This window comes from Diadema antillarum, unplaced genomic scaffold (genome assembly GCF_040938485.1).
Source record: "Diadema antillarum isolate AM-2024a unplaced genomic scaffold, OU_Dant_1.0 scf00000103, whole genome shotgun sequence".
NCBI classification, from domain to species: Eukaryota; Metazoa; Echinodermata; class Echinoidea; order Diadematoida; family Diadematidae; genus Diadema; species Diadema antillarum.
The window spans coordinates 5,662,067-5,806,245 of record NW_027270992.1 but is presented as its reverse complement, the minus strand read 5'-3'; the positions used below and the strand labels follow the sequence as shown (position 1 = coordinate 5,806,245).

General features: G+C 38.2%; 6 protein-coding genes across 6 annotated transcripts in view; 3 read left to right on the top strand and 3 right to left on the bottom strand.

Annotated features, from left to right (window-relative positions):
* The window catches only part of LOC139719042 (protein MCM10 homolog), a 22,746-nt gene extending 903 nt beyond the window's left edge, over positions 1-21,843 (top strand). Inside the window, exons 2-17 of the mRNA XM_071630486.1 lie at positions 1-22; positions 1,025-1,177; positions 3,195-3,603; positions 4,148-4,307; positions 5,425-5,595; positions 7,030-7,157; positions 7,605-7,685; positions 8,579-8,665; positions 9,251-9,454; positions 11,149-11,219; positions 11,975-12,484; positions 13,076-13,206; positions 15,894-16,007; positions 16,982-17,130; positions 18,419-18,461; positions 21,018-21,843. The exon at positions 1-22 is cut by the window's left edge and continues 209 nt beyond it. Coding sequence (XP_071486587.1) covers positions 1-22; positions 1,025-1,177; positions 3,195-3,603; positions 4,148-4,307; positions 5,425-5,595; positions 7,030-7,157; positions 7,605-7,685; positions 8,579-8,665; positions 9,251-9,454; positions 11,149-11,219; positions 11,975-12,484; positions 13,076-13,206; positions 15,894-16,007; positions 16,982-17,130; positions 18,419-18,461; positions 21,018-21,089 — 2,505 coding nt within the window. The 3' untranslated portion in view covers positions 21,090-21,843. The remainder of the gene's footprint in view (positions 23-1,024; positions 1,178-3,194; positions 3,604-4,147; positions 4,308-5,424; positions 5,596-7,029; positions 7,158-7,604; positions 7,686-8,578; positions 8,666-9,250; positions 9,455-11,148; positions 11,220-11,974; positions 12,485-13,075; positions 13,207-15,893; positions 16,008-16,981; positions 17,131-18,418; positions 18,462-21,017) is intronic.
* A 6,140-nt stretch (positions 21,844-27,983) lies between these two features.
* Positions 27,984-65,994, bottom strand: LOC139719072 (amidase-like). Its single transcript, XM_071630514.1, has 12 exons — positions 65,346-65,994; positions 62,070-62,249; positions 47,812-48,055; positions 46,793-46,965; positions 45,075-45,214; positions 43,585-43,785; positions 37,225-37,299; positions 34,615-34,780; positions 33,371-33,433; positions 31,670-31,770; positions 29,798-29,984; positions 27,984-28,177 (listed from the first exon to the last, which is right to left on the bottom strand). The coding sequence occupies exons 1-12, from the start codon at positions 65,827-65,829 to the stop codon at positions 27,984-27,986; spliced, it is 2,208 nt and encodes a 735-aa protein (XP_071486615.1). The 5' UTR covers positions 65,830-65,994.
* Positions 65,995-71,845: 5,851 nt separating this feature from the next.
* On the bottom strand, positions 71,846-72,253 carry LOC139719041 (uncharacterized). Its single transcript, XM_071630484.1, has one exon. The coding sequence runs from the start codon at positions 72,251-72,253 to the stop codon at positions 71,846-71,848; it is 408 nt and encodes a 135-aa protein (XP_071486585.1).
* Positions 72,254-77,254: 5,001 nt separating this feature from the next.
* LOC139719040 (caveolin-3-like) lies at positions 77,255-81,587 on the top strand. The gene is made up of 3 exons (XM_071630483.1): positions 77,255-77,365; positions 79,400-79,587; positions 81,404-81,587. The coding sequence occupies exons 1-3, from the start codon at positions 77,255-77,257 to the stop codon at positions 81,585-81,587; spliced, it is 483 nt and encodes a 160-aa protein (XP_071486584.1).
* A 4,278-nt stretch (positions 81,588-85,865) lies between these two features.
* LOC139719039 (cytochrome P450 2J5-like) lies at positions 85,866-108,519 on the bottom strand. Its single transcript, XM_071630482.1, has 7 exons — positions 108,469-108,519; positions 104,591-104,998; positions 96,399-96,541; positions 89,718-90,242; positions 88,930-89,111; positions 87,496-87,614; positions 85,866-86,065 (listed from the first exon to the last, which is right to left on the bottom strand). Exons 2-7 carry the CDS (start codon positions 104,961-104,963, stop codon positions 85,866-85,868), a joined length of 1,542 nt encoding a protein of 513 aa, XP_071486583.1. The 5' UTR covers positions 104,964-104,998; positions 108,469-108,519.
* A 21,761-nt stretch (positions 108,520-130,280) lies between these two features.
* LOC139718958 (cilia- and flagella-associated protein 100-like) overlaps positions 130,281-144,179 on the top strand; it is a 15,022-nt gene continuing 1,123 nt past the window's right edge. The window contains exons 1-13 of the mRNA XM_071630404.1: positions 130,281-130,356; positions 131,632-131,715; positions 132,105-132,205; positions 132,999-133,185; positions 134,116-134,347; positions 136,600-136,680; positions 138,284-138,453; positions 139,187-139,277; positions 140,140-140,218; positions 141,507-141,658; positions 142,047-142,145; positions 142,881-142,917; positions 143,476-143,555. Of these exons, the coding sequence (XP_071486505.1) occupies positions 130,281-130,356; positions 131,632-131,715; positions 132,105-132,205; positions 132,999-133,185; positions 134,116-134,347; positions 136,600-136,680; positions 138,284-138,453; positions 139,187-139,277; positions 140,140-140,218; positions 141,507-141,658; positions 142,047-142,145; positions 142,881-142,917; positions 143,476-143,555 (1,469 nt within the window). The remainder of the gene's footprint in view (positions 130,357-131,631; positions 131,716-132,104; positions 132,206-132,998; positions 133,186-134,115; positions 134,348-136,599; positions 136,681-138,283; positions 138,454-139,186; positions 139,278-140,139; positions 140,219-141,506; positions 141,659-142,046; positions 142,146-142,880; positions 142,918-143,475; positions 143,556-144,179) is intronic.

Genomic DNA, 144,179 nt, shown 5'->3' with positions numbered 1-144,179 from the left:
AAACAAGACAGTGTAGAACTGGGTGAGAATGAATGAAAAGATCCAGTTGTTTGGACTCACAACCTGTTGCATATTATCTGCAGCATGCTGGGAGACTTGAATATTCTTTTCCAACTTGGTGTGGTTGCACATTCAGTTTTGACCACACTGGAAAAAAAGTCCTGCCAGCTTTTGTTTTCATCAAGATGTCTCAGTGTAACATGATTTGTTGTGTTTCTGAGATGATGTCATCAAGGTGGATGCAGCATTGCACAAGGAAGGTGGAAAATTTCCTGGCTTGATTGTGCTAGCCAAAACATAGTTTTCAGAAGGGCTCAAAATTCATCTTCCACCTTTGGAATGTGTTTGCAGTATATTGAGAGGGTCTGCCAAGAACCTAGTCTGGCTGATGCGATTTGCCAGGATGATTAGTTATTTTGGAGTATTTTGAGGCCAAAAGTGTGCAATAATTTCAATTGTATGTATTCAACTTTTATTCCTGAAATGCCCTCCCCATTCAGTTGTGCGTAGGTAGAATGTTACATGATGATCCATCATGCCCCAGCAATCGCATATTCCAACAAGCTGCATACGATTCACTCTGGTGCAGAAGATCGATGGATACTGTGGCTGTGGCCCGATCTGTCGATTGTTGATGATGTGTCATAAAGAATTACATAGCAATCACAATCTGGCATGCTGTGAGTGGTTTTGTGTTCATTTTTATGTCATTTTCTATTGACACTTGATTTCTCCAGTTGTTTGTCGATCTTGCTTTTGCCATTTGGTAAGTTTGTAAAAGGACTGTTCAAATAGAGAGTCTGAAATTGTATCATGATGATGTATTTTAATGTTCTGAGTCTCCACTATGTGGAACTTATAATTCAATTTCCAGAAGTACTTAATTCTCAATCCTGATGTCCCAAAGGATATGAAGAGAACTGCATCAACCGATGTATGGGTATTGTGGTCTCATATTTTCAAATCTAATAGGGCGTCAGCAAGCCATCAGCCAATCAGTTCATTTTGCTCTTTGTTGATTTAGATGACAATGATGGACTGGGCGATTTGTTTGGTGAATCCAGCGACGTTGATGATTGTCCAGCTGAAACTCCCAAGAAAGTTGAGACACTCTTTGGGAAGAACAAGAAGAGGCTTGCCCACACGCCTCAGACTTCCACAGCTCCACCAAAGAAAGGTAACAAATACCAATTATTTCTGCTATGCAACAGATAGTTAATAAAAAAAAAATCCCACCAGAAAAGTTGAGTGATATATTAGGCAAACTCCATACTGCACTGGCACTCCCAAACCACAATCTTTGTAATACCAAGTTCTATTAATTTTTATGTTTGTAAAATTTCAGATTTTAACCCTTTCAAAAGTGTGTCCTTTTGATTTGCTTCAACATTTTTTCATGGTGGACTGACTTGTTTTCCGGAAATAATCTGATAAAACTTTCTTACTTTTATTCAAATTAATGATTCTTGCTTTGAGTCATTTTTATCGCAACTTGATTGACAAATGCCCCAACCTGAGTATATATGTGGGTAATTCCATGAAGTTGGGGCAGTGTCCATGTAGCATCGTGATATTTAAGAAATACATATCAGCATAACTCAATATTAATTATGCTATACATTTATTGTTTGTAGGCTTTACATTTGCATTGAGGCCACACATTTTCCTGGAAATTTTGTGCCATTCAGACTCAATTTTGATGAAGTTATTAAACAATATGTAACAGTGTAGCATCGTGACGTGTCCATTTAGCATCGTGATATTTTAAAATTTGGTCCTAAGAGACAAATTATGGCAATTAGCTTGACCAAAATTTGATGCAATATGCATATTTACAAGATATGAATGAGATAGCTAAATATCTCAAATTTCCTGTCAACAGTTTTAATTTTAAAAGAAAATTACAAAATGTTTCACGATGCTATGCGGTGTCCTTTTTTGTGACATTTGGTGGACACCGCCTAGCATAGTGACACATTGTGTAATTTTCTTGTAAAAGTAAAACTGTGGAAAGGAGAGTTAAGATATTTAGCTATCTGACTAATCTAGTAATTAGATCTAGTAATCTAGTAATGCATATTATATCAAATTTTGGTCAAGCTAATTGCATTAATTTGTCTTTTAGGACCAGATAACTATCACCATGCTACATGGACACGTCACGATGCTACAGGACACCGTTACATATCGTTTTAATAACTTCATCAAAATTGAGTCTGAATGGCACAAACTTTCCAGGAAAATGTATGGTCTTAATACAAATGTAAAGCCTATAAACAATATATGTATAGCATAATTAGTATTGAGTTATGCTAAAATGTCACACTTTGTGCTCCAACTTCACGGAATTACCCATGTCTATGATTGTTTGTTTTGTTTCTTTTTAAATCATGGCTACTACTAAGACACAGCATCATACACAACAGATGAATCCCGAGTATAGTCGGGTAGAGGTCTAATGGAAATGCGTGTTGTAGCAAAATCAGCCCGTCCTCAACGGGTTAAACAGATGCCACTTACATCTATAACCCAGTTGTGTTACTATCAATGGAGGCAGTTCACCACAGTGACAATTCAATGTATTTTCTCCATAGGAGACAACCAACTTGATTAAAATATCTATCGCTGTATCTCCATGGTGATGTAAACTCTTATAATAATGAAATAATCTGTATACTATTGACACATAACTTTATGCTGCTTTAATTTGAGATCAGAATTTCACTCTCCAGAAACATCTGCATTTTCCTTGCCTCTCCTCTCCGTGGATATCTGTTGAAAAGGTTCCCTCCTCATTTATTGTTTTCTTCTTCACCTTCCCTGTACAGACAGGAGATTAATCTTAATGTTGCATTCTGGGACAGCTGATCTTGTGCAAGATGCTTTCATAAGCTATAAGTTTCCAGGCATTCATACGGAGTTCTTCTTGACACCACTTAACCTGATTGTTTGGGCTACTCAGGAAGCCCCATTAGCATTAGCCCATTCAGGACGGGCTGATTTTGCTACAACATGCATTTCTCATAGACTCCTGCCCAAGTATACTCAGGACCCGTCCTCAACGGGTTAAAGGATGCCCAATCTGGCTACAGTATTTACAATTGTGCATGTTGAAGCAGTCTGAAAAAAACAACAACAAGTTTTCACTTGCTTGAAACGTCTTTCACATATTTCATTTCTCTTCCCCTTACAAGTATCGCCGTACCGATGCAAGAAGTGCGACAAGGTGTTTGACAAACTCGAGGCCATGAAAATCCACGAATTCAAGCACAAGGTGATAAAGTCCCTGGGGTGCGAGGAGTGCGGCAAGACGTTCACAGACAAACTCCAACTCCAGACTCACCTCAGAACCCACCAGAACTCTGCGCCCACTCGCTCGCGTGATTCCGATAAACTCAACACCTCGTTGGAGCAGAGACGGGCAGGAGCAAGCAAAGGGGGCCAAGCTTCAATCGACCCAGCGGAGAAGGGTACAAGAGATAATAACGACAGAATCCAAGGATCCAAGCATTCCGTCCGTCAGATCGGGTCAGGATCAAATCCGAGAACTTCCAGAGAGGAAGAAGAATGTGAGACGGAGTATTTTTCCAGGATTAGAATCATGTGAGTACCGTTGGTAACAGGTATTTGTTTTTGCACAATGCTGAAAAAGAATGTAGCTATCCAATTGGTCCATTGCTCATCACTTGACATGCAGTTGAAAGTACCATTGCATGCTCTCACTGTCAGCCGCGCAGTTTTGTTTGAGCAAAAATGGACATCGTACGGCTGATGTCACCAATTTCCATTGACTCCTGTGTTAAACTCATGAACCACTCGTAGTCTGTGTTCCATTGCACAGCTCTGATGTCACAATATGCAAACCTTTGCCCCCTGGTGTTGTGCTTCTGGCAAATGATAAAGAGTAATTTGGTATACTACCAAAAATATACCCCCCAGAACCCCAGAACTTACATGTCAACTTATTTTCATTCAGATGTATGAAAAATCTGGCAAACAGTCAAAAAGATAAAAGACATCCTACTGTAGGTCAAAATGAGTCATCATGATTTAGGACAGTGACTACATTTTGTGTTTGCATTTTGTATTTCGATCTGATCCACGTTCTTTCACTCATAACTGCCACTGCTGTGTCTCCATCCTCCAGAAACCCTCTCGTGTCGTCGGCGGTGATGAAGGAGAGGATGAAAGGGAGGAAGATGATTCGTGTGTCCATCCTGAATCACTACTCTCGGACAGGGGACATCGAGGGTGACTGGGTCACCATGGGCGTCATTGTCAGGAAGATTTCGAAGACGGACTCTAAGGTGCGCAGCTAGAATTGTCTTTCCGGCTTATCTGACATAGTTTAGTGTTGCTTTGCTTCTGGAATCTTGAAGTCGCTGTCATATGATCAGTTTTCTTTCATAAAAATTGTAAATCCAGATTTTGAGTAGAACAAACAAGAAAAATATGCAGCTTAGATTAGGACTTGCTATGAATATTTATCAGTTGAATTTGATTGTCGGTTTCCATTGTTTCGAATCATTTCATAAGATTTTATCCTTTCTGTTATCGATTGTATGGCCATTGCAGTGCCTCTTTATTTACACTGGTGCTTTATTTCAAAGAGATCTCGCATTACATGTATTGCAGATTTTGTCTAGTAATATAAGTATACTATATCAATTAGGAGAAAGGATTACTGCGTGATTTGAGTTTAAAAGAATAATATTGGACTTACAGTGTGGGGGAAAAAGCATTACTACATTTTTTTTTTTATCCCTGCCAAATATAAAGCAAATGATTGTGGAAATTTCAGTAAAAACCTTGTGAAAACTTCAATGAGACTAAAAGCAACTGAAAGTTTGGTTTGAAAATGAAATCATGTTTAAAATTCATGAGCACTGTTCACCATTAGAACAGTGCTCCGTAGTTGTGGACTGTCTAAATGTGGCTCACATTCTGTGAATGCAGAAATGTTTGCAGTACGTGAACTTTTGCGAATTTTGCACTACTTTTGGCTCGCACACATTCTATAACCTGCGAAAATATCTTTATGACTGACTTTCTCTGCACATTTTGAATGGGTTGGAACGGGTGTGTCATCAGTGGTGCCTCCCTAGAACTCTGCAGTATTAATTTGAGCGCATGTGTGTATCCAGTAGTTTCTGTGCAGTCTGTACACTCGAATGGATTGGGCATTACATCGATTTCCTTGCAAGAAAATGTGAAATCAAATTCTGCCATTTCTGTGAATTAGATGAAATCATACAAGTTAGCACTTGGGCAGCTCAATATCAAGAACCTGCAAATATGATTTTGAGCCCCTCAGTGCGAAAAATCAATTGCGCAAAAAATATGGATGTTTACAGTATATGATCGTCTATGGTTGTATCAGGACCAGGATCCCTATGAGACTTGCACATGCTTTATTTTTCACAGGGGAAGCCCTACAGTATCTGGATCCTCAATGACCTGTCGAACTTGGAGGAGTGCGTGTCTCTCTTCCTCTTTGGCAAGATTCACGAGGAGCACTGGAAGACAGCTGAAGGGTCAGTCGTCGGGATCCTCAACGCCAGCGTCATGGAGAAAAGAGATGATAGACAGGTAAGTGTGAAAACGCTCCCCAGCCCCAAACTTCCTACCCCCAACCCTCTAACCCCTACCTCCAACCCCAAACCACCTACCTCCAACCCCAAACCGCAAACCCCAAACTCCCTCCCTCCAACACCAAACCCCAAACCCTCAAACCCCCTAACCCCACTCCTTTAATAGCAATGGATGTATGATATGAGCTACTCATGGTCGATTTGAAAGTAAGCCTTCACACCTACCAAGTCTGTTATAATGGAAATTTAGTTGGCACTTGTCAATTTACAAGCTGATTTTCATGCTGATGATGATATTGGTGAAAGTAGCTCTGATGATAATGTGCTGGTGGTGCTGATGACGATGGTGATAAAAATGATAACAATTTGTCAGAATTCTCTGTATTCACTGACAAAACAGAATCCAATCATGCTCAGTGGAAAACTCCAGGTGACTTGATCTAGAAAGATGGATAGTTTGATCGCAAAATGAGCTAAGCGCCATTTTCAAACATTTTCCAGAAAGTCCATCATCAGATAAAGCAAAATAAAACTTTTCCAATGATACCTCGCTTGTTAAATAACGAGGAACATTCTTGAAGTTCTGATCATGAATATCCTATATTTTTTCTTATTATTTTCTGTGTTTTGTCAAATTAACACAAATAAAATTACTTAGTTTTGCAATCAAAGTCTTCATGTCTTTTTGTTCAGCCTCTGCCATTTTACTATCTCCTGAATGACACTATGGATTGAAAAGTTGTCCTACAGATTATAACGGTCATTCTCTTTTGGACAGATGCTAGGATGTGTGTCACAATTTGATAATGACGCTAAAGCTGCCGCTGCTGATGGTAATAGTTATATAATGATACAGTAATGAGAATGAGGAGGAGGAAGAGATTGTATCTTTTCAAAACCTGAAGAGGATGATCAAGATAAATGTGATAGTCGTAACAACCCAAACCAAAACTGACAAACCCATACCTAACAGTGCCAAATACTGTATGCGTCATATATTTTGCGAGGTTTTTATTTTCGCAAATTTTGCAAGTCTGGTCCTATTTGTGAATTTGAAAGCACACAAAATTATCAACTCTGGGGGGTGTTTCATGAAACTTTTTGTCAGTGATTTACACCGACAACTGTTAAAAGCTACTGAAATCCTTGCGTCTGATCGGCTGATAGCAAATTTGTCGGTGAAAACCTCCGACGAACTCGTTGATGAAACGCCCCCCTGAACTCGACATCAATGGGATCACGTGCAAGCAGACATTTCTCCATTCATGACTGTACTTTTCACAATTGCGATTTTAACCATGGGAAGTCGCGATTATCAAAAAATTAGACTCGTAAATATATAGTATATACAGTATTACCTCTATCCACATAAATTTCCTCCAGAGTAGTACTCTGATGTGATACTGCAAGGTGATGTCCTGTCCTATTTTCATTTCAGTTTTCAGACAACGTCCAGTTGAGGGTGGACCACCCCCAGAAGATCCTGATGATGGGAAAGTCTAAGGATTACGGAAAGTGTCGGGGAACCAAGAAGGATGGGCAGCCCTGCTCACAGTTTGTCAATATGTAAGTCGGTTCAGTATGGGCACCACAGTGTTCCCACCTTAATTTGTACCAGGTATTTTGTCTACAGAATTTAGTATGAGGTTGATTTTTTTCTTCTTTTGTTTGTTTGTTTTTCACAGTGAAAGGTTTATGCAAAAGTCTGGTGCTCACAAAAGAGATATTACAAGAATATGAGTTTGCTGTATGGACGCTACCTAGCATGTAGCTGTGAATACTGGCAGAACAATTATTTGTAAGATTTTTCGGCCAGATGTGTGGGAGATCAGGGATCAGATCTTGAGGTCATTTTGTGACCTTACACTATGAATTGAATGATACCAGAAGTTTATGACAAAAGCTGTAAAGAGACATAGTGTCTTTTTAAAGTTTCTGTGAGGTGAGTTTAATTGTTGTTTCTCTCAATGGCACAGGAGGATGATTTTTGTTTGCTATGTTTTTACATCTCAGGGGTGACTGCCAGTACTGTGTATACCATGTCCAGAAGGAGTACAAGAAGGCTGGATCAAAGAGAACTGACCTCAGTTCATCGTAAGTCTTCATCTAAATTCTGACTTTACTTCGTAGGCGAGAAACCTGAGTGCATGTGCACCCAATCCTATACAAAAACAAGTTCCCCCCCCCCTCCAAAAAAAAAAAGAAGAGATTGTGCAATTGACAGCATGTTGATAGAACAAAAAATATTGATACATTTCCTACTTGTGTGTTTGTGTTCACATTCAGGGCTTCTTTCTCATTGATGTGTTTTAATCTGAAAAGATGGCCTTATAGTGTAATTTTGTTATTGATAGTCACATCGTGATAGTTTCCATTCATGTTTGTGGTGCGCGTACACATGCACAACAACAACATACAATTATTGTTCTTTCTTTTTTGTAGCACTTTCAGAATGATTATCACAATATACTATAAAACACGATATTTTCGCGGCATGAAATTTTCACGAATTGGAGCCAATGGCCTTTTTCGCAGCATGACATTTTTGCGAGTTGCCTCCAACATTCAATGCATTTAATGTAAACAAAAACTTTTATGTGCATTTTAATTTTGCGAATCTTGGCTCTTCTGAAATTTGGAGAAAATTAAAATGCACGCGAACATTCCTCGTTTTACAGTAAATTGCTGTTTGAGTATGGAATATTTCTAATCAAGGACATAAAATCCCACATCAATTTGTGGATTAAGATGTGGGTCTTGCTTCTGTGACAGTGAATATTGAGAATATACTGTAATCTTTATATAGACACATCCTCATATGATATTGGTTACGCATGAAATTCTGTTTATTTCTCTAGTTTGAAAAACAAAACAACAGGCTACTAAATATTGTATCTGCTTCAATGCAGTAGACATCGATCAAATGTGTTTCCAAAAACTGACCATTATCATTTTTTGCTATCAACTATTGCAATCTTCTTTCTAAGGTACTCTGGGATCACTCCAAAGTCATTCATGAAGAAAATGAAGAAAGACAATTATATCTATGGCGGCCAGTCACTGAGTATGCCAAGGTAAATATTTTATAGTCATACCATAATGCAAACTACATCAGTAATTGTTAAACACCCCCCCCCCCCCATCTACAGCAACAATTTGCGTTGATGATTCATTGTTAACATGTATGGTGTGTTGTTCAGCTTTAGTACAATTATTGTAATTGTAACTTTGATATTTGGTACTCCAAAGGTGCTGACAAAGAGACTCACAGTTTCACATTGTCTGTAACTGTTACTATTACACCTGTTTGTAAGTTATTATGAAAGTACATCCTCCTTGAATCTAGCTGAGAACCCCCCCCCCCCCCCAAAAAAAAAAAAAAAAAAAAAAGAAAAAAAGGGAAATAAAATAAAGATGTTAAAATGAGTCCCCAGACTCATTTCATAAAGTTATGTCCAACTTTTTGAAGTTGCAATAATACTGTTATGACAAAATTGAAAAATGACGTAAATGTTCATAGCTAATTTGTTTCCCAGCTGGTGCTAAAGTAACCAGAAATCATGTCACCTTTCCAGGAATTGCAAACCTTCATGAAAATGGTGCCTGATCCTCCAAGTTGACTTTGCTAGAGAATAAGACTTATTCTTCTTTACTTCTAGCATGAGCACTCCTGGTGGAGGGGTCACTTCTCAGTCCAAGTTGACCAACAAGTTCAATTCCAACAAGCTGAGTCTGAAGAGCCTCGGGGTCAAAGGTGCTGCTGCAGTCATGGAGGAAGCCAAGAACTCAGTCTTGACCCTTCATGGCAAAGGTCAAACAGAAGAGGACATGCTGGTCAAGGTTACTGGAGCATCAAAAGAATTGTGAGTTTTTTAATAACCTGTTTACCACTTCAAGGTAACTTCATTTGTTGATTAATTGATTAATTACTATAAAAGTGGATATTTTCACGTGAGTAATTTTTCGCGCTCGGCCAGGTAAGATGAATTTTGCGTGTTTTTAATTCTGCGGAATCAGGACATTAACTATTGGAACATATGGCATGCAAAAATATTTGCGTGCTTTTATTTTTGCGCTAGCTTCTGGTTGCGCGAAATTTGCAAAAATTTTTGCACCGCGAAATTTTCCACTTTTGCAGTAATTCATTCATTCATTTGTTCATTAATTAATTAATTCATTCATTCATTGGTTCATTTTTGTCGAGCCCACCGGAGGTGAGGAGAGACTAAGGGATCGCCTGTGGTGTCTGTCCGTCCGTCGTCCGTCGTCCGTCTGTCAGTCGTCCGTCTGTCGTCTGTCCGTAACGCTATAAAAACATGAATAACTCTGTACTCTGGGCTTCAATTTGAATCAAACTTGGAGGGAAGAGTGGTCATACAAAGTTTTACCTTTCACCAAGTATGAAGGTCACCTCAAGGTTAAAGGTCACAGGCAGGGGTCAATGAACTTTTAGGGCCCAATGTTAAGTTTTTAGGGCGCGTTTTGATTATGGGTCATAACTTTTGATCCACAAGTCCGTTTGTGACTAAACTTGGGTGGTAGATGTCCCTTGGGGAGCTGATGGTCACCACAAGGTCAAAGGTCACAGGCAGGGGTCAATGAACTTTTAGAGCCCAATGTTAAGTCTTTAGGGCGCGTTTCGATTATGGACCATAACTTTTGATCCATAAGTCTATTTGTGACCAAACTTGGATGGTAGATGTACCGATGGGAGTTGATGGTCACCACAAGGTCAAAGGTCCCAGACAGGGGTCAATGAACTTTTAGGGCCCAATGTTAAGTTTTTAGGGCACGTTTCGATTATGGGTCATAACTTTTGATCCATAGGTCCGTTTGTGACTAAACTTGGATGGTAGATGTACCTTTGGGAGTTGATGGTCACCACAAGGTCAAAGGTTCCAGACAGGGGTCAATGAACTTTTAGGGCCCAATGTACTGTGCATTTGATTATGACTCCTAACTTTTGATCCATAGGTCCATTTGTGAACAAAATTTTTTTAAAAATTGTTGTACGTTTGTCGGCGAGACACATTACGGCACTTGCCTTGTTTCATTCATTCATTCATTCGTTAATTTTTTCATTCATTCATTCATTCATCCATCCATCCATCCATCATGGCATTTGTAAAACATCATTTCATGCAGTTACTTTGTCTGATATGCCTAAAACATAGATCTTGTAAAGATATTGATGTTTCTGGAATGCCAGAACCTACATTGCCTCCCGCAATGTGTATGACAGCACTGTATATCGTCTCCATGGTGGGAAATCACTAACTTATCTCTTGAAAAGTGATGGTTCTTGTTTCTCGTTGCATCTCTTTGCTCTTCTAGTGCGAATTCAGCCACTGGCTTATTGTCTTTCACGAGTCCCAATTTTATTAGATATTATACTTGGGAAATGTATGGCACATGGAGAGAGTTACTGAATTTTTAAGAGTGACAATGCATCTGATGCTTGTTAAATCTTTCTCTCTTAATTTATTCCCAAGGAAGATCTGAAGTATTAGAGTTATGTGATGATTTGTCCTGAATTCCTTTGCCAATCTATACACAGCTCCACTCTGCTGAAGACTCCCACTCCAGGAACCCAGAATCTGATGAGACACATGGTGTCAGTAGAGCAGAGTGAGTAGAATTCCCTCTTTTACAAGGGGGCCTTGGTTACAAAATGGTACTGTGTGACAAAATGCTCATAAAGTAAAGGAGTTCTCTCTCTATCTTTCGGCACTGCTGTTGATGATGCTGTAGAGTAACATTCCCTTTGTCCCAAATTGTGTCAAGATCTAAAACCTGTCTTTACTTGGAAGGTTTGAAAATAGGGCCCTCCGAGTGAACATGTACATTGTAGTTGTTGTCATTGTATTCAGCCATGATATATTTCCGGTTTTGTTCACAAATGTAGAGCTATATTCTGCTTCGGTCTGTGTCTCCATCGCTTTCTATGAGATAACTTGATTAACATTTTCAATACCTTTCAATATGTTTCCATTATCACATTATTTTAGTAATGTAACCAACAATTGTTTACTATTCAGTTTTTGTCACTAGACTTACTAGAACACTGAACATAGAAAGGAAGGAATCCTATTTAAGTTGTTATGAATTAATCAGACATGATATATGTATGGATGATATGTGAGTGAGGTTGATTCAACACCCCCCCCCCCCCCTTCCCCACAGAACAGCCAAAAAAAGCTCGTCCTGGTTAGGATTTTCATGCTGTAACCCTGGCAGAGTCATCATAGTTTCACATCATTTAAAAGGACTCTTTTTTTGGGGGGGGGGTTGAAAATATGATGTACCTGGTGTGAGCAAAGCATTATTTGAAAATGTTTCTTATTATTTTTGAGGATTTTTTTCTCAATCTTCACTCTGAATAGGCAAGAAGACGGTGAGCACTATCTCGGCCAACAGCCTCCTAAAGCAGCATCAGCAGGAGATGGCATTGAGGAGAGCTACAAGGAAGAACTCCCTCTCCCAACCATCCACCGCATCATCTACATCCTGTAACTCCTCCTCCTCATCTTCATCTTCCTCCTCATCCTCAAGCCTTAAACAGACTGTTCTCACCCCATCCACCAAGCTCAATCTGTCCTCGTCCTCCGCCCCATCCTCCCGGGATCTCCAGGACACTGCGCCGAAACTCGGGCGTGGCTGGACCGGTGGCGACGACATCGACCTGGACGTGAGTCCGGTGAAGGTCCACAGGCCTAATAGGTCCACAAGCTCCACCGCACTCGCTAAGCAGAGGGCGCTGTCGCTCATCAAGAAGAAGGGGCGGATCGTGAAGGAGGATCCAAATTCGGTGAAGAAGAAGCTGGATGAGAGGAAGCAGGTGGCGGCCAAGAGGAGAGCTGAGGAGAGCTGGAAAGATGACAGTCTACAGGAAGGTAAGCATGTCTTGTGTTCATGATAAGTTTGTTTATTGGCGACACATTTGCTGAAACTAGTATATATTGTCGGGGACAATACAAAGTAGACAAATATTTTAGTGTGTTTATTTTCACTTGGGATTGTGTTGTGTAAAAAGTGTGGACATTTCCAGACTAAAGTATTCCACATTTACAATGTTTGAAGACATGGCATGAAATTTCATTTTGTTGCTGATAGATGAACCTATCGTCATAGAGAATTGCAATGATATTTATTCATGCACCATTTTGTGCTTCTTCAAACTGTTTTCTTTTGAGAGTCTTCTTCAGGTGGGATACTTCAGAAAAAAAAAAGTCAGTAAAAAAATGATATATAATGTGCCCAAAACTTTTCAAAGCACTGGGTTGAGGTGAATGAAGAAACTTCTACCTGACTATCAGTTCTGTTTGGGTTTTTTTTTCTCCTTTTTAAATGATTTTATGCACCTGGCAAATTATTATGACCTCACTTTTCTTTTCCGCACGGGTATACTGTTTCTCAAATCACCATACAGCATTGCTTTCATGACTGTTTGCCTCTTATTCCATCCCTTGTCTGTTTCCAAGCAGACGCCGAAAACTCCGAGGGCGGAGCGTCGAAGAAGAGGAAGACGTTTCTTGGCCAGGAGGTGGAGATGAGCAAGGATGAGATGGAGAAGATCATGAGTGCCAAGTCCAGTCACTCTGGTCTCCTGGCTGAGGTGAGAACTCTTTCATTCACATTTAAGGCAGTGTCTCTCCTGCAGAGCTGCCAATTGATACGTTTTTCAAAGAAGATAATTTTTTTTTTTGGTCTTCCAATTGAAATATGTTTATGTGTATTTTTTTTTTCAGATCTTTGAGTTAGTATACAGAATTGCTGTTGATAACATTTGTAAAGCTGATAGAATATGGAACTGAAACATGGGCTAAGCATCCTTTCTCCATCCATGTTCTTCATATGGGTCTGGATCAGATTTGTTTCAGATCTTTGAGTTAGTACACATTATTGTTGTTGATAACATTTGTAAAGCTGATAGAATATGGAACTGAAACATGGGCTAAGCATCCTTCCTCCATCCATGTTCTTCATATGGGTCTGGATCAGATTTGTTTCAGATCTTTGAGTTAGTACACATTATTGTTGTTGATAACATTTGTAAAGCTGATAGAATATGGAACTGAAACATGGGCTAAGCATCCTTTCTCCATCCATGTTCTTCATATGGGTCTGGATCAGATTTGTTTCAGATCTTTGAGTTAGTACTCATTATTGTTGTTGATAACATTTGTAAAGCTGATAGAATATGGAACTGAAACATGGGCTAAGCATCCTTTCTCCATCCATGTTCTTCATATGGGTGTGGATCAGATTTGTTTCAGATCTTTGAGTTAGTACACATTATTGTTGTTGATAACATTTGTAAAGCTGATAGAATATGGAACTGAAACATGGGCTAAGCATCCTTCCTCCATCCATGTTCTTCATATGGGTCTGGATCAGATTTGTTTCAGATCTTTGAGTTAGTACACATTATTGTTGTTGATAACATTTGTAAAGCTGATAGAATATGGAACTGAAACATGGGCTAAGCATCCTTTCTCCATCCATGTTCTTCATATGGGTCTGGATCAGATTTGTTTCAGATCTTTGAGTTAGTACACATTATTGTTGGTGATGACATTTGTAAAGCTGATAGAATATGGAACTGAAACATGGGCTAAGCATCCTTTCTCCATCCATGTTCTTCATTTGGGTCTGGATCAGATTTGTTTCAGATCTTTGAGTTAGTACACATTATTGTTGTTGATAACATTTGTAAAGCTGATAGAATATGGAACTGAAACATGGGCTAAGCATCCTTCCTCCATCCATGTTCTTCATATGGGTCTGGATCAGATTTGTTTCAGATCTTTGAGTTAGTACACATTATTGTTGTTGATAACATTTGTAAAGCTGATAGAATGTGGAACTGAAATGTGGGCTAAGCATCCTTTCTCCATCCATGTTCTTCATTTGGGTCTGGATCAGAAAAACATGGTTCAGTTGCTAGCTTCCACATTCTGGTTTGATAATTGCATCAGAGGACATGTTGCTCCAAGACGTCTCTGCCGGGAAGTATCACGGCCAGATCAAAAGTTTTTGCCTTTGTGACAATACACATCAGTCACTTCCCCGCACTCGGACTGTAATGTCATGAGTCACACGGCATTCACCTCCGTAATTCTTCTGTAACCATACAAGGCACAGGTAAATCGTTCCAGTTCATCCATCACCTCAGCAGTCACATTCCTAGATTCTCCAAGCTTTGAAATGCAGCCTGATATGACTTATTGGTCTCAACCATTTTTATTGCTTTTACTTTCCCCTTACCTTTGAAGGCACTAGTGCTATCTCAGCCAGTACATTCATGGAGTCTTAGCAAAACTGTACATGCAAGAGCTGTGCGACTCATTGCTAGCTCTGTGACATCTCTGCAATGCCATGTGTTTCCCCGTGCCTGTTTCGAAGAGGATACAAATACCCTGTAGGGATCTTGCATGGTGGAGGAGAATGAAAAAAAAAAATCTGTGTCAGGGCTTCTAACTCGTACATTCTTAAACCTTCTGTCCCTGGCATACATGCAATACGGGACAATGCGTGAGTCTGTTTCTTCTTGAGTAGATTCTAGAGATGGTATTTCAAGACAGGATTTTTTTGATCCATCAGACGTCAGCTGGTATGCTCTTCCTTCACATATCAGGCTGATCACATGACCTGCGAGAATGTCAGCTGATGAATCACTTTTTTCCACGTTGACAACAAGAGCTGGATGAACTGCTTCTTGTTCAGATTTATGAAATTTTGAAAATTGATCAGGAGGTCATAGGTATGAATCCTGTTCGAGAATTTATGGCTACTACCAAAACACTGATCAATTCAGTACTTATTTATGGGGATATTGAGCAATTTGTCAATCAGTTGCAATAAAGAACTGCTTCTTGTTTTCATCATAGGTGAGAAACATTTTTCAGTCCTTCCCGTTTTTTCTTTGTGCCACTGATAATGAGCTCGTCCTCTACCCATCGTGTGTTCAGTTCCAACCCTATCACAGAATCTCTGCAGTACATGTCAGTGCTAAAGACAACAGGTGTCTTGGGAGAGTTGTTGAGTACAGAGTGCAATACCTTGCAAGGAATGTCCCAAAAAGGTTCCAGGAAGTTCATGCAAACAATGGAAGATTGTATTTCCATCTTCTACAATGAAGCTTTCCTTTGGCAATGTTGCATCTGTCCAAATCTTGCTCGATTCCCCAAAGAGGAAAGAAGTCATCTCTTCTCAATACATTTAATCCGCATGACTAATAAACTCATACAAGCTGTGAAAGTTGTTGATATTTTGATTTTTCTGATTTTTTGTTCTGGACAGTATGAAGCCGAACTGATGGACCGGTACTTCAAGGAGCTGGAGAAGAAGGAGGGTCTGGAGAACAGACTAGACTCCATCAACGAAGTCAAACGCAGAGTGGTGTCCTGCAAACAAGTGAGTAATAAAATTCACTCAATGTGTAGATGTTCTCATGTCATTCCCATCGGGGTCGTGACTACTGTAAAAGTGAATATTTTTGCGTATTTCTTGTACAATGAATCTAGCGTGAAAGTAAACCACACAAATTTCCGGTTGTGTTATGTGATATTATGCTATATTCATTCTGCAAAATCAAAACATGCGAAATGTATCTTAACCAGCTGAGCATGAAAAAAAAATTATCACCCCAAAATTTCAGCTTTTACAGTATTGTGACCTGGTGCCTGAATAAACCCACTAGTCTTCCTCATCCAGCCATTTTTGGTAAATTTACATATTGTTTGTCAAATGCCCATTGTCATGAATAATGTTCCACTTTTTAATTTCAGTGTCTAGCACTTCAATTAATGTTGATCATTACAGAAATCACAGCTAAATTGGAGCAAGTGGTAATGTGTCACATAGGCGAACTCCAATGTTAACATATAATTTTCCTCAAACATGGATTTGGATATAATGAATGCAGTGTGATTAGTGAAACCTTTGGGGACCTTGAAGCAATATTAGACAATCAATTCAAATTTTAGGAATTTAAAAAAAGAAATTATTCAATTTGTGTTGTCACAACAATAGGATATGAAAAAAAAGTATTTTAACTGTCTACCCAGTCAATTGATTTTGAACTTCTCATAAAGAATAAGGATTTGTATAATCCCTTAATATTTTTCGTACTATTGTGACATCACATGGAGAGTGGGCAGCACACAGAATATACAAGAGCTCTAAAAATAATAACATTCAAACAGACGGTCTGATTTTCCTAAAGCTGTCACAAAGTGCTACACTAATCTTTCTGCGTACCATGAATCTGCATGCATGTTTACGGAAACTTTGCTCTTAGACAAAACTGTGACTTGATGTCGCAGGGAGACAATAAGAGTGAACATGTCTCGAGAACTGATTTCTTTTTCGTCCGTAACCCACGGCAGTGCTCCTTCACCTGGTTCTACCCATCGGATCTGTGCAAGAAGGAGCAGCACGCCCTGCACTGGCACGAGGCCACGCAGCGGTTCTTCCGATGCAAGGACTGCAACTCGCGGACGATCACATTCTACCGGCTGCCCACCAAGCCCTGCAGGTTGGTTGATGGCGCAAAATTTTGTCTTGCTTCTTGTAACCCTTATGTAAATCACAGGAGGGCCATAAGTCTTGGGTAACAAAGAAATGAAATAGGTCAAAAGGTTAAGGAACAAAGACAAATTAAAGGAGTGATGATGACATAACAGGGGGGTTCACACGTACACCAATTAGCGCGATACAAATCTCGAGATTTGCATAGCGATCAGTATCTCGAGTTTTTGCACGTGTGGACAGAAAAAACCCGATAATTAGCGGGTAAGCATCGCGATGCTAATCCCAAGAAATCTTGTGCTAGTTCATCAATTAGCGGGATAATTGGCCCCGTGCTGGTATGTGTGAACAGTGGTGATTAGAATCTCGAGTTTTTATATCCCATCATACTTCACCTCTTTCACCTCTTTGGCGCACCACAACAACCGCGCGCGAACCACGCCACTGACGCACAAAAAACAATGGACAAAGGGAAGTGTGCGCAGGTAGTGATAGAGAAGGGCGCTGTGTGACCCAGTTTGCAGGCTTTGCTGTTATCTCTATCGGCAATTAGTGGGATAATTCTGTACGTGTGGACGCTTGCAAAAAACTCGAGATTCCGGGCGCGATCACTATCCTGCTAATTTGGTACGTGTGGACGCTCGCAAAAAATCTCGAGATATGGAGCGCGATCGTCATCCCGCTATTTTGTACGTGTGAACCCGGCTATTAATTCTACATTCTTTCTTTGTGTTTCTTTCTCTTTTTCCTTTTTTTGTTTTAGTTATCCTATGCCTTAGTCCCATACACACTGAATAAACTTCTCAATCGTTTTACATTCTTGTTGAAGTAATGTATGTGAAGTGAAACAAAAATGGAAGATCCATTCCTCTTCTATTTTTTGTTCACCATTGACAAAAACAAAGTTCTGGTGTAATGAGCAACCCCTTTGTGATGCAAACATGTAACATAACAAAGGATCGATTTGGAATATTGTCATATATAATGAGTGAAGTTCAATAGGTTTCTATGTCATCTTTCTGTTTCAGCAAGTTCTTTGTTATCAAGCAACTTTCATGTAATGTATGCTGATTTTAAACTAGCAAACAAAGAGAAATGAATGTCGGAGATATGTTTGACACAAACCTCAGATTCCAGTTCAGAAAGATGTCTACTATTTCCTCCTCTTCCAAAATTCAGGACATTTTAAACTAGCGAACGAAGAGAAATGGATGCCAAGAGAAATCTGAAACACAAACCTAAGGTTCCAACTCTGATTCAGAATGTCTTCTTTTTCCTCCATTGTCAAAATTCAGGTCTTGCGGAGGAAATCGCTACCAGAGAGCAACGATGCTGAAGGTAAGAAATGCTCTGTGATTGGTTTATCCGGTCTCCCTGAGACATGATGCTAGCTGGGCACCAAACAACCTGCAATGTTTCACAGACTGGTCAGATGGGATGGGGGATGGGGGGGGGGGGGGGGGGGAGGGGAGGGGAGTGATTCCCTGATTAAAATGAGTGGCTGAGTGTAGTTTATATGACTTGAGCTCTTTCTCTTTCTCTCTTTGGAGAAAGTTGTGGGCCATGGGGTCAAAGTTCATGTGAAAATGCTCAAAATCTCTGTTTTAAAGCACACACACACACACACACACACACACACACACACACACAGACACAGACAGAATCTGTCATATGAGATCATACACACTACCTTCCTGCACACATCTGCTACAAACACAATGTTTGCATCTATCCATTCAGTATGCACTATGGCCTTACAGAGCATGGGGAGACAAGCATCCATGGAAAAGAAAAACAAACAAACAAAAACTCAAAGAGCTGGTGAAAATCCAGCCAAAATTTCTTGTATATCAGCAGTGCTCATCCAAGTATATTGTACAACCCAAGCTTTGGTTTTCTAAAGATAGATTCATACGCTTCACCACACTGTCCTGTCAATCATTTAAAGGCAGTTTTGTCTTTGTTTTGCATTTTGAGGTAGGCCTACTTAATGAAGTCTTCAATCCTGTAAAATTATGGCATTTACAGAAAGTGTGAGAGCATCTTTGGAAAAAAAACAAAAACAAATGGAAAGTGTGAACCGATGGATTGCTCTGTAACTGCATTGATTCCACCTTTCATCTTTGACTTAATTAAATGTTTCTTTCATTTCCAATAATGGCATTCTATTAACTCTGCTGGGTTCCCTTGCCCGATATACATTCTAAATATCTCTGACTGAGAAGCAAAGCAAAGCAAGATTAAGAAAACTCTGGAATAGATGCGTGAAGTAACTTTGCACATAAAAACATTTATTAACTTCACTACGTGAACAGCACATAGGCAACATACCGTGAGAACTTGCGCAAGAATGATAATACAGTAATACAATAGAACATGAGGAATTTCAACCAAAAAAAAAAAAAAATTCCATCAAAGAACACTCAAGATAAAACAGACATGTGTAGTGAATGGAGTGTGGTAACCTGTATACACAGCTTTGGCAAACACCTGTTGAATTCATACCAGTATACAGATGAATTTCACACAACTGTAGAAATGCTATGAATGGTATGTGAATACCAAATGCTTTGATTCCTGTATTGGGAAAGTACTCCTCTCTGTCCCACTCCCATCAAACAGAAAACCGAGACACTTCTACACCGTTCAAAATGCTGTCATTAATTCACTCATTTCAATGAGATTTTGTGTCTAGCTGCTATCCTTTTGTGTAGCAATTTAAAATGTGAAAGTACATCAATTCCTTCCTGATGTTTCTGACTGAATGAGAGTTGTTAATTCCAAATTTGAATTCCAAATTTTGTTTCCCTTTTAGATTCCAACTGTGGATTCACAGAGGTTTAGAATTATGTACATTGCAGCCTGAAAATCAAAATTTCTATGCTACTTTGATGAATGAGAGACATATTTGGTCACAAAAAAGGCAAACACAGAATGATTTTTAATATTAAAAGAGAAATGCACTCAACATGATTTGCCTTGCAGTGGAAATATAAAACACTACTCTCAACGACATAAAACTCTTTCCTGTGAATGTTCATCATTTGGATTTCAACACCTGTGACATACAAAGTGAATTTTTGCCGAATTATACATATTTTTTTCTCCAAGTCTCATGTGATTTGTCACATATCTACAAGTCACTTTGTGAATAAGATTAAGAACACGATTTGGCACAATCAACTCTACTTGCGTATATACATGGCCTTTCCAAAAACCTAACACCAAACACTGTGCATTGCCACATAATATACAATGAACGCATTTCAAAAATCATCACAGAGCATGGAAAATAAATAGTAAATTGTACACCAAATATTTGTTTGGCAAGTCCAACTGTTTTTTCTTCTTTTTTTTGTTGTTGAACATTTAACTACACCATTCATGGTTCTGTAGTAAGGCAAGGGATGTCTCATATATGTATTGTTATCTTCAAAGGGCATTAGTTTTATCGTATTCTCACCCTGCCCCGAAGAAAAGAAAAGAAAATCTAATGCAAGCAATAAGGCATGAAACATTGAGATTATCAGCACCATCAATAAACAAGAATGGAGTACCCACAGATGCACACTTTGCTGAGCTTTGGGATAAATCACATTGATTGATCTGTATACACAGCTTCTGAACAAGCAAATCGAATCCGGTCATACACAAGTAATACGAGACTTCGGTATAAAGAGGAAATTGACTTCTAACATATTATCATTTTGTTGTGAAACCTCCAACTTTGATATCCACTTTTGATTTTGAGGTCAAACTGCATCTTCTGTGCTTGAAATACTTTCTATTTTTGTGCTTTGAATTTGATTCTTTTTTATTTAAGGTCATTACTATTAAAATTAGAAATAACTGATGGTTACAATCTGCTTCCATACTCTATATCATTTCCCCCAGGAGAGGGATGGACCAAAGATTGGAGGCGAGACACTGCTGATCAGAGGAGAGGAGCAGAAATGGGTGTCCTAGTCCAGGAACCAATGCTCACCTGTCCATTGAACGACCTGCACCGGTACGGGGCAATTGCAGTTGCATTGGGCAGCCGAGAGTTACAAATTGTCATCCAACAACCGACTTTGGCCAAGTTGCAGGAAAAGTGACAAAACTGAACTGTGTCCTGCTGACATATACTGGGGAAACATGTTTTAACAAAGACTTACAAACCATGACAATTTTCTAGGAATACATCGTTTCCCACTCTACCGGGTACAAGAACAACAACAAAATATAAAGAGTTTGGATCTGCAGAATCATCTTGATAGAACGTCGTTGGGGCGACAAGACCTCTAATCTACAAAATGTCAAATGTTCAGGAGAGCCAAAACACATGGCAGGGAAAGCACTATATGCAATGGCCTTTCCTTTGACCTGCCTTGGTGGCTTCATTTTTGGGGTAAGACAGCTAGGATTTGGACAGGACATCACCTAACAGACTATCTTACCATTAATCCAAAAAAAAAGAAGTCATTTTCACCAACATTTGCGATACAAGGTCTTGTCACCCCAGCGTCGCTAAGAGGGTTTTACTATATCGAACATATTTGTAATGAGGTTCCATTGTACCTAAATGTTGGCATCATTTTGCTTTAATGTTAACATTTTGTTTTTCTCTTCTTTTTTTTTTCAGAACAATTTTCTTAAATACTTACTTGAATACATGAGTGGATTTCTTCCCCACCCGTGCAAGGTAGTTTGAATTCACTTGCAATGTCAGCTCCCCATTCCAGTGTATTAATTTGTCTTCAAACTGCTTTCCTATATAGACTGGTGCAAAGAATTATGGATTTGAAGTTTTCACCTTCATAACTACTCATTCTGTGATAAGTGTAATAGTGACTTGAGTGACTTCTTACTTCTTTGCGATTGAGATATCAAATTATATGGAGAAATGAAAAACTTATAGTCTAGTTTATTTTTGGTCCATCTCTGAATAAAAAAAAAAATACTACCAACAGTACTAATTCAACAGTCTTGTTCAAGATTAACTTTTTTTTTGTTACTTTAAGTGGTACAGAGTCACAAGTAAACACCAAATTGGTGAATGATTATGCTCTATTAACGACCTAGTATTAAAGCAAAGCAGAGTTGAAAAAAAAAGAAGATATAAGAATATGTGGATTATCATGCTGTGTTCTTGCAAAAGTGTGCAGGTCTACCATTAATTGCTTTTGTAGTAATGTTACATGTAACAGAAGAAATAAATGCTATTGTATGTAATGCTTACAATTCTTCAGAGTACCATTATTGGCGGATCAGTCCAGTTTCAATTTTTAATGCTTTTTCACAAGACGTTTTTTAATAGCCAAATACGATCACACGTGTGCATAAATACTGTACAATGAGGTAAGTGCCATGATAATATTTACACAGAATACTTTACAACCTTCAATGACAAGTCCTACAGAACATCGAGATGGCAAGGTATGCCTGAATATTACAGAGAAAACAAGCATCGAATTTGCCAAGATTTGCACAGCTGTGTCCGTGGACAGAAAAAAAAAAATAATAATTGCAAGTAAACAGGCCGCCAGCAGCTTCACCGAACTTTGACTGAATGAACAAAGTGATATTATACTCGAGCAACACTGGTGGGATAGTCAATATGAGTACTCTAATGCTTCTCAATCCACATTGGTTATAACCATCTAGTGCAAGATATCCTTGTTGTCCAAGTACAGTACAAAGAATTACATGTCAAATCTCAGCTACAGAGCACTCCCGTTATAACGAACACGGTAGTAACAAAATTTCAGTTACAACGTACTAACAATTCAGGCCACAACATTATCCGTTCCATGTTTTTTTAAATTGTGTATTTGTTCAGTTATAAAAAAATTTTGATACTCAGTGTAACGAAAGAAAATTGCAGGTCCCAAGAACTTCGTTCCAACGGGAGTTCACAGTACAACTGCTGGATGGTTAAAAAGCAAGTCATACAATAGACCCGTCACATTCTCCTTCATATTCTTTCCATACATCTTCCTGTTGCTTATCTAAAAAGGGAACGATAAAGCTACCAGGTATATTAGTCCATGGGCCAGGCCAGATATTGGTACCATCTGAGGTGGCAATACCTTTTTGGTGTCATTTTGTTTGTCGGGCATAGATATGCTTATCAAGCTATGATAGCATTTCCAAATGAGTAGCTTAGTTATAGTAAATGAATTTTAAATCAATTTGGTCTCGTTGTTATATCCCTGTACTTCTGAATCGAGACCAACCGCTATACAAAGAAGAGCACTGTCTTCTTTATGTTCACAGGTGTTCTGTTGTAAACGCGGTGCGCTTAGTCTTTATTCAAGGCAGCAAAGGGAATATCCAAGGGTTATGATGTCCACAGCGCTTAGTCTAATATTCAAGACTGCGAAGGGAATATCCAAAGCTTATAATACAGTGTATATCCCTTTATCTAAAAACAACAACAACAAAAAAGCAATTTCTAGTGAATTCTAGCGTATTTTTCAATTATTTATCATTTTCCGGTGAAAACGCTATGGTGAAAACGCTATTACCACGCCAATGTCGCTTTATTTCCATCCAACAATGAAAGATTATGCAAAAACAATGTACTGGTACACTACAATACATTATAATTAATAATGTTGTAAATGAACAGAGTGATTTTTGTTTAAAACTGATGTATTTGTTGAGAGGGGGTATAAAAACAGTATAGATAATCCCTTTTATTAGGAACTTTAGATATGATTAACGGTACATTGGTCTAGATAAAGACTAAGCGCACCGCGTGACAGCTGTGGACATCATAACCCTTTGGATATTCCCTTCGCTGCTTTGAATAAAGACTAAGCGCACCGCGTTTACAACAGAACACCTGTGGACATGCAGAAGGCAGTGTTCGTATTTGTATAGCGGTTAGTAGCGATTCAGAAGTATAGGGATATAAAAACGAGACCAAATTGGTTAAAAATTCATTTATTATGACTAAGCTACTCATTTGGAAATGCTATCATAGCTTGATAAGCATATCTATGTCCGACAAACAAAATGACACCAAAAAGATTTTGCCACCTCGGGTGGTACCAACAACCCATTTTTCGGCTCTTGGCCCATGGACTATATACTACATTATGATCCACAAGTGGATCACTCGGCTATGTGGAGCTTAACAATCACAAAGAGAATCCCTATAATCCGTCTCACAAGTTAGGGCTAAATTACTATGTGCACCACATTTTGCACATCTATACTCTTTCACAAATTGGGACAAATTCATGAGTGGTTGAAGTCGCAATTGAGAATTACAGAGATGAGTAAGTAGTATTCCTTTTGAGGAGAAAAGTTAGTGATTTCCCACATAGGAGACAATATACAGCACTTAGTGTGGTGGGAGGCAATATTTTCATGAGTTGTTCATTTCATGATTATTAGCCCACTCGCAAATTCGCAAAATCTAAACACCAGGAAACATACTGGGTACCGTGTACTCCCGTTATAACACATTTATTGTTTATTTTTTCAGTTATAATGAAATTGATATAACAAAAGAAAACTGCCGGTCCCGAGGACTTCGTTACAACGGGAGTCCACTGTATACAGTTCTCCCTGGTGACAATCTGCAGTTAGTACAACTCTATGATTACTCAGATTGGTAGAAATCAAATGGCAAGATGAAAATTCATGATTTGTTTCACACATAGACACACAATGCAGGTTTAAGGTGTTTTATAATACCCTGTGCTCTTCAAGAGCCTGCAGATATTTGGCAAGTTGATTTTGAGATTTGTTTGGGTGGTTCTGCTCATCTGCACATCAAGGATCAAATACTGTAAAACGAGGAATTTTCGCGTGCATTTTAATTTCGCGAATTTCGCGAGTGCCGAAATTCGCTAAATTAAAATGCACGCGAAAGTTTTTGTCTACACTACATGCATTGAACGCCAGTGGCAATTCGCGAAAATTTCATGCCACGAAAAAGGCTGTCGGCTCCAATTCGCGAAAATTTCATGCCGCGAATATATCATGTTTTACAGTACATGATAGTTTAAAAAAGAAAAGAATATGTCACAATAGATGTTTCTTGCGCAAGGGCGTGACATAATTCTCATATTACAAAACCTTTTGAGTTGTACTTTTATCCATAGACTTCAGCATCATCATGTGCAATAAGCAAGTCCTTGAGTTTCACAAGATTGTTGGCAAATGTCGGGCAGAAATCTGTGCAGACAGAAAAAGACACTTTTTTAAAAACCACATGTGAAACAGACTCCAACCCCAAGCACTTTCTGATCTGGAGATTCTCCCACCTGAAATCCCTAGCAAACGGGAGACTCCAAATTGATGTGTGCGAAGCGCGAAATTCCCAGGGTTCTAGATGCTCTCTGGTGCTATCTAAGGCTTATTTTTTTCAACATACGATAGAAATAGGTAAGAAATCCTTTCCAATGGGAGACAAAGAGCCAGGGCGGGAGAAATTAAATCTCAAGCGGGAGAACGGGAGATTTTGCAAAAATGGGTTTTCGGCGGGAGATCTCCCGTCGAAAATGGGAGAGTTGGAGTCTCTGGTGAAAGCTAGTGCAATTAGCATTATTCATTCCTACCAGGATCAAACAATGGTTTGAGTTGACATGTTCAATGCTTGAATAGAGCAACTGCGTACTTTCTATCATCCATGTTATGGAAGCTTTTCAGTGAGAGGAGACATCAGGTAGGTACAAGTACGACCCAAGGAAAGATGTATGGGGAACCTAATCACAAGGACCCAGAAACAAACAATGAAAATTACCTTGTTTTTATCAGTTTTCTCACCTCATAGGGTTACAATCACAAAGAAATATGAGGAGGAATAGGGAGCTGCAAAATCACCCTGTTAGAAGAGCGTTTTGTTATAGCCGACCTCTTTAAAGCAATGTTCCACTTTATATTATACAAATATGATGAATGTTTGAATTATGCCGTGAAGCAAATTTTAAATAAGCTTGATTTCTTTGAATGGTACCAAGCAGTTCTCACAATGAAGCCCCAAGCTCATCTGCTATTGCACACAGAGGGCTTCAAACATGCAGAGTAGCGACATAGCACGTTTCCACGAGCACAACCGTGGAAAATTAGAGTTACCCCATAAAAGGTGTACGCACTTCATGAATACCAACAATTACCACAACCTGCGCCACATACACTTTGTACTGTGCACCAGTCAGAAATAAAACTCTGTACAAGTCAAACTGTGATGGTGAGGAGCTGAGGTGATCTTCTGATCAACTGAGGAAAAGCAAAGAATGGAAAGAAAAAGAGGACTGTACACTGACACACTTCAGACTGTACGCTCACTGGTGGATGTACTGCCATAAGTTTAGGCCAAACTTCCTCATCAAAAACTACTAATATTACCATCTACACTGTAGCATTAATACCCGCATGATTAGATGCCTTTGTTTAGCCACATAGTAGCATTTACTCCAATATCACTTTTTGACCTATCCTAGTCATTAGAAGTTAAATGAAAAAAAACAAAAAAAGAATTGGTGGAATTCAAACTTTCAGTGATTCCATATTGATGTGCAGGCAAAAGACATTCCTGCTGCACTGTGCAGTGATGCATGATTATGTGTGTATCTGGGCTTCTTGAGGATTAAAAATGGTTCTAATAACTTTTCCATCAATGATTTCTCTGACAATATCTGTTACCACTGAACAAAATTGAGTTCTCTACAAATTCATTAATCTTTTACTGTTTTTCTTGCCGTGGGGCATTAATATGTGGGTAAATTTGCAAAGATCACAGAAATATTAGAGCTAAATCACAAACATTTCCTACACACCAAGTGCTGTGAGAAGTGATGCACAGGTCTACCACAATCTTCAACCCAAAACCAAGGACACCATAGGTATTAAGATACTACAGTTGTACTTACAAGTCAACTGACAAGAGCCAAGTTTCTTAAACAGCACCACTGTTCTCACACCACACACTTGCTTTCTATGCACGTCCTTTCGATTTCCACCTTTTCACCATTTGGGGGTGAAATGAGAAACAAAGAAAACATACATGTATAGCACTTTTACTTCACAACCATAATCAGAGGTACTGGCGATACAAACGTGAATTTGGTCATTCTGAATTTTGGCAACTCATTTACACCACTTTCCCCTTGCAGCTTCTTTTCCACTTTCAATTCCTCAGTCTATACACTGTGATGATTGCAATGCTTTTGAGTTGAGAAAATACTTGGGGAAATACCTGTATGCTGCCTGTAGCACAAGATGACCTTTCACATACGACTTTGACACGATGCCCGTTGCTTGTCCACTCTCAGTCTAACCCTCACTAACCGTGTCTGAAGTTTATCAAAGTTGATCAAGGCCCCCTCCCCTTGACTATGTCTGCATGTCGTGTGCAGCAGATGAGAAAAAATCTTGGCCCCTCCACCAGTCTGGTCACAATCAGTGAGTCAGTCACGATTCCTGCGTGAATCTTCCATTCAAACCTTCATGATGTACTCCTCCTAATGACTGTGCTACAAAACACGGAGAACATTTTGGAATCAAGTACCTATCCACAAAAAAACCCCGAACCAACATACAACCAAACAAACAAGTTAACAATCAACAATGTTAAAACATATCTACATCTTCCTCCTCTTTAAACCTAGCAATTTCACTGAACTCAAGGTGATTCAGAAATTTCAATCATCTCCCCTCCTACTGCACATTGCAAACACTCACAACATTGGTCATAACTCCACCAATACCATCCAATCTCCTGTCTCCCACGATCAGAGTCCACCTCATCCCAATCTAGCCCTTGTGGGAGGAGACATAGATGTGGTGGTGAGATGTTTCAAGGAATGTAAAAACTGAAGAGCCGCCGGCTCAGACGGTTGCCACGCCAACAGGCAGTTCCCCTTAGGCCTCGTCCCTGACCTTCTCAAAGGTCGCAGCCACCTGGAGTAGGAGGACCTCCTCAAAGACACGCCCGGTCAAGAGTAAGCCCACGGGCTGGGTGTCCAGGTAGCCAGCATTGATGGTCAGAGAGGGGTGACCGGTTAGGTTGGCAGCCATGGTATTCGACATCATGTCTGACGTCAGCTGGAGAAATTCTAGAGGAAAAAAAACCAACAAAATGTACCTTTAATAAAAAAAAATGCAGCATTCTTGTTTTGTAACAGTTTATCATTCAGCTTGTAAAACAAACAAAAATGGTTGTTAGCTTGCTGTCTAAACTTCACTACACTTTGCATATAATACCAAATTACAGAGCAGCAATGATTTGCACTTGACATGCACACACAAATGTATAATTTTGCCATCCGAGGATCTCCAACAACCTATTATCAATAACTTTCTTCTTTTGAAAACAATCCAAACATACACAATGCCCACACACTGCCTCTCTGGTATGATAAGTTGCTACTATCGACTTTACTCATATTGAATAATAAAATCTACCTCTTGTATACTGTATATGCCATAAATTCAGCAAGTCTAATTTTTTGTGAGTGGTTGAATTTGCGATTGTGGAGCAAAGTACTACACGGAGAAATGTATGCATGCATGTCACATTCGTGTCGGGATCAGGGTTAATATTTTTGTTTGTTTTTAAAGTCATGAACAGCACCTGACTCGTGAAATCCGCGAAAAATAAAAATCCTGCAAAATATTTGGCGTAAACAGTAATAAGCTTATTACAAAGCTCATGCTTTCGTGGCTCACAAAAAGACCACTGTCAAGAAAACAGCACATCAGAAGAGGATACACAGACAGAAGGCATTACACAATCTTTTCACTGTGCCTCTTTTTTGCACTGCTTTCTTCTGTTTTGTTAATGCTCACTTTTTCTAGCGATGTGCCAATTCAGTTCACATCTTTATTGTATGTAGCAGCCACAAATTGCAGACTTGTATTTAATAGGCTCTACACATGCCATCAGAATACCCAATATTTTTTTTTGTTCCTGTCATTAACAGCTCTCCCATTTCACTGGTGTGGAGCGTAGTGTGCCAGTAGGAAGTCATATTCTGGTAATTTGCAAGTTTCAGTTCCTGGATCTCTTGACAGTCACCCCAGACAATCATAGAAATAACTATTTCCTCTTCCTTGTGATATATATACCATCCATATTCCCAGAAGTCCTTAATGCTCTTATGATGACAAAGTCAGGATGAGATTTTCCATGGCATGAAGATTCAGACACAAAACTACTGAGGTACTTCATGTGCAGGAGGTTGCCTCCTTAGCAGTATGTTTGGCTACACTGCTTAACACAACATTTGCAAAAAGATGATTCTACATGTGTGAGCAACAGCAGATTTTTTTTCCCTTTTTTTTTGGCAGTTTCAAAGAAATGAAAATACCTAAAGAAGCTCTAGAATTACAGAAATGTAAGCCAATTTGAAGATGACAATACTATTAACACTTACACTTGTATGATACCCTGTGAATTGTATATTGACTCGGCCCTAATGTAACCAGAGACATTACAAAATTGTTTGTTTGTTTGTTTGTTTTTTATCTAAATAAATTGTATTCTGTGTGCAGGATGAATCATTCTAAAAAGACATTCCAAATAAATGATTTCTGGCACTGCATTTTTTATTGAACTCATATAGTGACACATGAAATCTTATCTATACACACCCTGATGGCTTTCACAAGACAGCACAACCTCAAGCTGTGGCAGGTTGGCACAGTCAACGTAACTGTTGATAATCACTACTCACTTGGCAAGGTACAGTTCTTCTTGGGAAGGTCTGTCGCTGTGAAAGGGACTGTTGGCATGGCGATGACGTCGTAGTCCTTGAAGACATCGTCGTAGGCCTGGGTGAGGAGGAGGCGGATGTTCTGGCCCTTCCCGTAGACCTGGCTCTGGTAGTTGGTTTTCATGTACTGCCCCATCAACATGGCAATCTGTGTATTATACAACATGAGCTCCACATAATCCTCTCTTGTAAAGCCCCACACAAACAAGCGAGTACGGACAATTATCACTTGAAAAGGACAAGTTTGGTTTCTAAGACACGTCTCGACTCATGGACAGAGTGTTTAGATTCATTTCTACACTTCCTCACTGTGCCCTCGACGCTCAGAGAGAGCGAGGCAATCTTAATTACCACACCAGGAAGCTGAAAATTTAAGAATTTGGCACATTTTTGCTCCGTTCAGATGGTATGAGACGGGTATGGAGGGAAACTGTGGAGACTGCTCTGGCTTGCTCTGAAGGTCTACCTCCCTGTAACTGTACTCCTCCAAACTGTCCAAATGTCTAATTGGTTATCTTCACAAGCCACAATAAAATTATATGAGAAGTCTCCACTGCGGAGGTTAGTAGCATACACTGTAGCAATATGAAGTCCACACATATAATCCACTTTCTAATTTATGTCACACATATTGATAGTAAGCAAATAATCAACGTTGGTTAAGGTGATGGGACAAACTATCACTTCCGAGGCGATCTGGATGTAGCTATCTTTCCGAAGCGCAGCTGAGGAAAGATAGCGTACACATTCAGATCGCCGAGGAAGTGATAGTTTGTCTCATTGCCTGAAACCAAAAGTTGATTATTTGCTTTATATTCCACATCTAGGGTCCTAGAAATTCCCATTTTATTCCACATCTGAAACAGTTTTAGCTAGCTGTCTTTAGGTATCCTTTATAGGGACGTGTGCGCATAGATGACAAAACAGTGAATTCGCTACGCGCACCGCGCGGCACCGAAGTGAAAGTGCGTTGCACTGTGTACTATCAAGTGACCTAGGTCACATGATAGTCCACAGTGCAACGTACCTTTATTTCACGTGTACTCATCTTGCGTTATGACTGTGTGGACTGTGTGGAGATCAGCGAAACAAAAGGGACTATCAACATAGAGTGTAACGAACTTTTCTTCTCAGGTAATTGTGATGGGCAAAACTACGCTTTATCACGTGATCAGCTCTGGACCAATCCTATTGCAACATTTTGAGTATGTGGAATATAATATATATTAACAAGGTAATGACTTTGGGTACTTATTAGAGTGCTTCTGAACTAGGTGCTCATGTGCTCTGGTCCTATACTGGCTATAGAGTACCAAAGGGGTTGTCATAGCCATTCATTGCCAAGGAAACTGGTTCTAAACAATCTCACCTGGCCCGAGTGTTTATGCACACACCTGGTTCCAACCGAAGCTAGTAATGAAAGACTGTGACATCATCACTTTGTTAACTCTAATGTACTCTTACTCGTGTCTAGGTAACTCTAGCATGTGGTGTAATTCATATTTATTCCTTGCATTACGGAATGCAGCCTCATGCCATTCTCTTTCTGGTACAGTGGTATATACTGTCTTGCAGGAAATGTCTACAGGTTAAGGGATGTAAAGACAAAGGTATACACAGAAATCCTGCACTTGAAACTCAATATTCTGTTCTAGCAGGAGTCTACTGTCTTGAACTTTATACACAGTGTGCACACTGTTTTTTAGTATTAAACATATGACATAATTCTGTTTAGAAAAAAAAAAAAACTACATAAAAATCAAACAAAACATTACAAAACACATATGCATAAATAAGTCTATAACTTGATGAAAATGATGTAAGGTTATTCACCTTCTGAGGATGGTTGAGGTCGTTGACCCTGGCCTTGAGCGATTTGCCCGCAGAGCTCATCATGCTGGTTGGGTAGAAGCCACGGTAACCTGTCCCCACACCTGATAAATGGGAAAAATTCAAAACTGAACTAAATCGGAAACCATGCACATGACATACAAGCCACATCAGGCAGCCTGCATTTGCACTGAAATGTCAGCAAATTATGCCTTCAAAAGCTTGACAAATGTTCCTACAAGGACTCAATGAGAAAACTCGTAGAAAAACTCATGATAAATAACAATTTATGTTTCTACACATAATGTGGGATGTAGCATCAGCTTGGGTTATGATCCAATGGCTTATTACAGCACACTACCTGCCTGGCAAGGGTTACACAAAGCTTTACTTGTCGAATATCATAGACTTTTGGCAGCTGCAACTATTCAGCTGAGTGCCAGCAGGGCGGATAGACTGTGCAAAGTGTTGATACCTTTCCACTCTTTAACCTGTTCACTGCCAGATTGATACCTTTCCCCTCTTTAACCTGTTTGCTGCAAGAGTCTGAAATCTTTATGGACTTTACACAAGATCCAACCAGGTTCCTGTACACACAGGGCTAATGAACGTGTGGTTTAAATTCAATGATTGGCCTTACTGGTCAATTATAATTTTGATTCAGCTGACTCAGGTAACCATTTACATCAACTGAGTAAGTGCCTTGTAAAAGCCGAAACAGGTTTTGCTATGTTCAGCAATACAATCCAATTTGTTTCATTTGTTATGCATCACAATACAACTTTGTCAACACAAAAAACACAAGGATATGATATCACAAGTCAATTCATTTTAACAACTTGTAACAACCCTGTGAGAAAACTTTGGGCTAAACGCACCACAAATCCAGAAATTACTGAAGTAAACCTTTTTTTTTTCTTCTTCTTAAAGCAACCGTGATTTTTATCTTAAATTAAGAAATCGCTACGGTGAATTTTTTTCTCTCTTTTCTTTTCAGAAGCCATAATTTTTATCTGAATAAGGAACTGAAGTGTATATCTGTAATGGAGTATGTACAGGTACAATTAATGCCATTTACAACAATAATAAATAGGGTGGAATGTCTTTGAGGTTTATAATAGCTGACTTTGGAGACATAAAATCCACACGATCAAGGCTGGTGCTAGTGGTGTTGCAAGGGGAGGGGGAGGGGCACCCTGTTAATCAACCTCCTCAATCATTACAGTGTACCCATAAGCTCTGCCTTAACTCTTTCTGTGTCAGGAATTTTTAACAGTGTGTGCAATTCTATGGGGTTTTCTGTGCCAAACAGAACTCAAAGCACACAAGGGGTTACCAATGAATTTCTCTGTCTATGCACTGAAAAAATTTTGCATCCCTGTGATTATGCATTTATTGCATATAAAGCTTTTGGTCAAGCACAATGTATGAATAGTTCGATGACCTCTTCATATACTGTAAAAGTGGATATTTTCGAGCAACTAATTTTTCGCGCTTGGCAGAGTAAGAAGAGTTTCGCGTGTTTTTAATTCCGCCGAATCAAGACGTCAACTACTGGAACGTATGGCGAGCAAAAAATATTTGCGTGCTTTTATTTTCACGCGAGTTTCTAGTTGCGCGAAATGCGCGAAAATTTCAAAACCGTGAAAAATTTCCACTTTTACAGTACTGCCAGTGTGATCATTTGTTGATTCTCAAACTCACCTCCAGTGATGATGGTGTTGTCCAGCATGCCTTCGTAGGCTATCGCTTCCCATATATTGGTGCCTGGGTGGTCAAAATCACAACAAGACTTGTGTCAGTGCTAAATTCACTCCAGGGAATCCCTATTCTTTTGTGCATGCATTACTTATAGGGCTTCACTCAAGAAAAAAAAATAACACAAACTAATGGGAATGTCCTTCATATCACACAGGGATAATCATGCTACCATAGCAAGGCAAACTAGGAATATCCCAACCATTACGCTTCCTTCTCTCTCTCAGACTCTGTATCTCCATGATTTCATATCATCTCCATCAACATCGTGCTGTTCTGACTTCACAAGAAGTGAATTACTGAATCCCTGTCGCTGAAAATACCAGACATCCAGTGCGATGAGTTGCATCAGTAGCACTCAAGTCTTTGTAATAACTACAACTCAGAGCAGGTAAGACTGTCATGAGCAATTACCAGTCAAAACGAAAATAAAAAGTAGCTACATGGTAAATTACAAAGGGAAAGGATATACAGCTCTTGGACCATTATCAGTTTGCAAGTATTTATAGAAATACTTTCACAATGTGCTATGTTGTCGAGGTCATGAACCATGAATGAGGATAGCATTGTATCATAAGATTTGTGTTCATAAATGGAAATTACTGTATATACCCAACGCAATATATTTAGCGAATCTAATTTCATACATATCTGGACTTCCAAAACAATGGGCGGAGAAATGTACATGTGCACATTGCATTGAAGTTGGGATCAGAATGAGTGTTTTTGCATGTTTTAAATTCAGGCAAAGTGCTAAACTCATGAAATTTGCAAATACAAAAACCCCACAAAATTAATAGCATAAAAAAGTGCACATGAGGGCTAATTGAACATCACATCTACACAGAGTCATTCTGTTCAACAGAAGGGCCTGAAAAGTCAATTGCCACACTCCGAATTCAAGCTTTTGTCCTACAATTGGCACCCCTGCAAATCATTTTCACAAAGAGGACAACTTTCAAAACCAACTTTCGTCAAGTAAAGTTTGAATTCCACTTAGAATGGTATGCTCTTTAACATTTAATAAAGTGGTTTCTAAATATCTCGCAAAAAGTTTTCAAGCCGAATCCTCACCTCGACCAATACTATACCATCCCTTTAAGAAATCAGAAATATGACAAAATCCAACAGAGGGCATCATTGTACCAGACACACAGATGGACTGTGGGGGAGAGAGGAAAGAAACTCACATTCGCTGTGGAGTGGAATAGAGACCTCAGTGATCTGGGCGCCAGCATAGGCCAGCTGGTCAATGGCCTTGCGGACGAGAGTGTCCACCTTTGGGTCGGAGTGGGACTGTCCGAAACCCTCCTTGAGAATGGCTATCTTGATGCCTTCCAGGCTGCACTGGCTCAGCTACAGACAAAAGGATGATAAATCATGAATTTGCAATCTCACGTTAATGAGGTACAAGAGATCCTAAGAATCCTTTTGTACCCTTACCCACGCCTCCCCCCCCCCCCCCCCCATACCCAACTGTGCATGCCTTGGTCATGCAGTATGCATTTCTCTGAGAGTAACGGAACAACCTCCCAAGCATCAAGAAATTAGGACAGAGTTCAACTGCCATGGTATCAACTGAAATGCCTCTACTGTCATCTGCAAACTATAATCTCAATTTGATTCTTTGTGTGCCACGTTCATGCCCCTGGCTCATAGTCCATGGCCGGCCAACTTCACATACATATTTTGCTCAGACGCACAGTCGCGCACAAACCGGCCGATAAATCCCAATATGCCAAAGTATATTGAAGGTGTCACAGCCATAGCTTTGTTATATGAGTTATATCACAGCAAAGCTTGTGATTTCTTTTCTACAACTCTGCTGTACTGCATTCTAGCATACAGGTACATGCTTCTATAAAAAGTAACATGGCTATGAAAAACAAAATGTTTTCCAAAAGTGCTCATGCACTGCAGTCTCAGAATATTGCAGCAGCACACAAAGGGTTTACACTGTAGCACAGAGAAAGTTATCACATACTATAAGAGAGAGAAAGTTATCACATAATGATAGAAGTAGGATTTATGAGGTCTACAGTTGGGAATGTGACGTTGCAAAAAGCAATTTCTGATCACTCATGAATATATCTGTATATTGAGATCAAGGCAGAAAACACAACAAATAAGTTTCACATAAACTGCTCGGAAACCACATCACCACCAGGCACACACAAAAAAAGAACCCTCAACACCTGCAGGATACATTTCACCACAGTCAAACATATTGTGCTACCAGCTGCCAATAAAATGAGATGAATCCTCTTCTTATCAGGGGAGTGAAAGGCTTCACAAAAATTTAAGACTGCCACTTTCTGGGATCATAAATGCTGTGCAGGTACACAGAATTCACAGAAAAACAAAAAACAAAAAACAAAAAAAAAACAAAAAAAAAAAAACCACACAGATGCTGGTATGCCACGCACAACGTAAACTAGAAATATCACTGAATTTGATTGATATCCCAGCCAAGCTCGCTGTTTCAGGCCCACAAGCACTAACTTGAAGACACAGAATTCATAAAACATGATTAGAATACCACACCCTCCTATTTACTGAAATATTCTTCATCTACAGATATTTCTTTCATGAAGGACCTGTTTGTTCATTCAATTTAATCCTATTCAAAATAACATGGAATTCTGTTTGCATACATGCGCTGTTGATAAGATGAGCAAACCTCTCAAGCAAGCTTTCTAGCCTTTGGGACCAACATTTGGTACAAAAGGTCTGACAAAGGTTTAAAGGAGATGGCTAGTAACTGATCAGTGGGAAACAGTGGGAATGCTGGGGATGATTGTTCCAATTCTTGTGGGATTCATTTAAGAGTACATTACATATCTATTGTTGTGTGAAAATTATTTGATTCAGAATGGTCTCATATTCAAGTAATGTGCAGTTTAAAGGACAAGTTCACCTTCATAAACATAAGGATTGAGAGAATGTAGCAATATTAGTAGAACACATCATTGAAAGTTTGAGGAAAATCGGACAATCCATTCAAAAGTTATGCATTTTTAAAGTTTTTGTGCAGTCACCGCTGGATGAGAAGACTACTGCAATGTGTGAATAACTTAGATGTCACATGCGAACAACAATATACGGAAAATATAAAGAGAATTTCACAAAATTTCATCTTTTGAAAAAAGTACACATTCCCCCGACTCGTTATCGACAAATGTTATGGGTAGTATTATTCCCCCTGCCTTTAGAAAGAGGCAAGTCAAGTGCTCTTTTATTATGCGAAAAAAGTGAAAATATGTTGAATTTTCTTTATATTTTCTTTATACTGTTGTACGCATATGACTCACAAGCTGTAGTAGTCTCCTCATCCAGCGGTTCCAACACAAAAATTTTAAAAATTCATAACTTTTGCATCGATTGTCCAATTTTCCTCAAACTTTCACTGATGTGTTCTACTATTATTGTTGCATTCTCTCAATCCTTATGTTTATGAAGGTGAACTTGTCCTTTAATGCCCCGTCACTGATACCAGGCACGCTAACCTGGAAACATTAAACTGCACATTACTTGATTATGAGACCATTCTGAATCAAATAATTTTCACACAACAATAGATATATAATGTACTCTTAAATGAATCCCACAAGAATTGGAACAATCATCCCCCAGCATTCCCACTGTTTCCCACTGATCAGTTACTAGCCATCCCCTTTAAAGCATTATCCAAGTTAACCCGCTCCATACTGAATTCTGAAATCCCCATAGACTTAATACACAGGCCACCAGCTTCCCGTATGGAACAGGTTAACAGGTCTGTGTTGTCTCTCAACACTTACCTCCTTGGTGTATTCAGGGACAATGATGCTTCTTGGCTGGCGAGGATCCAGCCCATCATTGTGGCCCGCCACAGCCTACAACAGCAGGGGAAGAGAAGAAAAACTGTTGCGATCCATGTGGATGATTTTGGAATACTGTAAAAGTGGATATTTTCGCGTGACTAATTTTTCGCGCTTGGCCGGGTCGGAAGAGTTTCGCGTGGTTTTAATTCCGCGGAATCAAGACATCACACACAGGCACATATGGCAAGCAAAAATATTTGCGTGCTTTTATTTTCGCGCTAGTTTCTGGTTGCGCGAAATGCGCAAAAATTTGAACACCGCGAAAATTTCCACTTTTACAGTACACAGTCAGAGAAAGAATGAAGGATTTTGTTTGTTTGTTTGTTTGTTTTTAAAGCCATGTTTGTACCTAGGAAATAACTGTCTTTTACACTTGTGACAAATTTTGCTTCCAGTTTCACATCAAATGAAGTGGACGTCCATTTGTGAAGTTGATGGTAGAAGCTGACAAATTTTCTAGGAATATGAATAAAGATTGAGTATTTTTGCAAAGTAAAAAAACAGAAATATATATTTACCTTGTAAAAAACCATGCCCCTCCTTTTTTGTTTGGGGGGGGGGGGGGAGGGAGGGGGGGGAGTGGAGATACTAGAAGATTAACATCTTTCAGAAATATTGTCATTCCAGACACTTATGTTTATATACTAACTAGACATATCGCTACGGCTACTGATATGCCTCCGCCATAATGCATGGTTCTCCTAATAGGTCTATAGTACAATGTCTTGACAATGTGTGATGACAGTTTCACACAACTGGCAAAATATTAAAAGGACAGGTTTGACACAAATGTGCTGAATGTTCACTTTCCTAGAACTAGGTTCAATTGGATGAATGATTAAATTGTCAGAGTGCAGGTATTTGGGGAACTGATGATTTTTACTTGACTTTTGACCCTTTTATAAGTTTATGCATTGAGTAATTTTCAAGGTATTGAGGAAAAGTATAATTTCAGTATCAAATGGGAAAATAGCATTATCTAAACCTGGCCTTTGACCTTTGACCTCACAGTTCCAAAGAGAATCACTGTTAGGTTGAACATGCATAAATATGTAAGTTTCATGATGATACCTGGAGTTACTTTCGAGATATGGAGGAAAAAGTGCAATTTAGCACTTTCACTTGACCTTTGACCTTTGACCTTTGACCTTTTGGCAAGAAACTTCCCCAAAAATATATATTGGGTAATACATGCCATACATCAAGTTAAAAAAAAAAAAAACCTTCAGGCATATTGCATTCTAAGGAAAGTAGTGATATTTTGAGGAGTTGACCTTGACCTTTGACCCCCTGACCTTTGACCCACGACCCCAACTTCCCTAGATAATCACTGCCCATCAGTACAAGCATATATACTAAGTTCCATGAAGATACCTTGAACCATTTGCGAGATATGGAGAAAAACATGAAATTTCAATTTTTTTTTTTCACAAAACAACCTGTGACCTTTGACCTTTGACCCTGTGACCCTAAAATCCACACAAAGTATTATCCCCCAAGGATATACCCTCATACCAAGTTTGATGTAAAACCACCACACGGTTCTTGAGATATCGACAAAAACAAAACGGGACGGACGGACGTACGGACGGACGACCCGAAAACATAATGCCTCCGGCCACTTCGTTGCGGAAGCATAAAAATAAACACAGTGATGTACAGTAAATCCAGGGGCCCGTTGCATAAAAGTTACAATTATGGTAACTTTGCCATCCAATGGTAACTACCATGGTAACAATACTCAACAGCCAATCAAAATCAAGAATTCCATGGAAGTTACCACTGGATGGCAAAGTTACCATAATTGTAACTTTTATGCAACGGGCCCCTGGACTGATGCTCATCTAATTTATTATCTTCACGTATGGTTCCACTATTGTCAGTGACTAAAATTAAAGTAATTTTCCATTTTTCAAATGATTAAATACAAAAATCCAAAATATTCTTGATCAGAAATTACACCAGTTGAAAGCAATGTATACTAATGATGGCAAACATGGCATATATTATCACACAAGACCTCTCTGCCGTGAAATGGCTGTCCTGCCACTAATCTGGTTGCAAAAAGTTTGAAATATTTTGTCATGCAGGCTGTGATAGCATTCAAGTCACATGATATCTCCTTTTCCCTGGTTGCGAAGGAAATGAGAAATTCAGTCATATTTGTTCCTGGTTGTTTCCACTAACTAATCTACCCAGTTAATCACAGAGGTTTATGATTCAAGACTCAAGATTTTTTTCTTATTGTCTAAAAAAAATACAGAAATTTGCCATTCCTGCCTGAATAATTAACATACTGACAAAAACATTGCACAAGTGCCGATGATACATACATAAATTGGTAATATAAAAATATATATCTTTATATGAAGAGTTTCATCACAATATATGCTAAATGCCATTTTTAAACACTTTAAAGTAAGCCCATCCTCACATAGAGTGAAATACCACCTTTCCAGTGGTACCTCACTTGTAACTTAACAAGGAATATTCTTGAAGATATGATTAAAAAAATCCTGCATTTTCTTATTATTTTCTATGTGTTTTAGTAGCTTTCATCGCAAATATCTCAACTGAACAAGAATGAAATTAGCTCGTTTGGGAATAAAACTGTGATAAAAAACATTTGTACAGAATATGCTGATAAAATACCTCAATTAACTTGAATCTAATATGTGTATTTCATTTTCAAAATTCCGCATTGTCGAGTTGGTGAGCTGGTGAGACTGGTACCTTTAGACATCAGTATATTTGGGAAAGCTATACAAAATGGCTCAGTGCTAAATGCACCGACTGCTTTATCAACTCTTGGATCTACACCTGCCTAAGGAAGCCTGGCAGAGTCCCAGAAACCACATTTCTGTGGATTACTCCTGTATATTTTTACTTAGATCATAAAATATCATCCTTCACTGTTAGTATATCATAAGGTAGAATATGAATAATTCATAAATTTGAGCCCTATTCTGTGCATATAACATAATACTGTCATAGTAAAGAATTGTTGAGAGCTTCTTTGTAAATGATCCTTAAATTAGTAATGCACATAAGGAGATTAGAGTTATTGTTTTTTCCTCGAAATGGCAAATTTTCATACATGTCTTTACGATGTAAGATTTTGTGAAGTTTTAATAATTTGTCCAAGGAACTGTTGCATAAAAGTTGAAATCAAACAGAAATCACTGAATACTTGATTCTGACAGGCTGATCCCTGACTTAAATTTTATTTTCTGACTCATGTTTGACTGCATTTATTTATGCAACACAGGCCAGTTCCTATAATCTGTCTCAAATATATGGGACATGCAATGAGAGTCAGAATTGCCAATTTGATGTCATGATGATGATTTCTTCAGCAACTTTCCTCTACGATTTCATGGAGTAATTGAAGAGTTTGACTGCAAAGCAGGTTAACTCCATTTTTGTTAATTTGTGATATTTGCAATTTAAACTGCTGAAAAAAAAGAAAATGTGGGGTATTTTCAATCATAACTCCGAGAACATTCCTCATCATGTAACAGGTGACGAATCATTGGAAATGTTTTATTTTGCTCTATCTGATGATGGACTTAAACATTTTTAAAAATGGCACTTAATCCGTTTTTCAAACAAACTCTTCAGTTGTAGGACTGTTTTGGTACTAGCTGTTTGCTCAACACTTTTGAGAAGTGAGTGTTACAGGGAGGCATCTCAGTGAATTTTTGATTTGTATGAATTTGTACACAATCAAAATCCTCATACAAAGTTTCCAAAGGTATAGGTTTGGAGTCAAATTACTGGTCATACATTTGATATCTACTCTTTTTTCAAACTTTGGAGATGGAGTACTATTCTTTGCAAATACTGGGGTTGTGTTGGCAACTTACATATTCCTGATATGTAATTTTAGTTTTAAAAAAAAAATTAATATATAAATAACAATCTCTTTATTATGTATATATATGGAAAACACATTCTGTCATTTTCAACTTCATTTTCATTGCATTCACATAAACAGATTGATTTACCATCAAAAGAATCAAAATCACATCCTAGTACTACATGTATCATTAACTTTACTATATATCATCAGCAGTCTTTGAAATTTTTTATATTTCACAACTATGAAAACAAGTCCAAAACATGAAAACATTGATATGTCTATTTCTGTAAGCTATCATCTCAACTTCTAATTTCGATATTTCATTTTAACCCAACACTGACTGCTTTCAAGGCAAGCTTCCGAGAGGTTTCCAATTCCAGTTTCACAGTTGATTCAGGCATGTTAGACAATTTAGACACGACAATCTATAAAAACACTGACACTACGGCCAGGTTTATGGTTGAAAAGGGACTCACCAAGGTCTAGTTTCACGGTCTACAGGTGAGTACACAAACTTATATATTCTCTTTGGGCAAATCCAAAAATAACCCCAACAGACATACCACCCACCTATCAGGTCACTGAAGCACTGAGAGCATGAAAATAGGAGGGGTTACAATGCGTAAGAAAAATTTATTCTTACAACAAAACTATAAATCCCCTCCAATTTCCATTCTTGTCATATGCCACTCATACTCCGCACAACAAAAACAAGAGAAAAGCCCAAAGTACAGAACACACACACAAATATAGCAATCTCAGGCATTGCTGTACATGCAGTAGTATAGTTTTGAGAGACCAGTGACAAAAAACAAACAAACAAACAAACAAACAAACAAACAAACAAACAAACAAACATTTTGGCCATCAATCCATCTGAATTATGTTTGAAAATGTCTTCTCTTGGTAAGGCCTTAATGTGAAATTATTAAACAGTAACTTTTTCAATTTTTTCTATTGTGCACAATGCAGCTAGGCTTTGATCCTTCCACAGTGGAACTACTCTTGGCATCACAATTAGAAACTAGAAATGTCGCTATGGCGACTGGTATGCCTCCGCCATAATGAATGATTCTCCTAATAGGTCTATAGTACATGTGGACAATGTGTGATTACATTTTCAAAAAATTGGCAAAATATTAAAATGACATGTTTGTCACAAATGTATCGAATGTTTACCTTCCTTGACCTATGTTTAATTGGATGAATAGGAGAGCATGTACTTTAACTTCGACTTTGACCGTGTCATAAGTTTACGCACTTGAGTAATTTTCAAGGTATGGAGAAAAAGTGCAATTTCTGTATTGAACAGTAAATTGTTACCATTTTCATCTGGCCTTTGATTCATAAGAGAATCACTGTCAGGCAGAACATACATAAATATGTACTAAGTTTAATAGATTACTTGAGCCGCTTCCAATATGGAGAAAGTAGTAAGTTCAGCACTTTCACTTGATCTTTGACCTTTTGACCTTTGACCTTCTTGGCAAAAAAAAAAAATCCCAGAGAATCTCTAGTGGGTAATATACATGCATACATTAAGTTTAAAAAAAATAATCCTGCTGGCATTGCATAAATATAAGGAAAATAGTAAAATTTTGAAGTATTGCCCTTGACCTTTGACCCCTGACCTTTGACCCCATGAACCCCAAATTCCCTAGCTAACTACTGCCAGTCAGTACATGCATGTATACTTTGTTCCATAAAGATACTTTGAACAATTTCCAAGATACAGAGAAAAAAGTGAAATTTTAACATTCTACTTGACCTTTTGACCTTTGACCTTTTGACCTCATTACCCCAAACTTTCACCAAAGAATCTTAATTGAGTAATACATGTATGCACTAAGTTTCAAGAAAATATCTTCAGGCATTGCATAGATATGGGGGAAATAGTGCAATTTTAAGCATTTGACCTTGACCTTTTGACCTTTGACCTTGAGCATGTGCACCCAAAAGTTGATAGGCACAACTTCACCCCCTAATACACATACATGCCAAGTTTCATTAGGATACCTCAAAAGGTTTTGATAGTTACCTTGTCCACAAAATTCATTACTGACGGACGGAAGGACGGACGGACGGACGGACGGACGGACGGACGGAAGGACGGACGGACGGACGGACGGACAACCCGAAAACATAATGCCTCCGGCACCACTTCGTGGCGGAGGCATAAAAATAAGAACTATTATTACGTACTTAAAATTCTGTGATGGGTGAGGAATAAGATCTTGTTTGTCTTGCATGCTTCTGATTAGATTTCAGAATGCAGAGATTAGAGGGATAAGAACATAAATTATGTGAGATTTTTATACATTAATCAATCACAAAGGTTCATGACAAAATTAATTGATGTATAAGTATGCTGAGGAGAAGGTACTAGAGCTATGCTACTGCTACAGTTTCTCACAAAGTCCAGACAAAGTGCATACCTCCAAAATAAGGGCACAGTCATGCACGGTGCGCGCCATGGGTCCCACGTGGTCCAGGGACGGGTCTATGGACATGGCGCCCGTGTAGGGGACCAGGCCATAGCTGGGCTTGAGTCCAACGATGCCGTTCCAGCTGGCGGGAACTCTGATGGAGCCTCGCTGGTCACCGCCTATGGCCATGTCCACCTCATTGCACGCAACCTACATACACAGCACACGATGGATGCACAAGTCAGCTCTCCTACATTTTCATCCCCTCACTTAGACATTTACACCAGCATAGAGCAATGCATACAGTATTCTTATCAACAGCAAAAACTCATGAGGATTTAAACCAATCAACTGATCCAATATTAAAATTGATAGTGTGGACATACTAGTAGGCCCCTGCACAATGATACTGTTCTTTAATAATCAAGATAATTACAATAATAATAATAATAATAATGATAATAATAATAATGATGATAATAGTAATAGTAATAGTAATAATAATAATAATAATAATAATAATAATAATAATAATAACAACAATAATAATAATAATCATAATCATAATAATAATAATAATAACAACAACACTAATAATAACAATAATAATATAGGGAATTAGAGACTCCTCCAATCATTCGTAGTTGCATCTTTTCAAAATTATGCCTCCCACCTTTGATCATCATTCCACATGAACATTCTGCTATGTGTAATCATATCAGAAATGCTCTTTTCTAACTCCTCTGAATACTAATTATCAGCACAAATGGTCAAAGAATGGGCTAAGGAAGATTCTTGCTTACAGTATCTGTTTTTGCTTGAAAAAATGCATGCCAATGAAATATCTATAAGACGGCTATGATTTCTGTGACATGACAACCCAGAAATAATGAATCTTGGCATTTATAGAACTTATCGAGCATATCAATTCTGTTTGAGACTTTTGTCTGTTTGTAAATTGTACTGATGCTGCTTATAATTTCTGAATTACTGAGTCAGCTGTATTGATCTAGTAAAGCATCAGCAGCATGCAGACACATGCAATATGCATAAACTAGCTACTGTAAAACATGATATTTTTGGGGCATGAAATTTTTGCGAATTGCAGCCAATGGCTTTTTCCGCGGCATGAAATTTTCGCGGGTGGCCTCTAACATTCAATGCATACAGTGTAGACAAGAACTTTCGCATGCATTGTAATTTTGCGAATCTTGGCTCTCACGAAATTTGCGAAATTAAAATGCATGCGAACATTCCTCGTTTTACAGTATATTATCACACGTATGCACTCTTTACAGATAATCAAAACACAGGTACAAAAGTTGTCTTCTTGTGGAGTAGGCAAGAATTTTTAAGTGAAAATAATTGCGATATAAGTTTTTGAGTGGTGTATCTGTCATACAGCAAAAACAAACAAACAATCAAACAAACAAACGAATAAAAATCAAAGTCCTCGCCCAGCAACACCCTCTATTTAAAGATTCCTGAGTATGTCTTACCAAGACAGCTCCACCTGAGCTGGATCCTCCCGCACTCTTTGCCACATTGTAAGCATTGCACACTGGTCCCTTTGCACCCGTGAAACTGCCCCCAGAGAAGCACAGGCTCTCACACATTGACTTGCCAAGGATGGTTCCACCTAGAAAAGGCACAACCAGATAGTGTTGGCAGCTAAAATGACAAGTACTTCAGCCACTATATACAGTTTACATACACACATACATATGTACAATGTGTACATTTGTTTTCCTGTCACACTTATTTTTCTCACCAAAGACAATACCGAAACATGAAACTACAATATCAGTCAAACACTGCTTGTCGAATACAAGCTCACGTGCGAAGCATTAAATTCAAACTACTGTAGTCTTTGGAAGAAATATTTTCATTTGTAAGTTTGTTGTCTGACAGTATGTTGAATTTTCCAACAACCCAGTTCCCCTCCCCACCCCACCCCCCCTAAAGAAAGAAAATAAAGTAAGTTTCGCCTTATGCTGTGACACAACTAAAGTCACAGTGTCATAAAATGGCCAAAGTAAAGATTTTCAGAGCAGCGCTCACCAAATGTTTACTGTCATTGCACCATAAATGATAAATGTTTCCTAATAATTTGGGGTCATTCAAATTACAGCAGTATTTTTATAAAAAGGGTAGAAAATACTGTTATTGTTGAATGTTATTTATTGCTACACAATGAAAGGCAGTGGATATAGGATCCAGAATCACATATTTTTAATGTCCCATCTGCTCCCTATAGAGCCCTTTATTCATGCTGAGATGTTAAGACTACTTTGGGAACTGCATGCCATGGTAGGCCAAGATCTCTTCGGGAAAACTGCCAGACTGGCAAGATCCCGCGCCAAGTTATTTGGTCTCCTGCCAATTAGACATGGCTTTAAAGGGAATTCCAAGCTTTGGCCCAGTGCCATATCCAGCTGTTAGACATGCCATGCATTTCACACCGCAGTTTCTTCTGTTGTGTCAGTGTGCTAATGAACCCAAAGGTAAAGCACTTTCATTCTTCTCCCCCTCCTGTCTCCCCCTCCCCCTCCCCCTCTTCCAACCCATCAACAAATGCAAAGAAAACAAAACTAAAGTAATTCTTGCACCCTCCATGTAGCAAAATCCCAATGAGGGATGTACCAAAAAGCAATCAAGAGGATACTTGTGTAATACATGCGTCTAAATATACAAAACTATTCCAAAATCAAGGGAGCCTTTTTTTAATCTGTTTTGCCAGGATATGGAGAGAAAAATTGGAAGTATTCATAGAGCCTCTTTCTGTATCGACAAGATATTACAGCTCTGTGTCAGGGATACGTGCTTGAATCTTGAAGTAGCTGTAGCACAGGACACTAAAACCCCTACCACTGCAATGTTTGTACAATACTTCAAAGCTACAAAAACCACAACAAACAAACAAAACATGGCTACTGTATGATAGTATACATAACCCCCAATATCTAAAAATGAAACTCAAAGGCAATACCTTAATCACAAGCTTGCACAGAGGTGAGTAGAAATGCATTAAAAATGCAGCCCGACACCTTTGTACCAAATCCTTCAATAACATCATTGACACATGACAAAATTTGGAATACCTGTGTGCCCATCTGAAATGGATGATAGTATCAAGACAAATTCTCATAAAGTATATTGGTTGTTAGAACATCCCATTTCTACTTGAACTGGGTTAGGCTGGACAGTGTTATCCCACCTTCATCGAGAATTCTAGTCACGACGATGGCGTCGAAGTCAGGTACATATCCCTCCAGGGCATGTGAGCCGGCCATCATGGGTACCCCGGCCACTGCGATGTTGTCGTTGATGGCCACTCGCTTCCGAGACAGTCTGCCACTGGGGGCGCCCTTGATGTTACAGCGCCAGAACCTGGATATGATCAAAAGAGGCAAAAGAGGTGTAGCAGCACATACACATCAGTCAAACTCATTTCACTCAACAACAAAATAACCACAAAACACTTTGCTTACCCCTGTTTTGGGTTTAGAAATTACAGACAATCAAGTACTGGTAGTTGCAGACTTGGTGTGTATCATATGACTTGCGTACAAAGTTAATAATGTGCATACTGTGACTATTGCTTTGTAATATAACTAACTATGAGATATTTACTTTGCAGTACATTACTCTACAGCTGTAATTACATATTGACCATACTGCATGATAAAATACACTATCATTGTGAATCAGTGGTAAGTGCTCAGAATAAAAAATAAAAAAACAACCCCTTATTTTTCAAAGATTTGTTCCAAACTATAACACATAGTATTTCATTCTTCTATTCAAGAGCCAAGTAGAGCACAAGTACTTAATTGGCTATGACTAAGTCATAAAGGCTTAACCACAATACACATAGTGTATAAACTGACAAGCTTCATTGATCTGCAAGATGTGTCTGTGGTTCACAAGAACCACACATACAATAATCAGCATAAATGTTAGCTCACATGTAGGTAAGATAAAATCATCAGGTACAAAGATTTTGTGAAGCAAAAATCACAACAGTTTCTCAACTAAAGAAACTGCTCTCCTTTTTTCTCACCAAGCACTAATAGCTTGCACAAAAATATCATTAAGTGTGATGAGGTATTAAAAAATCAAATATAACTTTCCATGCTCAAACTTGTGCTCTGTTTTCTCCCCCATCATAATTCCTTGTAATTAGTTATTCATCAAGCTCATAAGATAAAAAGCCCTGCCATCTCGCCTCCTTACCAGGCATTGAACGGATTATCCTCCAGGAGGGGGCGGAAGCCGGGTGTGCGGGGGTACTTGACGGGCAACGTTGGCTCAGCCAGTCGATCCAGCTTGTTGATCTTCTTCAGAATTTCACCCATGGCCTCCTGGTACTGCACGAGAATCTTCTCATCCACGCTGTGCAGCCCAAACTGGGCGGCAATCTTCTCCAGCTCGCCGATGGCTGGCTTGCGCACCAGGGGTGGGGTGTAGAGCTCATCTTCTGCCAGGATTATAGAAATATTGGTGAATGAAAAACTTTTTTTTTTCTTCTTCAGAGAACTTGGTTGGCAAAGATGATCTTATTCAAATTCATGAATTTCTTCCGTCAATATGTTTTCATTGTAATCAGTTGCAAAGATGATCTTGTTCAACATCTGGCACAACCTGAATATCACATGGGTTTTCCATGCTTTCAAAGGCCGGATCAATTTTAACTATTTTGGCATGCAGAAAAATTGTGAAACAAGGAATGTGACTGAATGCTGAACTTGACCTACTAAGTCTACTATCGATAAAACACCACCACGACTCTTCCCCAACAATGTACTCTTCCACCCTCTAAGAGAAACCGATGGCAGCACTTCCTCATTATGTACACATTTTGAACAATTAGTTGGGCAAGTCTGTTCATCTCATGCTAAAACAATATACACAGTATTTGAACAATTCAAATAGCAAGGGTAGGTGTCATGTACATTACTGTTTGTGTAAATACTACATACAATAACAAAATGTAACCAATACTCCTCAGCAAATATTTTTCATTGAACATTTTGTCAAAATGACCATACTTCAGGTACAGAAGTGCTATGCTTACTCTGATGCTTACTAATTTTTCTCATAATTTTATGAGTTCAGTTCCCTGTCTTTCTTCACTGCGGTACTGTTCATGAATTGATTATATACTGAAAATGTAGAATGGGGTGTTTGATTGTTGCCTTTTTTAATGTTGCATAATGTTAGAACTGCACAACAGAAAATCTTGTAGGGATGCATATTATTGGTTGACATGAGGATTCATCTTTCAACTTTTTGTGAGATACTTTGAAACCACTCTATAAAATGTGTGTTTGTGAGATAAGGAGAAACCTCTTATGAAATGTGAAATAACATGCAATTCTTAGAGGAATTCAAAGTTTATTTGAGGAAAATTGGTCTTGAAATTACTGAGATATATCCAAAACAAGGTAAAACATAGAGATCCTCATAAAAGTTGTGGCCTGTTGCATTTATCAGGATTGCTTTTTTGGATATCTCAGCCATTTCAAGACCAATTTTCATCAAATAAACTTGTGAATTCCTCTAAGAATTGCATGTTATTTCACATTTCATAAGAGGTTTCTCCTTATCTCACAAACACACACACACAAAAGTTGGAAACCTGCAGCTCCATTTAAAACCAAATCTGTACCATCCCTTTAAATGTTGCAAAGTGTTAGAGCTGCACAAGACAAAAACTAAAGCGAACTGTCATGCAAGACAGCTGAAAAGTGGATAAGCCAAAAGCTGATCCACCTCTGACACTGTTAATATTGCATTATTAAAGCATCTAAACTGCACACAGGCTACCACATGACAGTAGACTCTGTGAACCCATTACAGGATAAATTATGGACGAGCTGTGTTTACCATTTACACAAAATGTAGTGTACAATTTGAACTCAAGGTAATTGTGTCTCAATGCTGTAATAGAACTAGGATTTCCTTTGTATTTCGTCTTCCATGCACTCAAACATTCAGGAAGGACCTAAACCATAAAACTTTCAAATTGACAATAAAGCAAAATAATCATTGATGAATTAGGATTATAGAAATCAGACAAAAGTAATGTATTGCTAGATTTACTCTTTAAATCAAAGTACGAGGGTAGTTGTGCTTTTCTGATAAATAAAGTGTGATAATACCATCTCAAATATTAAAATTCTTTAAATGTCATGTAGTGTAAACTATAGGCATTATCTACCATTTGCCGATAAATAAAACCCAGCTATGGTGCTTCATAATAGTTCCAAAATGTGAGTTAAGGATAGAAATAATCAATGTAAAAATGATAATCAGTATTATCAATGTTAAGTAAATTGTTAATTACACAAAATGTGCTCAATTGTTATGATAAGATTGTTTCTAGAATAAACCGTCTACAGTTATGGTTTAGTGAGTAAAATAGTGACATTTCCTTATCTTTCAGGCTTTATAAATTGCAAAATTTTACATGGAGGGATGACCTGCAAATGTGCATTTAATGTGACAACTTGAATAGGTTTTTATGTGTGTTTTTTTTGTGTGTGTTTTTAAAATCACTGCTCCCAATGGTAAACAACACTATCATCAAGATTCAAAATAACAAATAAGTCATTTGTTAATCAACATTCAGCTGCTAGAATTGATTTTACAAATACTTTTCATCACAAGATTTTGCTCACTTTTTAAACAAGGCAAGTGCCAAATTGTGTCTCGCCCATTCGCGTACAAGAAATTCATATTTTTCTAACTCCCAGAAGTTCATTGACCCACCTATGACCTTTGACCTAGTGATGACCTTTAATTCCCCAAGGGACATCTACCTTCCAAGTTTGGTCACAAACGGACTTAGGGATCAAAAGTTATGAGCCACAATCGAAACGCACCATAAAAACTTAGTAACATTGGGCCCTAAAAGTTTGTTGACCCCTTTCTGTAACCTTTGACCTTGTGATGACCTTCACCTTCCCAAGGGACATCTACCATCCAAATTTGGTCACAAACGGACAAAGGGATCAAAAGTTATGAGCCATAATCAAAACGCGCCATAAAAACTTAACATTGTCCCTAAAAGTTTGTTGACCCCTTTCTGTGACCTTTGACCTTGTGATGAGCTTCACCTCCCCAAGGGACATCTACCATCCAAGTTTGGTCACAAACGGACAAAGGGATCAAAAGTTATGAGCCATACAATCAAAACGCGCCATAAAAACTTAACATTGCGCCCTAAAAGTTTGTTGACCCCTGTCTGTGACCTTTGACCTTGTGGTAACCTTCAACTTCCCAAGGGACATCTACCATCTAAGTTTGGTCACAAACAGACAGATACATCAAAAGTTACGAGCCATAAACGAAACGCGCCCTAAAAACTTAACATTGGGCCCCAAAGTTCATTGACCTCTGCCTGTGACCTTTGACCTTGAGGTGCCCTTCATGTTTGGTAAAATGTGTAACTTTGTATAACCACTCTTCCCTCCAAGTTTGATTGAAATTGAAATCCTCAGTAGAGAGTTATTCAAGTTTTTGTAGCGTTACGGACAGACGACGGACGACGGACGGACAGACGCCGCAGGCGATCCCTTAGTCTCCCCACACCTCTGGTGGGCTCGACAAAAATGGGTACCCAATTATATACACACCTAATCTGGATGTGATTACATTGTAGACTTTATGGCAGGGACGCATGTGGACACATATTGAGGACGAGTCCCGAGTATACTCAGGCAAGTGTCCATGGGAAATGCACGTAATTAGCAAAATCAGTCGGTCCTCAACAGGTTAATCTCTTGAGGGTGAGCTGATTTTGCCATTACACACATTTTCCATATACAGTGTACACCTGCTTGAGTATATTCGGGTCTATCGTTCAATGGGTTAAATACTGGTCTGAAAGGCCAATGAGCCATCGAACATGAAAGAATGTTACATGTCAACAAATAACAACAATATTGTACATCCCTTTTAGATCACTCTTGGACCGAGCTGACTTCATCTTAGAGGGCAAAAAAATCACACGCAGCAAAATGGTAGAAGTTTCTCCTAGATTGGACATCATATTCAGTGTTGTATGGGTCATATCAATTGCAATATTATGCAATATAGCTGAGGTCACAATCATGCAGTCATCCTACTGGTTCATTTAAGAACTAGAGAAGCACTCTGAGAGCGCAGACCTCCGCCAAGCATGCAGCTCATTTCCATCGCTGATCTTGTTCTTCCATAGAGATATCAGTGATATCTACCCATACGTACAACTTATAGCATGCTGAAAGTGTTTATAGTGTGTTAAAAGTCGCCCAATTTCCCAATATAGAAGCCTTTGTTACGTCATAAGCCCTCAGCTGCACGGCGCGCCTCGCCCCAGCAGAAACTAGAGCACGCACTTTAGTGCGCGCATGCAAACCTCAAATATGTGCAGCCTGAACTCCCAAGTTCATTGACCCTACCTGCCAAAACATCAAAAATCCTTCATAAATTCCCAAAAAATTCTCGGATCACTACCAAAAGTTAATCGTTTGATACTTGTGTCATTCTCAACCTTTCCTGCAAGTTTCATCCCAATCCGTTCACTACTTTTTGAGTTATTTTGCACACAGACAAACGAACGAACTAACTAATGAACTAACTAACGAACAAACCAACGGTAACGAAAACATAACGTCCCCCTTGGCGGAGGTAATTATTATAGTACAGTTGAACCTCTCGTATCCGGACAAGTCGGGACCTGGGCTCATCCGGATAAGGGATTTAGCCGGATACGGGAGACTCAATGCTTTATACATGTACATACTTATACATACACATGTACTGATGTAGCCCATTGTAGTACCACATGTAGTAATGTGTATACTGCAACCTTTTCATTGTTACACTCAGTAACAGACCCCAAAATAGAGGTTCGTGTTGGCAAGAATGAAATCATTTTCTTTTATAAATTCTTGGGATGATTTACCTAAATAATTATCAAGAAATGTATCAAGTATATGTAATTCATGTGTGTTTGTGTAGCAGTTCTCAAGGAGTTGGGAAATCCCCTTTCCTCCCGTAATTATTTTTTTTAAAAATCACTGCGAGATTGCGTCCGTATAATAGAGAGATCCGGATAAAGGGAGGCCGGATAAGAGAGGTTCAACTGTATATCAAAATTTTGATCAATAATGTACTAAATACAACTTTTTCTTTATTTTAAGTCATTTTTCAGCTGCATTATGTGATTTCAACTCTCAATAAAGAATTACAGAACAGACACAATTCACTCTTTTTTACTAGGATGAAAAAGAAACTTTGGATGCTTTGTCTGATTTATCTGGATAGAATCAATATCACAGTTTAAGGAAAGTATGAGAAACTCTTCAAATTCTGTCACTTTCTGGTCTCATAATTGCTTTTTGCAATCCTCCAATGGTCTATAAAATTGAATTTATTCCAGAGTCAACTTGAGTATCAGTAGTTGCCTTTTACTTTAATCGTGACAAAAATAGTAGCAAGTACTGAATAACATTCATGTAAGCTACAATCTGATGTTATAATTAACAGCTGACTTACGAAACACACTTAGAAGTCACACTCGGAAATTAAATGTTTTCTAACCAAGTGATACATGTACCTGTGACTGCCAGAAGAGATTGCAACATCTCCCCCCCCCCCCCCCAATGAAAAGAAAAGTTTCAAAGACTGCTTCATGGTTCAACAAGGTGCAAAGTGCAAAGTTAAAGACAGTGCATGCTATAATGCATGTATATCACTATAGGCACGTAATATACTATGAAAACCTTCACTCACATTGTAAATTGCCCGCGATTCCAAAGCACATTGTAATAGTTAATTGCTCGCGATTCTCAAGCACATTGTAAAAGTGAGAGAGCCTATGTACAGTATGACTGGGTGGATTTTGATGCAAACATCTCCCACGGAATGAATGGATGTTGATTCTTCAACTCCAATTATTCTCTGTGAAAAGGTTCTGGGATTTCAGTGCACTTAGCTATGAATCACCCGACCGCTGCATTGCAGGCCCAACTGCACAATGTTTGATCGAGCAGTCGTTCAGATTTGTGCATGAAGGTACATGTATACATGAACAGACTACGGTCATGTTTCAGGGGCACACCTGGGCAACCACACTTAGGTCCAAAGGAGTACAGTACAATCTGAGTTCACACGGCCACATTGGGACCAGCGCCCAGCAGGATTTAGTAATATTGCTGGAAAGTGAGATGGTATGTATAATGTTTGAATGTTCACAATAAACAACACTGATCACACATCAGCTGAATTTGTGGTTCACGTTTACTGTGACTGACCAAACACGGTCTCCATGTTGTTAGCTTCTACTGAACATAGCGATACATTACAGAGTCGTGTGCATACATGACTGGGTTGTGTGCATACATGGTATGGTATCGTTAAAAACAACAAAACAAATTAAACAAATAACACTTGCGATACTACATTCCTCCTCACCTTGGATAGAATGTTAAACCTTATTATAAAAAGGAATTTAGCTAAGGAGCAACTGACTATTATTTGTGACTCCTTAATTGCCAGAGTGTACTCAACAGATTTAGTTACCAAAACCCAAATAATTTTTTCTTTGTAATTAAAGGCAAAACACTTTCAAAAATAAACCAAAACTGCTGATCAAAACATCCAACCTGTCATTATTTTTCTTTTTATATGTGTTCATTACCAAATATGTATTTTGAATACACATACACCATAAATAATTTTTTTTTTTTTAACTTCTTGAGTCTCACTGAACTGTGTTTTCTTCCTTTAAATCTTAGTAACAATGCACAATACAAAAGTCAACCTCATGCAAACTCAAGGCTGCATAAACAGGTTTCTTTCAAAACTCCAAATAAAACATATCACCAGCTAACTTTCGCTTATGTTTTCTAATAAAACATATCACCAGCTAATTTTACAGTGGAACTTTTATCCTTTCACTCATAGTATAGTTCTCTGCTACTTCTCCTTCCTTTTTTTTTTTTTTTTTTTTTTTTTTTTTTTTTTTTTTAATCATACAAAACAGGTATTTGTCATCTAATCTACTGACCTTACAAAACACAGATGAAATTTCTTTGTCAAGTTGACAAATGTAACGTAAGAACCATGAACACTGGAAAACTATTTAAAACCGTTTGGCACATAACAATCCATATATCATTCACTAGTATAATGATGGAAACCCACAAGATATGAAAATCCATGCATGTACAATACATCTGGTCTCTGATATGAGTGACTGACAGAAATAATATATGGCTGTACTGCCAATAAACTTTTCATCTACATGTATAACAGTATGCAAAAAAAATCACAGTATGGGTACACCTTCTGAAAAAATAACAAAACGCAATGTGAAAGGTGGTTAGGTTATTATCATCACCATGAGTGGACTAACACCGAGTTGCTTTATAACTGTGTGAAGAAAAATAAACTTGCATAGTTGCTTTATGCACATCTTAATATCCATTCAGTGAAACACATTACTCTTTTTCAATATTATACTGTCAATGATAACTTTTGCAATAATGTGGTCTGTCAATAAAAAAAATGTGACTATATGTTCTGGTAAACATACTTCAAAAAAATAAAAATGGTTGGTCACACAATGTCATCCGAATTGTGATTTTCGTGACATATACACAATTTATACAAAATATGATTGTGGAGTAACATAAAAATCAAACAAAGTTAAAAATCATCTCGTTATGTGTCTGCCACTCTTAGACACTTTCAAAATCATCGAAAAAAAAAAACAATTTGAATAAGCAGTAGAATACACTTTTGTCTTCTTAGTGTCAATTTTGTATCATCGGGTAAGCGTTATTTCACTTTTTGACAAAAAGTCAATACACAAAATCACGAAAGCGTAATGGAGGACGGCGCTCGCGACGTGGATTGCGCCGTGGTACAGCAGGTGGTGAATGACCTGCTGGCAATGGAACATCACGTGCGTTTGGAGCAATATCAGTTTCGATGTCATCATCATCATCATCATGACGATTGGAAGGGACTGAACCGCTATACAGCTTGAAACGCGAACAGTTGCGTGTGATGTAATGATTGGCACAACGAACTGTAATGCGAGATCCACGCTTTCTCACAACTTTGTATGGCTGCGGAAGATATGGCGACTGGTGCTTTGGAACTATTCCATCTCTACGAACAAGCACCGTATCGCCAACAGCGATTTGAGATGTTTGAGTCTTGCCGCGGCTGTCTGCATAGTTCTTCATGCGTTGTTTCTTGTCTCCATCGCGATCGCGAACAGAAGCATCGAGGTCAGTGCGATGCTGTTTGGATGGTGCTTCTGGAAGACGCGTGCGTAGCGGTCGTCCGAAGAGAAGGGTTGCTGGGGGGACCCCTGTAGTAGAGTGTGGTGTTGCACGATAGTTACGCAAGAACTTGTATATTTCTTGCTTCCAACATTTGCGTTCCGCGATAGCACAGCGATAGACTTTCTTGAGTGTCTTCATGAATCGTTCGACCTCACCATTTGCTTGAGGCCAACGCGGTGTAACTTTCCTGTGTCTGAACCCCAAATAGTGGGCAAACTGGCTGAATTCCGCTCCGTTGAACGGTGGGCCGTTATCAGTACGGACCACAGTGGGAACTCCAAAGCTTGAGAAGATCCGGTCAAGTTTCGGAATGACCAGACTTGCTGCAGTAGAGGAAACAATCTCTACCTCAACGAAACGCGAGTAATCATCAATGACGACTAACATGTGGTCACCGCTAGGAAGGTCGGCGAAGTCTACGCTGACTTCTGTCCAAGGTTGTTGCGGAAGCTCAGTCATTCTAAGGGGTTCCTTGGCATGCTCAACTGTATTCATCTGACAAGACAAACAATCGCGAACTGTGTGTTCAGTCATACGATCTATGGAAGGGAACCACACCTTCTCACGCAACAGAGCCTTTGTCTTGGTTATGCCTTGATGGCCCTCGTGTGCTATGTCAATGATACGCTGTCGAAGAGAGCGTGGGATGACGATACGATGATCACGAAGAAGCATGCTACCGCCATCCGATACTGTGAGTTGATCTCGTACTTCATGCAGGCTTCTATATTCAGACTGTAATGACGCATCTGCAGACGCTAGGTCACTCCAGCTGTCCTTCTGGATGGCACGAATACAGTTTTGAAGGACATCATCTGTGCTTGTTGCAGATACTAAGTCCTCATACGTGACCGTCTTGGGAATCGCGTGTGCTGCAATGAACGAGACTTGTTGTTCAGCGATTTCTTCTTCTGCTGATGATCCTGTGCTCTGGGCGATACGTGGGTGACGCGACATATAGTCAGCTGGGTTCAGTTTTCCAGGATGGTATTGGACCTGGAAGTTGTACGCTTGGAGCCGCAATAACCAGCGTTCTATGCGTATGGGTGGCTTTGAATTGGCGTTGTTGAACATTGCCAACAGTGGCTTGTGATCTGTGGTAACAACAAATGATCCACCGTACAGATAAATGTGGAAGTGTCTGACAGCCCATGTTATGGCAAGTGCCTCCCTTTCTGTTTGCGAATAGCGTTGCTCTGTTGGCGTCAATGACCGACTAGCCAGTGCGATAGGGATGACCGACTGTGTTCGCGAGTCATGCTGGACGAGAATGGCCCCAAGGCCAAGGGGGCCTGCATCCACGATAACCTCTGTGGGATTTGCTGGGTTGAAATAGCCCATAGTACAATGTTTGGAGACAAGTTCCTTGATGCGATTGAAGGCTGATGTTTGAGATGGTCCCCAAGACCATGGCACGTCAGCCGTTGTTAGTTGTCGTAGAGGAGCAGAGATGGATGCAAGGTCTGGAATGAAACGAGCACAGTATGTCACCATGCCTAGAAAACTGCGCACCTCTGAGACGTTCTGTGGCTCTGTGACAGCGTTGATTGCGTCAACCTTTCGCGGATCAGGGCTGATACCATTGGCCGTGAAGACATGCCCAAAGTACACTACGCGATCTGTGCTAAAGACACACTTTGCGGGGTTGAGAGTCAAGTTCACCTTGCGAAGACGTTGCATGACAGCATCAAGTCGGGCGTCATGTTCTGCTTGACTGCGACCGAAAACAAGGAGATCATCACTGATATTCAGCACACCTGGTAGGTCCTGAAAAGTAGACTGTATTGCGTGCTGAAAAACCTCGGCCGCCGAACAAAGACCGAAATTGAGACGTTTGTACCGGAACAGCCCAACATGTGTAGAAAAGACTGTGTACTGACGCGACTCTTCATCAAGCTCTATTTGGTGATAACCTGAATTTAAGTCTAACGTGCTGAATGTTGTTGCTCCATTGAGGGCTGCGATAAGATCATCAACAGTTGGAATGATGTGACGTTCGCGTTTGATGGCGGTGTTGACATTTCTCATATCAACGCAGATGCGAATGGCCTCGCTATTACGCTTGGGTACGACTGTGATGGGCGAGACCCACGGCGTTGGTGAGTTCTCGACTTTCTCGATGATATCGTTCTCCAACAATCGATCAAGCTCCTGTACCACTTTATCGCGCATGTGGAACGGGATCCGACGATGAGGAATGGCTGTAGGAGTTACTGATGTGTCCGCCTGTATGTGATAGCGATAATTGTTCAGTTTGCCTATGCCAGTAAAACGATCTGGATAGACCGACTTAGGCGAAGCTGATGATGTGGCATATGCGAGTTCTACAAGACCGAGTGCAGTGGCCGTTGCAAAGTTCAATAGCGTGTCACCATCGTGGGAGGTAACATAAACTTCAGTGGTAGCAGATGACGACTTGTAGCTGATCGTTGCTGTGAAGGTACCTTTAACATGAAGGGGAGTTGAATTGCCATATCCATACACAGGAATAGAATGCGCAACCAAAGGTGGCTGCGGCCTGAGCTGTGTGAATGTCCGCTGAGACATCATCATGACCGATGCCCCTGTATCGATGACAGCACTGATGGGGGTGTCGTTGACGTGTACAGTTACAATCGGTTTAGGCAGTGGCTTTGCCTCGATATGAAACTGGTAGTGTTCATACTGGCCTGTACTGGCATGACTGGGAGGTTCTGGGTCTGTAGTCATGGATGGGGGGTTTGTATCACTGCTGATAGTGGTAGTAGCTTGGACATGCTTAGCAACGTTACCTTTGTTCTTCTTACTAGTCAAACAGTACTTAGCAAAATGATTTTGCTTACCACACGCATGACATGTCTGGCCCTTGGCTGGACAAGGTTTGTTCCGGTGTGGAAACACACCTCCACAGTTGCGGCATGTACAGTGTTCAGTCTTTGCTGCATGTTGTTGTTGTGACTGTCTCTGGTGGTGCACTGGGCGAGTACGACTACGAGTCCCGACTGCTTGGACGGTTGTAGCGGTAGCTTCTGCACCTTCCATTACTGCAGCATGGCGATCTGCTTGCTCATATGCCCGTGCTGTACTTAGGAGTTTGTCCAGCGAGATTGTATCACGCAATGCATGTCGGCGTAGCTTTTGTGACCGACATCCAAGAATAATCTGCGACTTAATTTCAGCATTATTGTCGGCAAATTCACATGAAACTGCAAGTTTTTGTAATCAGTGGCAATACTGATCAACAGTCTCATCTTCAGTTTGTCTACACTGCCTGAACACAAAACGTTCGTATTCAACGTTTACTGATGGACAGAAATGCTTTCCAAGTGCTGCTTTGGCTGATTCATAGTTCTCACCTGTATTAGGTAACGTGTCAAAAATATCTGAAACCTCCGGCCCAGCGTAGTGGAGGAGAAGCGCTCGTTGCTGCTTGGCATCTGTAACAGCAAATGCCGTGAACAAATTATCCAGTCTTTTGACGTACTTTGCCCATCGTTTTCCAACAGTTGCCGGCTCATCGTGCACAGAAAATCGCTCAAACTGTGGAAGATTCATCCTCACTCTGCTCGTCGCCAATATAATGTTTGAATGTTCACAATAAACAACACTGATCACACATCAGCTGAATTTGTGGTTCACGTTTACTGTGACTGACCAAACACGGTCTCCATGTTGTTAGCTTCTACTGAACATAGCGATACATTACAGAGTCGTGTGCATACATGACTGGGTTGTGTGCATACATGGTATGGTATCGTTAAAAACAACAAAACAAATTAAACAAATAACACTTGCGATACTACAGTATGCTCAAGCATGTCACTTTTAAAAAGCAAGTTGTGTAAGGCACTAGCTGTTACTATACTACCCACTTTTTATTTTATTTATTTATATGATTTATTTTCACAGGGTGGCTCCGTCAGTGGGTTAAACACTGTTGTTCTTGGAGGCCCTGCATGAACACATACATACAAATAAACACAAAAATGTATGATAATCATACAATACCAACAACACTATGATGATCTACATGATATTTTCATGTTTCATAATTCAAATGAAGTAAAAATGTCATGGAACTAAGAGGAAATCACACTGTCCTCTTGGCCTTTGTTCCTTCTAGCAACAGTATTTTGGTTTGTAAACATTGCATCATCTAGTGATAAACATTCATGTCCCTTAAGTTTATTTCTTCGATCTGCAGGAGAATAATTGTTTAACATGTATAACTTCTGGTGAAATTTTGCACTGAAACACAAAGACAATCGTTTGCCAGTCCATGTCTGGATAGTAGAGAGATCCAGACCACGACACCAGCTGTGCGACAGCCTTAATACTGAGACATTTACTCGGAGCACAGCCAAGCATTGGCTAAGTACAACAAGTGACAATGCTTCTTTAATTCAACTTTACAAGAGAATTGGAGTGCCATGGCAGATGGATCAATTATGAAAATCAACAAAGCATGTGTGAGCAATAATACGAATTATCACTGGAGTGTAAAAATCCAAACTGTGAATAGAGACTACAGACAGCTTTCAAACTGGGGCTACAGTCACAGTACATTCCTCATGATGTATCCACCTTGGATCCATTGCGAAATAAAGAACGTAGTAAAATCTTGATTATTTGATTTGAGTTTGTGGCCATCAAAACAGACCAGATTTGGACGTGCTTCTATATTGAAAAGCATGCATATACCTGCCAAATTTTAGAGCATGCATCTTCATCTTTACTGTCACTGGAAACAAATTTATACTTATTGAATACCATCATGGCCATGAAAAGAATATATTTCATTTGCGTAGTTTTGACTCAACGCTCACTGACCTCTTTTCTTTCATCCATTCATGATTAGATTTTGGGAATTCCGTCTCTATATCTAGTTTTGTACACTGACATACAAAATTTTGTGTCTGTCAAACTTGTGTGTGTGAGTGTGTGCATGTGTGAGTGTGTGTGTGTGCATGTGTGAGTGTGTGTGTGCATGTGCAACACGGTGTATAACCAAAGCAGATGTCAAAGCAGAAAGAGTACGATATTCAACATGGACAGATCCTGGTTGTGAAATACAGTAAACATAGAACTCTTCAGGCACTTAATTTCTTAGCTCGGTTCCTGGGATATACACACTTATTACATGTTCTTGATTTGGAACTATCAAATGAGGACAAAATTAGTACAGAGAATTCATTATGCACTATACCAAATTTTACAATCTTAAAAATCATACAATTCTACGAAGGTCCACATTGCTCAATAGTTGAGTTTTTCAGCAATCCATTTCATATCAATGGATGAGGGTTGTTTTTTTTTTTCATTTGACAAAAAAAAAAACCCAGCATTTTTTTGAGATTTTATACAATCTTCAAACAACTCCCATTATTTATCTCTTTCATCAACATATCTCACACGCAGACATCTGAAAACTATGATAAATTATGCCAAAAAGTAAGCCACTCCTGTAATATTTCTTTACAGCTTTCAGAACTTTTTCATATGGAAGTCAAGCATTGCTACAGCACAATATTCTCTGTCCCTTGGATAGGACATTAAATGGAGGTCCACGTACAAGGGAGTCACAACTCAAGCATGCACAGAGTAAAAGATCACACTTCATTCATTCATCGCAAAGGGCATGGTGCTATCCCGATGAATTGGTCCACCAACATACCCACGCTAGATATCAGGTAAATGATGCTGACCCCTCGTGGCTAACCCAGGTTACTAGCACTAGTCAGCATACAATTAAATCAACCTGGCTCAAAATGTCATACACACAAAAAAGAAGCACAACATTCTGACATTTGGCCTGTACATGAAATTGACAAGTAGGGAGACAAAAATCAATTTCAGTGATGACTGTGCATTTTGGTATAGATGGATTTGAAATATGGAATAACTTTTGAGCACTATCCCACGAATCAAATACCTAGACCTCATAAAATTACTTCTTGACCACAAATTCATATGAAAATCAGCCAAACTATTTTCTTGTTAAAGAGCTTGTTAAAGAGTGGACCCACTTCCAGATTATCTATAGGCAGATCACACAAGGAGGCATAATGCTAGGCACAAACTTGTTATTAGGGAAGAGGAATTAAAAGACAAAGTCATCCTGCAGGCATTTCATAGCATTTCACAAGTCACAGCATGAGAAAACTGTACCTTCATTAACAGACTCCTCATTAGCGGCATCAACATGATTAGCCTCCCCATTGGTAGTGGTCTCCGTGTGATTCAGGGTGACGGTAGCTGAAGGGGTGTGGTGGGCGGGAGAAGCCACGCCGGAGGCGGAGGAGGATGAGTTGGACGTGTGAGGAGGCGACTTGTGGCCGAAATTGGCAGCTGGAGGGAGAGTCCAGAGCAGGATATTATTTTATGAGTGAAAGGCCTTCGGTTTATTCCACCTCGGCACAAAATACAATTCCATGAGGATGCAATGAGATGAATTTCAAAGAAGAAATATTATTTAACATTTGTATCCTGAAGATGCTGTATGATATCTTATCAAATGGGCATTAGAATCTCTGCAATCTGATTGGTCAATTATCATGCATTGATTTTTACTGATCCACAATGAGCCATGCGTCTGGTAAAATCTGAACGCATGGCTAAAGCCTTGTGTAGTGTTGTGTCCGAGAGGCATGATGGGGAAAAAGGTTGAATTTCCTGAATTTACCGGCCCATTTTATGAAACAAATAATGCACAGGCCTAATTCGTGGATTGGTGAGAATGCTCTCGTTTAACTTTGGAAACAGTCTAAAACCCACAGTTCCAAAGTTAAACTCGCGCTTCCAATCCACATCGATCCACTCTGTCCTGTGCATCATTTGTATAATGATGTACTGTGGTACACTGCAAGTCTACAAGTTAGTATGTACATTGTATGTACAGTACATGTACGTACAAACTGTAGCTTGGATGCATTTTTCTACATACAATACAGTATATCTTTGCACTTGTTAGTACAAACGTGTACATCTTCAGATCAAGCTAGCCAGTGAATTTTGAAATGAGAAATTGTACTCATCACATCAAGCAATTGTTTAGACAATCCTCGTAATTCCAGATTATCATGAAAATTCAGAATGAATACAGCCATGCTTTTTTGATCTGAGCTTCCAACAGATGTCAAATCGTAAATAGAAGAAACAAAAGAAAAGAAAAATACTGATCATCAACATTCTACTGAGACCTTCACAAAAAAGACCTATTTAAAGTCAAATACCATACCTCTCAGATAAAACTTTGACATGCACTTTCTACACACACACACACACACACACATACATATACACACAAACACAAAAGAACAAGGAACAAAGACTTGAAATGTTGAATGCAAATTAAATGAAATATAACAATCTAACAGAATTTCGTATCAAAGAGTAAATGGATAAAAATGAAATACACATTTAGAAAAGTCATAAAGTTGCTACATACACAACATGCAGAAATGTCAAAAGCACCATTCACTGGCAAAGCCCTTGTTTTTCAGCCATAACATTCATTATTACACTGTACTCATATTTCTTTCTCTTCAATTTGATAATTAATTGTACACTGACATTTTGCTGGACTGTCAGAATGTCCTGATGTGACAAAGACCTAGAAATATATATGGCATAAATTGCTTTGGATTCCTCAGTGAAACATTAGGGAGCTTTAGATTTTCGCAACGGGGACGTACAGAGGAAAAAAACATGTTCTGAGCATGCGCAAAAGCACGCATCAAGTCGATCTATTTTTTCTGAGTTTTTCACTACGCGTTCTGGGCTATTTTTACGTCCGCTCAATCACAACGTAGAGAGCTACCTGATGCACCGATCATATGGGGGCACCAATTCATTTTTCATACATTGCATCCCAGCGTAATCTAAAGCTACTTTTCAGCACGACGCAAGGAGAGAGGAGAACGTCCAATGCTCTTGTTGTCTCAAACGTCCGCACCGCAAATCTAAAGCTCCGTATTTATTTACACAGAGAACACTGGACTAAAGATGTTTTGCACAAGGTCAAGTTTCTGACACACTGGTTATCATACATGTACTTTGTACATGTCTTCACAAATTATGTGCTCTTTTGCTCAGAGTGGCCATATATCTGATACACATCTTTGAAATATTTATTCAATATATCATATGACATAATAAAATGTAGCAAATGTGTAATGATCCCTGGCCAGTCACATGATCCATTGAGAGCAAGTCCACATCACTAATAACAGCTTCAGCTTTTACACCCTTAGAGAGATGATTATCCTTTTCAATGAGTATCAAGCAACAGCACGACCCATCAGCAAATGCATGTGCAAATAAATTACATTCAATGTTGAAAAAGCTTGCTGCTAACTGACCTGCCTTCTAAGAATAGGCTGGATATTTTTTTTTTAAATCCAACAGCAGCATTTACTGAAGAATGTAAAGGTTGCCAAGAAGAAGCTGCTCAAAGTATCAAATCATAAATAATTCTTCAATAACAAAATGTCACTGAATCCTGTAAAATTTTCCTAATGCAATATTGTTCATTGCCTGTGCTGTAAGAAACCTGAAACAATTTTGTCGACACCCATTTCCAGACTGCTTTTGTGTGTTGCAGAAAGAAATAAATCTGCGCACCAAGATTACACACTCGCTCAGTTCATGCCTACATTAAGAAAATGAGAAAATAAAAAATAAACTATGATCATTATGCATTAGAATCTACATATTATAAAGTTACAACTGAAGGAAAAAACCCTGTATGACTCTATTTGCACATTAATTGGTAGAAGTTGGCCTGTAATATTTGTATGTATTGTAAGTTTACCAGTAAAATCAATAAACACAATTATCCAATTTAAGGATCAAGATAAACAACACTGGTTAGTCAATGAAACACTTATAATCATTCTCAATATTGGGCAAAGACTTTGAAAAAAAAAAATGTCTTGAAGAAGCCTACATTACAAAAAAAAAAAATAAGAACTGTGTAAATAAACATTCAGGGCCATGCTACTCTTGCTAATTGCTACTCTACTTTTAATAGAATCTACTGTGTACTACAGAAACGAATGTATACATTCTAGTACCTAAATGTATACCTGTGGCTGTGGACTCATGTGATCATGTGGCATGTGATTGGATATTTAGTGTTTATATGCTTCTAACAAAGGACATCACAAGAAAAGCCTGAAATATTATATTTAGTGAAAAACTGTGGGCTATATCCTAAGGGTGTATCGACTACTCTCTACTTGAATATCAGCATCACAAACACATTGTTTTGATTGTCGCGCGCAATCGCACTTCCGGGGTGGGTGAAAGCCCTGTTTGTTTGCACGCAAGATGTCATGTGCCGATGTTGAACAGACAAGGAGGGAATCCCCTTGAGTCTACAAACAACAATTGACAATATTGATGGAGAGAATGGTGGGTGATTGACCCACAATAGAACCTTACCGTCACGAAAAACTTTCGCCACAGGGTCTGTTTCTCCGTCGAACGAGTTGAACGAAGCCGGGCTAGAAGAGCGGAACGCTCTGTGCGGCACCATGCTCCGGCTCGACTGCCGCGTACTCGAATACGATGACGAAGAATCCTTCTTGCGATTTGGGCGATCGCGTAAGGTCGATCCATCCCCGAGAACTGCACTGAGATCCTGAAAATATGGGCAAGATTTTCGGCTTTCTCTTCCTCGCAAAACATTCTTGTAGGCAATTTTAAGCTTTTTGATTTTGCTGCGAATTTGCTGGGAATCCCTCGCACATCCTCGCTCAATCAATCTGCTCGACATGAGCTCGTACGTCTCTTGGTTTCGAGGTCCGTTCAATCCGTTTCTTATCTCGCTTGTTTTCCATATTGCGATGAGTGAACGAACCTCTTCAGGGCTCCAATTAGTTCCTCGACTCGGAGTGGGGATCAAATTTGAACCTGAATTTGCCATTAAGATTCCCCAGCTGGTACGCGAATAGTCCTTTGGGTCCGAATAATGTACTTCAAATTTTACCCTTGTACTAATTTCAGGCCTGATAAACGCGAAAACAACATTAAATTGCGAAAAATGTTCAGTATCACGGACCGCTCTAAATTTGGTACAGCGCTTATCAAGGTCTACTCTCGAGCGATGCACACAATATACGCAGCATGCAGGAGCGAGAGAGATGCATTATGCGCACACTAAGTGCAGGTCTACGTGCATAATGTAGACCGTTCCAACGCCCAATCGTATTCGTGTGTATGGCCCAGTCATATTATGGGCTTATTTAATATGCAGAAGGCCGCGGGGCCAGAACCGCGCACTCGGGTCAAGACCTGCTTTTTCCTTCCCCTCTGCCATCGTACGAGTCTTTGTTTCATGTCTAGTTCCAGACGGCCTATTGCCACAGCTGCTCCTACCAGCCCTGGTTTTACAAAGAATATACCTGATCGGTCAACCGAGGAGACTGATTATTGAACTGTTGGGGCTTCGATCCCAATTCGTTTTCTTTTGTTTGATTTTTGGGTGAACGAATAGGAAAATGCATGTGTATTGATTGAAAGGGAAATTTTCTTTTTTTACCATAAGTACTACATACACACATACTAATTGTGACAAGTCTGCATGAAGTTTCAATGATAAAATTGTGATGTAACGTGTTGCAGCAAGTAATATAAATTGAAATTCGCAAGTTCGTTTTCGTACACATTCTAAACATCCATTTGTGGTGGCGGAATGGGAACACGCCGTGCCACACAGCGCAGTGTACTCGAAGTGAGCAGGTGCACCACCGGAATAGTGTCAAAAATACATCTCCCTAAGACGTAAAAGCCCACCCTGATATAAACCTGTACGCTCAACGTCGACACAACAGGAGGTCTAGCTGTGGGGTTTTCACGGTGTTTGTGTAACACACGGGCTTCACAAGGCAGTGATGCCTCCATGACCTAGCTACTGAGTATGTAGGCTACCACGCTAAGCGGCTGCCATCGTAGGAATTATGTTCTCTATAAATCGGGAGAATAATCTTACTTTCGAGAGTTGTTCATGATGGTGTGTATACACAGGCCTATGACGTGAGTGAGGAGGAAATAATATGTTGATAGTTTGTTCCACATGTGATGAATTAAAATGATGAGAAAAAAAAAGGATGTCATAATGCCGAATAAATACGACGGATATGTGTTACTTGATTCAGATATAGGGCCTACCCCGAAGCAAACTGAAATGCATGCACGTCATTCAGGCCTGCATTGTTCAGTTTTTACCCGTCTCCGGACTCTGGCTATTGGTCATGAATGATTCCTTCAGTTTTACAATGATAAAAAGGTAATTGTCTAGGCAGAAAATAGGGCAAGATATGAAAGGAGTAAAAAGCAAAACTTACAATCAAAAACCAAAACGAAAGTATATTTGTATGAAGTATTTAATCACGAGAAGCGCTTTCAACAAGTCACTCGAGGATCTTTTTTTTTTCAGCCAAAATATAAACACACACACACACACACACATACAGCGACAGACAAACATACGGTATATATATATATATATGTATGTATATGTAAAATATTTTTATCAATTTCATTCATTTATTTCCCTTTCCAGCAGAAACTAGGCCTATAGATATTTTACCAAAATTGAATGTATTTATAATACCTCACAACGCATCCACTTTTTCTTTAATTTCCCCTTCTTTTGAATTGTTTAAAATTATTATCCAAAATGTGAAACAATAAATTTACTGTTAAGATAATGGGCAAAGGTGACTCCAAAAAAGTACCGTTCTGAGTGGAACAGGGCAAAGTCTTGTTGGGCCCTACAGGCCTACTTTCCAACTGCACGTTCCTCTACTCATATGTAAGGAGAATCACAAAATCATCATTGACTGCAACATTTTAAAAGCTTTATGTCTTACACAAATACGAATAGAATGATGAACGTGACACGAAAGAACATTTCGAGATTCTTCATATACATATTTCACAGAGTGGCGGTGCAAAGCTGCGCATGATTTCAGAAATGCAGTCATTTTGCAATTATTATGCTATTTGCAAAATGTCGTCTTCTTTCAAATAGTACTTTTTACGTTTTGGATCAAAAAAGCATCCTCTAGTGATTGCTTGAAAGAGCTTCACGTGATTACGGGTATTTTCAGCTATATCAGAGTGATGGCATGTTTGACACTCCATGAAGCACTTGTTTTTGCAAAATGACGTCACTCCTATGACGACATTTTGCAATATTACATCTAGTATACTACTTGCAAAATGATGTCACAAAAGCACTTCTGAAATTGTGCACAGCTTTGCACAGTCACTCTGTGAAATGTGACAATTTTTAACAAACAATTGTTACGTCACAAAACAATTCTGACATCGCGCACTGTTTGCGTCGAGTACCGTCAATGTAACAAATAGTGACGTCATAAAGCAATTCTGACATTGCGCGCTTCTCGTACCGTCAGTCTGTGAAATGTAACAATTTCTTGTAAAACAATTGTTACGTCACAAAACAATTCTGACATCGCACACTGTTTGCGTCGAGTACCGTCAATGTAACAATTTCTTTTTAAAAATAGTAACGTCACAAAGCAATTTTGACATTTCGCGCTTCTCGTACCGTCAGTCTGTGAAATGTAACAATTTCTACAGCAATTGTGACGTCATAAAACATTCTGATATTGCGCATTGCTTCGTATCGTCACTCTGTGAAATGTAACTTTCTTTTTAACAAAACGATACCTACATTACAAAGCACCCTGACATTGTGCGCTGCTTACTAAAGTCCTTTCACAGCATCGCATCCACCACTACGACACAACTTCTCACTTCGCAATTTCCACATTTTCCCCTTCTTTTGTTTAAATTTTTGATCCAAAATATAAAACAAATATAACTTTGCTTAATTTAGGGTTTCTGGTTAAAACTATAGACCTCGGTGTCTCAACCCCCCCCCCCCCAAAAAAAAAAAAAAAAAAAAAACACTATTCACTCCCGGGCTATCCATATATAATTTCAGCTATTTGAGAATGTGGGCCCGTATAACAGACACTCCATGGAATACTATTTGGAAAATGACGTCACTGTTTATGACGATACTTTCCAAATAGTGCACTATTTGTGAAATGATGTCCCAAAGCGATTGTGACAAGATAAAGCAATTCCGATGTATGGATAGCTTGCTGCTTTGCCACTGTTCATAATATGATACGGTCACTTTTGTAAAATGTAACAAAGTAATTATGACATCACAAAGCAATTTTGATATCGCTCATTTCTTCGTACGGTCACACTTTGAAATACATGTATACCAATTTTAACGGAGCAATTGCGACAGATATTACACCCACCAACGACTTCTTGCCTCACATTTCCCCTTCTTTAGTTTAATTCTTTTATTCCAAATGTAAAACAAAATATAGTCAGCCTAATTTCGAGTGGTTCTCGTTCAAGCTTTGGCCATCGGTGCCTCCCTTAGTGTGTAGATGATTTTGGAGTCACATTTGCGCATTTTTTTTTTTTTTTAAACCAGAAATTCTCAAGGCAGAGTATACATATTATATACCTACACAAATATATACATATAAATTTATTACATACATGTTCAAGGGAAGAGAGAGAGAGAGAGAGTGATATGTGCAAGTTTCATAGGATATGTGTGATGCATAGTGTGCTAAAAAGATTATTTCATCTGGAAATTATTGCTTTGAATAATTAAGGCCTGTAACTGACACAGCTATAATGCCTAATCAAAGACATCAATCTGCTTGTCTTTGTTTTGTTTTTACCAAAGAATGTCCCACAAAAAGCTGCCGATTGCCAAATTGCTGGTACCAATGTAAAGTCAGAATCACTCTTGCTCTTGATACAATAAAGTGCCCCCCCCCCCAAAAAAAAAAAAAAAAAAAAACAACAACAACAACAGAACAACAACAGAAAACCAAAAACCAAAAACCGAATGACAGAAAGAAAGTAATCAGTGGTTATGATACATAATAATGACCTCAATGTTCTCTTTGCCTGTACACTAATTGCCTAAATTGGTGTGTTGAACGATGTTCGTTATTCCCAAACACACAAATTTTCCTATATTATGTCCGTTAATCCGAAAATTGAATAAGGTTCGTTAATCCAAAAATGTAAAAAGAAAGAAAAAAGAAAGTACGTATACGAACCGTCGGATTAACGAACCCTTGGAAGAACGAACCATATTTCATTTTCGAATCAATAATATGTATATAGCCAACAGACCATATCTGACACGTTCACTTAATTATAAACTTTGAATAATCATACAGTATGTACATATGTAGATCCTACACAGTACTTACCGATTCTTTGCGGGAAACATCTGTAGGGGGCGCCTTTCAACTTGCTTAAACGGAGGTACAGTACAGTATACAGTTCTGTCTCCATACCTTCAAAGCAAAGCGATGTATCAGTGCCCACATGCCAATAACCACTGGTATGATTATGTCTGTTATATCCATGTGTTTCAAGCCAGCAGGCACAGTAATGTAATTACATGGTTTATTCTTAATTTTGCTTCAGAAGTAACAGAACTACCATTTTATTGAATTCAAGAATAAGGAAATTATAACCATATTAGAAATACTGCAGAGGATTATTCTCACTTAGATCATGTACGTATAATAACAACTCTCTGTTGAGACTATGCTACAGCGTTTGCACAGATTTGCAAAGACCTTTAAAAAAAGATTTATTTATTCTTCATGAATTGCATGAGGGGACAAAAAGTGCGTTCATGTGGATAAAGACTGCTATCTTGAGGAACGTAGAGGTAGCCAGCACTCTTTCCAAAGTGACTAGATATTTTTTGTTTTGTTTTGTTTTGTTTTCGGTTTTGTTTTGTTTTGTGTGTCTTTTTTTTTTTTGGGGGGGGGGGGTTCTTAAATACTTGAGTCACAAACAAAATGTGACCTTCAAATATTGTTTCCCCTTAAATCATTATAGTAATTATATCGTAAATTTCATGGACAGACGTCACCCATAACAATGTCTAATGCTGATCTGGTCCGTACCCTCCAGTTGTACCAGCTAGATTAATAGACAACTTGTTTCTGTATTGTTTTTTTTTCTTTTTTTGGAAAAGCCCTACAGGGTGTAAAAAATACACTTTACCCCCTCCCAAAATAGTTAAATGAATAAAAACGGATAGTGATAATAAGTTTGGGGCATTTTCCATCTTTTAATCATATGATGAAAGTTTCGTCTAAATTTCACTCAGCCAAAAAAAAAAGTAAACACTTTTTCAAGTACACATTTCTCATTGATTATTTGGCTAAGATTAACGTTTTTATACAGAGCCTACCATATCAAAGGAAATTTACATGTAATTGGCTATCACCCTGTAGGTCAATAAAAAGGGAAGCTCTACACACGAGTGGACACGTACGGTTTTTCTCTGCCGAGGCACAAAAGCAAAAATTGCAAAACTGGACAAGTTCTCATTCATACAGTATATTGTGTGCTCTTCCACAATATTAACAATCAAAGAAACACAAATTAATTTGCAAAAATCAACCATGATCTCTATAACATCTTTCTTTCCCCTAAAGATAAAGATATGCAAAAATAATGGATGAAAATAAAGAACCTTCTGTTCAATCCAAATTCAAATGGCATCATCAGGTAAGTTTGAGTTTACAGAAAAGTATCATTTTCCCGTTTAGTTCCCCCACTTTGCCTTTGTTTGAGGATAAACCTAATGAGATACAAGGGAACAAAAATTTATTGTTGCTATGTCATTCATGTCTCTCATTGCGTTAAATTGGTCTTCTGTTATCATTGCTGTCTTGGAGGGCATTTGCAAATGAATGACAAGATGTTAATTTCTGCAATTTATACTTTTGTGCCTTGGAGGACAAAAACACATGAGTTCACTCGTGCGTAAAGTATCCTTTTGTATTAACCTACCAGGTCGATAGCCAATTAACACTTTGTGTGTTAATGGTCAGGTCAGGTCAGGTCACACCCGTAGTATTTCTGCCGTTGGGGCACTGAGATGTCCTTCTCCAGGTTTCCTTATCCTGCGCCATTCTCATACAGATTTCCACCGGCTTCTCCACCCATCTCCTCACATCATTCATCCAATTCCTCCTTGGTCTTCCTTGAGCTCGCCGCCCATCCACCCGACCGTGCGCTAGTGTACCTGGCCGTCGAGTGACATGCCCAAACCATTGCAGCTTCCTTCTCTTCATTGTGTCCAGCAGTGGTTCATAATCCCCGATTTCCCTCCTGATATCTTCCAGCACCGATGCATTGGTGCGGCGATCGTGCCAATGTATTCCGAGTAATCGGCGGAAACATCTCATCTCGAAAGCGGCTATTTTCTTCTCCAGATTTTTGCTGAGCGTCCATATGATTCGCATCCGTATAGGGAGGTCACCAGTGCCTTCATCAGCTCAATCTTTGTTTTCTCTAAGTTAATGAGTCAATAATAATCACAAGTTTTATACAAATACATGGACGAGAGATTAATGTGGCGCGCAGCGGGTTAGATAACCTTTAATGGTATATGAGAACAATGATTCTTATCAAAGTCTTGTATGATCAATATGAACTAGAAAAGGCGTTTACTTTCTTTCTTCATTTTTCTGAGTGTAGCATGACGCCAAAAAAGTCAGAAAATAATGCTTTCGTGGATATGCCCACTTTATAACGGACGTGAGAATCAGGTTGCGCAGGAATTCACTACTTTAATAATACCTTTCCATTCTGGCTAGGATGAGAAGTTCTTTACTGAATTAATTTATAATAGATTCCGATGGATATGGGCTTGTGCGATGTATGACATGGTGTTATGTAATTAAAAAGCTATCATCGATCACAGTTTGAATGTGGAAGTTTGAAAAGCCGTTAGTCAGTGGTAAATAATTAAACAACATTGTTGGGATTGCTGCTGGATTGGCATGGTTTATGTCATCATTATTCAAGAAAAGAAATTTGATTATACCGAATCGAACACTGATCCAATCATTAAAACATTGATTCAATCAATCAATCAATCAATCAATCAATCAATCAATCAATCAATCAATCAATCAATCAATCAATCAATCAATCAATCCATCAATCAATCAATCAATCAATCAGTCGATCAATCACCCGCACACACGCAAATCACCACACACGCAACCATCCCCTTCCTTCCACACAGTATCGGGAGCACAATGATCATCACAATAGATATCAATATCAGATGATCCGGTACTGACGAAAAAAGTCAAAATGTGTTTAAAAATACAACATATTGATCATTCATGCATAAATTCTTTTGAATTCACTGCACCAACTCATCCTCACACAATCAGTAATTTCTTAAAACTGGATAACTTTTCACTTTATCAAAAGTGGATAGCCAATTCCTGTGCAACCTGATTTTCACCCCCTTTATATACAAAATTGGACAGTGCTCACTCAAGCATAAAACATTTTGTTACAATAATATTGTCAGGTTCGAAAGAAGAGATTTTCAGCTATCCATGTGTATACAGATTTTCCCCAAATTGATCAAGTCTGTCAGTTGGGGACCATTTTAGAGATGTACCGTTGTTGTTGTTGGTGTTGGGTTTTTTAGTAAATGGGGGCACTTTGTATATTCATTGATTTCAGTAAAATTATCTAGTACACGAAAGTTGCGACTTTGAACGATTAGTCACGCATGAGTGCATTCAGACGTCGAAACCTTTATGTCAAACGTTTACATTAGCACGTTGATGATAATTTCTTTAAACGTTACTCTAACACGAAATGAGGAAACTCCTTTCATGAAGCGTTGTCATGTATAGAGTGCACTGTGGTCAGCATGATTGTACTCGGCTTGCGTATATACATTGTTAAAAACGCCCCCATACTCTTGTAATAAAGTATTCACTGTCATAAAGTGTAAAGCGTGTTACGGATCATTTCACCTCGTGCCCCGTCCATGTGTTGACAAAGTCATCACACGCATGTCTTCTAGTGGACATTTCCAAACATTCGATCCATTCAGATTGATATATAGTTCTTGACAAATCCTACTCGGCACACAATCCACATGGCAATCTGCTTACACTGAAAATATTCAGACCTGCGGTGCATGTCTAAACCAAACGGAGCTCTTACACATATAGAGAGGTCAATTCGTGATAATGCTGGACTTTATTCTTTTATTTTTCTTATCTTTATGGGTGCACCAGCACTATTTGTTGAAGAAGAATGTGCGAACACATGTCGGTGACATGACATTGTTTATAAGAGGAATCGGTGGAAGAAAAAACTCGGGACAGATGCGATGTATATAGCAGTCAGTGAATCGCGACACCATTCATTTGCGGATTACAGGATGCTTATCGACAAGAAACGAATTGACAAAGCTTCTGGGGTTGTACCAAGATTTATACTACTGGGGGGGGGGGGGGTGGGTAGAGGAGGTCGGCCATATTTCATGGCATTTTTTCTTCTTTTTTTCCCTCTCAATTCAATTCAGTTTATTCTATAACCAATCATGATTGATGATTAATTACAAAGCAATATCTATTATTAGTGTTGAAGAACAATTTGATGTGATGATCAACATTCATGTTAAAATGACAATAAATGAATGCCATTAACATAATCATATACAAATAATAATACATTTAACTCACACACACACATAAAAAAGATAAACACAAACACTGAGGACGCAATGCAGAGAAGTAGCTCTATTCTTTTGGTAATAAGAAATAAAGAAATATGCTTATATTTGAAGCTGGATCCTCTCTGATGAGATTCCCACAAGTTTACAGCAAACTACCAAAAAGTCCCCTTTTGAAAGATTTTTAACAAGAATTGTGCTAATGTTCCACGAGAAGTTATATCATCCCTTAAATTGTTCCATTGTGTAATTCCTATACACTTCGCAATGAATAAAGAACGTGATTGTGTATAGTAAGCGCACCGAGTGCTTGTGTTGGAAAGTTTGTTGTCTATAGTGTATATTGTACGAATAAATGTAATAAGACAATAGATTATTTCCCTATATAACCATTAAATTAAAGACGCATTCGTGGGAGGTTTCCAGTGCAAAAATTGTACTTAGAGTATTCAGTGTAATTAATTCCTGGATTAAAAGAATCTTAGTCATAGTAAATAAATGTCTACGTGGACAATTATTGTAAGAATGCGTTATTATTCGAACAGTCTTTTTTTTGCAACAATCTCATTGTATTTAAGTGGCCTGAATATGAATTTCCTCAATCTAACTTGCAACAAGTGTGGTAGTATCAGAAAAAGCATTGATAATACATCTTCAGGAACGATATCTTCCATTGTCAAAAGTATACCAAAACATTTCTATATACTTTCATCGACATGCTTTTTATATGGGCATGTGATACGCCGATTGACTACTTGTTGTCAGGTATTTGGCTACTATGTAAACGAATTAAGAATGACACATACTTTCCACCATGTCAAAATGATCGTAATCTTCCCGTTCGGTTGCACATTATCATAACAGCCATAAGAGAGGCATAAAGATTATGAAACATTCGCTGCTTGTGTCAAATACAATAATTTTACAAGTTGTGTGTGACCGAAAGATTCTTTAGATATGATGCCTCTTATCATTAATAATCAAGAAAGAATGCTCATTAGTATAGCTCAGATGTTGTGACGGAATGCTTATCGACTGTAATCAAACAACGAAACATTCCGCCGAAGACATTTCGCTGTATTTTCTTTTCCTTTCATTTCAGAACTGGCAAAATAAACTCTAGCTTTTAACAATCGATTCCATGGGATAGTGTCATAGTCATGCTCGCGTTCCGCATGTCGGCAATTTAAGATGTTTGCTCTGTTCTCCTTGAGATCAGCTAAGCATCTTAAGAGAGTTGCCTCTGTTATTATGGCTTCTCAGCTCTCAGACACGGTTTTTATATGCGGGATAAACATGCTTTCCGTTTTACGAATATAAAGCAGTACCTATGTATATACACCTGCCACACAAATTACTTGATAAATCCTGTTATCGCAGCCGGTAACAACCATTTAGCTGCGAGTATTCCAGTTGTAGCTATGGTTATTGCAATTATTGTAATTGACAATGTATACTGCAGAAAATGTTCATAAGACGGTGTTCTGGGGAAAAATCTTAGAGCGGGTGCAGCTAGATAACACGCGTCGTAAAAAAAGAAAAATAAAAAAAAAAGGAAGAAAGGTTGCATGAACATCGGGAAGGCACTTGTCATTGGGACGCTATCGCTTTCGCATCCATTTCGATTTGGATTGTTCACTTTCCGGCGCGTTTGAAAGGGTACAGATTTACTAATCAATATCTCCACGGGTAACAGCATGGTATCAAGAACAAAGGGGAATAAAAAAACAACCCCAAGTTTCACATTTTCCGAACGCCCTTCCAGACACTTACGATAGCGACATTTTCCTTTACTTGCAAGCAAAAAATATCACATGGTTACGACTCTTGGTATATCATATACGAAATGCACAATTTTGTTATGCTCCACATGTTTAAAAATCACACTTCGAAGTTTATTTTGTACATTTGTGTTCAAATCACACAAGCATTATTTCATTATCTCATTTAGGGGCCTATATGTAGAAATATAGAAGAGAGAATATATACATAGATATGAAAAACAGGAATAAATGTTAGTAATCTCTGCAACAAGGCCCTCTTTTAAAGTGAGCAATTCTGCAGATTTTGTTTTCCTTTATGTGTCGCAGGCATGTTTGTATAGGCCTAAGTCTAAAAGCAACTATATATAAAGCAACAAAAATCATGATATGAATTCACCAAGACCAACGATTGGAAGGTAATCTGATGAGTCCCGTTATCATCAAAATCCATCGCTCTTAGTCTTAGGAAAAATTTGTTCTGACCACTCCTCTTTCATTTTATCTAATCTAGATTCGTGTTCGAACAAACACGGTCGTACAGCTAGCAAGCCCCGTATATACACTATACATAGGTCCCCTAAACGATATTAACGACGGACTGTTTGTTCAGATCCAAAGCTAGTCCCAGCTCTTGCAAGCCTCCTGCAAGAATACATGCATATGCTGCGAAACGCATTTGAGAAGCATTGGTGTTCGCTATGTTTGCATGATTGCATAAGAGCGTGAGTAAACTGGGCGACTTAAAGCTGTGGCAGAGAGGACTAATTAGACTGTTCGTGCCCATAGTGGTAGGGTTGACCTCCAAGAAGGGACTGAGCGCACACCCTTTTCTTTCACGGCTCGTCCGTTACACTGCCAGTTCGATAAATCCCGCCTTGTCTACACTCGCCAGAAGGGCATCGCTGCCACCACTCGATCTCCTCGACGACTTCGTGATCCTTCTTCAGGTCCTTGTTCATCGTGCGACCCGCTGACGATTGCGTATAATGATGGCGGAGACACAGCAGCCCGCGAGCGGAACGGGAGATGTCAGGATCAAAGTCCCGGAGGGTCTGGCGATGGATGACCGCGATCCAGATGACATCAACAGTCATGTGAAGGTGAATATGCTTACAATGGATTGACCGTTTTCTGAAGCATCCTGTAATATCAAGAAATGTCCACGCGGGGACACAGCAGATTCCCATAATCAGTCAGTCAATGTAATAAGGTCTGGGTGATGAAGTATTAATATTTGGTATATATTTCGGAGAGTATATAAAGTATGGACGTCTCTGATTAACATATCTAGTCACGTATCCATTGGAGATGCACAGTTTTGTGCTAAGCTTCAGGGTTTCAAAATGATAGTTTTTCGTTGTACGCGACCTATAGAATTATTACGGATATGGAGTATTCAGGTCTTTGTGGTAACTATGATTGTAGAGTCATGTCTAGATTTATTCAGTAGACAAAAAGATCCTGGTATCTAAACGTTTTGGTGTCGAGGTATTGTAGTGTGCTTGAAATGCACGTCAATTGTACATTTTGATATGCTTTTCTTTGTGTTATCACATCGTTTTAACTGATTGATATACAAAATACCAGTATTATCAATGTCACATAATTATCATAATCTTCATTATTCAAAATCGCCAGAGTATGATTAATGTATTGGCCTAAACTTCACCTTGTTGCACTGTTGATCTTTTGATTGCTTTTCATCGATTTTTTTTCCATGGATTTCACCTGCGTGACTGAATTGTGATATTATAGGAATTTTATTTTCAAGTTTTGTGAGTAAAGGCTTTTTAACTTTATTGCAATACGTGTACATGCGTGTCCATAGGCCTGTACCATCTCTTCAGACATTCTTTACATTTCAATCGTGGAAACAGTATTATTGTGATGTCATCTTGCAAACAGCAGACAATTCTTCCTGTGTCCCATTATTTGCTATAGCGAGTAAAAACTCTTTGTTATCCAGTGCTTTTATTCTTCACTGTTTGTTTTCTTTCAACGGTCTATGGATTCCTAAAAAAAGAAACCATGGATAATTGAAACAACATTGTGCGCTCACTCGTTCTGCTTCCTTGCCAGTCACCTCGCTTGCTTTGTGACTTGGTGAATATTAAAAACAGTACTCGCGTAAATTTACTGGCAATTGAGCACTTTAAAAACTGACTCGGTCTGTAAGTAATGGATATTGCATTAAGATTCAAGCGTGGAGCTCAAGCCCCGTGATTCAAGTAAAGCAACACGTTATCTACACTCACGCACACCTATTTCTTCTCTCCAGTCACCCATGCACACTCACGCAGGCGCCGTGGACCACCCCACCTAAGCACATAGAATCGATACACAAGCACACACCCATCAGTTTGAATGGCGAACTCACGTATACACATCATACACAGCCACACACACTCTTGTACACACATTATGCTGTTCCTCGACGAGCAACTGTCTTCTACTGATATCAGCTATAGAATGTTCCTAAATAGGATCATGAAGCAAATCTTCCGGTCACTTCGTGCGCTCCTCCATCAGTGACCGGACGCCTTGCTTGCATGCCATCATACTGTAAAGAGTGCTCACACGCTGAGATGCATCGTTTGACGATGCTGCTATACGCTTGGAGCCATGGAGGACGCGACCATCTTGATGCGAGCCCTAGCTATGACAACATAATCACAAGAACAAACAGATACACTCATTAAGCAAACACAGATTTAAAAGAAAAAATAATGTGTGTAAGGCCTACATCGATCGTCCATCGCGTTAGTGATCCTTGTGATTGCCATCGTGGCAATGTCATGTATGCTGTATTTTATTTTGTTTGAATTTAGATTGTAGAGAGAAGTTTGAGTTAAAGAGTTGTTCACTGTACACTCCGTAGTCATTCTTCACATTACATGATAAATCCCACGGTTTTTGGTGAATTGCGATTGCATATAATTTGGGTAAACGTGTTAAGAAAAGTGATACAACTAAACTTCTTATCCTGTAAGTGTACAAGACATCGTAGACTTAGTAGAATAAATAAAAAAGCCTCACATTTATACAGGTGTAATCAAGTCATAGCTAAACAGAACATCAGTGATGATTGCTGAAACGTCTACTCATATGAGTACAATGTCTTCATTGGTGTGTAGGTGTTCTGGCACGAGGTGTTCGCAGAGCCAGACGGCATTCACAGCTCGGAGAAGACCTGGGTGACAAGCTTCAACACGTACAACTGGAGCAAGGATTGTTGCTACACTTGTTGCAGCGCAGTTTGCAGCATCCCTGCCGCTTTCTGCTGGGGCTTGTACTTCGCCATTCTGTCATTCTGCCACATCTGGTAAGGAGGCATTTCGACCAGCTCTGTCATTATCATTGTGCCTGCCGCCATTGCCGCCAGCACCTTCACCATTTAATTGACCATCGTCATCATCATCATCATCAGCATCACCACCACTATCATTGCTATTCTATCGTTACAACCATCACCGACTTCGACATCATGAGCCCACCATTACTGTCATTGTTCATCATGATCACAGTTTTCGCCATCATCATCACTACCACTATCACCATCACTACCAACATCCATTCACTATCACTACCGCCATCATCATCGCCATCACCATCACCATCACCGTCACCATCAACACCTACATCACCATCACCATAACCAATAACCATCACCATCACCATCACCATCACCATCACCATCACCATCACCATCACCATCACCATTACCATCACCATCACCATCACCATCACCATCACTATCACCATCACCATCACCATCACCATCACCATCACCATCACCATCACCATCACCATCACCATCACCATCACCATCACCATCACCATCACCATCACCATCACCATCACCATCACCATCACATCACCATCACCATCACCATCACCATCACCATCACCATCACCATCACCATCACCATCACCATCACCATCACTATTACCATCGCCATTACCATCACCATATCACCATCACCTTCACCATCACTATCGCCATCACCATCACCATCGCCATCGTCATCACCATCGCCATCATTATCACCATCACCACACCACCATCACTATCGCCATCGCCATCACCATCGTCATCACCATCACCGCCATCACCATCATCAATTTCAATACCGCCGTCACTACCATTCCATCATAGAAAACATCAACATCATCTCAGCTGTCATCAATACTACTTCTTAATGCCGCCACCATCTTCCCTGCACCGACTGATCCTTGCTTGTCATTCTAAACGCCATACCCCAGCTATGTTCAAACATTTTCAACTATGCCACATAGCCTCCATCATCACCATCATATTTATCCCGCCATCATTAGTACCATCATCCCCAACATCATCGAAATCACCGTCATCACCATCCATGAACTTTTTTAAAAATTTCATATGTTCAAATTCATTTCTCATTCCACAAAACTTTATGACTGTATATCGCTGTCCTGAACAAAACCAATTCGTTGTCTCTTCGGCATTCCGAATATCATGCAACATTTCCAATGTCATCGAAAGCTCTTAAAACCAGCATAAATATATCATAACTACTTACTTGCCAGCATCATTACTTTCATTATAGTCATCACCATTATCATCATCACAATCTTCACAAACGTTACCCTCTTCTCTTACCAAGTCTGATTCATTTTATATCACCGGACATCACACTGTTCTGATCATTAATCACCGCTATCAAAGTCACCGTAGCTATACGGGCTCCTCGAAGCCGTGTTCGTCTCTCTCCTATAACTACGGGCAAACAACCGTCACCATGGTCACCATGAAATAATTATGCGAGGACGTTTGTCCACTGTTGCTACTTTCAGCTCCTATTGTGTGCATATTTCAGTGATCAGCCTTGTTCTCTCGGTTGCATTTGTATTTCCGAAGTTGAAACGTCTATATAAGAGATAACATTGCACCATGTCTTATTTCCCGAAAGCCGATGCAGTTCAAAAGTGTAGATCACCCACTACAAGGGCTGCACACCCCATCTCGATTTTCCGTTCATGAGTGTTTGCAAGTTAGTTGTATATTGTACTTTTTTGTAATAGATTTGAAAGAGGAAACCGACAGGGAATGAAATTCAGGTAGTCACTTTTGTGTTCACAATTATCTTTTCCTACAGGTGCGTGGTGCCGTGTTTGAAGGCCTACATGATCAAGTTGGTCTGTGCTACCAAGAGTTACGCCATCTGCATCAAGGCGTTCTGTGATCCGTGCTATGAGAGTGTGGCGCTCATGTTCTCTCGAATTAAGGTCGTCTTCATACCAACTACTCCTGGTGCAGCTGGTGACGAGTCGAATATATAGCGTCTCGAAAGCCTAAACCTCCTTGGACAAACGATGTGAGCTATAATCACGTCGTTCTGGTTCCAGCTCTGTTCCGGAAGCTCGTAGAACGTTGATCATTATTCATGAGACGCGGAACATGCAAAGGAACAGTCTCTCTGTCTGTTTCCTCTATTTCAGCAACAGCTAACGGGCACTGTAAAGTGTTTAACATTCAGGGTTATTGTATGTGCGTGTGTGTGTATGTGTGTGTGTTTGTGTGTACATGAGTATGTTAGCGGTATGAATGTGTATATATACTCTTTCTTTTCTTAAAGTGTCGAAGCGCTTACTGTATAGGAGTCTTTTAGACGTCACTTCCTCTATATTTTGTATTCCTTTTATTTCTATCTGTGGCGATTAACCATAACCCTCCACCTTCAATATTTCTTGCATCCTTATTTTGTGTTATATTTTGTTTCATTATACAAAGTTAACTCTTTGAGAAACTATAATTTCTCTCTCAGGTGGATAAATGAATACAGACGGTATCAAAATAATGAAAGAATGGACAGAGAACCTATATTTACTTCTCGGCTGTATTAAGCGCCGAAATTTATTTTAGCGAACGATGTCAAACCTTTGTACCAGCGATAATTCATTATGCGTAATATGCAAAAATGTTGCCTCTTACAAGAAGACACAAGCGATAATTCTCTTTTCTGTTTGTATGTATAGTTATGTAAGTATGTGTGTGTGTATATGAGTGAGTTAGTATTTGTTGGTATAGGTGTGTGTATAGACACGTAAAAAGCATAAGCCACAAATGAAATATTCAATAATTTTCACTATCATGTAGACAAATGATTTTAGGCAGTAGAGTGTGGTAATCCCTATATCAGTTGATTTTGATCAAAATTGAACAGTTATGATTTATCAATTGATCGGTCGCTTTAAAAATACATTCAGCGCCACGGGCTTGATTCCTGATAACAACCAAGTGTCGAATCATACAGTAAATATATATCAATGCTTTTGAATCAAATTTTCACGCATAGGTGATGGCTATCTCGAGTGATCATATTTTTTCGTTGCTAACAGATGCAACATTTTTTTTTTTTAGAATGGTATGCATAAGAATTGAATATGTTTGTAGACCCGTTTGATGGTTTGTGTGCTTCTCTATAAGTGCAGTTTCTCTATAAGTGCAGTTTTACAACAGAGAAACAATCAAAATACTCCACTGCTGTATCTTTGAATATGCATAAACTAGTTTGACAGCTGTTTTGATATATTTAACAAGGAAACGTGCGATTAGTGTCAGACAAGAAAAGTGTAACCAGGAGTCACAAAGCAGAAGAAGGTCTCGTGAATGGTAATTTATTCCTTTAACAAATAGTACTTTGTCATTATGATTCTGTTTTCTCAATGAAGAATAAAACACCTTATGCCATGTTTGTGTCTTATACGAATTTCATGATATTATTCTTGTACTGTTTTGTCAGCACGCAGCGTAATTTCAGAATAACGATGGGAGACGTTACAAACCTCTCACTTTGAATTCAAATACTTAATCTGAGAAAGGAACCATGTCGTGATCGGTAAAAGCAAGCGTATAGATATGTAACTTTACAGATTCTTGTGTGTGTGTACCTTTGCAATACTAATACTTGGAGTATAAAATGAGACTCGGAACAAATCAACGTATTATAGCACATTGTCATACGCATGACTTCAAACAATTTTCTTGGCGCTTACATGTCACATTTCTTTGCCAGATTTAGAATGACAATTAGTAATTCCACTCTTGAAAAAGCACCTTGATACCCTCTCCTGAAAATACGGACCAGTCACTTAGAAACAGTATGATTACCCAGTTTCAAGTCATTAGTATCAAAGGCTATATATAGAGACACGTAATTATTATTGTAAGTCATTAACAACAATAACTCGATCAGTACGCCGCGGGGCGCAAGATTGATATAATACTGTTAAAGTCAGAATTACCACAAGAATTACAAAGACGTTATCAAAGAAGATTACAGAGACATCATGAAAAGAAACGAAACTTACCTGAGTAAAATCTTAGGGTACGGTCTATTTTCCCTCTTCTAGCAGCGATAAAATTCCTTCGCTGACAGTTTTAGGCTAAGTAAACACGCTAAACAATGAGCTGGTTATCACTTAAATCAAAGTCAACCACAGGACTAACGCTTCGCCAAACAGAATAATCTTTGAGTACCATAACGAATTTAACTCATGTACAACCTATAAAAAGTCGAGATATGCTCTTTGGTTCATGAGTACCAAAGACTACAACAAATGAGTATATGGCTGGATGATCAATAATTTACCATAATGATACAACAATATATAAGCTACGCATAGCTGCTGAATCGAACTACCGCGCCCACAGTATCATGCATGTCAAACATAGATAACAAAAACAAAAGATAAACATAGATAACAAAAAGGCTGGCGTCACACTATCCCCAACTAGTCACGAGATGGCCATACGAATATGAAATTTTCCATTTCTTGCGAAGTTAGCCCCGTACTTGGTTAAAAGTCGATCGAAAGACAAAGCTTTTGTTAGCAGCCTTAGAAACTCTACCGGCGGTCATCATACGATGGTTTTAAGATGCCCTCCCGAATACTTTTATTCTACAATCAGAGCCGAATTTGATTTTTTTCCTTCGTCGTGTGTCCATCTTTCCTAAACTTCGGGGCAGTGTGACGCCTGGCTAACAAAGTGCACGGGCGAAGCTACACGTAAAATAATCGAATGTTGAAAATGTAAGTAAAATACCTAAGCTAAAAAGGATTCGACTTTACGAGGTAGACATCATTAGGTTCAAGTATCATAAAATGGAATTGATAACCGGTAGACCCGATTTGATATTCAAAGCTTTACATCAGGAGCATTTGGAGGAACTTTTTACAACATAATTATCTATTTCAGTATAAACAGCATCATCACATTGGAACTGAAGCTTAAAAAGATAGTAATTTACATTTTGAAGAAATATTTAGTTTAAGATGACGTAATTAAATCTAAACACATTTCCTCTTTCTCTGATATGTGAGTTTACACGCACACATGAAGAAAACACATTAGAAAAAAAAGAATAGAATGAAAACAGTACTCAACAGATATCAATAAATAAACATCTCTATATTTTATCATTATCATGATGTACATCTTAGTTTCACATGCGCTTACGGATCGCTATGGTACATTCAATGCACAAAATGATATCGACTTATATTTACAACTGTCCACAATTTTATTAACATTAAATGAGAATTGACATTATGACAATAGCTTCAAACAAAGCAAATGAAGTGAACTCGACTCTTATTCACACGGATGTTTGAATAATGTTAAAGGCTAAGATATACGTATGTCCTGTTTATATTCAACAAGATTTAATTCTCCGTTAGGATATACCTGTGTATTAATTAGCAAGAGGGCCCGATTATCATGTACTCTACTTTCTTAAGAATGGACAGTATTTGATAAGCATTCTAAATCATCGCACAATTCACAATATCATTTAGTCATTTGTCAAGACAACGACACGGCCCTATGTTTCAGTTTGAAGTTTGATTTGGCTACACCGATTTGTCACTATAGTTAGAAGCATTTAGTATTATGTAGAGTGCTCTGGAGATCTCAAGTTTGAATCTTAATAATTGATACATAAACATGAAATGCAATGTAGTCGAGTTCAACCCATTATTACTGAAGTCAAGAGACCATCACAACAATGCGTGAAATTTTGAAAATGGAGAAAAGCGCATTATTATGTCTCCTCTCTATAAAACAGTTGTCAATTCATTATATTATAAGTTACTCTGTGTCGCTCTTAAACCGTGTCTTCTTTTTTTTATCGGGGGGGGGGACCTTACAGAGCAGATGCTGGGGGGGGGCTTGTAAGAGCGATTAAAATGTGAAATGGTATCCGCTAAAGAAACACCCATCGTCTAAAACCAAGGCCACGTGGTAGTGCCCTGCGCTCCCCTTCTTCTCCTCCTCCTCCTCTTCCTCTTCCTCCTCCTCCTCTTCTTCCTCCTCTTCCTCCTCCTCCTCCTCCCCTCTACCTCCTCCTCCTCTTCCTCCTTCGCCCCCTCTACCTCCCTCCCTCCGCTCTGAGAACTGGCCTGCTCTGCATGTAAAAGCCTATACCTTTGAGAACGTGCAACTCAAAAGACTTCCGACGAATATTCTGTTTAGGTTGAGCTTGCACACTATCATGATAAGCATTATCTAATCATTCACTCCTTATGACGACATAAATAAAAAAGGAGGGACTAAATTCACTGGTAAGCGCCTTGCTCCATCCGAGGAATGGCCTTAACGAGGAAGGGCTCCGGCTGTCGGTTCAGCCCCACCACGCCAAGGAAGGACGGTTTCGACTGCGGATCGGGAAAGACGAACTCGAAGTGTTGCATGATGGACATAAAAAACAGGAAGAGTTCCATTTTGGCCAGTTGTTCACCCATGCATACACGTCTCCCTGCGTTCAAACAAAATTGATGAACAATCTGTGATATTGCTTAACATATTGGGATTGCTCCCTCGAAGTCGAGTCTTGATTAAACATAATTTTAATCATACCCCCTTGTTCTCTCTGCTATGTCTTCGTACAATAGGAATATAAAGGGTCTAAAGAGACAACACCAAAAAGAACAATCGAACAGAAAATTCACACGTGCAAGGTTGTGTCTGATGCATCGTGCATGCAACCCTGCGCGTGCAACGGGGTTTGATTTGCATTAATAATTATATTGTAATCGGAAAAGGATGGCTGGTGGTGTGCGGTTTCTTCTTAAAGCCGCTTATTATTCTTATCTGGAACTATTATCACGTGCTGCTGATGTTACTACGGGGCATCAACAATGAGATTTTCCACCTCTTTTCTGAAGGGGGCATAGTTTAGTATCACGATTCTTTTAAATAACTACGAACACCGTAGAACTCATTTAATTCGATATGTTTGATTTTGCGTAGTTTTATTTCTTTTTGTTTGATTTCTCTTCCTTACGTTGTGTCGGGTGCTTCCTCTTTAGAGATGACCTTCATAAAGGTTGTCTAGCAAGATAATTGTTTTGATAACGCGGATAAAGATATCACGGGTTTTGTGCAACAATGCTCCTTCACTGGCCCTGAAGAAAAACGCATGTGACTTTATGTCAGATTTTCCCTTCTGTTATTTATGTAATTTCGATTCAAATGATATGAGTATAGAGTACTCTTAACTTTTTTTTTCCTGTACGAAATGACAAAGTATTCTCATGATCAGGTGTGAGTTTCTTCAATTTGTCTCCCTCTACTGGTTCTTTTTTTCCCCGACATGTTTGTTAATTTACAGATCAGGGCCCCGTTGCATAAAAGTTACTATTGTGGTAACTTTGCCATCCAATGGTAACTACCATGGAATTCTTGATTTTGATTGGCTGTTGAGTATTGTTACCATGGTAGTTGCCATTGGATGGCAAAGTTACCACAATAGTAACTTTTATGCAACGGGGCACAGCAGTTGCGATCTTAACAAATTTAATTTGTATAAGAGGGAAACAAATTGAAGAAACTCACACCTGAAACTTCACCCCTCTGGACAATATCTTTGTTTCATTTATTCACATGATTTTGTGAATAATCATTATACACGCATACACACATTAGGGCCTACACATACACATACACACTTACACAGACACAGACACACACACACCCACACTCACACTCACACTCACATAAATCTCTCTCTCTCTCTGATTTTTTTTTACCATAGTAATGATAGAGCATATTTCATTGTGTGTGTTTGTGTGTGATGTGTGTGTGATGTGTGTATGTGTGTGTATGTACTTGTTGCAAACAAAGACTGCAAAATTTAATGACCTTTGTGACAATTAAAGAGGGTTGTAGAATGCAAAAGGATCTCACCTGCCGAAAATGGTAGAAAGCTGTCTCTATGAATGACCTTTGACCCGTCTTTGTTGAGGAATCGCGTCGGGTCGAATCTGTGAGGCTGGGGCCATTCCACCGGGTCTCGAAACAGAGACCTGCACATCAGGAAGCAGTGAAAGAGATATACATTTTAAGGTTGTAATGCATAACTGGTTAAAGTTAGTCATCCCGAAGGTTCGTCATTCCGAAGGTCCCTTATTCCTAAGGTTGGTTAGTCCGTAAAATGAAATAAGGTTCGTTATTTCGAAGGTTCCTTATTCCAAAGGTTTGATGTTTCGTAGAATGAAATGTAAGGTTCGTTATTCCGAAGGTTCGTTCATCCGAAAATGAAATATAAGGTCAGTTTTTCCGAAAGTTTGTTAATCAAGAAACGAAATAAAGGTTCGTGATAATTTCGAAGGTTTGTTATAGACTTACACACCATCCTTTCGTTGTGCAGGTTGACGAACCTTTGGAATAATGCAACAAGTGTTTGGGATTAACGAGGTCGGAGGAAATGTTATTTCCAGGTTATACGGAATGAAAATGAATGCTAAATAAAAATGAATGAAAATGAAAAGGAATGTGAAATGAAAATGAATCAGGGAAAATGAAAATGAAATAAAAACGAATGAAAATGAAAGAATAAAAATGAATGCTTATTTTGTGTTTCAAGAACTGAAACGGTTATGCTATTATTTGGATTCATTTAGCATACCTCTGTCAAGAGTTCTTGATGGTAAAGAAATATGTGTTAGAATGATAGAGGGACTCTTATAAATTGTTCATTCTACCTAAAAAGATACTCATCTCGCTGTGGAACAGAACATCTGTATTACGTATTATGAAAATGAATCTCGTATAACAATATCTTATTTGTTACTATGCAAATAAGATACTGGGCAGGTTTTCTGGCCAACAGGAACAGCATTTATCACAGTATAGTATAGACATGCATAAAATAGGTCAACCGTTAGTGACACATACACACACACACACACACACACACACACATACATATTATATACATGTATATACATTTATGTGAGTGTGTTTGTGATATATATATATATATATATATATATATATAATTCACATCAGTGTATACATGTACACATTGTGTGTAATTATGTGCATTCAGAATGTGTACAATTTTGTTGGAAATGGCATAAATGCACTTGATGTATGTATTTCCTCCTAAAATGTCATATATATACATTATATATATATATATATATATATATATATATATATATTTATACATATATGTATATATATATATATTATATGTATATGAATATATATATATATATATATATATATATATATATATATATATATATACATGTACAATGACACTTCTGGGAGGGGGAAAACAACCCTATCCATAGATGTGAGCACAATTGTAAACTGATCCGTCCCTCTACCCACCACATGTTAATCCATACACGCGTTCCGCGTGGTATGTGGTATCCACCCAGCTCGGAGTCGGTGAAAGCAGCTCGCGGGTTGATAGGGACGACACTGGCAAGGCGCTGCAGCTCCATCAGCGTCGCCTCGGAATATGGAAGGGCGCCACGATGCGACAGACAGACACTCTCCTCGCCAACCACCTGACACGCACACACACACAAAATGCATTATTCCAAGCAAAAACATCGTGATATATTGCCCAAGTAAGGACGCGAGTTGTCTTTGTCTACGACTACGTTAGAAACTTGCAAAATATATACACCACATGCACTAGATGCACACTATTATAGGGAAAGAAAAACCTGTGTGATCGTAGAGTTTTTGTCTTGTTTAGATATTTTGGACAAAAACATACTATATAGGCCTATACACGTATTCATTTTTTTTTTTTGTAAATATTGCTGGCATTGTTGCTGATTTATATACTGTCAAATAAAAAGTAATCATGACATTGATCAATCACACCCACACCCAGTCACCCACACACCCACACACCCACAGGCCATTAGACCTGTAGAGACACCATCAGACATTCTTAATAAGTAATTTCATACGTGTGTGTGTGTTGGGTGTTAAGTCTAACTCCCTTTAAACTACCCCCCCCCCCGCAAAGAATCAGCAAATGGGGTCCATTGGTCAAACAATGCTCCCATCAAATTAAGGTAAACGCTGTACCCCTAATAATGTGATTTATTCAAACGATAGTTATAGTCCACTTCGCAACTTGATCCCACCCACATTAATACCTGCGTGATCTCTTCGTAAACACTTTTCTGTATGTCCGGATATGCAGCCATGTACAATATGGCCCAGCTGATCGTGGTCGAAACTGTATCGGAACCGGCGATGAAGAGATCGGACAGGACAACTTTCAGTTCCTCGTCATTGAAGTTCACAGGGTCCGCTCGCGCCTGCACGAGGTAAGCGTCGATGAAATCCAGCACGTCGGGCTCTTCGGACCCCGTTCTCGTCCTCTCACACAACCCGACCCTGTGCTCGTCAATTTTGGCGCCAAAATATTTGAACATGTTCCGATTGGATGCGAGTCTAGTCCGCCACCGTGTCTTCTGGGCGTACAGGTGTCTGAGGAAGGGGAACACCATCACCTCGCCCTCTGCCCGGAAGCCCATGATCCCCCGGAGGTAGGTCAGGAGCTGGTGGAATTCCGGGTCGTTGTGCTCGAATCGACGGCCGAACGTGAGGCGGCAAATGATGTTGGATGAATTGGTGGCCAATGATTCGCGGGGATCGAAAGGCTGTCCTGCAAATGACTGGAAAGAGACGTGGATTAAAATGAGCAGATGGCAATTTCAATGAACAGTTAAGAATGCATGTAAGAGATTTGAATAATTTTTGGTGGATGAGAGTGATGGATTAAATTAAAGTATAATCAAGATAAAGATCTTCTGAATAAAATGTAATATACAGACTAATACCAAAACCAAACAAAACAAAATCCTTTCTTTCATTCGACCTATTTACATTACTTTTTTCTGCTCAATTTTCCCCAATGACTGAATAGACCTATCAACAAACGGCAGTAATTTCGCTAGTTAATTTTAATCCTGTATCATGAAGGATATCATAATATAAGCTACGAGTAAAGTGGGTGCTTTATCACCAGGCACTTGGGTTACACAGACATCAAAGAATTAATGACAATGCGTCCTACATAATATATATTCTACTTCTACTTCTACGGTGCTTCTCATCAAAGACTGCTCAGCAACAGGATACGGAACTAAAGTCAGTACATGTCAAGGCCTATGTATAGGGCTTATCATTTCTATGCGTGTGCGTGTATGTGTGTGTGTGTGTGTGTGTGTGTGTGTGTAAATTTTGACTTCCATTATAAATCTTTTATTCCACTGTCATTTTACTTTCAAAAAATATACACCAACAATACAGGCGCACTCAGTGAGTACGGACGGCTATTACCTTGGTGACTTTGAGCATTACAAAGAGTTAGCAAATGTAATTTAAAAAATTGGATTTGTAATCATTCATTAAATGAATAAATTGTTCAGCTAGGCATTTAAGCTGAACTTCTCGAATGAACGATATACTTCTTATTCAGTGAGCCATTCAATCTTAGAAGCACGACACTGATATATATTTAGTCGCACTTTCAAGCTGAACCTCCGGAAATGAAGCTACTCAATCTTAGAACTGAACACTGAAAAAAAAAAGCTCTTGTTGAATGGAATTTCAGGAATAAGTTGCTCTTCGCCGTCAGTAGTGGGTTATTCATTGACGTTTCTACAGGGATATCAACATGATTACGGAATAAAGGTTACATCTCATACACAGGAAAGTAACACACACACACACACACACACACACACAATGGTGAGTACGTGCGGACATCAAGAAAATACCCTCTAACGAGTCATCTGCTGACATTTTTTTCGTACAAAATTCAATAAAATTAAAATGATTTATAACGTAAATTAATTAGATAACGGCACAAAATCTTCAATTTTGCGCCAGTCATCGAAAGAAGGACAGGAAGATACACATCAAAATCCTTAATTTTATCTAAATATGTGAATAATGATAAACATAACAATTCCGTGAAGCATGAACGATAGATGTCTTAAGTAACAGTAGGAAGAAGGATTTTTTTTTCTTCTTCTTCTTCTTCTTCTTCGTTTTGTCGCTGAAATATACACAAGGATATCAATCGAGCCGACGTCACCGTATCTGACAAGGTAATATAATTGCAAATGTGGGAACTGATACTTATTTATAACTGGAATATAATTATACAGAATCAAACTTGGTTAGTTTGCTTTCACCGTTCACAGCGTTTTGTATGCAGGCCATGTTATTCAATTTAATTCAGTTCAGTTTGATTTTATTGTTCATTTCTGAAAATTCGTTTTGATTGCATGTATACACATTACATCTGTACATACACAATCAATGCACGCATACAGAGCACACGTGTACCAACATGAAAAATATACAATAGATTATTATACAGTGCAATATAAGGCGTGTCATGGCAGTATTATACAGATATCAGATAAAATGTATAATTAATTCACCTCAACACAGGAGTCTAGACATGTTTGAAGAGATGCCAGAATGAACTTTTTTCGCATTTTTCGCATTCCATTTTTCGCAATTAAAACAACGGTATACATGTATTTCGCTTTGATCACTTATGTTTCTTTCTTGCAATACAATGTATGATTACTTTAGGTCCTCAATTGTTATACTCTTTTTATTTCACTATGTTCTACTTACCTTATTTTCTGTTACAAAATGAAGTGAAACATATGTTTTTTGTTGAAAAATGAAATAAACTTTGAACTTGAACTTGAACTTGAACTTGAACTCAATCACCTTTTCTGGCTGCCAAAACTAGTGAGTAGTGATGATCAATCGTGGAAGTATCATATGTCTTTGTTTGTCGCACAAAGTTATCAATTGCTTACGTTTTAATCGAACATGATGACTTCATACGGTGAATTAAATCACCTTGACATATCCAAAAAGCAACTGAATTTGAAAATGAAGTCATATACATGTATATATATATATATATATATATATAGGCCTATGTATATAATGAGTGCCAAAACAAATTGTCTTTTCTTTAAGAATTCCATGTGATGAAAAAAAAAATGTAGTACGAATAAATCAGTTAAATGAAAATGGATCAGGTAAACGTTTTGAAACGATCAATGACATGATGTCAATCAATTATTCAGTGCATTATAATTACAAAATTAGAATTTTAAAAATCACATCAGCATAGTAATCAGCCACAGATTGTGACAATCAGGTATGGAAGACGAATAAATCGAGTCAAATAAAATCTGGAGACTTAATTGACATCGCAGTATATAATGAAACAGCTTTATATTAACTTTTTTGTTGTTGTTGGAAAAGGATTTCTCATCCAATTCTAATGTATTTTTGGAAAGATTAACGATATCAGATTGCTTAAATTCATGAAGTTTCGGGAAATTACTTAAAAGGAATTGTAAAGAATTATAATTTCATTTTAAAAGATTTTACCTTTCAAATAAAATGTAGTTCGATGGACACGATGGAAGTTCACATCAGAGGGCCTCGTTTTATCAAAAGATATTATAATCGATTATAAATTTCCTTACCACACACGCTGCCATAGACTTATGATAGAAATCAACAATGTAATCAATAATATAACTCTTCATAAAACAGGGCCCAGATGTAACTTGCACCTTCTGGTATATCCTGATAGTAAAAGACGTCAAAACAGTCGCTAAGGTTAAAATTTGTTGCATTGCCTATACATTCAAATTCATTCGGACCAAAATTGAGTTATTGTAATTCACAGTTAATTCAATATAGAGATAGCAAAATCAATGAGAAACATTATAATTGGCTATAATCCTGAATGAGGTTCATCTGATTGGTGATTTCATAGAATATATTCTTCTTTCACATATTTCTATAATTGGTTATCATGTTGGAAATGAAGCTATGATTCTCCCGAATATAATCTTGATCTTCGAACAATAAACGACACAAGAGCTTACGATTTACTTTAATAAAACAATTCTCTAGCAGTAGCGGATCCAGAGGGAGCCCACCGGGCGCGCGCCCCCTGTTTTATCTCTTTTTATCTCTTTTACAAAAGAGATAAAAAGAAAAAAATGAGATGAAACCCGAAAGTAGCACCAGAAATATTGATTGCGCCCCCGCCCCCTTTACGGAATTCCTGGGTCCGCCCCTGTCTCGTATCAAAATTTAAAAGAAATTTGATAATTGATTTGTAATTTCTCAACAAGATTAACAAGATAAAGATAACGAAAAAACCCCAATATATGACGATATATATAATATATAAATTCAGTAAATTGTGAAAAAGATATTTAGTTATGATGCTGCTATGCTACAGAGTTGATGTCAAATCACTATTATTTTAGTGAAATAATCACCTCCTATTAGGAAAAAATAAGATAAGCTTTGACAATCCTACATAAGCGCGCGCGCACACACACACACACACACACACAAACACAGACTGTCGTTCCCAGTGTTATACTTGACTTGGATTTAGTCACTCATCTTGACATGAAACCATACTCTTCTTAATACGTACACGAGCTATTTAGTTTTGTTGATTTGAACAAATCCACACCGATAATTTCATCGCAAGCTGAATAATAGATCATTGGAAATGCGAAAGATGACTTCAAAGTCTATGCGTGAAGAAAGAATGAAAACAAATTCATTATTTGCACATTCTTTCTTGCACATTCCATATTATCTTGTCATCCACTTGTTGGGAAGAGTGACCTCACCTTCAAATTCACCAAGGGATACAATTACAGAAATGAGCACAGCGCGTGTGTGAGGATTGTATTTTTCGTATGGCTGATGTTTCCCCGGGAGTATTATAGGGCTCACACCGGTAAATAAAATGGAATGTCCCAGACCCCTTTACAAATTCGTACCAAAGATACCAAAATAAATGAAGAAAGAACATTAATTAAAAATCAATAATGCAGTTTGGCATAAAACTGAATAGCTGCAGATATTGAGTATGAATTTCTCTACAAACTGCATTTTGGTTTAAAGATGAAAGCTTTTTTCATGGAATAATTTTGAAGGGATTTTATTTCATCGGGTGCATGTACAGAAAATAGGTGATTTTTTGAGTGAAGAAGAACTCGTAGTCTGGCTTTGCGGACCCTTGGACAGAGTTTGAGCTGAAGAATCCGCCTTGGAAATTTGATGGATGACAGGGTATATAGCTCACTTATCCAGGTTAGTGAAGATGAAACACCTCATTTTTTTACAGATTTTTTTTTTTTTTGAATTTTGAATTTTAACACATGTCTCTATGGGGAATTATTTACCCGTGTGAGTCCTATACTACAGTGTTATTCTCACAAACGCCATTAACGTTCCCGCGAGAGACGCGGATGCTCGAGCAAAACAAGCATGTATGAGAACGAACTCGCAGCACTTTGGACAGCCAAAGAAAGGCGAAAACAGCTAAAACAAAAATGTGACATAAATGGGGAATCAAGGTTATTCGTCCTTCTGCAGTGCTTTACCATGTCAGTGCTCCTGGCGCAAGATCAAAAAATGAAGAGTTTTTCTTTCCGAATCAGAATAAGAACTAAGCTCTCTCGATTTTCCTGCGTACACATGCACGTCATTACACAATATGAGGGTCCTTAAAAATGCATTTCTTTCTCAACCTCGATTCCCTGAGGCACGAAAGTTGGCATGCCTGATTGCAAATGAAGTGATTTTTCCCCCGATTGAGCTACAGGTAATACTTCTCAATAAATTGCTATGCCTTATGAAATATTGAGAAATCCAACGGGTGAAATTCTCTCGTTACAATTAAAAGGCAACAGACGGAAGTAACAGTCGGGGTCATTCTTATTTACAGTACAGGTGTATATAATTTTATTCATATACTGCGAGAAGGGGTCTCGACCATTTACAGCACCGGTGTAGCTCCTTCATTATTTATATTCAGTGCGAGAAGAAGAGCAATCGTGGACGTAGCTAGAGGTCAATTTTATTCATAGCTTTCTCTACCTGTCTTCCTGTCTGTCTCCATCAATGTGTTCGTTATAGACACATGCCGTTATTGACAGAATGATGAATTCATATAAACATAAACATGTATGATGTGTGTATATCTTATAGTGAGTGTCTGCTATATGATTTTAAAACAAACGAACACAATAATCACCGACTCATATACATTTGACCTTGAGTGTACATCACTTAACAATGTAATTACTTTCTAAAAAAAGAAAAATGAAACCAATTTCAAATCAATCTAATTTAATTCAATTCAATTCACTTATTTTCATTCTTTCATTCATTCTTAATAAATAAAAAACCAAAGAAGACCAAACAGAGGAGAACTATAAGGCATCGTCTTTTTGTGAACCAAATTATCTTGTCAATGTCGTTACAAAGGAGGCGTGATTACAGTACACAGGTTGTTTACTGGCGAAATGAGAGCGAGATAAGAGAGCAGAGAAGGGGGTCAGAGGATTTTTTACGCAATATTACAGTGACTAAGAATAATTTGTAACTATAAACGCCCATGACTGTATAATTAATAATTTCTATTCGTTTTATGAATTCTGATTTTTTTCTAATGTAAGGCATATTTCAGACTTCATTTGACTTTTAGCAATGTCACACAATAGTATTCAAGATGATTAATTTTGCTTGTAATTCATTAACATTTCTAATAATGTATTTTAAACGAATATTGTGAATGTGTTAATCATTAGCATAGTTTTATCCATTATTTTTTATCTTGTTTCTATGTTTAGTTTGTATGGCACAGACTTGCTGAATAGAACAAAACAAAAAATAAACAGCTTCTGGGTGATGTTAGTTTCGTGAATAAAAGAAAAAAATGATTTGAATTGAAATGAAATTTTCACCTTGAACTGCTTGATGGTGTCCTGGACCTCCTCTCGAATGACAGGTTCTAGGACCACTTTCCCGAAGCCCATTCCTCGGAGAGTGGTGTGCGCGAAGCGCCGCTGGTGTTCCCAGCCTTCCCGACAGTGAGACACGAAAATACCTAGGGATAAAAAAAAAAGCATTATTAAAATGATGTGGTGTATGAACATGCCCTAGTTATCTTCCTCCATCTGCAAATTGCACAGGAAAGATATTTAGATCTTAAAGCATGTATCATTTCAACAAATTGTGTGTATAAACATCCAGTCGAGTCGCATATACACGCATCTGATTGCAACCACCCAGAAAGGTATACAGACTCCGCCTTTCTCTTTCATTGGTAGTGGCATCTTTATTAGATCTGTAAATGAGCGATCTAGATGTCACATTTCATTCAGAATGTGGGAGTGAAAAAAAAAACAACACCAAGAGAAAACCCGGTTTCATGCATTTATTTAAATCGAGGTTGACATTAGAGGGAAATCATTGCTTTTATAAGCACTCATCGTTATACAGCTCAAAAATGTTTGTCCTCGTTCGATGTCTTGGGACTGTCAATATCAACAATATCAAAAATGTAAGAAGATAGATAGACACATTTGAAGACAAAGTGTGTATCCGTATATGAAATCTATTCAAATTTCATCAATCTATTTGCGCTTTGTGAACATCATTCAACCAAGATATATATATATATATATATATATATATATATATATGTATATATATATATATATATATATATATATATATATATATATTGTGAAAGAAATCACCGCTACAACAGCTTTTTGGCTTCTCCTAAATTAATTTTGCATACATGTGACCCGGGTTCGATTCCCGGCGGAGACCAACTTTTCAACTCTTGCACTTTTCCGAAAAGGAGGAACAGTGAGAGGAATAACGATGTCAAAGCTCCACACCGTTTTCTCCTTGCTTTCTCATAACTATATATACGTATATATATATATATATATATATATATATATATATATACATATGATACATTTGTTTTATTGTTTGGGTCTTTTTGTCGATCCGTACAGACACACCTCGTTCAGACAGCTCGGCACAAACATATGGTCGCCAACTTTGGAAGTCCCCTGAAATTCTGAATTCTACATTATAGGCCTACTACTACAGGCAGAGCATCGAATAACGTCTGGTAATAAGTCGCATATATGCCAGCTGAGCGCCTTTGTAGGACCGATGTTGATCACCAAACAATATGAGGCGGTTATGATTTATAACATGACGATACAATACGAAGGAGAAGAAACATGATAAAGAGTTTTTCTTAGGGGTGAGATCCATCTGAGGTCTTTGCTCTTTTGCCGCCTGACCTCTGCGACCCAAGCCTTGTTCCACGACCCCATTCTTCGGCGAGTAAAGTGCGGGACCAGAAGCCTGATAGCCTCACTACAAGGCGAGAAGGAGGTGGGAGGTAGGAATGTCTCCTTTTATATAATTTATCAAGATTCACGAACGGGCAAAATTGATGCAGCTCGCGACTGTCACTTTTGATAATGGTGTACCTAATTGTATTGAACAGGTAAATTTATGAGCGCAGTACGTGCTGATTCGGGCTCTTGCACTTTATCCACTATAGTCGGCCTAATGCGTCAGACTTAATACAGGTACCAATACAAAGATACTAAAATGCATCATACTGACTTTCTAGATTAACCTAAACAGAAACAAAGCTATAATAATGTACTTAACCGTAAAGAAAAAACACACAAACAAACGAAAATTACGTGTTTTTTTTCCCTCAACTGTTGTTTACAAATCCCAGGCGTTATATGATAGGAGAAAACTTGAACTTTACGTTTGGCGCAAAATTTATATCATGCCTATAATAACATGCCTAAGCAATCGACTTCCGGGTCGTACGACCTCATCGAGTCTTTTGAAGCGCGCACTGAACACAATGAAAGACGATTCCCCTACATTTTATTTGGGTTTTACGATTGCAATACTTCACCAATTTCACACTTTGTACCCTCGGTTTTTGTTTTTGTTTTGTTTCGTTTTTCTTTTTCTTTTTGAGCTTCACCACTTTTGCCTTATGGATCCTGTATCCATTGATATAGGTTACAATCAATTATTATGGACAATTATTTCCTGACAACAAGCCAGTAAAATTGCTATTATTTTTCTTGCGACAAGCCAGATGCATTACAGTAGCCTTGAAAAGCGACTAGGTCATACGTCTCCTCCAGCCTGAATCCATAAACTTAACCGTTTACTTCCAGCTCAATAGTACTGTTTGGTGTACTTAACAACGTATCACCAAGCGATTTGAAGCCATACATACCACTGACACCGTACAGATCTGATGCGTCTTTCGATAAGTCTGTTAATATAACAGGAAAAAACCAACTTGTTAGGTTTTCAATGAATAAAAATCCACAAGGTTTATTCAGGAGTGTTTGTTTTACAAAGCTGCCTGGGTCAGAGGTACTTTGCTTTGTTTACGAACCTCTATTAGTCGAGAAAAGATCCCTGAGGAACGCGAGAGAGAGGCGCTTGGCGAAAAAAAAGAGAGGAAAAAGTCGACAGAGTAAATCAAATCGTAACAAAAGAAGTTGTATTGGTACAGAAATCCTGGCTCGCAATAACTCCCTTGCGTTACCATTCTGTACGATTCTAGACATAAGATCATCTCAGATAAGAACATTTTTGGCGCTCAAAGTTAGCCACTACCAACCAACAGAAGACCTCTGATGCCAATTTATAATGATTATTCGAAATAATTATTACTTATCGATTATTTCGAAATAATCGACAACTATTATGTAACTTCGTTCAATTAAGAGTAATTCGCATAATATTGCCATGTATTCGAATGAAGGAAACAGTATACAAGAGACATTAAAGACATTCCACACGATATGTTTGCTAAATGCAACTCAAAATCTTCGCTAACAGCTGGTTTTAGAACTGCGATAGTCATTATACAGTGTGGAAGGATGCATGGGGTCATCTCACAAGACCGACACCTTCTAGTCATACTGCCCGTCGACAAGGTCCATAAGTCATACAGCCCGAAGCTCGACATGGGCAAATAAGGCCCACGAGTCCGACAGCAGACAAGCAATGCCCACGAATCCGTCACTCGCGAAAAATGCCCATGAGTCCGACACTACGCAAGCAAGGCCCATATAAGTCCGACACTAGGCAAGCAAGGCCCATAAGTCCGACACTAAGCAGGCAAGGCCCATAAGTCCGACACTAGGCAAGCAAGGCCCATGAGTTCGACACTAGGCAATAAATGCCCACGAGATCGACAATGCCTATACAGCCTGACGATGTACATTACAGCCATTATAATTCATGAAGGGGTAAATCATTATGAATGCGTTATTACACATAACATTATATATCAGTTCCCACTGTCGGTCTTATCACAATAAATGCAGTGCACAAAAACAAGAAACAAATTTGTTTTGATAAGTAAGAAGCACACACACACACACACACACACACACGTGACAATCTTGACTAAAAACACTCTCAGAAATTACTCTACCTTCACAATGTGCAAAATAATCATGTCTTTATGTATATAAGCTGAATGTGTATCAGATATAACTTTGTCATTTCCATTTTTGAGGACTTGCTTCAAAGAATGTCAAAATTGAATGTTAAGGTGCGAGTGCATTTAATTTTCAAGTTATGCATGAAGTTGTGATTATAGATAAATTTTTATTTCATGCCCACAACGTAATTTCTGATTCATATACCAGCTTAATTTCTTTTATAGATCAATTAATCATCAATAATGATTGATATGCATGTTTAGCCACGTATATGTTTGTAGGTGAAGACCTGCATAGTTCTCGCTTTCTTGTCTAAAAAAAATATTGAAAGCAATAACATTATTATTATCACCATTATATTTCGAAGTGTTACCAAGGATATGGAGTTCCAACTGGCTGTAATTATTCAAACAGTTATCAGTTTTATATTGATGTACAAAAACATTCCACAGGTGTATGTGTGCCTTTGATATTCAATGTTTGATGCCGCCGTCGTGCTGAACAATGTGACGATTCATGTTGAACTTTAACATGTTGGTTATACAATGCATTTTGTTTGTTCATTTATAAAATGAAATGAAATCTCACCTACTGATAAAGCATATAAAACAAAGTCAATTCCGTCCAGAAATATGTGCAAAAGTGTAAACCCTATGTATCATGTGAAAGTGTTTCAAACTTTACCCCCCTGGAAAGCCGGCTTTATCACTTTTCTACATAATCCCGACAAATAAAATTGATATGGAAAAATCTTCAAGTATATATATATATATATATATATATATATATATATACATATATATATACTTATATTATATAATAATGAAGATAAAACTGATAATAGTAATAATGATTATTATAATCATTATTGTTATAATTGTTATTATTATCATTATTATTATTATCATCATCATCATCATCATTATTATTATTATCATATACATGATATTAGAGCCCGGGCATATGCCAAGTCGAGTAATTTTCATTTTTATTTCATCATTTTTTTTTTTGCGCAATTTCAATTCGCGCATCCCCGTGTCTTTACCGGTACATAATTATCGCCTATATTAATTTTTATAAGCATATAGGGACGGTGAAAAGTAATTACCATCACAAAGACATAGATTAATCTTACTTACAAAGTGGTTGGTGATTATATAATGACACAATAGTCAATTGTCTTTATTTTCTGCGTGGTACATGCATCAAATATATTCGAATGATGGCATCGAACACGAGTTCAAAGGAAATATAAAGACAGTTGTGACTTTAAATTCTCCTGAACCTCCTTGGTGTTACTTTTTAGAGCAAACTCAATACTGCATGACCTCTCGCTATACCTGCTGATTGGTCGGTGCGATGTAGGTGTGTATATCCCCCAACGTCGTTTGGATATTCAACTTGCTATAAATAGCGTTGAGGTTTGATCTTCTGTTTCAGGTCTATTCTGTGTTCATCCTCGTGGGTTTTGGTGAGTTTGTTTTTTTTTATTTACCATTGAAGTTGCAATCCACCACCGATTTTCATTATCGCACACTCTACTGGCGAACACATTATTATGTTTATTCGAGTTGACTGGTAAAACAAAAAAAAAAAACAACAACTTATAACTAACAACTGAATAACTAATAAACCAAACCAACTAAAACCTTAGAAAACAAGGGATTTCTTAGGTGTGCTATATTGTTTACGTTTCTAAGTAACGCATTACGTCAAGTCAAAATCCAAATGCTTCGCTTGTCGCAAACTCATTAAACGAGAAACCTGTGAATAAACATGCATCACATCTATTTTTACTTGACTCATTAGCAATGGAAAAGATATTGTTGTTGTTGTTATTTAAATATGTGTTAGTCAAGGTTGAAAATTTCCGCTCTATATCTTGTTAGATGTCAACGAATTGGCACCGAAGCAAGTTGGAAATATTGACCTCAAGGCATGGTTTTAAATGGATCTATAGTTTTGGTTGAGACCTATATGGCTTCTAACATTTCTTGGTGAGATAATGAGAAGCCTCTTATGAAATATCCAAGCGCATTCAATTCCAAGAGGGATTCAAAGTTTATTTAATAAAATTGATTTTGAAATATAGGTGAGATATACAAAACAGAGCAATCCTAATGAAAGGTGGGACCCACCTTTTATCAGGATCGCTTTGTTTTACTCTGTTTTTGGGTGTCTCCGCCATTCCAAAATCGATTTTCATTTAACAATCTTTGAATTCCTCTTAGAATGTTATGCTCTGTATTATTTCATAAGTGGTTTCTTTGTATCTCACGAAAAAGTTAAAAGCCCAATCCTCATCTCAATCAATATCCCATCCCTTTAACGTGTCTGTCAGAAGAACCTCACCACAATTAACCTTCGATGAGTAACGCCTCGAACCAATGTTGGTGTCTCATTAACTACAGATGATAATAGGAAAACTGCATAACAGCGTGAAATCTTACGTAATACGCTATGTAACGTGTAACTTGATCATGGGACGTTCGTCAACCCATTACAGTTTCATGCCCATCGAGAGTTTATTCAATTGAAATGCTGTAACGTAATACATACAAAATTCATATATTAAGAAAAGTCACTATCATCTGATTGGAAAGCTTGGTAACATGAAGTTCCTTGTTTGATATTTCGAAATTTACATATGCCACGATGCGAAGCCATAGATCATTATGGCGGTTTAAACATTGTGAAGCTGCTATATATTATACAAGTATATTGTCTGGTAGTTTTTTGTTTTTGTTTTGTTTTTGTATTTTTTTTTTTGCTTTTTATTTATTCTCTTGCGTATGCTGCATGTATACTCTGCGAGCTTTTCGCATCATTTTGATCGATTAGCATTTCAAAAGATCGGAGAGGTACCCATTAGAGATTCAGGGGATATCCCTTGTAGCGCTGGTCTGTTATACGATAGCAGAGGTACACAAGATCGCAAGAAAGAAGAAGAAGAATCACTGACAGTATGATCACATTGCACAAAACCACATTCCGTGACGAGCTCGGGAACCGCTAACCGCGATCTCGCAGGCATCGCACATCTTAAAAATCGCTAAAAGGCCTCAAACAGTGATAGCTTCTCTTTCTCTCTCCCTTTCTCTCTCCCTGTCCTATCTTTCCCTCAGTTATCATGATTATATATATATATATATATATATATATATATATATATATATATATATATATATATACATATACATATATGGTTGTATATGGTTGTGTGTATCTTGCATAAGACATAATTATTATGTGTGCAGTGTGTTTGAGTGTGCGGTTGCGCAAGCGCGCACATCCGTGCCTCGGGGCAAGTCTTAAAACAAATCCCTGTGGGAAATGTCAGATTTATTAATGCAAATCATAACGCCCATACTCGAGTAGTAATCTTCGTCCAGAGGCCTCTTCTATCATGAACACTGACAGCTACTACCTGTAAAGTAGGTCTTGCTGGTGCCTTATGTCATTCGATTTTTTTTTTTCGCGTTAGGATAAAGAAGAAATTTGTCTCATTGTGCTCACGGTCATAATGATAAACAAGTGAAGAATTCAATGAATGTTTTTTACATTATGAACTTATGAACCCCTTCAACCCAATAAGAACATTTGTAATTGCATTCCAAGCCAAAATGAATGAACTTCGAGAAAGTTGCATATATACGACAAAAAAGTTAATCAATTATCATCATTATTATTTTTTTGTTGTTGGGGGGGGGGGGGGTATGTACAAGCTCTCATCGTGGATTTTTAGGGATAGAGTATGTTAATCATACATTCTGACGCAGCTGCACCTCATAACAATTTATGATTTGGCTTGCTTTTTTATTCATTCACTTAATATCCCCAATAACCTCATTCTCTTTCGCATATATTGACCCATTTTACTAAGTTTTTCCCTCGTAAGCAAAGTCACTTATCACAATCTAGATATTGCAATTTGGACTAATTAACTTCCAACTATACTAGGTTAGACATATTGTATTACTTTTTTTATTGAAAAGTTCAAAATATTTCACAAAAGTGTTCCTGGATCGTTTAAAAATGTCACTTAAAAGAGTAAAATCTCCCTTGTGATGAATGGGATCCCACTTTTCTCTGGGTCGCTTCGCTCTCTTAATTGTTTGCTTATACCCCAAATATTGAACACATTCTTGCACCCCCGTGAATACATTTCTGCGGACTCCTTCACATTCATCGCTAGAAGGAGACCGACATGAAGAAAGAGGTGGTTGACATCATTGGCACTACGTAAATCTAAGAACTATGATAACTTGGTGTAGGCCCTACATAATAGATTTGAACAATTCAATGTATGCATGAAGGAAATCAGATACCCTTTTTTTCATGGCTGATGCATGTGTTAAACCAAACTCCAGGTGTAAAATAAAATACATTTTTTACATTTACGGCCAAAAGCATAATACTCTCCCAGAAGACCGTACCTCCCTCGATCACTTCATTCCCCCACGAAGGTCCATGACTTCTAGTTTTGACCCTCCCCCTTATAAATCCTAGTTACGGGCCTGCCTGCCCCCCCCCCCCCCCCCCCCCCCAAAAAAAAAAAAAAAAATTGTTACGTTTGTGCAACCCATCTCACCTCGTGTGTACGCCAAGCAGGATATTATTGTACTCACCACGTCTGCCTTTATTGTACAAGTCGGCTTCGATGAGATGAGGTTTATCGGCGAAGTCGAGACCTTTCTTTACCAGCAGCGTCTTGATCATGTCGGCCCCGCAGACGACCACGTCATTCGAGAACCCGATTCTGACCGAGTACACGGGCCCGTAGTCCTTTCCCCACTGCATCAGAGTTTCCGCGAAAGCGTCGTTGGTTCCGAAGGCGAACACGTTGCCGACAATCGGAAGACCAGGCGGCCCTGGAGGAAAGCCTTTCGGTTTCTGGTGTCGTCGTGCTACCAACGCTGCAGCGACGACGATTACGATCAGCGCCGAGGTCGTCCACGACGGCGTGAAAGTCGACGCCACGGCACTCAGAAGCCACCCCATCCTGATGATGAACCTCAGTCGGCTGGTATCAGGACCTGTTAGTAAAGAATGACAACCAGTGTTCTTCAGCACGTACCAGACGTGGTGCTATTTTTCTAACCTGCAATATCCAGCCTTATATGCGTCGGCTTAATGCATGCCAAGTTCAATCATGATTTGAACGTCTCAACATATCATTTATATTACTCCTCAGCTGATACAGAATCACCGCAATATTAGATTCAGATGATATCAAAAAAGTCAAGCCCATCATCACAGTCGTACTATGCGTACATCTGTTGTATTTTTTAATGTGTACGAGTATTCTTGTCATTCAAAGATCCGAGATATAATACCCTTGCTATCTCGTCATGCGCTTAAATGCAAAGTTCAAAAGACACCATATCTCAGGAGCCGATGTAACATATTTTTTTTTTCATCGTGCCTTTGAGCACCTGGATTCATAGATCACGGATAAAAGGTTACAGAACTTTTCCCCCTTGCCTCAAAGATGACATTGAAGTTGATTGTCTAAAAGCAAGGAGCTGAGACCAGGTAGCTAAGACAACGGGCCAAAATTACGATTGTCGGCAAGGAACCTATACCTGTTTGACCGGAGGCTACGAAATAATACTGACGAGAGATGAGAAACGAACTGATATTGCACCATGCGATGAGCAAGGAAGAGAGAAAAACACAGAATTCTCTCGTTCTGCGTGAATTGCGCCTTGAGATAGTCTTGTACAGTTTTCCCTCGTACATCTTCGGTGCAGGCTGATGTTTTCGACTGCACTATTCTGCGGTCTACCCAAGCAAGATCCATTGTGATATCATCACTCAAACAAAGAGTAAAATAGCAAACACACACACACACACACACACACAAGATAAAACAACAACAAAAACACGCAAACAAACATGAAATACAAACAAATAATTATATAAAATGATTGGAAAATGAATGTTAACAGTGGCAAAGTAATGAATGAGTTCATGAGAAAATGAAGGAACATATATGTTTGGCTTTAAATGAATGTTGATCCTGCTTCTGATGATATCTCTTGTGAAACCAAACAATAAATGATATTATTTTCACACGCATTATAACAATGTCACATTTAGTCTGAAGTCTAGCTTGCAACTCTGGATATATACAGTTAATTTGTAAATGCAAAACGTACTGCTGAATATAATATACCCATTTATGTATATATACATATTATACATGTATGTTCATGTACAATGATAATACAGGAATCAATAAATCAAATCAAATAAAATCAAATCAATCAAATCATTTATCATGTAATATTATCATTGGTCTCGCAGTTTTATCCGACATCTTTATTGATTGTGATTCTTAAACGTTCAGCGGTTTTCAAGGTATTCATTTTATAAGTGTATAGTTTTTCGATTAGTCATATTGTTAACTCTTAACTCACATCATATCTAAGCAAAATCCATTGACTACGACTATACGTGTATCTCGTCGTACACTGCAGACAGATGGTATGTCATGAGTGCCAGTGTACTACAGCTAGTTGCAATGTCACATTAAGCCTTTGGGTGCTTCGAGTGTCGATTAGCACAGAAAACCTCGTATCGTTTCACACACTGTCCAAAGTCCCTGGCACAGAAAGAGGTAAAGCACTATCTTCACGAGTACGCTGTCACGAACAAGGTGTCCCGGGAAACCAAATAGCCCAAACTGCACTTATCACGCTAATCAAAGTCGATTTTGTGTAAAATATACGGGGGGCTAAATACCCAAGCGAGAATAAGTTGATTTATGGACGTCTGCTAAGTAGAGGCCCTCCTTTATGGGCACTGATCAAAGTCAGCGCGCTTTTGATATCACCTTGATCTATAAGCCTATGGCATTGTCGAGATAAAATTAATGTTCTCGCAGACAGGCGATAAGCGAGGTAAAATATGGACGTTGCTCCATTGTTGTCGTTTAGATTCGGAGACCCCGAAAATTAGATCAAAAAAGCGTATTTGTGGAGACGCCTATTTGTAATTGCAATGGCTTTTATGTAGGTTTTGCTTTTCTAGCCCCGGTAAGATTGTGATCAGAATTTGTAAGGGCCCCTCGAGTTCTCTTTCAGATAATGACGATTATTGTAACTGTTGTCACAAGTTTTCATTAAACATGCGACCCTGCGCACTTCAGTGCGTTTTGCCTCTGTTACTGCAACTGCCTAAACATTAATACCTCTGTCTGGTATAGCATTATTCCTTAGGGATATTTCTAAACGTAAATCGAATCATGGTGATTTCATTCACAGCTTCCATGTCTTAGCTAATCGTTTTCTGTATAGACATGTGGGTTTATCTGCGCTAAAATGAGTGTAAGCGTGATATTTATTTACTTCAAGTATTTCGCTTGCCCCTCGCGAGAGTTCTACATCATTACGTGCATGGGATCTCTATGACACTGTCACAAAGGATGTCATATTCACTTTTTACTTATCATCAGTATAGAAACACCGAGTTTCTAGGCTTAACATTGCATTTTTGTTTATCTCATGTACATTATTGTATTGTGCAAGTTTGATGTATTTGTTGGTGATATCTGAAATATATCTATGGTGAAATCAAATCAAATCAAATCAAATCAGAATAACATGAACATTCACAATCAATATAAATCACTGTTTCTTCTTGTCAACCATCACTCATTTGCCTCTGCAAACAGAGGGAAACGTAAAAAATCCAACGAGAATAGAACTTAAAACCCACAAAAAGGCAGGGTTTTCCTGAATTTTGGGTATGTGGGGATGGGGTGAGGTGAAAATAGATGCTGCGATGAAATCGTCTTACTAATACGAGTGTTTGCAATAGTCCGGTTTAGACATTTTTATCATAAATGTCATAAATGTTATACCATGCACCTTTCTATAGCTGAGATAGATGAAGGTAAAGATCGTTTAAATTTTTTCTATTTATTTCTCCCCTATAATTTTATTTCGGCAATGTTATTGTGCGGTGTTATGATAGATTTATCTTGATGGGCCTAATAGCTTTCACGGATCACAAACCCAAAGAAATGGAAGTTTGTTTGATAGCCACTACATTAGGCGCTTATCATTAGGCGAGTCCATCCCGACATATTAAGAAGAAGCAAAACCCACAAATCTGTATTAGCATAATGTTTGCAGAATAAACAAAACGATGAATATAACTTTTCTTTTGGAACAAAAACATGACCTAGTATATTTTCTAGCATCACTCTGTCACACACGAACGCACGCACGCACACCCACACCCACCCCCCACACACACACACAAGTCAAAGCCAATGTCTCTATCTATGTTTAGGAAAATCTAAATGCATGCTGTTTGGCATGCTTTCGTTGTAATTAGATTACATGATCCTATCCTAAAACAAAGCAATACAATTATAATCCGAGTAATTGTCTCAATTGACGAAATGAAAATTTATGAATACAGGCAAAGGATATTCATCGCATCTTCATAACAACAAAGAAGACATGAATCAGCAGATAGTTCTGATAATACTCACCTTGATCTCCTGTTTTTGAGCTCGCAATATCCAGCTTCTTCGGGCATTGTTTGAAATTTTGGACTGTCGCATGTGCAAGGAGGTCTTTGAAGTTACCCTCGCCTGATTAGAGAGAGCACGTCGGAGCAAAGGGTCGAGATAAGTGGGGGTCCGTGTGACGACCAGGCACCCCTACTTCACTGGTAACCGGAACAAAGGTCAACGCTAAAATGACACACATGGCGGAGTTTTATCAATATTGCATCGGCGATGATTTGCGTTATGTACGGATGACCGGACCACAAAGACGGGGGTGGCACCTTGGAGAAGGCTGTAGGGGTGCGTAAACGATACGTGTTCAGACGAGATGTTTGCTCTCATCGTTTGTGATGATTAGCTAAACTTTTTTTTTTTTGCGTATTCATCGACATCAAGCTTAAATCACTTTAACCCTATGATAATTTTTCCTTTTAGTCTGTTTGTTAGTTGTTGATTTTCCTTGCAAAGGCTAATGTAAATCTAAAGTAATATGAAAAATAAAAATATATTAGAATCCAAAAGCTTACAGGTTGCAACGTTTGAACTCATAAGATTTTGATCTCAGACACATACACACACGCGCGCCAGCACACACACACACACACACACACACACACACACACACACACACACAAACTTTCTCTGTCTCTGTTTTTCTCTATGGAAAATGTATTTGCATGCGTACGTAATTTTCTGTGAATGTCTTCCTTCATGCCGGCCGATCGCAAGAAAATATTTGAACTTGTGTATTGTTGGTCATATAATTATGTCTCACATTTATGTCTCACGTACAGAGAAAAATGTCAATTATATTTTCATCAGTTATTGGATCAATAAACATTATGGTCAGTCTTCAAGGGACATTATACCTATTCCTTAATGCAATTTATTATATTCTTATTGTGAACCGTTTACCATATGTATGAATCATTTTAATGATTACTTTAATGATTACCTTTCAATGGATGTGATTCAAAAATATTCTGTACTCATGTAAGCGTTATGTATATTACTTTGTATTACTTTATTGGAAATGAAATTACTTGAATTTGAATTTGAATGATTACTTTTCAATGGATATTGACGAATAGTAACGTAACAAAGTCAATTTGTCTATTCATTATTTCATATCGTATAACTCTAGTCAATTATTCATTCCTCGTGTCTATAATGATCAGCCAACCTTTCTTTTAAATTATTATAATTATAATCATAATCATGATTATAGTGTTAATAATCAAAGTTGATACAATAGTTGGTTTCATGTTAGCAACATCTGGGATTACAGCGTTTTTTAAACCCCTTTCCCAATCTTATAGCACAAACTGACGTTTCTTCACATTAAAGCAAGTTTATTCTGGTCAGTCACTAAAGTATTCAATGCTCTACGCTCTTCGTTGAACAATAGGGTGTCAACTCCCGTGCTGTCGTCATTGTATGAGCTGTATAAATAGTGTTATCAGCGTACAATGATATTTGATATAATCGTTCTTAACACATTTAGTCAGGTCGTTTATATAGGGAACTATGAAAAATAAAAGATCCATTTTGACACCTTATGGTATTCCATAAGATTTACCTTTGCATCGTGAATGAAACACCATTGACAACAATGCATTGAGATGTATCTTGTAAGTTGCGGGGGGGGGGGGGGGTGGTGCATACGTGCTGATGGGCAAATACACAGGCTTTCGATAAAAGTTGTGATCAGGGCTCCATTTCTTAACAAGTTGATATGATAGCAACTCTTACTGGAATGACAATTGTCATGGTAACAACAAGAGTCCAATTTTCTGATTGGCTGTTGCTATGGGAAGTTGCCATTCCAGCAAGAGTTGCTATATCCTATCGATACATCTTTTATGAAATGGGCCCAGCTCCGGTCTTAGAAGGATGCATAAGTTATGACAGTGCTATTTCACACTATAAATTCACAACGACCATGACGACTTAAATTTAAAAAAGAGTAAATTAAATGAAGTGTTTGATGGTAGAGGTTTTATCAAAGTGAAAACGATGGTTATGGGATTTTATAGTTCCACGTGTTTTTGTTTTTTTGTTTTTATTTTCTTAGAACAGTATTGCTTGCAACCACATACCCAAGTATCATCCAGTCACAACTCTTTATTGATTTGCGCTCGGGAATTAATGATATTTAAAAGCTATCATGGACTTTGGAAATTGAAATTGTTAGCATATAGTTTTTTTAAACATTTTATGATATCTTTATTGTGTATTCTCCATAAAATGTTAAAATAATGTATACTTTATATTTTGTTACGGTTTTTGTGAACGAATGGAAATGAACCTTAATTGAACAATTTGAACAATTTGGGAATCGAACTACAACTAACATACGAATCACAACTACGAACCACAACTACAAACTACAAGTAAATACCAACAATACGTATTCTAAATACTTACAACATTTTAGAATGCTCTAGAATGCCAGAGTATACACGTATTTTCCAAAAAGCTCCAGACTGTTGGGGGGGGGGGGGGGGGGACTTCGACCACACCTTACATGTCTCTCGTGGATAAAGAAAACAGCAGGTGTATTGGTATATACCTTTAGTTCACAGATACCATAAACATTGAAAGAGAATTCTCTTCTACATTCACCTCTTTTGCCAGGGATAGATATATTGACGTTGACGTTCATTAACATAATTCGTCATAACTCAGACGACTCGTGGATTGAGAATGAAATGCTTTAAGACTATCAAACTCTTGGGCCGATTTAAAAATTTCAATGAATACGTAAATAGTCAGCTTAATCCGTGCCATTCCGTCTTGATACAGTTATTTTTATTATTATTATTCCTTAATTCTGTCTTGTTTTCTACCATGATTAACAAAATAAGTTGAAGGGCAAATCCTGAATGAGACTCAATGGCAATGCCCCGCTCTTGTATGCCGTATGTGCCATAAACTATTGAAGCACAAAAACGTAAGAATCTATAAGGTATAGTTAGTTTGAATTGATTCATACATATTGATAGATTTTCCTATCTAAGATATCGGAACAAAACTGTGAAAAAAAAAGCAAACAACAAGAGCATCTATATTGTGAAAGACATTGCAAGGAGATAATGTGACGAGAATAAATCCAAACTCAGCGTTCAACTTGGAGCAACATCGACCTCGATAACGAAAAATGTCATGGCAGGAACAATTTGAAGTTCTGATGTCTAGTTGTTTGTAGATCAAACAATATATAGGTCTATAATGCCTGTACGAAGTGAAAATCTGCACCATTGCACGAATTTGCTTCTACAATGTATTAATACGTAAAAGAGATTTTCGGGCTAATTTGACTTTATTTTCATGTATATATTAAGTTTCCACACAATTGTTATACAACGTTGTATTTGCAACATACATCCACGACAAAATGTAAAGTAACACATTAATTATATGTTCAGTATATAAAGACTATGATAACATTTACATTACACAATATCACTTGATTTCAATCCAAAATACGTTACATTCATGATGGATGAATAAAATTGTGTGCGGTGGGAACCTACATAGAAGCAGATGCTTGTGAGAGTAGGTCCCCAGAAAAAAAAAAGTCAAACACAATGGCCCGAATTCACGAAGGTGGTACAAATGAAATCATGGAGCGCCAAGTGTCGCACAGAATATTTCGTTACGAAATTGGTCATTTCGTCGACAAAATGACCGTTTCGTTAACGAAATTATCATTTCGTGGACGAAATGTTCATTTAGTTACAAAATGTTGTCATTTCGTTACAAAACAATCATTTCATCGACGAAATGACTGATTTCGTAACGAAATATTCCATGCGACATTTGGCGCTCCATGGTTTTTGTCCATGGTTTAAACCATGATTTTATTGTTGTACCACCTTCGTGAATTCGGGCCGATCAGTTACACTCACACACTCACACTGCACGCACGCAAGTGCACCTGGACAAGCATGCGTGCACCACACTCACAGATAGCAAAGAGTAGAGAATGCGAAAGAGGGAGGAGATAATACCACCAAGACCGTCACAGGGACAGTATCAATGACGGTGCCTGCAGCTGCAAGCGAAAAGAAAAACGAGAGAAATGAATTGAAAATGAAACCATGTGAACCTCTTCTACAGTCATGCCAAAGAATCTATATCAATATTAGTTATTTCAAATCGTATGCTAGATCACATTAATTCATGTTGTCCCCAGAGTATTGCAAAAGAAAATAATGTATTTTTGAATTTACGTTTAAATGAATAACATCCGGGTGTTCGTTGTATTTCACTGCCCAAGAATTCCAAAGTTTTGGGCCATTATAAATAAAAGTATTTTGCAATATTTGTTATCTAATTTCCGGTATATGGTATATATCACTCTGTCGTATTATATATATATATATATATTTATATATTTATATATTATCATAATCATATAGTTCAAAAATAGAAGACTGGAAAAAGACGTAAAAATGTCTAGCTTGAAAAACAACCTCTTCGTGCGATCAGCGTTCCTAATCAAGATTAGCTTGGCGTATTTCCAGAATCGTCGACCTATCGTTTATCATCTAGAACTCCCCTCACCGTGCCATCTTCTTCTACATCATTCTATTTCCTTCTGTAAAAGAAAAGTTGTAATACCTTCAGCTTAAAGAAATAAACCAGCGGCTATAAAAAATGGTCTTGATTAGCAAATCTTTTGAGAGCACTTGCATAGCAAAGTGATCTCATTCAATCTCTGTCGTGAGATGCGATTATGCGTCCCACGTAACTACTTATATTTCCGTGCAAATTTTGGAACCCTAAACACAGCGTAACTAAAACTATGTCATAGTTTTGGTTACGCTGTGTTTAGGGTTCCAAAATTTGCACTGAAATATAAGCAGTTACGTGTTTATGGGACGCAAAATCGCATCTCACGACAGAGATTGAATGAGATCACTTTGCTATGCAAGTGCTCTTGATTTGATTTGATTTGATTTGATTTGATTTGATTTGATTTCTGAATGTCTTTTTCATACATAAATGAAATACAAAGTCAATTGAACGAACTAATTGAGCACAGTATAATAATTTGAATCTGACAGTTAAAACAGATAAATGATTAATTCAAATATCCAACATTTTTCCTAACACGATATAAAATGAAAACAAACAGGCAGATTATATATATATATATATATATATATATATATATATATATATATATATATATATATATATATATTTATGCAAACACAGGATCCCGTATATCTGTCGTTCAAAGACAATTAAGCGACTCTAGATGTAACAGAAATACAGGAGACCATTATCATAAGCAAACGCTTGACGAGGGCAATGCCCTCAGAAATGACTGTCTAAACAATACGACATAGTAAGACTAATATTCAAGTCACCGCTCACTGAGTGGTGATAAAGAGAGAGAGAGAGAGAGAGAGAGAGAGAGAGAGAGAGAGAGAGAGAGAGAGAGAGAAGAATGAGGAGAAAGAAAAAGAAAAAGACAAAAAAGTGCAGCGGTGCATTGTGGAAAATTTCGAGTAAATGATTCATAATGATATTTGTTTCCATGCTTACATTATTCCTTGACAGTTCTGCATCGCTAATGCGAGAGAAATCCATGTCTCGACGGTTTTACCATCAAAAAGAACTACCTTGAATTTGTGCGTATATATATATATATATATATATATATATATATATGTGTGTGTGCGTGCGTGTGTGTGTGTGTGTGTGTGTGTGTGTGTGTGTGTGTGTGTGAGTGTGTGTGTGTGTGTGTGTTTGTAAGAGAGAGCGAGAAAAAGAGAAACGCTTATCGCAATTGTAACCCCTAGTTACGGGCCTGTCTAATTGCGGACGTGAAAAAAAAGTGGCATCGAAAATATTGAATGATTAATGTTCCTGTCGATCAAGACACTCATGCGTAAGCTGACATGACCATCATTATATGAAAGGTTGAGGAAAGTATGTAGCAGCATGTTTTCCAACAGCAAATATTTTCTGAACAAAACACGCCACAGCATTCAGACAATCGTAGGGACACTCAAAGCTGCATGTGATATATCGCAGCCTCAAGACCGTAAGTGCGGAGGTGGGGGCATTCAGGGGGTTTCGAACACCCCTCCCCCTGCCTGGCCAGCAAGGTTTAATTATTGCTTGAATAAAAAGAAAAGAAAAGAAATAGGAATATGAAAAACTTCTTCCTACAATCTTCAATTGCAACAATGTGTGTTGCTTTTTAGATTTCAAATTTTCAAAAAAATATCAAAATCCTTAAAAAAACACACACAAAAAAAAAACGTTGACAGGTTTAATCCCCTTCTATAAATCCCCTTCGTCCTCGTTCATGGATTCGGCGGTGGTTGAAAGTCGTGACTCTGAGTGAATGGCTGAGGGAGATACCTTGAGAGTCGGTATGACTCAAACTTGACTGTGGCCGTAAGCAGCTGGCAGGAAAGGTTTTCAAAACATTTGATCAGAACTAAGAAAATCACTCATCTGCAATAGCTCCATTCACTGCCGTTTATTTTCTATTGCCAGTAAAGACACACCTTAAAGTGATGATATAGTATTGGCGGAGATGAGGATTGGGCTTATATTTTTTGCGAGATACCAAGAAACCACTAATGAAATGATACAGAACATACCATTCTAAGAGGAATTCAAAGTTTATTAGACGAAATCGGTTTTGGAATGGCTGAAACATCCAAAAGTAAAGTAAAACAAAGCGATCCTAATGAGAAGTGGGTCCCACCTTTCATGAGGATTGCTCTGTTTTTGGATATCTCAGCCATTTCAAAACCAATTTTCATCAAATAAACCTTGAAACCCTCATGGTATTTCACTCTCTTTCATTATTTCAGAAGAGGTTTCTCAATATCTTTGTTTGTTTGTTTGTTTGTTTGGTTTATTTCTGCATTTTCTTTCTCCGAATACAATTGCAAATGAAAACAAAATGATACAGATACATACGAATCAATACAAAAAAAAATCATTTGCGTAACAACATTCAGTCTGAAGTGGCATAATTATGAATCAAAATAACATATTAAGGCTTACTGTATCTAATAACAAAGGAGAAATCAATACAGGGGACCGTCATCATAAGCAGAGCTTGACGTGGATGAGGCCCTATCTGAATATGTGATACCAATGTAATACAACACCAATTATATATGTACTCATAAAACTCTTAATCTTAATACACAAAACACATTTTGCTACAGAAAAAAAAAAAACAGAAAAGAAAAATAGTGACTTGGCGCTTTAGAACAAGAAAAAAAAACAGCACGCAGCACCATTGACTGCTGCATGGTATAGTAGACAATAAAAGTGTAGGTGTGTGCGAGTGACAGTGCGTCGTGTGTGCAGGTGACAGTGCAAGAGAGAATAAAGGCTGTAGCATGCCTATTTTGGGGGTAAGGTATACGCTTTAATGAATGTATGCAATATCATTATCAAAGAAAGGAAAGGAACGGGAGGGAATGAAAAAAAAACACTTTGCATGGATCAGGGCTTACTGAGACTTCAGAAAAAAAGAAGAAAAAGTACATTGATCAAAAACTACTAACTGGAGACATATTTCAATAATAAATACTTTTTTAAATGAGCTTTAAAGGAAAACAGTGAAGTACACTGCTTTAATTGATCAGGTAGGTTATTCCAGACATCGGGACCGTAATGTCTAATTGATTTCTGAGCTAAAACAGTTTTGGGGTTTACAAGGTGAAAATCTGTCGAACGGCGAGTTAGATATGTGTGTATATTCGAATTTAAGTGAAAAATATTATGAAATAAAGAGGGAAGTTGATTTGTTGCATACTTGTACATAAATATACCTGTTTGTAAAATGTGGATGTCCTGAAGCTTCAAAGTATGCAAACGATGAAATAAAGGATCTGTATGAGATAAATATGTGGAATTAGTAATGATACGAATAGCACGCTTTTGGAGTAAATACAATGAATTCAGTTTAGTAATACTACAATTTCCCCATACAATATTTGAATACAATATATGAGGCAAAATTAAAGAATTATATAAAATAATCAGGGATCGTTCTGATAAGAGATCTTTCAACTTCCAGAGTACACCAATATTTCTTGATAGGGTCCTTTGTAAACAGGATATATGTTCGTTCCATGTTAAATGAGAATCGATTGTAATGCCTAAAAATCTAATAACCTGTTTCTCGCAAAGAGAAAACCCATCAATTGATATGTTGACATTAAGATCCTGTGAGTAGGGTTTTCTAAAATAAACGAAATTTGTCTTATTAACATTCAAAGATAACTTGTTTGATTTAAACCAATTCAATATATTCAATAATTCAGTGTTCAAACGATTAACAAGTGTCCCTATATCATAATCTGATGTAATAATGGATGTATCATCAGCAAAAAGTATAAAATTCAAAGATGGAGAAGAACCTATAATATCATTTATATAAATGTTAAACAACAGAGGCCCTAAAATGGAGCCTTGAGGTACCCCACATTTAATATCAAGTTTGTGTGATTCATAAGACTGAAAACTAACATACTGTTGACGGTTTTGCAAATAATTTATAAACCAGAGCAGAGCGTGACCTCGTATACCATACGTATTAAGTTTATGTATCAATACTTCATGGTCGATGGTGTCGAATGCTTTCGACAAATCCATGTATATACCTATAACATGCTTTTTATCAGCAAAAGCTTCAATCATTTTATCACACATGTGAGCGATTGCATAGTCAGTAGAATATCCACTTCTAAATCCAAATTGATTGGGTATCAATAAATTATTGGTTTGTAAAAACTGATATAACCTTTTATACACAATTTTTTCAAGAACTTTGGATATACTTGGTAATAATGAAATTGGTCTATAATTACTCATTAATTTAAAGTCATCTTTTTTATGAATGGGAATAACTTTTGCAAGTTTGAATGAGTTCGGAAAAATGCCTGTTGAAAGAGACATATTAAATACGTGAGTTAGAGGGCTTGCAATGTAAAAAATTATTTGTTTCAATAAATGAACACTAAGACCATCATGCCCACTCGATTTAGTTGTTTTCAGATTCTGAACAATATTGATTATTTCATGGTCATTGGTAGGCGTGAGAAATAATGAATTTTCACAAGGATTGGGTAAATAATCAGTAAAATGTGTATTACATGAATTCATATTAGATGCTAAACTAGGACCAATATTTATAAAATAATCATTAAATGAATTGGCAATTGTGGTAAAATCAGTAATTTCCTCATTGTCAATGATGATAGAGTTGGTAGTTTCTTTTACCGTCTTTCCCATAAGAGCATTGACAGTTTTCCACAATGAAAAAAAGATTATCCTTATTTTTTTCTATATTAGTTGAATAATACAATTTTCGGGACAATCTTATTACTGATGTTAATTGATTTCTATATTTCCGGTATTTCATAAATGAGTTATTACTTTGATTCTTTATTGCTTGCTTATATAACTTATTACGGGTTGATATAGACCGCATAATACCTTTGGTAATCCAGGGTTGTCTATTTTTCTTTAAAGGTTTCCGTTTAACCAAAGGAATATTTCTCTGATAATAATACAATAATCTGCTGATAATTTTTTCATAAGCAGTATCAGCATTGCTTTCATCAAATACATCGTCCCATTCTTCCTGCGCTAAATCAAATATCAAAGAATTTATATTACTTTCTGTTTCCTTATAATACATTTGAGATTTTTTATTTTCAAAATATTGTTTTATTTTCAGAGAACTATTGTTAATGGTAAAAACAGGTAAATGATCGGATATATCATAATAAAATATACCATTTGTGAATTCTGTGTTTATTACATTTGAAAATATATTATCAATAAGAGTTTTTGATGTACTAGAAATTCTTGTTGGGTTGTTGATATGTGGTTGAAATGAGAAAGTTGCTAATAAACTTAGCAACTGCATTGTATGATTATCAGAATTATTTAAAAGATCAATATTAAAATCTCCCATTATAAAAGTGTCTTTCTTTTCCTGAGAAATAATACTCAGAATTTGATCAAAACTTTCTAAAAAACAATCAATGTTATTTCTTGGGGACCTATATATATTACCTATTATTATATTTTTTGCTTTACTGTTCACAATTTCAACAAAAATATCTTCCGTACCCTCGATATGTAAGTCATGCCTGACTTTTATATCAATGTTATTTCTAATGTAGAAAGCAACCCCACCTCCCTTGCCTAAGTAACGATCAGAACGATACATTCGATAATGCTCTAAATTAAACATTGGTGGTGAATTTGTATTAAGCCAAGTTTGACTTTCAACCACCGCCGAATCCATGAACGAGGACGAAGGGGATTTATAGAAGGGGATTAAACCTGTCAACGTTTTTTTTTTTGTGTGTTTTTTTAAGGATTTTGATATTTTTTTGAAAATTTGAAATCTAAAAAGCAACACACATTGTTGCAATTGTTTGTTTGTTTGTTTGGCTCTCACCAGAAAATGTTAGAAACCCGAAGACAGGTCTCAACCAAAACTATACGATCCCTTTAAATACATAATCAACGCACATCGTCTTATGCTTTTTGATTGAAAAGTTTCTAAATATTCCACCAAAGGTGTGCACCGGATCGCTGATTTTCAATTTCATAAATCCACTATCTCCCTCCAGCCCTGTTGCGCGTTAACCCAAATATTGACCATAATTATTCTTGCAACCCCATGAAAACATTTCTGCGTATACGGCCATGACCTCGACTGATGTATCTTATACTCCTTCATGTTTATTGAGACGAAGTGATCAGCCTGAAGGAGATGGTTGACATATTCACTAGCACAAATCCAAGGAGGAGGATGCTGAACTTGGTATTGATGTAGGTAAGAACAATTTGATATAGGCACGAAGAAGATCAGAGAATTTTCTTATGACTGACATACATCAATTTTATGTCAAATCGTTAAAAAAAAGGAAAAAAAAATAGTAGAATTTTCGATTCAAGCGGGGCACGCTCTGGGGTATATATATATATATATATATATATATATCATCAAGCTTTGACAAGACATGGGTTAATAGAAGCAGAATGCGACCCAAGCGTAATGGCTATATACCACCGAGAACTAACCAGAATCAGAGTTTATTCCATCAACTGATTATGCAGTCCAAATGCTGACAGAGTGGGACTTACAATGGGTCTACTTACTGAATGATGTGAATATTATATCGATAACGTGAGCCCCTTACACGAAAGACAAATAATTTGGATCTCTCATGCTATATTTTGTAAAGTATTTTACCGACAAGTCTCATACCACTCGATTTTATAAAGATATATACACTGTATATGATATATATATATATATATATATATATATATATATATATATATATATAAGATATGAGAAAGCAAGGAGAAATCGGTGCGTAGCTTTCAATTCAATTCAATTCAATAGTGTATTTATTTCCATCATCAAAAAGAAAAGAAAAAGTTGACATAATCCAAAGTGATACAATTTTTTTCATTTTTCTTACACTCGTCTGATAAAGGATTTTTTTGTTTTTCAAATACAATATAAAGTATATGCACGAATGATATCATAAAAAGAAACAATGGACTTTGCCATGGCAACAAAAATAGTAAATAATCACAATCGGATGGAAAACAGTGTTCCACTAAGGAAGCCAAGCTTGTAAGACGTGGAACACTGGGACAAAACAACAACAGCACCAATTTGTTATACCAATAAAACATATTCATTTTAAATTCTTCTATATACTATTGTACATTTACTCATTGATATATGATGCTGATACTATGAACAATACTTACTAGTATATTAGAATGCAAACATATAAACTATATAACATATCACATTTGTGGCACAGACACTATGGGGCCAGGTATGCCAGGAAAATTGAACGGAAAGGAAGATATGCAATCGGCCACAAAAAAAAAAATGACATCATTATCCATGTCACTGTTCCTCCTTTTCGGAAAATTGCAAGAGTTGCATAGTTGGTCTCTGCCGGGAATCGAACCCGGGTCTTTGGCATGGAACGCCAACGCCTTAAACCACCCGGCCACGGAGACGTCATAACGGTTCAGGCAGACCCAAGCTCGATTACCCGATGGACAAACCCTTCAACCCTTTATGCGCATGTTCCTTTTTCATGTTCTTTTTTCATGTTCCATGTAAATATATATATATATATATATATATATATATATATATATACATATATTTATAGTTATATATATGTATATGTACATATGTATATATACATATCTAAATATATATATATATATATATATATGTATATAATTATATATATATACATATATATATTTAATACTTATACCTAGGTATTATATACAATTAATGTTATATCATATTCATGTTAGAATTATCATTGATTGTGCTGCTAGTTCAATTTTACACTATTTGTAGTGTAACAATATGTTGCTCCCGTTCAATGCGTTTGACATGTAGATATTCTTAATACATATTGCAGAAATAAGTTGTTAAAGAATGATGAATGACGAGTTGAATAAATTACTGTATACGTAGGCCTAACGTAAGTGGTAGCTTTAAAAAGAAACCAATCCCAAAATGATCTCTATAATGATAAGAGTACTGTAACTTGTGGAAAGTAGTATGCCATTCTGCTGTAGAATTTAATAAATAATCTTTATTGGTAGCAGGTATCTGGTCAAATCGATAGGGAATGGTGATATACTTCGGAAAATCCATTAAGGAGTATACTGAGGGTTATAGCACTTGCCTCCCCCCCCCCCCCCCCCGTCCATGTATTTGTGCGTTCCACTTCAGCACTTGTCTTGTCTTATTGAGCGCTTTTTAAAAACTTCCAAGCGACTTCCAATAATATAAGCGACCTTTATGGCCGATGACAGAGAAAAGGTCAAGATTTGTGGTGCATATACGTGTGTACATAGTCACATGGGTTGACAAGACATAACGTTTGGGTATTGAAGTACGGCGATGCATCTCTTTTAATTGCCAAACATGAGTGGCGTTCAAGGGCCAATGTGATAGACAAAGAAGTGTACGTAAATCTCACTGTTAATCAAGCAAACGTAAACGCAGGCATTGTCCGTTGACATTTTGCCAGTGTAGGCCTAGACATTGCGTAGGAAAAGGCTGTGTGTACCGTATACAACTTAAAGGGGAAATCTAGTCCAAATATAAGTTAGTCTGATATTCCCAAAGAAAGAGTAAAATATCTCGAGTTCAACGGTACAATTTTGATCGAAATCGGATGAAAAATAAGGAAGTTATGACATTTTGAAGTTTCGCCATTTTTATTATTATTATTTTTTTTTTTTTGGGGGGGGGGGACAGTTCTTGAACAGTCAATATGAATATACAAATGGCAAAGTGAGCATGTCATTCCCTCACCATATAGTTTGTATATAAAATTGTGAAATTTCCAGTTTTTCATTCAAACGCAATTATGCCCGAGGCTCAAATCCTCGTATATCTAAATGATCACTATTCTGAAGTTATTCAACCAGGAATAACATCATGTTTCAGACTTCAATGACAGAAACATTGAATTTTCGTCATTTTTTTTTGTGTGTGTACACGATCAATGGAAAAATGTGAGGGTATGACATGGTTAGCTCACTCATTTGCATATTCATATCCACTGTACAAGAACTGTTTTGCAGAAATTAGCAAAACTTCAAAATGTCATAACTTCCTTATTTTTCATCCGATTTCAGTCAAATTTTTACCGCTGAATTCGTAAGATTTTACCTTTTTTTATCAGACTAACTTATATTTGGACTGGATTTCCCCTTTAAGCGGTCTGACGATGCTGTCCCTCTATTTGGGCATCCGTCAATTGCCAAAGTGACTGCGCCGGCGGAGTAGGATCGACCTAAGCCACCGAGAGGGTTCGGGGATGGCGGAAAACTTCAGGCGGACAAGGCACTTCATGACGGGACCTATGGCTGGGTGTCGGTAGGCGTAGATAATCGGGTTGATGCAGTGGTTGCAGGCGATGACGAGGAAGGAATAGAGACAAGCACAGGCGGAGCCACGAACTATGCGAGCTAGAAGACAGGCTAACTCAGGACAGACGCAGAGGTAGGAAGCAAAGACCACCAACAGGAGATTCTTTGTGGTCGCCATCTCGTTCCTCCGCCGATTTTTCGCCTTTTGGTCCAACATTGCCTTCGTCAACAAAGCGGATAGATTGCGCGGCTGCGATAGTGACGAGTCGTTAACGTGCAGACGGTTGCCAGAAGTTTTGGGTGGGTTTCTAACATGCTCATCTTCCTCGGCGCGCAGAATGTCTGAACATCCTGTTGAAATTGTGTTCGGCAATACGCAGACCTCGTTTAACACAGATTCGCTGTCATGTGGAAGGGCTAAATGCTCAGCGCGGTTGACAATAACTGTGGCATCTACTCTTTCTGCTTTTCTTTCGACATCCGGTGACTCGGCGATGAATTTTCCCCAAGATCCCCCAGAGGTCTCACAACGTGAAGATGGCTCAAGCACTGCGCTTTGACAGCGACGTCTAGAGAAGCCGGTGACTAAATCAGCAGCTAAGGGGTTCGTGAAGTCTGTTGCGTTTGCAATTGTGTGGCGCCTTTTGTCTTCAGGTAGATCGCACGAGTTCGGGAGTTTTACCATGGAACCATCAAGCGCACCACTGGAAAGCTCTGTATGTGGAATTTTAGACACAATGAGTTTAGGACATCCATTTGATGTACTGGGATGATAAAGACTTGATTCTGAATCAGAATGGTGCATCTCGTTGGACAATGCTTTTAGACTGTATTTCTCTTGTCTCTCATGACCATTGGCTTTAGGAACATCAGTCTTGTCTAACTGATAACCCGAACCACTCCATGCCGTAGCTGATGGACTGTTTGTCCTACGTTTAGTTGTCGTAGAAGAATCACCGAATTTATGACTTCGTTGTTCGGAAGATAGTCTGTGCTGATCTAGGTGCACTGGTGACGTTGTCCTGTTCACATTTCGTCTACCACGCCTCACGTGACAGTAAATCTTAAGGTAACAAAATATTATCATAAGTATTGCGCTATTGGAGTTGAGAAAAGCGACAACGTCGTACAGATGCAGCTCGCCGTCATTACCGGACGATACGCAGGTGTGAGCGTTAATGTAATATGTTATCGTGTCGAGCTTGGAGACGTCGATGATGACGATAGCGAGAGCAGGAAAGCCCCAGACGAACGCGATGATGAACGATATATTCCTTTGCGAAAACCAGCGTCTGTAGAGTTCTCGTGTTTGTGAGATGAGGATCATACGTTCGAACGCGATGATAGCAAGAGTAAGTATGCTGCAGGAGATGCAGACGATGTTGAAGGCAGAAAATATGAGCTTAAAACTCGCCGAAGACACCCTTTCGTCGTTGTCCACCATTTGGACGATGATGACGACTTGTGCTGGCAGAGTCAGGCAGGAGAGCAAATCGCACACAGCGAGGCTAGCTACGAGGCGATTGATCCTGGTCTGCAGCTTTCTTGATGCTATGATAGCACCCAACACCAAGCTGTTTCCGATAACACCGCTGATGGATACCAGACACAAAAACGCTGCCGCGGCCGACAAATGTTGCTTGGAAATTTCAGATATTATGCTCGTCTTCAGGCTTGCATCTGATGGCTGCTCTGTATCGTTGCCAATCTGAGAGAACTCCATGATGCCTCGACGCTTTTACCATGGAGAACTACCCATGAATTTGTGAGAGAGACGAGAAAAAAAGATAATCTCCGATTTTCAGCATGAAGTCGACGGCACGACGTTCGCTAAACTGCTAATTATGGAAGTGAGGAAGACGTGACATAATCAATGTCGCACGTGTCGACGAAGGTCTTCGTGTGTAAGCTGACAAATACATCATTTAATGAAACGTGCGGCGATTAAGGAAATAATGTCGCAGCATGAATTCACTGACCCACCTTTTTTTCCCTCCCGAAGTCTCTTGCATTAGAAAGCTTTGCAAAAGATTATCGTTCGTGGCTCCATCTCGATTTCGCTGATACCGCCTCGCGGCAGAATGGGGGAAAAACAAGACTTAAGAACCTTTTTCCCCTTAATGAATACAAACAAATTCTTGGTAAGTTTCTTGGCTGCTTGAGTAGTTATCATTATTAACAAGAGATGCTTGTTACCACACGCAAGTATCTGAGAGGATGGCGGACGTATATATGGTGGATTTTTTTTTCTTCTTCTGCTTAAGGGCGATTGTGTTATCAATCAGAGTTCTTATTGAGTCAAATGCAAAATAAACGTTGCCTGACTTAATTGATACGTAATAGCTAGGTCTACGCTGATAATGAGTGTACGCCAATATGATAATTGTTATGATGATATTAGCAAATGACGATGGTACTGATAATATATTTGATTTAATGCTTAAGATAGCAATGATGATAATGATAATCATGTACTAATATTCTGATATCAAAATAAGACATTATTGTCTCTATATACAGTTCTGGTGCTCATTTCCTTCAATTCAATTCAATAGTTTATTTATTTCCGTCAAAAATGATTCAAGGCGGTACATGACAGTGTCAGTCGACTTTCATAAACTGATAAGGACAGTTCACTAAACACAATATAAAATATATGCATGAATGATATAACACACACACACAAAAAAAACAATGCACACTTTGTCATGGTAACAAAAAAGAAGAATTGCAACTGATTGACAAATTGCCCTGCATTGACGTAAATAAGCACTGAATTGATCAGTGTTTTAGTAGTCGCCAGGATAAAAAATCATGGGCGTACATACTCGAGCGGGATTCGAACCCACGACCTCCTGATCACCGGACAATTTGTCAATCAGTTGCAATGAAAGCATCTCGACGGAAGAATTTCGTGAATTTGAAAAAAAGAAGAAGTAATCATAACGATGGAAAAGAGTGTTCCACTAAAAAGCCAAGCTTGTAGGACGTGGAACACATAATAATGAAGTAAAACTGACATTTCAGCTAGTCTCTCGATAGCACTTTACAAGACGCATGAAAACTTATATTTGTGCCACGTATAGGTAGGTTCCAGGCTATATCACTATGTAGCTTGCCGATAACTGTTCTATATAGGGAAAAAAAAGAAATCTTCTTGGCGAATCGGGATAATATATATATTTTTCCTGCGTGCTTGTGTTATTCATATACACTAATTTGAAATGATCTATATTTGTATTCCAGTTGCTGATATCAATAAAACGTATAATAAGAATAAACAGCAACAACAACGACGACGACGACGACAACAACAAAGAAATGTGAAAACTAGACGGGAGATTATCTCCGTCATCATTATCGTATCATAGCAACATTACAAACAATCATGTGCATGAAAAAAAAAAATGAATATCGTTATAGATGATGGATCATCACGGTAGGTTTAACTGTATAGCTGGTATTTCAAATATGATATTTACCTGTGTGTGGAATTGACTGTGCTTATCAGCACAGCTTGTGTGTGTGTGTTGGGGGGGGGGGGTGTCTGCGTGTGTGTTTGTGTTTTGTTCTTCGACCCCCCCCCCCCCTCCCCATAATGTTATTTAAAAGTAAAGTAAAAGGGATATAACTTATCTGGTTTTCTTGTCATGATTATGCAAAATATACAAAAGCCTATGATAAATATACACCACTTACTGGGTGGAAATAAAGAGAGAGGGAAAATGAAGAAAAAAATGTGCAGCGGTACATGATAGCATTGGGCATTAATGAAATGTTTGTATGGAGACGTGTTGTGGGTGTGTGATATAGTGCATGTGTCTTTTGTGTTTATGTTTGTTGTGTACGTTCAGTTCTGGTCCCTTTCTTTGACGATAGCTGTGAATAGAAAAAATAGATAAAGAGTAACATATTCTAATAATCAGACATAATTATACTGAGTTAACATCATATCATACAAAGCTGATTTTGAATAAATGAATAGATCTACATTATTAAAGTTTGTCGGGTAAAGAATTCCAAACATCAGGGCCATGATGTTTTTGAGGATTTTTGTGCTAAAACAATTCTTTGGTTTTCAAAATAATAATCAGATGAACGGCGAGTTGGGTAGGAATGAATAATGGCATTAGGAATTAAAAAAATCATTGAACACCGAGGGAAGTTGGTTGAACGTGTATTCGAGCATGATATAGAAATTGCTGCTTGAAAAGTATGAATGTCATTAACCTTTATTTGTTTTTAATTGAGAAAGCAATGAGTCAGAGGGAGATAAGGAGTGAGAGTTTGCAATCATCCGCCATGCTCGTTTTTGTAAAAGTGATATTGAGTTTGTTTTGATTGGACTACAATTTCCTCACACGATGTTACAATAATCACGTAATATAAGCATTATACAAAATAAGCAAAGACTTTGGAGAAATCATGCAAGTTTCTCAGGTGGTAAAAGATTCCGATGCATCTAGAAACTAAATTACGAATAATTTGTAAGTGATCATTCCAAGAAAACTGCTTTGAATCAATAGCAATACTTAGGAATTTAGTTGATGTCTTTTCAATATTTGGTCGTCCGTCAATACAAATACAGTAATCAATAATATCAAAATATGAAAAATTATACAATCTATGAAGAAATAGCAGTTCTTTGTTTCGGGCTGAAGGGCATCCAAGTACCTTGATACGCACAACACAGCAGGAAACAAGAAAATTAACAGAAATTTTTAAAAGGCTGTCCCAGTTCTCCAATAGAAATTGCAGGCATAGCTAATCATCTTCCTCTCATTTTCATTTCATTTCATTTCATTTCATTTATTTCATTTCCAACAACATTTTCATACACAAAATAACACAACATCAATGCAATGTAGTAACAAAGAAAAATACGTGAAGTTGACAATACTACGCATCACAAAAGCAAAGTAAACAATGAAAATTGAATTGAAATTGAAATTGAAAATTGAATTGAAACTAAAGTTGCATTTTCGTCTTGCGTATAAAAGTAGTCTCGTGACTTGGAGCATTGATCAGGTTCTTGGAAATGATTTCACTCCTACATAATAGGTATGGAAGAGGAGGCTTAAGCGTTGGAGTTCCAACTGACTGTAATTACTCAAACAGTTGTCAGTTTTGTTTTGTTTTTACTGATGTACAAAAGAATTCTACAGGTGCATCATTCGTGTCTTTGGTGATCGATGTTCATTGCCACCGTCTTTCTGAGCAATCTGAAGATTCACTTTGGACATTAACATTATACTGTTGGATATATTTTGTTGGTTTATTCATTAAATGAAGTGACATTCCATTTAATGATAAACCATAAAAAAAAACAAAACAAAAGTAAACCCCGTCCAGAAATTTGTGCAAAAGTTTTAATCAGAGCTTTATCATGTGAATATATTCAAAACTGGTACCCTCCTGGAAAGCTAGTTTTTTCACTTTTCCACTTTATTCCCACAAATAAAACTTGTATGGAATAATCTTCAGCTATGATTGTTCATTGATAGATATATCAGATTTGTGACCGGGCATGCCCAGTCGAGTAATTTTCATTTTTCTTGCATCATTTTGCGTGCCTTTGCCATTATTACATCGCCTATCTTTAATAAGTGTGGCTGACGAAAAGTAATTAATACGTAGGCCTACCATCACAAATATATCTTCCCTAGAAAGTGGCTGGTGATTATGCAATAGTTTGGTAGTTTGGCAGATGCGTCAAACATTTTCGAGTGGCTGCATCGAACATCTAGCAAAGGAAATAGGACCAGTTGTGACTCCATTCTCTTGCACCTCTTTGGTATGGCTATTTTCTGGCCATTGTAAGTACCGGTACTTACCTTACCAAAAATGTATTTTACGAAATTGATTTGGGAAGTCTACAGTATAAAAAGTCACTTTGACGAAAATCAAGTTTCCTGTTATTGAAGAGGAAGAATATTCTCCCGCATCACGTAAGGGCCGGACTTTCTTTCATGCAAACTTTATGAACTATAATGTCTAATGATTTAGGATTTCATACACAAAAGATGTAATGATAAGCAAAAAGGATAACAACAACAACAACAACAAACTTATACCTTCAAGCAGAACTCAAATATTTTAAAGTCATCAACTGAAGCAGTTTTATTTATTGATACAAACATGAATGCCGATCGAAATTTTGCGTGATTTACTGTTCTTTTTTGGTATTCATCTTTTATAAATTTTTTCACTATTACCAATAACATTCGAGGAATAATTATTCCAATGACGAGAATTTTATCCCATCGACCAAGATATTATTTTTCTCACTAACCGCTAAATAACCTTGTCCATCGAAGAGAAGACTCACACTGGTCGACGAGAATAATGCACAGATCTGTGAAATAATGCATGTTACTGCCCTCTACGATGCAAAAAGGCCATTGTTGCTATGACGCCAGCGCTACTTGCTCCCCCGTAGTACCACCGCAGCAGCTAGCTGCCGCACTGCAATGTGCATGTGTGCTTGTTGGTGAATACCCTCCTCTGTACTTCGCCAATGCGAGGCTGAGATCACGACTGTCGAATCGCGTAGCTATTAAACTAGGAGCTGCTGAGTGTAAATAGCATTAGGCCTTAGGCTTAGCGTTAGATTGCCGATTAAATATTGTGCACGGGCTGTTTGATGGTGTCACGTACTGCTGACACACGACTGAAAACTCTCTTGATTTCCCAAGGAAACGACGTGTGATAACATTGGTGAGTATGTATTTGAACACAGAGAGTTTGACTCGTTACAATTATCCTGTAACTTGTTAGAAAATACCTAGCTGTAAAGATCAACGTGTTCTTTTAAAGTCAGTGTTTGGTTTGGGCATTGGCTCTTCTTCTTCCTGAAATATTTAGCGTTAATGTCCTCTTTTTTCTATTCAACTTGACGTGTATTGATGGACCTCGGCCCTACATAGAATGTCTATAAACAAACAGATATCCAGATGATTTAGAGTCTAGAATCTCTAACAAATGTTAAACGTCTAATTTGCATTTTGTATACAAGTCTTTCCCTAGACAGAAAGATCCGTCTGTCCGGAGGACTCTTTTTATATTTTGCCATTAACGCTGTCCTCCGTAGACAGACGGAAGGTTGCAGTACCCATTGCTGTGTGGATGTTCTTAACCACTGTCTCTATGGAAAATTGGGTGAGGTACCTCACCCTTCTCGATTGCGTCTAATTCACGGCCCTAGGTCGGCAAATTTAAGCTTGTATAGTGAAATTAGCTTTTTAAGAATACGTTAAACTCACCAAATTAATGAATAATCCAAAATTTTAGTAGAATTTTCAACGTAAAACACAGCCTGTCGCGTCGTCACGTTCAAACTGCAGAAACATACACTATGAATCTATTAGCCAATCACATGCGAGGTAGTTTCTACGTGTTTGTTTTACTAAAACACGTACCTCGCATGTGATTGGCTTACAGATTCAAAATGGCGACTTACAGCTTGCGAACGGCGATGTTGCGATATCGATAAAATGTCTGCGTTATAACCGAGTTTATGTGAGTATTTCGATTGCACAATTGAGAAATTTATCCCAAATATTGCTGCATAATGTGTCATGTCATGTCAAACTTGTTTGAATGTAAAAAAAGCTGTCTGAAATTTGGTTTATCGTAACGTTTGATCTGTGCGCGACTGCTCCACACAGGAGCCGCAATCATTGACTTCGGTCTGTATACGGAGGGGATCCGTGAAGCCAGACGCAGTCTCCGCGGAACATTCCCCGATGGACAGATACAGACCGATCTTTCGGTCAAGTCTTTCCCTAGCTCTATCTCAATCCCCCTCCCTTCTGTCACTGTTTCTCTGCACTTGCAGGAAAGCAACCATGTCTGCACCAGGCTCACCGGCCGGATCTCCATCTCCGCCATCTCGTTCTCCTACATCTGGAGAAAAGAAGTCACGTAAGTTTGCCATTCAATGCCTAGAAGCAGTCAACTTTCATTTTGTTACTAAAGAGGGATTTGCATCGTGTAAGACAGCCATTATGGAAGTATAAAACATGGCAGTTACTGCCCCAACAGTAGCTGCCTTCCAGGAGGCTGCCTTCCAGGAGGCTGCCCTTCCTGTCATCAGAGGGCTGAAACCTCCTGTGAGTTCCATGCTGCTGTAAATCTTACAGAATTTTTAGCGAGCACATCACTATTTTTATTGTAAATATTCTACAACTTCACCATCACCTACTGTCACAGCACATCCCATCCCAGTTTAGTTCGGAAAGAGCTGCTTCAGGCCACTCAGGGATTATCTTATCAAGTTTCAAGGAAGAAAAAAAAAAATACATTCTAACGTTAGGTCTAGGTCTAACATTAGACCCTGAAGAGTAAATGACTATTATTAGTAATGAGTTACGACAAGTGAAGTGAATATCGTAATTAACTTTGATAGTCTCTCTATCAGATGAATGTCAACGAATCTTGCTTATTTCTAGTTCATTACATGCATTAATGTTGTAGCCAATGTAGCACTCTAGATGATAGCGCTCCAGGTGAAATTTGCATAAAGATGTTTTGCTTGAGAAGAACGCTGGGAAGAATTAGTATGATTCCGCTATTGACTGTAGCACAGGAAAAAAAAAAAATCTGTTAAAAAATTTACCCTGAGTAAGAGTTTTCTCAGAAAAGTATATGCAACAGGGGTCCTTAATATTGGTGGTGATACTGAAGAAACATTGATTTTGTGATGATGTGTACAAGTGGAAAGAGTTGTCCTCTGAGACTTGAGCCTTGCACCTTTTCACATGTTATGCTTCAAAAAGAAAAAAATAGCAATCCAATGTTTATCATAATTGCCCAATTGGGCCACCAAAACTGTCCAAAAGATGACCATTTTGGACATCTTTAGTGGGCCTGGGCCACTGGGCCACAACTAGCTCGGTGTTGAGGCCTGCAGTAGGTGGTGGGTTGAAGTCTCTATGGAAAATCTTTTCAATGAAAATTGATAGGTGGAGCATCAAATCTTTCTTGATCTTACACAGAGAACCACAGTCAAACCTTGTTTGTTGAAATTAACTTGATATCTCCTCACAATTTGAAAATTCGCAGAAGATCCACTGAACTTGACTTGAGTGTAAATATATTTGTTTGTTTATATGCTGCAATGCACACACCCCCTCACAAATGTACCCCCTCCCCCCTGCTATCATTCAATTTTGGTTTCTATTTCCGTTGCACATGCAGGCCAAGATTTAGTTTCCCGCCAGTCGGGGCGAGTGACCTTCCCACAGTCAGTCAAATCTGCGTCACAACATTCTGCAATAACAGGTAAGTCAGGTTGGCCATGGAATACAACTGATCATGGAGAAAACTATGCTCTCATGAAAAGTAAAGCTTTAATCCCAGAAATATGCCAACTGATACTTTTTTTCCCCAATATTTGTACTGTTTTTGTTTTTGTTTTTGTTTTTACCAAAAATACTTCAGGCTTCATGAAAAATATGACCTTTCCCAAACTGTATAATAACTACTCATGTCTATTATTGCTGGCAAAGTGAAAATACTGTTTTTCTACTAAAAATGCAGCTTTTCAGCCCTCATCATACTGCAATGCTGTTTTAATTACAAGGTTTATATCTCATGTGAGTGTTTGAGATTGTTTCTTACAGCTTTTGAATAACTAATGTTTTTTTATGTACTGTGGTTATTGCCTGCAGAGAGTGAAGAAAATGTGCCTGCAGACTTCAATCCATTTACCATGCCAGCTGACAATGACATCTTCATGCTGCGGGACAAGGAAAGGCAGAGGAAGAAGGCTGTAAGTAATCACTGTTATCCAGATTCAGTTGTTTTTTATGGGATGACTACTTGCTTCTCACTCTGACTTTGTATTAGCTTTGCAAGCAGTAAGCCTGCAAAGCTTAGAAACTCTACATATACTCATTGGTGATTCTGTACCTTTATTGTGAACACTTTCCTTCATGAATGCTACTTTAAAGGGATCGTATAGTTTTGGTTGAGACCTAACTTTAGGTTTCTAACATGTTTTTGGGGAGATAATGAGAAAAAATCTCATGAAATATGAAAGAGCATGCAATTCTACGAGGAATTCAACGTTGATTTAATGAAAATTGGTTTTGAAATGGCTGAGATATCCAAAACAGAGTGATCCGAATAAAAGGTGGGACCCACCTTTTATTGAAAAACGCTTTGTTTTACTTTGTTTTTGGATGTCTCAGCCATTCCGAAACCGATTTTCATCAAGTAAACACTTTGAATTCTTCTTAGAATGGTATGCTTGGTACTATTTCATAACTGGTTTCTTGGTATCTCGCAAAAAGTTAAAATCCCAATCTCCACCAATGCTATACTATATCTTTAATCTTTAAGCAACAGGGCAGTTACTGATGTGATTTTTTTTTTTTTTTTTTCCAGTGGAGTAAAGTAAGTGAGTGCAGTTGTGACCGCAGGATGGCAGAAAGTCAAAGGAAGGAGTTTGTAGATTCATGCATTGGCTTGTGATGATATTGTGTATGGTGACATAACATTATAATGACATTGTGTGTATATGTTGTGCTGAAGTTAGCACCATTTTTGTTTCATGATACCAGGAGAGAATCAAGCAGAGAGGTCTGAAGGTGCATGAGAAGACAACGTACACATCACGAGTTAACGCCCTCAGAGCTTCAATGCGCAAGCCCCTCGAAGAACTTGATGCAGAGGAGGAGGAGGAGGAAGGAGATGAGAAGGCCCTGGCTGTCAAAGATGACCCTGCTTTCACAATCGCTGTCACCAGAGGTAAGATTCAAATCATAGTCAGGTTACAAGTAGTCCTTCTGTTTAGCCTTGAAGATGAGACTGCTGGGCTGCCATACAATCCATCTCTTGGTTACTGGAAAACGATATTTTCGCAGCATGAAATTTTCACGAATTGAAGCCGACAGCCTTTTTCGCAGCATGAAATTTTCGCGCGTTGCCTCTAACATTCAATGTATATAGTGTAGACAAGAATTTTCGCATTCATTATAATTTCATGAATCTTGGCTCGCGAAATTAAAATGCAAGCGAACATTCCTCGTTTTACAGTATGTTGATGATTGTTATTTGTTTGTCATTGTCAGGCATGCTTTTCACTTCTTCTGGTTTTTTTTTTTCATCTGGGATATATTGTAGGCTGAGATAATATTTCACAATCAGACATGAAAAATCAGAAATGCATTAAAATAATCCCATCTGACGGAGAAACACAATTTTCAAAAGGGCAAGTGATGCTAATTTAAGAATCAGAATCAGAAACTTGAGCAATTACCAGGTTGTTGTTTTTTTAATCATACAACTAGAACAAACTATCATTAATAGACAACAAGGGATTCAAATGGAAGGGGTGTTTAAACTCACCCCATGAAACAATGACAATGAATAGCAAGTGTTATAGCAAAAAGACACAACACCAATTACTGAAATGTGAGTGTCTGGCACTTGATGGGTGAAAAGGAATTCAGTGATCCCAGTGACATTGAATTTGGCAAGATTTTGAACAAGATTCCCCACATTGGATGGCTTAGTAATAATGATATAGAGCAATTGCTATAGACATATATTCTACTGTGCTACAGTGGGAGACTCTTGTCTGTTTGATTTCTGTTGAAATAACACACCCTTGTTTCCCCATGAAATGTTGGCTTGAGTAATCGTGACATATTTGGGATTTTTCTGGGCTTCCTCCAGATCGCCATGTGGAGAAGGAGAGCCTGCCAGACTACATCGCCAAGAAGCGGGAGATGTTCCTGGTCCAGTACTCGCTGGGCGTCAAGCGGGACGAGATGCGCAAGCTGGAGGAGATTGCGTCGGCCGAGGAGAGGAAACTGGAGCTGGCTGAGCAGTACCTTGAGGAGGATGCGGCCATGTTTGACGAGTTCCTCAAGGAGAACGACAAGAACTCAGTGGAGGCAATCAAGATGTGAGATCAGTGTTCTCTTTTATCAACCAGTATAGACCTGATCAGTTTTTATGCCTCCGCCACGAAGTGGTGCCGGAGGCATTATGTTTTCGGGTTGTCCGTCCGTCCGTCCGTCCGTCCTTCCGTTCGTCCGTCCGTCCGTCCTTCCGTCCGTCCGTCCATCTTTCCGTCCGTCCGTAATGAATTTTGTGGACAAGGTAACTATCAAAAGCTGTTGAGGTATCCTAATGAAACTTGGCATGTATGTGTATTAGGGGGTGAAGTTGTGCCTATCAACTTTTGGGTGCACGTGCTCAAGGTCAAAGGTCAAAAGGTCAAGGTCAAATACATAAAATTTCACTATTTCCACCATATCTATGCAATGCCTGAAGATATTTTCTTGAAACTTAGTGTATACATGTATTACCCAATTTAGATTCTCTGGTGAAAGTTTGGGTCATGAGGTCAAAGGTCAAAGGTCAAAAGGTCGAGTAAAAGTATTAAAACTTCTTTTTTTTCTCTGTAAATTGGAAAATTGTTCAAGGTATCTTCATGGAACATAGTATATATACATGTACTGACTGGCAATGATTATCTAGAGAATGTAGGGTTCATGGGGTCAAAGGTCAGGGGTCAAAGGTCAAGTGCAACACTTCATAATTTTACTCTGTCCCTCATGTTCATGCAATGCCAGCAGGATTAGTATTTTTTTTTTTACACTTGGTGTATGCATGTGTAACCTAATAGAAATTCTCTGGAGAGTTTTTTTTTCTTTTTCTTTTTTTATTGCCTCAAAGGTCAAAAGGTCAAAGATCAAGTGAAAGTGCGAACTAACTTTTTCCTCCATATCTCGGAAGTGGCTCAATTTATCGTGAAACTTACTGCATATCTATGCATGTTCTACCTGAAAGTGATTATCTTATGAATTTTAGGGTCTAAGGCCAGATGAACATGGTAACAATTTACTATTCAGTACAGAAATTGCACTTTTTCTCCATACCGGTACCATGAAAATTACTCAATGCATAAATGTATGAATGGGTCAAAGTCAAGTTAAAGTCCTTAAATCCCCCAATACATGCTCTCCTATTCATCCAATTAAACCAAGTTCAAGGAAGGTGAACATTCAACACATTTCTGACAAACTTGTCATTTCAATATTTTGCCAGTTTTGTGAAAATGTAATCACACATTGTCCACATGTACTATCTAGACCTATTAGGAGAATCATGCATTATGGCGGAGGCATACCAGTCGCCATAGCGACATTTCTAGTTAAACACTGTAACTTATGTTGGCCATAACTTGGGGGGGGGGGGGTGGTTATAAAATGAGAAGAAAAGATGATTCACTGGGTTATGCAATGGGTCAGATGCCTTGCTAGGTCAGTACAATAATCAGCTATCTTTAGACATGTATACTTAAGCCCCCTCCTCAGTTATGGCTCAAATAGACATTAATATGAAAATCAGTGTCCAAACTGAACAGGTCTATATCTTAGAGTGCTCCATGAGCCTCCCAGCCAAAAACTGTTGCGTTTGTTGACCTGCCTCCACAATTTCGTTGTTTCTTTTTTTTCATTCATTCTGGGAGAAGAAGAAGGAGCAGGGAAGGGGGGCGAGTGGAGGAGGAGGTCGAGAAGGCTCCTTTCTTAAGAGGAAAACATATATCCCATCATTTTATTTTATTGTGTTAGCATCATTGATGAAAGCAAGAAACTTAACGTTGTGATGTCGCTTGAGAAATTATGTAAATGTGATGAACTGGAAGATCAGCTTATGTCTTGGGTATATATTTTTGTAGACAGATTGCCAGTCTAAACATTTTTAGAGTCAAGATATGCAGTAGTAAACAGAAATAATCCAGCATGCAGTTTCAATTCAGAATTGTGCTCAATGAATCTGTCAATGACACCAAAAAAATGAGATGTGGAAATTTACCCCATGTCATCATCAAATTGCGATGATTTCTATCATTTGAACGTTCACGTAAACAAAATATGTCAATATCTAGAGTCACAGATAAATAGCACCACAGTATTTCTCTTTAACAATGCAAAATAAAAATGCATGTTTTGTCTCTCACCTAAGAATCAACCAAGCGATGTTTCGCTAAGAGGCATAAAAGATTTTTCAGAATGTTTGTCATTTATCTGTCGTGTGTACATGAAGAGAAGTCGTGTGTGCATTTGTACTCATGTTTTCCACTTATCCTAATGTGCTTGAGGAGGACAGGCTGAGATAATTTCATGGATGAAATATTGTATTTTTCAGAGCTGAGTCAGAGACCAAAGCAAAAATGGAGAAAGTTCAGGAAATCAGGAAGATCAACGAAGAGATTGGCAGAATTAGAGGGTAAGTAGTGTGTTTTATTTCTGTGATCTCCTATTTTGCAGGGATCATCCCAGTTTGCTCTTGCAAGCAAACACACTTATCTCTTTACAGAGGATCAGTCACTATTTTATTATGTAATTTCCACTCTTTGAACTGTGTTATGCTGTGAATTTAGTTGATCAGCCTCTAGGTTTGAATAGTATTGCTGCTAACAATTCAAATGTCCACAGAATGGTGCCAGAATAATCTTTTATGTAATGTTGTGGATGCCCGTTAGTCTGAACACATGTCATGTTTTGATATACACAAAAATCGTGTACACACACACACACACACACACATACAATTACTGCTTCAATGGTTGCTGTATACATCGACAGTGAGCATGGTAGAACTCATCTGGGGGGCATTTCATGAAGCGTTTTGTCAGATGTTTCGTCTGACAAACTGTTAAAAGCTACAGAAATCCTTGCATCTGATTGGCTGAGAGCAATTTGTCCGACAAAGTTGTCGGATAAAACACTTCATGAAATGCCCCCCAGATCAAGTGCACACCATGAGGCAAATCTCTCGTTTGAAGAAGCTACACCCCTGTAGACAATGCCAGTGTATATCTTGGCAATCAAGGACTTAAAAACCAAAGATATAAAACACGTCTGTTTCTTGACCCTGGCCTAATCTAAGCATCAGTCACCGCCACAGTGGGAGGGGCACCCGCGAGAGGAGGAGATCGTTTTGGTTTTGGCATGGGCTATGTAGCTCCATGTTGCGTGTGTGTGTCGACAAACTTCTACAATGCTCTCCTTCTTATTCCTGTATTTTCGTTATTTATGGGTCAAATTTTTTCGTTCGAAATTCAAAACGGATGACTATAGAATTTCTCAATAGAATATAAAATCTAAAACTTTAGAAAGAATGGAGAAAATTGAGTGCACTTTGAATGGTCTACCACAGGCAGATATCCTTATCATGCTCTTACATAATATGACAGCTGTTGCAGTCATTAAACCCTGGCTTGGCCTCCAGGTTTGCCACGCCTGAGTAGAAAGTTATTTTGCAGTGGGCAAGTACATCAACTCCCAACTCTCAAGCGACAAATCGTTAGGGGGGTATAGCACCCCATCAGCTTCGTTTGGCGATGGGGTCTCGCCTCAAACGGGGGTTTGACGGCATGCAAGTAAATATATACGATCAGATGAAAGGAAAGAGAAATCTCAGTTGATATCATCATGTAGTTATCTATATTGTTTGACATGGACAAAGATATGCATAGATAAGTTCTTCCTTTATAAATTGTCAGTACACCGCAGGCTTCCCGGTACATTTGGTTCAATGGGGTGTGGTTGTATCAAGTGCCCTATTACAGCTATAGGATTTTTCGGAATCCTGGAGACTGTTATCAGTACATATTTACCTATGTGATCTACTACCTTCTTGCTCTCAGCTAGTGACACTTACAGTGTCACCACGTCACCAAAACAGATCTGCTTTCACAGAATGATCGATGTATTTCCTTTCTTCTGCACGCTCATATAAAGGATCACCATGCTGCCCAAAATTTTCTGTCAGCAACATCCAAGGCACAGAAAACAGTAAAAAAATGTCTCATTTCTTTACTGTGTAGTGAAATATCCAAGAATGAGGTGCTGCTGAAGGACTACCAGCTCTACAAGAAGTTCCTGGACTCACTCACACCCCACGAATGGAAGGATGAGAAGAGGAAGGAGAGACTCGAAAAGCGCAAACTGAAGGGCAAGGACCGAGACAAGCTGGCTTCGGCAAGCAAGAAGAAAGGTAGCCAGTCCTTTAAAGTATCTACAGTGGTGAAGACTATTTTTGTGAATCAAGAGACATAACATTAATGAAAGACTTTCAAATGGAAAAGCAAGACAAAAAGAGAGGACTCTTAGATGTTTGTTGTCTTCTGCTGTAGAAATCATGACATTGATCCCTAAGTGAAAATTCTGGTTGAAACACTGCATTTTTCTCCTTCCTTGTGACTTGAACAGATGAATTTGAAATATCAACGTTCTGACAATGCTAATATATTTTCTGTCTCTGTACTGCAGTAACCAAACTTTGTTGTTGTTGTTTTTTTTTTTACCAATGTATCTCCTGAAAAGGTAAAAATGTGAAACAGATCTGGTATAGAAAAAAAAAAAACTGTCCTTATTCCTTATTCAGTTGTAAATCATGGTTTTTACCCATATTTTAGCTTTGAAGTATTTTGTGTAAGCCTGACTTAATTTGTGTTGATATTTTCTATGGTACTTTAATTTCTTCCATGGGGTTTATGGCAATCTATTATTCAAGTTTACAGATGATTGATAAGATTTAAACCGTCTGTAAGGAAACAGGTCATAGTGTTCAGCAGAGGAGATAAAGAAGAAGAGTTTAGCATCAGATTTATCCAAGGGTCGATGTTTACCTGTAGGATGTTTTGTATGCACTTTGTGGGGGGGGGGGGGGGAGGGGGAACAGAAGCCAACTAAATTCCCTTTTTCTCCCTGTGCCCTCGTTGCTGAAGTGTCCTCGGCCAGCACAGATGGGAGGAATTCCAAGGCAAGTGCAACCAGACAAGGGGGTAGGCTCTCCAGCCGTGGGTCTGCGAATAAGAGGTGAGATCTACCGAAAGCTGTACCTGGACCCTGACCTTGGGCTGCGTGTGTGTGTGTGTATGTATGTGTGCTTGTTAGATCTGGTGTATCAGGCCATGTTGAGCAAAGCATTTTGATTGATTTGCTGCATTACTATTGGAGATGTGCAGCAAAACATTTACAGTAGAAAGGGGTCATTATGTGGCAATGACTTCCTGATATAAACTTGTGTTTTCTATCCAGCAAGTGGATATCAACTTTATGAAAAATGACGTAAGATAAGAGGAACAGGTCCTTTCATCTCTGCTTCATGCCTTGGTACTAGCTGTGCACTGCCCCATAGGTAGACATATTTTTAAAGGATGTTTGTATTGCTGTATTTGCTGATTGAGTCGTCAGCTTTTCTTCTTTGTTTAGTTTTGTGGCTACTTTGGTAATAGTTTCTTTTTCTTAGATTACTGTTAAGCTGTCTAAGCTGCTAAGTAACTTGATAAAATAGAGTTTGCTTAAACTTTACTTAACTAAGACAGATTTGGAATGAGTAATATATGTTATGTATGAAAGTAGTACTGCCCATTAATATTACCTTCAAAGACTTTGTTTGTGTGTTTGTATTAATACACAGAAATGTAGTATTTGGTAAACACAAAGTAACAATAATCTATTAGGCATCATGTATATGAGTTTGTAATGCGATCTTGTATACCTAAAACTGCACTTTTTATTTGTTTGTGTACAGCTGTAACTTAGTGCAAGGCCTGCGTTTGTCTGTTCTATCATAACATTTTTTTTCCCTATGCACGATTAATCCCAAGGTTGGAATCCACACATTTTCAATGTAATTAAATTGATACTTTATCCCCCCCCCTTTTTTTTCTTTCAGAGCCACTGTTCAGAGTCCCACCAAGAGTGAAGATGAGGTCAAACAGGCAGAGGACGATTCAGACTATGAGAGTGATGAGGTACGTATGTACAGGGCATACTCTATATGCCATATATTTAGTGAGTCTAATTTTTTGTGAATCGGGACTTCCCGACAATTTCCAGAGTGGTTAAATTCATGATTGTGGAGCACAGTACTAAATGGAGAAATATGTGTGTGCTCGTCACATTCATGTTGGGATCAGAGTTAATATTTTTGTGTGTTTCCAAATTCGCAAAAATTGAAGCACCTTACTCATAAAATTTGCGAAAATGAAAACCTCATGAAATATCCGGCGTATACAGTATACAGAAGCATACCCAGTGTACCAAGATAACGCATCTGTAGTACCGACGAGGTTAGACATTTGAAGATGAGGCATTGGATGATGCTACCACAATGTTACTTCACTTCTTCATGACACTTCATAAGGACTTCAGAAATGAAGCAAGCAACAAATGTTATGATGATTATAAAAGCCTGATAATACTACTACTACTACTACATACAATGATAATAATGATGATGGTAATAGAATAATGATAAAAGCATTAACAAACGTGAAGATTTTTGTGTATAGCCCCTTGCCACCAAGTTTACATGCTGAAGTTAAACTAAATTGAAATAATGAACAATTTTAAGGTGAAAGGAATTTGTTACGAGCTATAAAAATAACACATATTCATTCATTCATTCATTCATTCACTTATTCATTCATTCATCCATCCATCCATCCATCCATCCATCCATCCATCCATCCATTCATTCATCTATCCATCCATCCATCCATCCATCATCCATCCATCCATCCATCATTCATTCATCTATCCATCCATCCATCCATCCATCTATCCATCCATCCATCCATTCATTCATTCATCTATCCATCCATCCATCCATCCATCCATCCATCCATCTATCCATCCATCCATCCATTCATTCATTCATCTATCCATCCATCCATCCATCCATCCATCATTCATCCATCCATTCATCCATCCATCTATCCATCCATCCATCCATCCATCCATCCATCTATCCATCCATCCATCCATTCATTCATTCATCTATCCATCCATCCATCATTCATCCATCCATTCATCCATCCATCCATCCATCCATCCATCATCCATCCGTCCATCTATCCATTCATCCATCCATCCATCCATCCATCCATCCATCCATTCATCCATCCATCCATCCATCCACCCATCCATCCATCCATCCATCCATCCATTCATCCATCCATCCACCCATCCACCCATCCACCCATCCACTCATCCATCCATCCATCCATCCATCCATCCATCCATCCAACCAACCAACAGGAGCCGGAGCTGTACTTCTCAGACCCCCAGCAGCTGCTGGACATCTTTGCTGACCTGGAGGAGCAGAACTTGTCCCTGATCCAGAACAGCCAGGAGACGGAGGAGAGCCTGGAGGAGATCAAGCAGACCATCAATGCCACCGAGACCAGGATGTGAGTGAATCTGGTTGTCAATCCATCCATTCATCTACAGAAAATTTCACGTGCATGAAACGTTCACGAATTTTGCAAGGAGCCTTAAAGGGGATGGCTAGTAACTGATCAGTGGGAATCAGTGGAAATGCTGGGGGATGATTGTTCCAATCCTTGTGGGATTCATTTAAGAGTACATTATATATCTATTGTTGTGTGAAAATTATTTGCTTCAGAATGGTCTCATATTCAAGTAATGTGCAGTTCAATGTGTCCAGGTTAGCATGCCTGTTAAGTGTTGGGGCGATCACCCGACACTGTACTGTGAAATATTTAGTAGCTAGAAATATTTACTTGTCTAACCACTTCAGGGAATATAACAATGCATTCTGAAATTCCTTCTTGACAGGAACCGAGAAACGGAGATCCTGAAGCAGCAGATCGACATGTTGAAGCACGCTATCGATCGGGAGGAGGACAAGGCAAGGGACCTTGAACATAAATCAAAGTGAGTACACATTGATGCATCTTTAGACAGAGCATGAATTACACACATGCATCAATATCAACTATTTAATATCAACTAATTAATGTGCAGTTCCAAGAACATTCAAGGGCTAAACCCAGAAGAAATAGACCCATGACATGCTTTACAACAATCACATTTCTCTGTGACCACTTAACCAATTTGAATGGAGTTTTCGGCAAAATATAGGTAAGATGTAATATTTTTAGACCCTGAAATAACATTCAGACAGTTTAATCATATTGAGAATTATCAATGTGTAAATCCAGTTGTATTTTTTTTTTTTACATACCGTAGTGTTTTCTAAAGACTGACTAATTGATGCATCTGGGTAAAGCAGAATTCCACAGTGCTGTTCTACTGCATATGGAGAAGAGATTTTCTTCATAGTTGATACACCCTGAGATATCTTGTTATCAGCATTTGTGGCTTTGTTTTTGTTTTTCACCCCTTGTAAAAGAATATACTCATAAAAACTGTGGATATGCGTAATTGTCTATACATCAATATCAGAATATTTAATTACTGTGCAAGACTTTGTAGAACTTTATGATACATGTAGACCAAACATTGCTTGAACTTTGATGGTGTTGCTCTTATACACGAAACATGAATTGCTACCCTGCCAAATTTTGTTGTGCACAAAAAAATAAAAGAAAGAATGAATGACTATTAAACTTCAAATATTGTCTCTCTCTATCTCTTTCTCTCACACAGAATGTTTTCATTTGGGGAATTCAAGGCTGAGGACCAGGTGAGCAGAATTTAGTTTGCATTTAAAAAAATAATTTTCACGTCTTCTCTGTGTCTTTTCAATGGCAATTTCATGTTGCATAATATTGTGCAAAATTTATGCCATGATGAATTCATATAATGCACTATTCTGATGTATAGATGCATACGTATCTACTGAACAGGAAAGTGAATTCAATATCATTGAAATATTTGGGCGATTTGGACATGCCTGTGTGCAAAAACGTAGAAAAAAAGTTGCACACTTAAGACACTACAGATACAAAGCACTAAAAACAGTACATTGTGTATCTGGTTTTTTTTTTTTAAATGTATATAATGTTCTTTTCAAGAACAAAAATTTGCGTGGACAGCAAAGAATATAGTTACATTCAACAAGTCAATAACTAAATGTAATGCGCAAGCTATATTAGTTGCACTCTTTGTAGGAGTCTTAAGGAAGTTCTTAGTTGACCTATTTCAACATGTAGCTGTTTTTCCTCATTTGTATTCTAATTCTTTTTACATTTGACTTTGAATATCCCAGGTGAACAATATCTTATATTTTTAATCTCCACAGGAAGCTATGTTGGATACATTAAACAATAAAGTGGAAGATGTGTACCGAAACTGCATAGGCGACAATGAGGCAAATATCAGGTAAATGTCAACACATCTCAGTATTAGAACCCTTGAGATTGAGCTTTCCTTTCTTCATTCTGATTGTTTGTTTGCTCTGAAATGCTAGTATAGTTTAGTTGATTTGTTTATTTATTTCTTTAAATGTCTCTAGTGTCAGTGTCAATGTAATGGGAGTGGTAGTTTTCTTTAATTTGATGGTTGATAGCAGTATCTCTCTGTTTATGCGTTTCTATCACTGCTGGGCCCTGTTTTATAAAGAGTTATAATTGATTATATAGTTGATTTCTATCATAAGTCTATGGCAGCCTGTGTGTTAAGGGAATTTATGATCGATTATATCTTTTGATAAAACGGGGCCCAGGCTGCTGTTTATTAAACATTTAGATAATCATTTCCTGTAGATGTTCATGACATTGATGTTCCCAGCAAATGTTGTTCAAACCTGTGCAATTTCATTTACCTTAGCATGGTGCCCAATTCAAGCTCATGAGCTTTATTACACCCTACAAATGTTATTCTTGGTGTGTAGTGATCATGTGTGCTGGCATGTCAGACTCGGCACCCTGTACATTGATTCTGGTATACATCTGTGCCCTCTGTGACTGTTTATTTAACATTATTGTGTCCCTTAATTCATTTAGT

What these genes read in the sequence shown, in the direction of transcription:
- LOC139719072 (XM_071630514.1), bottom strand. Translation starts at nt 65,829, where the DNA reads ATGGCAAATTCAGGTTCAAATTTGATCCCCACTCCGAGTCGAGGAACT. An exon ending in TATTCCACTCCACAGCGAAT is followed by an intron (nt 33,434 to 34,614) that starts GTGAGTTTCTTT and finishes TTGACCACCCAG; the next exon opens with GCACCAATATATGGGAAGCG. An exon ending in GAAGAACTGTACCTTGCCAA is followed by an intron (nt 28,178 to 29,797) that starts GTGAGTAGTGAT and finishes TTTTTCCTCTAG; the next exon opens with AATTTCTCCAGCTGACGTCA.
- LOC139719041 (XM_071630484.1), bottom strand. Translation starts at nt 72,253, where the DNA reads ATGCGAATCATATGGACGCTCAGCAAAAATCTGGAGAAGAAAATAGCC.
- LOC139719040 (XM_071630483.1), top strand. Translation starts at nt 77,255, where the DNA reads ATGGCGGAGACACAGCAGCCCGCGAGCGGAACGGGAGATGTCAGGATC. An exon ending in ACATCAACAGTCATGTGAAG is followed by an intron (nt 77,366 to 79,399) that starts GTGAATATGCTT and finishes ATTGGTGTGTAG; the next exon opens with GTGTTCTGGCACGAGGTGTT. An exon ending in CTGTCATTCTGCCACATCTG is followed by an intron (nt 79,588 to 81,403) that starts GTAAGGAGGCAT and finishes CTTTTCCTACAG; the next exon opens with GTGCGTGGTGCCGTGTTTGA.
- LOC139719039 (XM_071630482.1), bottom strand. Translation starts at nt 104,963, where the DNA reads ATGGGGTGGCTTCTGAGTGCCGTGGCGTCGACTTTCACGCCGTCGTGG. An exon ending in TTTACGAAGAGATCACGCAG is followed by an intron (nt 89,112 to 89,717) that starts GTATTAATGTGG and finishes TGTGCGTGTCAG; the next exon opens with GTGGTTGGCGAGGAGAGTGT. An exon ending in CGTGTATGGATTAACATGTG is followed by an intron (nt 87,615 to 88,929) that starts GTGGGTAGAGGG and finishes CCTGATGTGCAG; the next exon opens with GTCTCTGTTTCGAGACCCGG.